Below are 137,389 nucleotides of genomic sequence, written 5' to 3'. Positions count from 1 at the left end.
CGTGCTTGATGCCCCACACGGTCCCCTGCTCCTGCAAGCCCCACGGCGAGGAGCACGGGGGCTGCTGGGGTGGGAGCCTGTCCTGCTGCAGGAACACGGGGAGCACGGGCAGAGAGCAGCGCTGGGGACAGCCACCACCCCGGCCATCGACGGGAGCCCAAGCCTTGCATGGCACGTGCCCAGCCATCTCTGCCTGCCCCACCATCCCTGTACCCCCGGCACCGAGCACTGTGGCTGCCCAGGCTGGCTGCGGCAGCGCCGGGCACTGCTCGCCCTCCCTGTCACACCTCTCCCGGGTAATTGAATCAAATTGTCAGCAAAGAGGGGATGATGATTCAGCTCCCACCAAAGGCTAGACCATTACCTAGCAGCTTAATAATGAAAACTGTCATCATCCCTGCAATAAGGAAAGATAAATAAGTTATTAAATGCAAGAGCCTGCCACCCTCCCCGGGCAGGGCATCACGCCAGAGAAATATTAACTTCTGGCCGTGGCCTGTCTGTTTGGGGAGCAGAGAGGAATACCCTGAGCACTCAGGGAAAGAGCTCGTTCTCCTCCAGCCGGCTTTGGAAGGGCTCCTGCTTGCTGCTGTGTGCTCCTCCCCAAGGGCTGGAGGGGAAACACAACCCCAGAAGGGGAGACGAGTGGGGAGAACTGAGTCTGAGGAGGGGTCTGAAGATGCACATTATTCACACAGGTCTGATGAGCCCGAATCTGGAGCAAGGCAGGCGTTAACCAGAGCTTTACCATCAGCTTCGGTGGGACCCCCGCTGAGAGACCAGCGAGGAGAGACCGATGTGGCAGCACCCATGGGCGGCTGCTGCGGGTGGTACCACGAGGCGAAGGGGCTGGTTCAGCGCCCACGCTGGACCCGGCTCAGCCCAGCAGCCAAAATCTCTTTCCCCTCCCTGACGGCCCCTGCCAAGCTCACCTGGTTGTGGCTCAACTTCAGCGCCTGTCAATATGTTACGAAATGAAAGGCACGTCTGATGTGGGGAGAAAAAGGTGAGAAACAGGAAAGAAAGGAGGAAAGAAGAAGTGACCTTTCTTGCCCAGCTGTATTTTACTGGGAAGAAATCCATGTACCCGACCTGCCGGGAACTGGAGGGAGTGAGCCCCGGTACGGCTCCGGCTGCAGCCGTGCGCCGTGGAGAGCCGTGGGTGCTGTTCTGCCGAGCTAGCCGTAATAAATGACCTTCATAACACCTTCCCTCGAAAATCCTCCAACTTTCCCACTAACAAACAATGTGGTTGTCTCGGCAGTCCTATCGTTATATCTAAAAATTGCTCCTTCCTTCCCTGCGGAACCGTCAAAGCATCTTCCACTGAGCCTCCAGCGAGGCATTCTCCTCTCCAGCCTCTTCAGAGGTGAGCCCTGCCCTCGCCACTTCCCGAGCTCTGACCCCTTTCCCATTGCTGTTAGCTCCTGAGGGATTAAAAAGAAAAATATTTGCTGATGTGGCTCCTCTCCCTCTCCCTGGGCTACCTCAGTGCCATTTTTAGCCTCAACACAGCCCCTGGAATGATTTTTTTTAATCGCTGTGTTTACACGCGCCTTTGGAGGCTGCTGAAGTGTCCTGACAAGCCTCTGAAATCAAAGGCTTGGAGCTGCCCCGGGGGCAAGGACCAAAGAGGAGCCATCACGTGGGCTCCCGCCGGGGCGGCCCGGGCAGGGCTGCGGGAACACGCCTGGCGCGGGCGGGTGGGCTCGGGTCCATGCAACCCGCGGCTGCCGCCCGCCGTCCCACCCAGCCACCCACGGGCACGCAGGCCCCGACACGCCGCGCTCCGCTCCCACCCCGGCAGCCCCAGCCCACAGACGCCATCAGAGACCACAGGCAAGTTTCCACGCTTGGCCAGAAAAGAATCCATGAAGTTAGCGAACATCTTAAAAATTAAGCAGCTAATGAGGCCCATCCTGAAGCCAAGGGCTTGGCTCCAGCTTGGCACTGGCTCCACGCCGTGCCCTTCCCATAACGGCAGCCAGCTCTGCTCGGCTCCTCTGCTGGATCCATAACACCCTCTCGGTGCCTTGGCTGGGAGCGGGGCTGGGGGCACGGGCACGGCCCGGGACACGGCCACCAGCTGGACGGCAAAGGAAGGCATGAAGACACTGCGGGGAAGCGGGGAAGGCGTGACCTGAGTCCTCGTGCTCTGCGGTGTCTCAGCAGAACCCCTCGCTCTTTGGCTCCCAGAAACATTTTACTCCCTGAAGACCCATTTTCGGGTCCTTTGTGGCTTATATTCCCTCACCCATCACTTGCAAGAAGGGGAAGGACATCCCCTGCGCCCTCAGGCTAGAGCTAAGGGCTTGTCCGTGCTGCAAACACCTTTGTGCCGTGCATCCTCGCTGCCGTAGGGCCAGACCACCCCCTTTCACCCACAGACAGCTTGGAGGGGACCTGAGAGCCCGGCTGAAGCTGCACCCACGCTCTTCTTCCTACTAACAGCTCAGCATCCAGCGAGCGGATGGAAAAGGCGTGGGGGGTACCTGGGGTGGCAGGAGGAGGGGACAGCCTCTCCCAGCCCGCAGCATGGGGAGCTCCCTCGGGCATCCCCCCAGGGCAGTACCCCCACCCCAGCCACCCCTCCTTCCCCCTCCCTCTGCTCTTGGCACCCTGCACCCTGACCCATCCCTCTGCAGACATCTGGGCGCTGCACCTCATCGCTCGCCCGCTCCTGCCCCGCTCGGCGCTGGCCCGGCCCCGGCCCAGGGTACCTGCCCGCCTTGGGCTGCTCCTCTGGAGACTCCTTTCCTACAGCCCTGCTCCTGCTGGCCAGCCTTCCGCCATTCCCTGCCCTCTACTGCTCTCCTGCCAGCCATAAAAATATATAGAATATAGAACATTATTTTATGACATACTATAAAAAAAAAACAACTGGAAGTACAAGACACGTGCCAAACCCCAGCAGCACATGCAGGAATGCCTTTGTTCCAGCTGTTTCTGGGTTGCCTGAGCTCTTCCCAGCATAGTTTGAAGGTTTTTCGGGACAGGCACCTTGTTTTCTTGATTTATTTATATTTTCTGGCATCGGGCAGCAGCAGCGGCTGGGGGTATACACGGTTGGTGATACCCTCTGCCCTTTACACCCAGCCTGCCTGTGTCCCTTCTCCTGTGCCCAGGCCTCCCCAGAGCAGAGCACACGTGGAGTTTGAAGTGTGGGCATAGACTGAACGCAGCCCTCGGCTCTTCCTGGGGGTTCACTGAGGTGCTGGCTCCTGGGGAACCGGTGAGCAGGGAACCATCTGTGTTTCTTACCATAAATCATCGGGGGATGCCATCCTGCACCAGCACCCACACCCCGAGGTGCCAGCCCCAAGCCCCCAGGTGCCAGCCCCACACCCCGAGGTGCCAGCCCTTGGTCCCCCTTTCCCTTCATCTCCTGGGCTGGTGAAACTCTCTTATGAAACCTGCAAGCCCGGCTCCATAAACCTCCCGATTCATTCTGCAGATATTTCCTGCGCTGGGGCTCTCAGCAGCATCTGCTGGGTTGAAGTACGCTTTTTATTCGTCCTGGGGGCACCATTACTTTCTGCTTTAGCAGTTTTGCCTGCTCTGTAGTCTCTGCCAGGCTCCATCCACGGAGGAGAAAATTGGTGAAAGAATAATAATGATGATTGTTATAAATTTATATTTCATTGCGGTGGCTCTTTGTGCATGTGTTCATCACTGATGAGGAGAGCAGAGGGGGGAGCGGGTGACGCTCAGCTCGGAACAGGCTCCTGATGGCAGACGCCGTGTCCTCACCCAGCCCGGCGGGCAGCTGCCCTCCTCCTCCTCCTCCTCCTCCTCACCCCAAGGCACCTGCCAGGACACCCCGTCTCCTCTCCCCAGAGGTTCTCTGGAGGGTCAGAGGGGCCAGAGGAGCTGGGCAGCTCTGGAGGCGGGCGCCCAGCCCTCCTGCCTGTGGGACGTGCCCTGGGGCAGGCTGGAGCCACTCCCAAGCTCATCTACCCATTGGGGTGGCAGGAGGGGGCAAGGAGGGAGCAGCTGAGCTGGGGATACTGGGGAAAAAGACTGGTAAAGTGGGGCACAGGGAAAAAGTGCATAGTCTGCTGGTCTCTGCCTCGGCTTCTCGATGATGTCTGCTCTCTTCCAGCTGAGTGGAAACACAAAGGGCTGATAATTTCATCGGTAAATGATTCACATCGGCAACCAGCGGCAAACTTCTCCTCTCATCAGGGAATCATCCAAACGGGGATTTTGTAAGTGTAAAGGATCTTTCCCCTTCTCTCAGAGGGAAATCTTTTTCCCTTCTTTCACCAGCCGTGGATGATCTTCTCTTCACGTCCTCCACTCCGCAGCCCCTGCAGACCGAGGATGCTCCCCGGGCGAGTGTCCTGGCCCCGCGCTGCCACTCAACCTTCTCCACTTTCATTTCCTGCTGCAGAAAGTCTCAGCTATTTCCTGAGGCCACTTTAAATTTCCGTGAGGGTTTCTTCATTTCACCCTCAGCGGGGCGGCCTGAAAGCAGGACAGTAGGAGTCGTGCAGAACGGGGTACACGGGGAGACTTCGCACTAATCAGCGTTCCTCGGCTAATTTTTCCACTGGCCTTTCCACTCCGGGCAGCCCTCCCCTCCCCGCAGATCAGACTAGATAATTACGGATGGTCCCTCCTGGGTTCGAAAATCAGTGAATGCAATTCCATCTGCGAGCGAGTCTAACGTTACAGCACTCAGATCTTCTCCACTCCCAGACTGCAGCTCCTGCCAGAGACCGGCCGTGCCGCGGCGGCTGCCCAGGGGTGTCACTGGGACAGGGAGAATGAGCCCGTGGGGCTCCCATGAGCTCCCGCAGGGTCCCAGGTCGGAGCCACAGGGCAGCCCGGCTGCAGAGCACCCAAACCCGGCCTGCAACCGCCCCAAGGGCTGGGCAGCCACCGTGCCCCTCTCTGCCAGGCGTTGGTGGTGAGGAGGGGAAGGGGAGGGATGATGCCCAGGGTGAAGCGAGATGTCTGACAGATGCCAAAGCCAGTTTTGGAGACTGGCGTTGCCACAGCTGGGATATGAAGGTGGAGGAGCCTGGGTCCAGCTGGGATCTGCTGTAAAACCCTCACGCTTTGGTTCCAGCACCTTAAGGAGCAGCCATGGACTTGGGCCCTCAGACATCAGCAAAACTTCAGAGCCGTATTTAAGCTGCTGTGCTGGGAGATTGTCCGGAGCTGATGCCAGCCCATCACACAACGCCCACCTCTCTTGCACAAGCCCCACACGCAGACCCCGGGGACATGGGTGCAGGCTGCTCCTCCCGCGGCACAGGACCCTGGAGCTGCCGCTGCCCCGGCCCCCTCTGAGCCAGGCCAGAGGCTCCTGCGAGCTGGGCACTGAGCCACGGAGCAGCAGCAGAGCGGGGTCTCCTTCTGTCTCTCCAGCCCTCCATACCGCAGCCCGGGAAGGGGCGAGAAAAAGATGAAAATACATCCACAACTGGTGCTTGTGCAAACATGGCACTAGCTGCAAGATCTAGGATGTGCTTTTCCTTATCTGCTGTAAGATCGGTCATAACCTCTGCTGGGCTCCTCCTCCCAGCTTGGTCAGAGGAGACAGACCTTTCCTGTCCCACCGAGGGGTCACTGGCTCCTTCCCCACCTCCCGTGCTGCTCTGGTCTGTGCAGCCCGGAGGGGGGGGACGGCTCCCTGCAAAGCCAGAGCATCCTGCCGTGGCCATCTCCACGCCACGCTTGCCAAAGAGCCTTCCCAAACACCCTGATATCTGTCTCCGAATGTAAACAGACATTTCCATGGAAAACCCACAGCTCAGCTCCAGCAGCAGGTCAAGGAGGTTTGCTCAAAGCCTGGTCGCTGAGCCCAGAGAGCACCCGTGCAGCCCAAAGGGTCTCACTTTCCCTTGTTTGCACGCAAGGAAGGTGTTTCTTATGATAATTCGTGCTTCAAAAAACGTGAAATAAAATTCATCCTGCCCTTTCCCAGCCGGCGCCATCACCATCTCCCTCTGTTCATCACCTCGTACCCATCGCCCCGGCAACCACAGCGCACCCCGGGCGGGGATGCTGGCTGCAGGTGGGGCGAGCGCCGGCCCCGCGCCCCCAAAACAAAGACCCCACTTTCACACGAGCATCTCCAGTGGCACAGGCGGGAGGGAGGGAGGGACGTCGGGAAACAAACACGGGATGGGAGCAAAACGGCTCCCGAAAAGGGTGCTCCTGGCAGCGGCAGGCACCGACCCCAGGCAGCACCTGTGAGCTTGGGAGGGGTCTGCCCCGGTGCACCCGCGGACACGGACATCCCCCCGGCCCAGCGCCGGCTCCGGGAAGGAGCCAAACAGAAAGCCCGGCTTAGAGGGAATGAGTTTGGGCGCAGTTTGGTGACCTGGTCCTGGTGCGGGCTCATCTCTGCGCCCGCTCCTGCTCTCCTGCCTCGCTGGGACCTCTCCTCCCTCTGTGCCTCCCCCTGCCCCGTCAAATACTGAGTTCATCCCTTCGAAACCACCACCAGGACCCCATCTTCAGCGGGTTTTTTCGCTTTTAACCCTTTATGGACTTGATTTCCGAACTCACTTTACAAGCGCAGTCACGACTCTCAGGTGAGCCCCCCGCACCGTCCTGCCGAGCGGCACAGCCCGCACATCTCCGTCCCACCCATCCTTCCCTGCCGAGCGGCACAAGAGCCCGGAGCTCTGTAAACCAGAGATCCCGCACGACGGCCCGGCACGGCACGGCACAGACCGGCCCGGCACGGCACGGCCCGGCCTCCCGCGGTCTCCGCTGCCCTCGCGTGGCAGCGCCCGGACCCGCACCCGGACCCGCACCCGGACCCACGCGGGGACCCACGGCGGGTGCGGGAGCCCCCCTGGACCGCTTGGCATCCCTGGTAGTCCCGCCGGCAGCCCCCGGGCGTGCGGGATGCCGGTCCCGGGCGTGCGGGATGCCAGCCCCGGGGTGCCAGCCCCAGGCGTGCGGGATGCTAGCCCGAGGGGCCAGCGGGACACCCCGGCCAGCTGAACTCCGTGGCTGGGAAACACCGGGGACACGCACCAAGCAGCCTGTGAGCAGCGAGAAGGTAACAAGGCGAGGAAAGGAGCCAACGTGGATTTCTCAAGAAAAAAAACACGCAAACCAATCTCATATTTCTTTTTATAACAGAGCAACAGCCTTATGGATGGAGAGAGGCAGGAGCTGCCCTACATTGTGTCTTTAGTGCCTTTTGATGTTGTCTCTCATGGCACATTTGTAGGCAAAGGAGAGAAAAACTGAAATTATATGAGCTGGGTGCTCCCTGCCTGAACCCTGCACCCATGGAGCAGTTACCTGGTGTTCGGTCAGGCTGCGAGTGAGCACGGAGCAGGGCTTCAGAAGGGCTGGCTCTGGGCTCGTGCATTCATTAAAAACTTGGCTGATAGAAGGGGAGCCTGCCTATTTATTTTGCATACGTGATGGAGCAAGAAGGACATGGGTAGGATTTCAATTTGAAATGATCTTGAGAATCAGGAGGAATGGTCTTGGGGGAAAAGTGAAGCGCAGTTCAACAGTTGTAGATGCGAAGTTCAGCCCTTGGGAATAACCAGGTGCACAGAAGCAGGAGGGGGACTGACAGGCAAGGTGGCTCTGGGAATTGCAGTGAACCTCAACTGAACGTGAGTCCACCATGCCATCCCGAGAAAGTCGAACGTGGAGTACAGGCTCTCTGCTTTGCCCTGGAGATGTGTCAGGAAGAGCAGTTTGGGGCGTAGCAGTGTGAGAAAGATGGGGAGAAGGCCAGGGCAGAGTGATGAGAAGGATCAGAAGTGCTGAACCACTGGGGGAGAGTTACTCAATAAACTCTGAGAAGCCTGTGGGCACGGAGCCCCACTGCCACGTGCCCAGGAAGGACACAAAGACTGGTCCAGTAGCCAAGGGAGGGGTTTGATACTGGGGTCCCCAGGGGACCCTTGTGCAAGGCGTTCAGCTGGCACAGTCAGTGGATGAAGATTAAATAGCCAAGTAAAGTTGCTTCGCCTCTTATCAAAGAGCTGCTGCTCTCCCCTCCGCTCGCAGTGACTCACGCTCTGCTAGAGCACTTTCCCCAGCCCCATCTGGGATGCGTTACAGCCTTGGACCCCACTCCGCTTCCTCACAGATGTGGATTCTCCTGGAATGTCTGCCTCCTCCTCCTCCTCACTGCTGTTTCTCCTGCTCAGGTGCCCCCCTGCCCAGCTAACAGGGCGGTCCCCTAAGCAGGGCTCCCCTTGGCTGGCACCCACCTCCCGGGAACCCCGTGTAACACGTGTCCCGGAGCCAGCGCTGGCTCTGCTGCTCGCTGCCACCCAGGCACCCTTCCCTGGACACCTCCTGGTGGGGACCGCCCAGGCGTGAGCTCGCACCCTGCGGAGGGGAAGGAGGAAGACATTCCAGTTCAAGGTGGTGAGCACAGATTCACTGGACCTTCATGGCGAGCTGCCAGCTGACACTCGGGAGGGGTGCTCGTGTACCCCTCTGGTTAGTAACGTTCAATTTCAGTGTCTCGGAAGCCCGTACATCTTTCAGTGCCTGGGACAGTGGTGACTCAAGGAGGCAGCAGAGCTAAATCAGATGCCAAACACTGATTCCTCTGCACATCCCCAGGGACTGACAGCCAGAGTTACTCTCACCATCTGTCTTCCCCCATGCAGCCCCTGGAGAAGACGCACGCTCCTTCAGCTAGCAGTGAAGACAGCAAAAGGACAAACGCTCTCATCGCCAAGTGAATGGATTTTCTGCTCAGGTATTTCGGGGATGCTCTGCATTAGGGGAAAGTGTTCTGTTCATCTCTGTCATGGGACGTAGCTGCTGCACTTTACAGGTGTCACACTGTGCCCAGGCTTCACTGCCCTCGCTGTCTCCCAGGGAGCTCCCTCCCTTCGTGTATCACCCCAGGGTGCCAAATTCGGCTGGGAGCAAAACCCCCTCTCCAACCACTCCTGTGTTCATCCCCAAACACAGACAACCCAGCCTGAGCTGCTCTCTGCTTTTTTGTCTCCCCACAGCTCTGCCCCTGCCGCACTCTCCCTCAGCTCTTCTTCCCGTGCTCACTTTCTGGCAGGTTTTCCTCCTCCTCCTCATCCAGCCCCTCCAGACCTCTTAGTGCCGCCCGTGCTGCCCGGCAGAGCCCGGGCACGGAGCGATGCTGCTGCCATCCCCTGGGCCCGTCTCAGCCGCAGCCCCCGAGGCACCTGCCCCGACCCCAGAGCCCGGAGGGTTCGTGCTCCTGCAGCCCCAGCCAGGGCCGTTGGCTGCACGGGCTGCTGCTGCTCCCCCATCCCCGGGGGCTTGTTCGCTGCAGGAACACTTTTTATTGGATTTTGTTAAATTAAACATATGATCCCATATTATCTGACCCAGCTCTGAAGTCTCCCAGGCACGAGTGAGGTCTGCTGTCTCAGCTTTTCCTTTACATGTTTATTTACTGCCTTTCAGATCACCCGGTTTGCACTGTGCAGCCTCTGATGAATAAATAACCAATGCCCTTGTAGGCCAGATTGATTAAATGTATTTAATTAATGAGCCCAGCTCCCCTTGAGGACTCTCCCAAGTAAAATACTGAAACCAACCTTTTGTATATGACACCGCCAGGACCCATTGATTTGCAGCGATAGGAAAGAGGAATAATTTACTAACTCCATTGCTGCTGTAACAAGGACGTCCCCGAGGAGGGGGAAAGGCTGCCGAGGGTTTGGGTGCCAGGAGGCTCACACGTGGCTTGCTGCCCCTCACTGCTCGGCCAGGCAACGCCTGCCAGCATCTGTACTGCTGGTGGTGGTGGCTCTGTCCCCTCTCTGGCTGGAGGGACCGGGTGCTGGGAGCCAGCGCTGCCGGCTTGCTCCTGATGGGTGTCAGGAGCACATGGGTGCTGGAAACAACGGGGAAAGAACAATTGTCTTCCAAGGGGAAAAATAACCTGCTGCAGTTCCGAAGGGGCTGACTCCTTTGCTCGGGTCAATAAACAGCAGTTCAGGGGACCAGCGGTGCAGGGGTCCTGTATGAAACCCGGCCTGGGGACAAGCACTGCCCAGAGCAGCGATTCAGGCAGAGGCAGCAGCGCTGGTTTCAAGGACGGGGGGGTGGAAGGAGGCAGCGCTGCCTGCAGTCAGTGAGGAGCTGCCTCCTGCCCAGCCCTGGGCTCCGGGGAGGGAGGCGGGCAGCGGGCAGCGGGCAGGCTGAGGAAGGGGGTGCAGGGAGGGGTTCTGGCCCTGCGCTGCCTCGCTGACAGATGCCTGACCTGCCGAGGCTCCCGAGCTGCCTTCCCAAAATTCACCCCTGAACCTTCTGCCCTAATTCTCCGTTAGCAAACGCAACGCCAGGCAGGTGTTAAGAGCTCCCCGGGGCCGCTGCTCGCCAGGCAGGTTGCTGAGACATCACGATCCAGGGCTCGAAACCTGCTCTGAGCAGCTCTGAGCACAGACCCGCCAGCAATCAGTACGTGGGGACAGGAGGTGGGGCTGGGGAGGGCTTGGGAGCAGGGGCCCAGGGGATGCTGCAGCCAGGGCGGCGGGGCTTTGCCGGGGGGTGCGTGACGTTACCCTGAGAGGAGGCAACTGGGGTTGTTCCTCGCTGAGGTCACACCTGGAGGTTTGCAGGAGAGGGGAAGCTGGGGCAGGACTGAGGAGACACGCTGGGCTGGGGCAGGGGGAGCTGCCCAGGGCCAGCCTGAGGACCACGTAGCTAGAGGGGACAGAGCAGCTTCTGCTCATGGTCGGGGGGTCCGGCCAAGCTGCCTCCCCGCTCCCGGGCAGGCGGCGGGGCCCCAGCACCTCACCCTGCCTCGGACCTCGCCCTGCCAGGCTCAGCAGCATCCTAGAGGAGATGCCACATGGCTTTATTAGTTAGTCCATTAAATTATTGCTGAAGCTAATTGGGACCCCTGCGCTCCCCCTCCAGCCCCCTCCCCGAGCCGGAGCTGGGGCAGGGAGGAGCAGCATCGCAGAGGATCGGTCCGGGGAGCTCCTTAGCTCCAGTGGCTGCTGCCGGGGCAGCCCACGCCGCGCCGGGCGTCTGCCGGGACCATCACCAGGTTTTAATTAGTCTCCGACACGATTCCTGTCACAAACACTCAGCTGGGGGTTGTTTGTTTTAATTTGATCAGGGACAGGCAAGGAGAGGGGGAAGCGGGAAGGTAATTAAATTTGACTAAAACTCTTGGAACGCCATTAAAGCTGATGTCCTCATTTGCATAATCCGCTCTCCGCGGCGCTCACAATTCCCGACAATTTGGCTGTTGCCCCCCCGCAGAGCGGTCCCGCTGCCCGTAGGTGGCACTGCGCGTCCGCGGAACCTGCGCGGGGCCCCGCGGAGCCCCGGCACGGCACGGCACGGCTGCGGGAGGAGCGGGACTGGCAGGGCAGAGGGGAGGTGGGTCGGGGGGGGAGGAAAAACACTCCTGGCTTGCTTTTAGCAAATTAGGGGGCTGCGGGTGGAGCGGCTGAAACACCCCCTGGGCTGGGGGTAGCGCATCCCGCATCCCGCATCCCGCCCGGGCGGGTCCTGTGCGGGGCTGGCGAGGGGGAGCGCTGGGGGGGCCGGGGCTGTGAGCTGGGGGGGGCCGGGGCTGTGAGCTGGGGTTTCAGCCCCAGCACGGGACAACCGAGCGGCAGGTGGGTGTGAGATCAGACCGGGCACTTCTCTCCCCATCCCTCCCTTTGTGTGGCCTTAAACGGCTCCTTTTGTCCCCCGGTGCTTCTGTTTCCCTGCTTGTGTTTCTCTGCTCAACACGGAGAAAATACTATCCCTAATTTCCCTGCTTGGCTGCCCGTAAAGCAATTATCTGATAATTATTTCTGCTCATTGGCAAGTTAGTTCTAATGATGTTTGCTAAACATGTGATTATTATTGCAAACACCGCTTTTGTCAGGGCTGTGATGGCTGGAGACGGTGTCTGGGAGAAGCAGGTTTCACAGGCAGGTGCTTTGTTTTATAGAGATGTCATGGCCAGAGCTAGAACTTGTGATGCTGTTGGTTTTTCTGGTTATGTAGATAAAATAATTAAGGTGATAGGCTTACACCGGGTGACAAAGAGGGGTTTGATGGTTGATAGAATTAGACAGTAAAAATCCTGGATGGTTTGGGAAGAAACAGAGAGACAAAGAGGGAAGAGGGGTGTTGGGGGAGGACAGGCAAGGAGGAAGGTTGTGCTGGTTCCCCAGTAAAGCCCAGAACTGGCTTAATCCTTGTCCAGACCTGGTGGACTTCAGGGAGACAATTCTTCTTCTGGGCTTGAAAATCTGGATTTCCCCATGGCAGTGGCTCCCAAACCTCCTCCTGCAGGGTACGTAGCAGGCTGTGTCCTCTCGAGGTGCCTAAAGCAATAGAGGGTATGAACCCTAAATGCAGCACAGCTCAGTATTTATGTCTAAAACCCAGCACCAGGACAGGGTGTCGTGATCAAACTGCTTGTCTGCTTTAAGGTTGGCAATTTCACATGATTTCAGCACAGCGACTGGAAAGCAAAGGCCTTGATGGCCCAGATACTCTCTGTGATTTATTCTGCAACGATCTGCAGAAGTAAGAGGCAGGTAAGTTTGCAGAGTATGGGCGAAACTGCAGAGTGTACCAGCTTAAACAGCTTTGGCAATTTGTTCCACCTCTTCCCAAGCGTTACACAGCCCAGAGCAGTCACAGGCTGCTCCGCCTCTGCCCGGCTGGTCATGGTGAAACGGGTTCTGTTCCTCTCAGAGTTTAAACCATAAATGAGTGGGGTAATTATTTCACTTTAATATTTACAGCTTTGTTGCCTGCAACCATGTTTCTGCCCAGCTCTGGGAAGCGTGAGCACTGGTCCCTCCTCCACGGCTCTTATGGCCGGATGGTGATGGCGGTAGAAGCTCACACAAAGTCGGGGTCAGCGCTGCTTTACAATGCAAATGCTAACTCGAGTAAAACTAATGGTTCTCTTTAGCTTCAACCACGCGTTTCCCTTTATGAATTCTCTTGGGCATCCAACTTTTATAATGGTTCTGGTTTCTGCTTACCAATTCCCTCCAGCTGTCTGTCCCGCGAGGGTAACGTTATGCTTTCATGCGGACGGCACCCAGCATCTGTGCAGAGGGGGTCCCTCCTCTGAAGATGGGAGCAGAGCCTGTACCTGTGCCTGGCTGGGAGAGGGAGAGAGATGCTGGGCAGCACCAGAGGCTACACCCACAAGGCAGGCACGTTTCAGAGGCTGCTCTGAAGATTCGGAGCTTTGCCTGGAACCACCCGAGGTCAGGCACGATGCTGCTGCTGGCTCCAGCGTGCTCAGGTTGGGACAGGGGGGAACCTGCCTGCCCCTTCGGCAGGAGGGTGAGGATGGGTGGATGGGTGGGAAGAGGCTGCCGACTTAGGGAAAAACAGATCAGCTTCACATCTGCCTCCTCTGCCTCAGCCCTGTCCTCTGGAGGCAATTTCTCCAGCTGATGAGCGTAATTCTGTACTATAACACTGAACCATGGCTGTTCTGCTGAGCTCAGCACCCCGCTTCCCAGGCTGGGAGCAAGGCAAGTAGGCTGTGGCTGTTGTTAGATGGATGAACAAACCCTTAATGGCCCCAGACTAACAATGTCATCCAAGGGATCACGTCCCACGGCAGCCAGATGTGCTGCCCGCCTGGCCGAGAGCAGAGCTGGGCTGACACCGACCTGCCCAACGCCGGTGGGAGCGCGGAGCCGGCCCGTGACGTGCAGCTTGTGGCCTCAGACGCAGGCAGAGACTCACCTCCGATGGAGGGGGAAAAGCAGCAGAGCAGTCGGGCCCGAGTGAGAACCGGGGGGTTTGGCATGAGGAATTATCCCAGCAGAAAACAAAGTAGAAGGGAAAAGCTGGCTTGGTTTGCTCAGGAGTAACGTTACCCAGGGAGATGGGAGGACAGCTCGGCGGGGAAGGCGCTGTGCTGGGGCGAGGGCTGCCCGGCAGGTGACTGCAGAGCTCTGCAATGAGGTTACGCTTTTAAAACCCCGGGATAGAAACCTAAGCCGTGCGATTGCACAAGGCCTCTCCGAGCCCCTCGGGGCTCTGTAACGTACTGCTGGGCTTCACAGCCCGGAGATGTGCGTGTGGGGAGGCGTCCAGCGCCCGTACATCATCTGGGGGTTGGTGGGAGGCGCGTCCCCAAGAGCTGGATGAAGATCGCCGCCAAAGGGCGTCAGGCAAAATTTTTTGGCCCATTAACAAAGCTCACGTTAAGAAATACAAACTCAGTGTAAAGATGCTGACAGCCTGCAGGAGCATGGGGGGAGAAAGCTGGAAGGCTCTGAGAGCACAGGAGGTTGGTCAAGGGCCAGAGCCGCGTCCCCACCGGGGCTGCGTCCCTGCCCTGAGATGACTGGGGCACTAGTGCAGGGAGGGGGCACAGAGCCCCGTGGATGCCACCGCGGGGTCGTGGCCACTGGGCCACCGGGCAGGGGTGGGCGTGGGTACCGGCTGCACGCCCAGCAGAGGGACCTCTCAGGGAGGAAGCATCCTTCCTCGTCCTCCTCCTTCTTCTTTCTTCTCCTCCTCCTCCACCTCCTCCTTCTCCTCCTCTCCCTCCTCCTCCTCCCCACGCTGGCCCTGCGCTCCCCTGGGCCGTGCACCCCGGGGTGCCCGCAGAGCCCCTCGCTGCCCCGGGGCTGGGGAGCGCAGGGGAGGGCTGGGTCGTGTCCTCCCCTCCCCTTCCCCTCTCCCCGCAGCCCCCAGCCCCTCGCCGGCTTTCCGCGGAGCCCCGCGCAGGCTGCAGGCACCGGCCATGGCCACACGGCGAGTGGCTTCCCGGGGACCAGCGACAGCCTGGAGCATCCCCGGTGCGTGCGCTCCCGGGGGGCACCGGGGCGTTCGCGTGCGTTAGCGGGGGGACCCGCAGCCCCTCCGCACCCCCTCCGCCGCGGCTGCTGCCATGGGGCCGCTCCTGCTCCTCCTGCCAGCGCTGTGCTGCGCTGCTCCAGGTAAGCGGCTGGTTTTGCGGGTCGCCTCAGCCCGAGCGGGGTGTTGGGGGCAGTTTGCGGAGCATCTTCTCCCGGCGCAGGGCGCGGGGGTGCCGCCGGGCGGGGGCTGTCCCGGCACGGCTCGGGTGAGGCTGCGGGTCGCTTTTCTGGGCATCCGTGTTACCGGGACACCCAGAGGGAGCTGCGAGTTGTGATTCTGCCTCTTATTGAAGAGCAGGGGAGCGGAGGGGCAGCCGGTGTGAGGGGCTGAAAGGGGAGGGGGCGGCGGGCAGGAACCCCGTGGGAAAGGACACCGCTGGGAGCTGGGCAGGGGATGGGGAGAGGCAGGAGCTCCGCGCTGTTGCCGGTTTACTCTGATTTGTTGTGGTTTATTTTTGCGAATGGCGATGCAAAGTGTTCCCTCCCTGTGGGGGAGAGCAGGGGCAAACCTTTCTCTCCAATCCAACAGGTAATTGTGTCTCCTTCAGGGTGGTTTGCTGTGGGTGCAGCTCAGCCCAGCTCGGTACGGGAGGCGTAGAGGGGATTGTGTGCAGCGTGCTGTGGGAGGGGGTGCTGTCCCGGGCGGGGGGCAGCAGGGACGCACTGTGGGGCAGAGAATCACAGAATCACAGAAATTGGAAGGGACCTCGAAAGATCATCTAGTCCAATCCCCCTGCCGGAGCAGGATTAACCCGGGTGCTGGAGATGAACAGGATGAGTGATGCATCCCTCGCCCCAGCCCTCCAGGACTTTGCTGGCAGAATTTACACGGTTTCGTTGCAGACAGGGGCAGTGTGGCCCGAAGGCGTGTTCCATTCAGCCTGGTAGTTTCTAGAGCAGTCCGTCACGGCTGTTTTCTTGGCGATGCGTTGGCTTCATTTACAGTCCTGGGTGGCCCTCGTGAAAAGTGGAGGCAGAAGCAGCGCACCGGTTGGGCTGGGAGTCTGGGGCTCAGCAGCATTCCTGGAAAAAATAGAGCCTATCTGTGTTTATATGTGTAAATATATACGTGTGTAAACTCCCCTCGCAGTATTTACGTAGCTCTGTATGCGGATACGCTCTCTGCAATAGCGACCTGGAGGCCCTGGAAAGGTTCCCGTTGCCTCTGTGGGTCCTACATAAATTCAGACTAAGAAAACAGCCAGAAACCTGCGTGACATGACAGTATGCAACAGACAGGCTCCCTGGGTAACTAGGAATGGGACTGAGACAGGAAAAAATTGCCCTTTCCGGCAGCGTGGAGCAACAGGAACGTTTGCGTCACGCCGCGGTGCTTGCTGATGGGATGGTTAATGGGGGGGTGTGAGTGAGGCAAAGTGCTTTTAATTATAGCACGCACCATTAGCCATTAACAGCCTGGCAGTTGGAGGAAACCCCGAGCGACGAGCTGGGCCCCCCCAGCCGTGTGCCCCGGTGCCTGGTGGCTGCCACCCCCCAGGGCCCTTCGAAGCGGGCTGTGAAACGTTTAGCTGGAGCTGACGCGTGCCTCTGCCGTGGATAATTGCAGGATGTTAATGACCAGGGCCCTGGAGCTGGCTCTCTCTGACGGCTCTGAGGGAAAGGGCTCAGTAAAAAGGGAGCTGGAGCTGCCCAGGCAGCTTGGCACCCGGGGATGGGGCTCTGCCTCGGGGCCGGGGGTGGCCCGGGGGTCTGGGGAGGAGGGGTGGGGTGGCCGGTTTGTTGGGGCTCTCCATTTCCATGCACTTCTCAGCAGAACTGCCTCTGCCCACGTGTCCAGGCGCCAGGGCAGCGGTTTGCTGTCTGGATGTGCTCTGAAAGCAGGGTTTGGGGTCCCTGTGTTCCCCCGGGGCACGCTCGTGCCTCCTCGTTGGCCTCCAACCTACCGCCAGCTCACGCTTGCCCCGGCCGGAGTGCAGCCACCGCTGTGCCAGTGCTGGTCCTGGGCAACGGCGTGGGCATCCTTCAGCCCTCCAGCCCCGCTCTGCCCCAAAGCTGGGCACAAAGCAGGATGTGGCCCCAGGAGCTCAGCACCCCGAAGGCGACGGCGCAGTATCCGCGAGGGGTGCGGGGTGGGAGGTGCTGCCCCGGCGCTGAGCATCTCCTCTTCCTTGGGCAGAGCCTCCCCTGACCCGCTCCCGGTGGGACGGGCACGCGTGTCCCTTGGGGCAGTTTCCCTGCGGCAACCTCTCCGCCTGCCTGCCCCAGGCCCTGCACTGCAACGGGGAGGACGACTGCGGCAACGGGGCCGACGAGGAGAACTGCGGTAAGCAGCCCTGGGGAGGAGGGATGCCCCAGAGCGATAACCGGGGCACGCCGGGACGCGGGACCACGAACGCATCAGAGCAGAGCTGGCTCTGCCCTGGGAAGCGTGAGGAGTCCCGGGTCTGCCCCATTTCTCTTGCATTTCCACGCCGTCCTGGCACAGCGGCCGTGTGTGCGTGGGGAGGGGCTCACCCGTCAGGGATTGTCCCGGGATGGGGTGCAGGAGAACCCTGGTGGCTACAAGGCTGGGGCAGTTATTCCTGGGCCGTGGTTCAGCAGGTTTATGGACACAAAAGGAGTTCCTTTTCCTGCACAACACACAGCGCAGCTGTGGAGCTCTTTGCTCGGGGGTGCTGAGTCCAGAGTGTAACTGAGTTGGAGACCAGACAAATTCAGTCTGGGAGCTGATTAAGTGAGAGGCTTGGATGCAGCGTCTGGCTCAGGAGATCCTTGACGCGGGCTAGGAGGGATGCTGGACACAGAGGGAAGAGAAGTGTGTTGTGGCTGTGCTTGGGGACACGCCACGAGGCTGGAGGGTCCCTGTTCCGCACTGATGGCCGGTGCCGCTAACGGTGGTGCCCGCTCCGTGCCCTGCAGTGGACGACAGCGGCTGGCTGCAGGTCTTGGGCAACATGCTGGCGGCGAGGAGCGGCAGGACGGCGGGGGAGGACGAGGGCGATACCTGCTGTAAGCTGTCCTCCCCGGCACCCCTCCCCACCCCGCACGCCCCGTGCCCTCCCGCAGCATCCCCTCTGCTTCCCGCAGGGCTGGAGCCCGTCCCGGCGCGGTGCCGGTGCCGGGGCAGGGCTGTGGACTGCACCGAGCAGGACCTCGCCGCCGTCCCCTGGGTCTCCTCCAACGTGACCAGGATGTGAGTAGCAGCGGGCGCAGGCACCCCACTGCCCCGGAGCCTGCCCTGGGAGGGTGGAAAAACTCATCTGCAGCAAATGATGCTGCAGGTTGAGCAGGCAATTAGCAACGAGCACTAATGAACAGCATCTGCCTTGCATGTTGTTTGTGTGCACAAGGAGGGTCTGGGCTTTACTCTTCTCCTTAGATAAAGGGCTCTGCTCTGTCCTAGTCTGCTGGCCCTGGGCTTGATTTTTCCCCTTCTCTTTTCCTTATAGGGACCTGAAGAAGAATAAAATCCGTTCTCTGCTGGACAATCAGTTTGCCGGGTACGGGAGTCTGAGGAAGCTGTGAGTAGGGATTTTCTTCACCCTGCTCTCTGGCTGGTGTAGCAGGGGAGGGCAGTGGGTGTGCAGGTCAGCGGCGGTGGGGGCATCTGTACTTTCTGCTTCCTTCCCTTTGCGTGGGGTAAACGAGGCAGAGAGGGAAAACAGCCTCTGCAGGGTGGGCTGAGACAAGGAGCCCGCACAGAGCAGGGGCTGCAGCCTGGATCTCCCTCCCCGAGCAGCCCTGGGGGCAGCAACCAGCCCTGCGAGCTGTGCGCTGGTGCCCTGCAGACGTGGGCACATCCCACGGACCCCAGGACTCCCTCAGAAAACACGCTGCTGCTTCAGCCTCTTTTCTGTTCTGTTTTTTTAAGCAGCTTTTTTCAAAACAACAGGATCCGATCGATCTCACGCAAAGCCTTTGCTGGACTTTCTCAGCTTAAAATGTTGTGAGTAAAGGTGTCTGCATTATGGGGCCACGGGGAGGGGGGCCCGGGGACGGGCACGCTGCTCGGCTCCTCCTGGTACCAAGGCTCACAGCTCGGCTGGCTCCAGGTAAGAGCTGGTGTCACACATGTTTAAGCTGGAGTTTTGGGTGAATGTGGGGCAGAGCAGAGGCATTTCCCCTCCTACAAACATGGCTGTTCCCATCTCCACGTCATCCAGCCTGAGCTGGGACCCTGCGTCTGAGCTGCTGAGGGAGATGGTGCCCCGGGCACCCAAAGCCACGGGCAGCTCGGGAGGAGTAGCTTCGGCGAAAGCGGGTCTGATCAGCTGTCTGAGGGCTGCTCTCCTCTGCCCCGCTCCCAGGTTCCTCAGCCACAACAGGATCACGCAGCTGAAGCCCCGGGTTTTTGAGGACCTGCGTCGCCTCGAGTGGCTGTGAGTTCCCCTGCCCATCCCAACGGCATCAGAAGACGTGGCTGATCCCAACTCATCCTCGTGTTTGCCATAATCCCAATTCCTTGGGGTGGGGGAAGTGGGCATGGTGGTCTCGGGGTGTCTGTGGATGCCCAGCTGGGTCTCCACCTTCCCCACCAGCCCTGGGGACTGGGGCACACGTCGCCTCTGCTGCGGCTCTTTTATGAATCTCCTCTTCGGGTTTCCCTGCCCTGCTGCTGGGTCGGGTTTAGCACGGGCTGGATGTGCTCTGTGGCCACCGACCAGAGCAGCAGGGCACGGTGATGGGCTTCTAGCAGAGACAGCCTCAGGGCTGGGGCACCAGAGGGTTGTGTATAAAAGGCTTTACATGCCCTGTTAAACAGAGATTTGCAGCTCCATCACCTTGAAAAATACACGCCTAAACTGAAGTGCAGCTGATACCCTTCCCCTCTGTTTACTCTCAAAGGCTCTCTCTGATCTGGGCCCATGCGGTGTGTGGGTTTACACATGGAGATTGTAAAGGTTTAAGGCCACTTTACAAGGTGGTTGGTTCCTGTTACAGGAGCAGCTCGGGCAGGTCTCACCCCCCCCAGGGCTTTCCTCCTCTTCCTTGCCATGGGACCAGCTCAGTTATGCCTTAAACTGAAGAGGGAAACCCGAGGATGAGCAGCTCGTGGAGGGTGGTCTGTGGTGCAAACAAGCCAGAGGACTTTTGAGAAGCCAAGCACGGCCCTGAGTTCCCCAAATGGTTCCTAATTTATCTCTATTTCACAGCAGAAGAGAGGAAAAATCCAACAGACCGTGACTGAAGGAATCCAGACTCTGCAGCTGGATCTGACGCTGCAGCCTGGGCAGGATTCAAAGCGGGGAGCGGGCTGGGGGGGACGGTCCCCTGCCCGGGCTGGGTGTCCGGGGGGGCTTGCAGGGGAGAAGAGATGGACCCCCCCTGACAGGAGGGTCCTGCTGCCTCCTCGCCCTCTTGGGTCCCCTTGTCTCACTTCTCCCCTTCTCCTCCCAGGATGCTGGACAACAACAGGATCGCCCACATCGTCCCCGCGGCGTTTGCCGGGCTGAAGTCGCTGTATTTCCTGTAAGTTGGGGCAGGGGCAGCTCCCTGGGGGGTTTGGGGAGACCCCACTCCATGGGCATCACCCCGCCGTACCCCTGGCCACAGTTAAAGCCGTGCTCCCCGCGTGTACACCTGCAAGGAGAGCGCTTCGGCCACGGCTGCTGGCCCGGGCTGGCACCATCCCTGCTGGAGGTGCCACTGCTGGAGCTGGCTGTAAAAGCCTGAAAGTGGGTTTGGGGGTGGGCAAGGCTCAGGTCACAGCCGTACCTGGGGGCAGGGGAGCCAGCAGCGTGGGGGGACGGAGCAGCAGGCTGGGGGAAGAGGGGCTGTGGCCCCAGGATTTTGCTCCAGAGACCTGTCCCCTGTGTCCCAGGGCAGCGCCTGCTCCGTGACGTGCTCGGTTTATTCTTCAGCATTTTTGTTAGCAAACCAAATAAACTAAAGCCGCGGTCACAAACCGGGCAGGGAGGAGCACCGAGCACGCAGGCACGGGTGAAAGCGCTGGGAAAAACACCAGCAGGAGCTTGGGTGAATTTGCCTTTACTGGCTGTCACCCCAGGGTCACTTGCGCCGTTCTCCCGGTGACGTGCCCGTCACAGCTCACTGGAGAGCATCTCCCGCTGCTGCTGGACGTGCCCTGTGTCGTTACCTTTACTTCTTTCCCGAAGAAGGGGAATGAAGCCCCCCCACCGCCCTGCCAGGGCGTGTGGGAGCCGGTGTGGCCACAGCCACGTGCTCTGGGCTGGCCGCTGGAGCTCCCCGGGGTGTCCCAGGAGCAGCAGCAGGACCCTGTCCGTGCACAGGGTCGTGTCCCAGGAGCAGCAGCAGGACCCTGTCCGTGCACAGGGTCGTGTCCCAGGAGCAGCAGCAGGACCCTGTCCGTGCACAGGGTCGTGTCCCAGGCAGACACACGGTGCCACAAATCTGTCCTTGTTGCCTCCCGACCAGGTACATGCTGAACAACTCCCTGACCCAAATGCCCAACGCTTCCCTCTGCGTGGAGATGCCGAGGCTCAGCTGGCTGTGAGTACCCTGCCTTCTCCTGGAGCAGGGGAGGGCTGGGAGCATCCCCCGGGAGGTGGGTACGGGGCAGGGGGGGCCAAGCAGGAGGTGTGGGATCGCGCTGGGCAGCCCCCCAGCACGGCAGGGACGGGGGGAGAGCCTGCAGCCGCGACTGCCTTTCTGCAGGGAGCTGGAAGGGAACAGGCTCCGGGCGGTGCACGGGGCTGTCTTCCAGGAGTGCCACGACTTCACGGTGCTGTGAGTACCTGGGGGCCCGGCCGTGGCCCCCGTGTGCTGGTGCAGACATGGAGGGAGGAGGGGGGCAGCCAGCCCTCAGCTGGGTCCCCGATTCCCGCTGCTCTGGGCTGGAGAAGGGGCTGCTGTCTCGCATTAATGGCTTCAGCCCCCGTTTGTGCAGCATCAGCAGTGCCATCAGTGTCATGAGTTTTGTAGGGACTTGAGTGGGAGGCATTGGCAGGACACGGCATGGCAAAAGCTTCCTATGGTGTGCGAATACCAGAGCTCGCCGCCAGCCCAGACTCTTCCGCTGGCGTCCAAATCCCCTAAAAATATCCCTGAGGAATGCCATAAAGCTTGTGAGCCGGCTCCCCGCACGTCAGACAGCGGCTGTTCCCTCCCTGCCTGCCTGGAGCCTGCTCCTGCCCCCTTCCCTCCTGGCCTTGGGGCCGAGCTCTCGCTTGGGTGCCCTCTCAGAGCAGACAAAGGCAGAGGCTCCGCATCCAGTAACAGGGGTAATAAGTAATAATAATATAAGATCACAGAATCACAGGATCACTCAGGTTGGCAGAGCCCTCTGGGATCATCGAGTCCAACCATTGCCCTGACACCACCATGGCAACTAGACCAGGGCACTAAGTGCCATGTCCAGTCTTGTCTTAAACACCTCCAGAAGGTCTCTTCCAACCTGGTTGATTTGAGCCACCCGACTTCCAAAGATGCTGCTCAGCATCTCCGTTACCTGCTGGGACCCGGTGGGGGCTGCAGGGAGGTGAAGAGCATCTGCAGAGCTCCACGGGAGAGGAGGGGGCGGCAGGAGAGCAGAGCACCCCACGCCTCCGCTCCGCCGGCCCCCTACCCCGCTCCAATATTATATTATATATAATATAATACTTCTTATTATAAGATATAACAATAATATAACAGGGATAACAAGTCCCCGGGGACGGGTCTTGGTCCTCCTCTGACCGCTGCCCCCACGCAGTGTCACCGAAGACGAGCACCTTGGAAAGCTCTGCTGTGGCTTCCCAGCGAGGATTGCTGCACAAAGCCCCTGGTCCCCGTCCTGCCTTCCTTGGAGGAGCCCCCACAGGCCCTAAATCCCCAAACACACACCACTACACTCCCCCTCCAGTGAGAGCTGCCCGCAGCCCCCGTGCTGGGCGGGCAAGCTGCCGCCCCACCATCCATCCTTCATCCCCCAGCTTTGATGGGCAGCGCGTGTCCCAGGGCTGTTATGGCAGCACCATGGAAACACCTGCACGGGCAAGAGGGACAGTGTAAACACGCCTGGCTGGTGACACCAGTGCAGGAGCCAGCCCAGAGGGCGGACGATGCTCCTGAAGGGCGTGCGGGGCTGTGCCGTACCCACACGCTCGCTCTCACCTTCCTCCTCCTCCAGGATCCTGCGCAGAAACAAGCTCCGGTGGATCCAGGACGGGACGTTCTCCAGGCTCAGCAGGCTGGTGGAGCTGTGAGTCCCCTGACCCCCCCGTCCCCTAGGCTGTGCTGGGGTGGGGGGGACCCTGATGCTCAGCACCCCTGGGCGCAGGGCTTGGTGCCCTCAATGCTCCCCAAACACCGCTCTCTGCACAGCGACCTGTCGTCCAACAGCCTGGCCCAGCTCCCTGCTGCTCTGTTCGACGGCCTGGCTCAGCTCCAGCAGCTGTGAGTACGGGGGTGCCCCTGCCCCCTGCAAGGAGGGGGTCCCAGCAGGACCCTGCACCCCTGCAGCGTGGTGGGGAGATGCCCTCGCTGCGCTGGGGACAGCCAAACAAAGGCACCCCTTTGCCCTTGCTTCCAGCTACTCTGACAGCTCCCAGGTGGGGAGAACACCCCAGGCTTGTCTCTCTTTTTGCAGGAATATTTCCTACAACCCCTTGGCAGAGCTTTCCCCGGGGCAGTTTGAGAGCCTGCCCCATCTGCGCTCGCTGTGAGTCCCAGCACGTCCCCGACCCGCAGCCCCCAGCCCAGGGCCGCAGCCTCCCCTGCACTGGTTTCCTTCCGCAGGAGCTTGGAGGGGCTGGAGATCCCCAACATCCACAACCTGACCTTCCACAAGCTGACCCACCTCTCCCACATGTGAGTGGGGGGAGTGGGCGGCCGCTGCTGCCCCGGCCCCGTGCCTGGGGGTGCTGGGTGTGGGGAGGGACAGCGGGTCACTCCTACACCCCCCAGCAAGTTCTTGAAGCCCCCGAGCACGGTGACACTGTTTAAATCCCCCCGGGGCAGGAGGGTCTCTCCTCGCTGGGGCTCACTTAGGGCAAGGGGAGCGTTTTGCCTGTGTGAAGGGAGCAGTTCGCTGCTTTTTAGGAAGCATTTCTTCTCAGCAAGGGTCATTAGCCATTGGAAGGGGTGGAGGTGGTAGAGTCACCATCTCTGGAGGGGTTTAAGAAAAGCCTGGACATGGCACTTAGTGCCCTGGTCTAGTTGCCATGGTGGTGTCAGGGCAATGGTTGGACTCGATGAGCCCAGAGGGCTCTGCCAACCTCATGGATTCTGTGATTCTGTGATCTTCCTTTCCGTAATCAGCCTGTTTGCACTATAACCATGGTACGTTTTCTACCTGACTCGCTAATAAGCAAACATTTTCTCTCCTTTTATCTATAATTGAGCAGAAATGAGCCTCGCGTTGCAGTTTTATAGTCATTTTCTAACGGAGAGCTTTGCTAAGCTTCTATGGGCTGGCTTTTATATGGCTTGAAAAGATGAATCTGAAATAATAAGCAGGGGAAAAAAAAATGTGAATCCCTGTTAATGGAACTCGAAGGATTTGAAAGAGGGATTGATTTTGAAAAGTTAGTTTGTGAGAATCATGGGTTGAAGGAAAACACGCCTGTGTTTATCAGCTGGCAGGGCGGGACGGTGGCAGGTTTAAGAGCTCTGCCAAGGCGTCGGTGTGTTTATTGAGTGTCCAAAGGCAGCTGCGGTCCCGTGCAGGTGGGACCCCCTCGCCCAGCCCCACCACGCTCCGTCCCCTGCAGATCCCAGCCCCGGGGGCTGTGACAGGAGGGCTGGGTGCCAGCATCCCCCCAGCCCTGCCTCCTTCCTGCCCCGACCCTCCTGTCTCTCTTCCCCTGCTCTGTGTGAGCCCCCGGGCTCTCACCTAGTGAGGCACAGGGAGGCTTCTCCCCCCAGACAGGGAAAAAGGTGGCCAAGGGGGTGGGGGCAAGCACAGGGGCTCCTGGTCCCAGTCGCAGCCAGGAAACCTTCCTGCCCCTACCCGACAGCTACTTCAAGAGGTTCCAGTACTGCAGCTACGTGCCCCACGTGCGCAGCTGCAAGCCCAACACCGACGGCATCTCCTCCTTCGAGAACCTCCTCGCCAACATCGTCCTGCGCGTCTCCATCTGGGTCATCGCCTGCCTCACCTGCTGTGGCAACCTCCTCGTCATCTGCCTGCGCTCCTGCCTCGGCACCGAGAGCAGCCCGCACACCACGGCCATCAAGTCCCTGTGCTGTGAGCTGGGTGCTGGGGGGCACGGGGGGAACTGGGGCGGGTGGGCTGCCCACCAGCATCGGGTGCCCAGCTGGTGCCCCATCACATCTGGCTGGTGTCCCATCACGTCTGGCTGGTGTCCCATCACGTCTAGCTGGTGTCCCATCACGTCTAGCTGGTGCCCCATCCCGTCTGGCAGATGCCCCATCACGTCTAGCTGGTGCCAGCCGTCCCCAGCGCAGCCAGGCCCCCTTCTCTGCCATCTTCCCCTCCATGCTGATGGCAGATGGGTCTGTGGGCATCCCTCTGTGCCTGGGGCATCTCAGCCCTCAGGTCTGCGGTCACGGGCACCAGCAGGCAGCTCTTCTCTAGATCTATAGATATACACATGCATAAAGCCAGGGGCTGCCCAGCCTGAGGATGGCTTGGTGGCCGTGGCATCAATGCAAAGGGCCACGTTTGCCCGCCGGTGCTCTTCTCTCACTGCCCCTCGCCTCCCCCAGGCGCAGACGGCCTGATGGGCATCTACCTCTTCGTCATCGGCGCTTTCGACCTCCAGTACTCGGGCGAATACAACAAGCACGCGCAGGGCTGGATGGGCAGCCTCCCGTGCCAGCTGGCGGGCAGCCTGGCCACGCTGTCCTCCGAGGTGTCGGTCCTGCTCCTGACCTACATGACCCTGGAGAAATACTGCTCCATCGTTTTCCCGTTCAGCCACCACCGCGCTGTCAAGAAGCGGACCGTGTCGGTGCTGGCGGCCATCTGGCTCCTGGGCTTCTCCCTCAGCGTCGTCCCCCTGTGCTGCAAGGAGACCTTCGGGAACTACTACGGGAGGAACGGGGTGTGCTTCCCGCTGCAGTCCGAGCTGGGCGAGCGGCCCAGCGCCCGGGGCTACTCCGCCACCATCTACCTGGGTAAGGCCCCCTCGGGGATGGGGATGATGTGGGGCAGGACAGGTGCCATGAGAGCCTGCACGGCCCCTGTTAGTGGGGTGTCTGACTTCATGGGGCACTGCCACCCCCTGGGACCCTGTAAGGCAGCGGTGCCAGCTCTGCCCTCTGTTCTGGGCTGCAGAGGGTCCCTGCTCCAGCCTCGCCCCAGAGCTGGCCAAGGCCAGGGGCATCACTGGGCTGAGGCTGGACCCGGCTGGATCTCTGGATCAGAGACGTCTCTGCCCCCTCTAGTGCCAGAAGCAGGAGCTGGCCTGTGCTGCCCATCCCAGCTCTCAAGGTTTGCACTTGGTCTATGCTCAGAGCAAGATTTCCTCCTCTCCAGGCTTGAACCTCGCAGCCTTCATCACCATCGTCTTCGCCTACTCCAGCATGTTCTACTCCATCCACGTCACCGCGTCCAAGACAGCAGGGAGAGGCGTCTGCTCCCGGGAGGTCACCGTCGCAAAGCGCTTCTTCTTCATCGTCCTCACCGATGCTCTCTGCTGGATACCCATCTTCCTCCTCAAGCTGCTCTCCCTGCTGCAGGTGGAAATACCAGGTGACCCCCCCTTTCCCCAAGGCCCTGCAGCACAGCCCCCCCAGCTGCTGCCCGCCGTGAGCCCCGGGGACCCCTCCACGGAGGCGCTGCGGGGCTGGGCGCTCCCTTGGCCCACGCGGGGGCTGCAAGGGCAGACGGGCAGTGCTGGTTTCCCTGGGCCCTGCCTCGCCCCATGGCAGCAGCCCCCCGCCATGGGGGGCTGCCCTTCCAGCCATGAGCCCCCCTTTGCCACGTGGGCCGGAGTGGGGGGGGTCACCCCTGGGCAGGGGCATCCCCCCTCAGCTGCCTGACGCCATGTCCTTGTTGGCACAGGCACCGTCACCTCCTGGGTGGTCATCTTCATCCTGCCCATCAACAGCGCCCTGAACCCCCTCCTCTACACCCTCACCACGGCCCCCTTCCGCGAGCGGGTGAGGGGCTGCCTGCGGGCCCAGCGGCCCGAGCTGCGCCAGCCCCCCAGGACCTGCACCCTGCTCACGCCCAGCACCGCCTGACGCCCCTGGCACAGGGATGCCCGTGGCTCCCAGCCAGGAGCCACCACCTCCAGCCCCACGGGACGGCTCAGCTCCGGGATGCTCCCAGAGAAGCACCAAGCAGGCAGGTTTCCTCAGCAGCCAGCAGATATCGTTAGTACTTTATTAATTACACGGACGGGAAGAGCAGCCCCCATCCAAGTCAAACAATCTGTTGCAGTTGCACATGATACAAAACAAAAGTCCCTTAAATACAAAATACACGTCTTTTAAGTGAGCGTCACCTGGCGCCGAGCTCTGCCGCCAGCTATATATTAATATTCCAACTGTACAAGTATTTATAGATAGAAAAAAAATACATTTAAAAAAAATATTAGGAGAAAAATCACTCCCCCAAATGTTAGTTATATTTTTATATATATATAATATATATATAAAAACACAGAACACAGGCTGGGTTGTTTTTTTCCCCCAAAAAGAGAGACTGGTAGGATGTGTTACACCAAAACTGACACTGGGAATTGCTCCCACGCGTGGGTTTTGTTGCCTTCCAGTTGGAACGACGTCTGGTGCCTTGGGTCCCTGCCTCGACGGAGAAACCAGGTCGGGTCCTGGGTGCTGTTAGCTATGGAGGAGGGAGGGGAAGGGGAAGGGGGGGTCTGCAGGGAGCAGCGTCAGGGAGGCAGCTCTGCACCCAGGGCCTTTTTCCTCTCCTACAAAATTCAGCACCGAAGGTGCAACAGGTTCCTTCTGCCCCAGGGCTGGTGCCCGAGGCGTACCTGGGGCTCTGGGTGTAGCCAGCAGAGCAGCCTCTCCCCCCACCAGCCAGGTCCTGGCGGTGACCCCGGGCTGTCCCCGCTGGGTGACACCGCACCCACCCCCCTCGCTGCCCACCCTTCACTTCCCAACGCAGCGCTGTGACCTGTGGACGCAGCCCCCTCCTCCCCTCTGCTCCCATCCCCTCCTGCCACCACCACGGGCTGAGCAGCACGCATAGGCGAGGGGCGGCCGCAGCAGCGGGGACAGGGGGACAGGGAGTGCCCAGCCCGGGGTAAAAGACACGTATAACTCTGTGCCTGCGAGCGCGCCAGCCTCTGCCTCCCCCTCCGCCACCAGCCGCCGGCACCCCGCTCCCCTCCGAGAGCCCCAGCCCGGAGCCACCGGCCAGTCCCCGTCCCACAGGACAGAGCATCTTCCTGGCGCCTCAGATCTTCGTCTCGGGGCCGTGGGGACTCAGGGCGGGGAAGGAGTCCCGGATCCTCACCAGCTCCATGGCGCAGAGGTGGCCAAAGACCTTGTTGTACCACTCGGGAGAGCGGCCCCTGGGGAAGGGAACAGGGAGGAGGAGGAGGGTGAGGGGGCACCACGGGGCAGCACGTCCCCCCTGGCCCCACCACAACCTGCCCCTCCGACCTCCCCGGCACAGAGGGCTCCCCTCACCTGAGGTCAGCTCTGCAGATGTGCGTCACCCTGGAGCGTCCCACGGCGCCGGGCTCCACGAGGTACTGGGACGTCAGCACGACGGCCCGGACGCCTCCCTCGGCCGGCAGCTTGTCGTGCTCCACCGAGAGGGACAGCAGCAGGCAGGCTCCCCGCGGCAGGTCCGTGCGCCAGCGCCTGCGGGATGGCACGGCCCCACTCAGCTCCCACCCCCGGGCAGCCCCTGCCCGCGCTCCGGGGTCCGCAGCCCGGGAGGAGCAGACGGGATCCACCAAACCAGGACCAAACCCTCCCTCCCGGGTCCCCCCCGCCCTCACCGGAGCACCACGCAGTCCCTGCGCGGGTGCGGGGCCATGCTGTCCGTGACGTAGTGATAGACCTCCATGTCCTTGTCCAGGGCCTCCACCACCCTGCTCTGCAGCAGGTCCTCGTCCCAGAGGTGACGCTCCCGCAGCACCCGGTGCAGCACCGCGGCAGGAGGGGCCTCCACCTCCGTGGAGACCTTCCACAAACGCAGAGGGTGCCCGTCCCCAACCTGAGGGGCCGAGGGAAGGGTCAGGCAGGCTGTCCTGCAGGACCCCCATGGTGCTGACCCCCCGAGTGGCTCCCACTGCCATGGAGCAGCACCAGCACATCTGCTTGCTAGTGAGGGGATGGGATGGGTGGGATGGCATGGGGTGGGGTGGGAGCTGCTCTGGCTGCTGGGGAGGGGCTGGATGCAGGCAACCAGCCCCTCTGCTACCACCACCGCAGCGGGCTCTCTGCTGGGCACAGAGCACCCTCCATCCCCGGGCTGTCCGTCTCTCAGCCCCTGCTCTGGCCAGGGAAGGGGTTGCTGAACCCTCCTCGCCAAGGTTGCCAGCAGGTTGGCAGGTGCCCACACGACCTGTGGCACCCAGTGGTCACCCCGGACCCGTTTTCCTGTGTGACCCCAAGCCCCCCTCCACACAGTGGCACTTACCTTTTTGCAGGAGAGCTCCGTGTTGAGGGGCCCTGGGGTGCTCAGCCACCCCTTGAATTTCTCCGACGACTCTTTGAGCAGGTTCTGAACGCTCTGCTCGAAGTAGGAGTGTAAGTCCTTGCTGTCCCCGTGACGCACAAAGTCAGCCAGGGGATGGGGGTACGCATCTGCTGCCATGTAGGAGCTGCTCAGCTGGAGCAAGATGTCGTGGGAGACCTGCAAGCCAAGAGCACACAGATCTTCAGAAGGCCAGAGGGATCCTACGTGGACTTGGTGAGTGGTCCTGGGCAGCAAGAAAACCACAACTCCTCATCCCACGAGGCAGAGGAGGATGGACACGGCCTCTCTGGACACACATCCTGCAGCTCATGACCTGCACCACCATGAGCTGCAGCTGGGCTTCGCTCCCGGGGCTGCCCCGCTAGAGGAGGGGGGCCCTCACCTCACCCCACACTGACTCTGCAGGACCAGCACCCCACGGCGAGGCCGCATCTGCCACCGGCAGCACCCGGGGATGGCAATGCCAGCTGGACACGCCACAGCCACCCACCTGGAAGAGCTTCTTGCAGTCAGTGATCATGTGGGAGAGCCCCTGCGTCGCAGCCATGTTCTCGTTGAGGTCCTTCTGGTCGGGCTTCCCCACGGTGCCCCTCTTATGGATCACCCTGCGGGGAGCAGGGCATCGCTGGGGCGGGTGGGCACCAGAGCAGAGGGATGGGGAAGGGATGAGGGAAGGCGAGGGCTGCAGGAAGGCTGAGGAGGCCAGAGCAGGTCCAAGCCTTACCTCGGCGAGGTGCTTTCCTTCTTGGACACGTTGAGGTGGAAGATGGAGGGGGCCAGGCACACGGCCAGGTTCCCGGCAGTCATCTGGTTCTCCTCGGCGGAGGCGATGTCGCTGAGGAAGTAGAGCAGGGTCTGCAGCACCTCCCGGTTCTCGTCCGGCAGGAGGATGACGGCCGCCTGCACCGCCTGCAGCCGCTGCTCCTTCGGCACGACTGCGGGCAGAGCCAGGGGTCAGCAGGTCCCTGCCAGGGCCACCCCCTGCCTCAGAGAGACCCCGGCTGTCAGCCCCAGCCCAGCGCAGCCCTTACACTGGTATATCTGCAGGAAGGTGTCCGTCAGCTTGCTGGTGAAGATGGGCTCGGGCAGGTCGCGGAAATACTGCTTCAGCAGGTCGGCCACGTCGTACGCCGACTGCCCGTCGTAGCTGACGTGGTCGGGGCTGCTCTCGTTCATGTGCCGCAGCGCCTGGATGCGGGACTTCACCCCCGACTTGCGGAAAATGCCAACCTGCCAGGGGAGAGCGGGTGAGGGGGGCCGGCGAGGAAGCCCCCTCCCCAGGGCCGCCCTCCCCTGCACCCCGCGGAGGAGCCCGAGCAGGCACCGCAGCGTGGGGAGTCCCCACAGCCACCCTCCCCTCCCGCTCGAGAGGGGCAAGCACAAAGCCCCCCGACAGCCCAGTTTGGCCCCTGATGGCCACCGCGGCGTCACCTGGTCCAGGCACTGGCCGCGGAGGTAGCGCAGGGCCTGCTGGATGCCCTGGGGCAGGGGCTGCCCCGTCCGCTGCACGTTGACGATGGGTGGCACCCCGAACACCAGCTTGTCCCGGTAGTCGGGGGCTTTGCTCCGCTTCATGAACTTGGGCACAGTCCTGCGGGGTGGGACAGACAGACGGTGCGATGAGCGTGGCAGGACCCCGGGTGACACACACACACACACACACACACAGAGGCTTCTGCCACGTTTTGGATATAAACAAGGCAGGTTTCGAGCACGAACTGCAGCACCTCTTGTTAAGCCAAGATGCTTCAACACTTGGCTACAAAAGGAAACCCCTGTCCCACTCTCTTACGCTGCCGCAGCATTTTTAACATCCCACAAAAGCCTGCAGCCCTCCTGGATGAGGTGATGCCAGGATGCCCATGCCACATGGACCAACGCCAGCTTTGGGTTCAGCTCTGCCCCCCGCCCCCATCACCTTCGCCCACCGCGGCTGCCCCAGGCTGGGAGGCAGCGCCCGGCACCGCGCAGAGCTGCAGCCCGTGCCCAGCACGGGGGCACCGGCCCAGGCCCCCTCCCCACCAGCTCACCACGTCCAGGCTTGCTTGTGGGGCACGGAGTACTTCTCCATGAGGGCCGTGAGCCGGAGCAGGGAGCACTTCTGGAGCAGGTTGAGCTGGGCAGAGGACTGGCGGTTGATCTCCAGGGAGGCAGAGTTGAGGCTGGGCCGGTGCGAGTTCTGGAAGCTGTGCCAGCGCAGCTTTCTGTGGGGAAAGGCCGGCAGTGTCTCCAACATCTCAAGAAGGTGCCCCAAGGAGGCAGGGCTCTCTCAGGACCCTGCTAAAACCCTTCCCATGCCCGTGCTGCTCGGGGAAGGCTCCTGCCCAGCTGCTCCGGTGCATCCCCAAGCCCAGAAGGGACATGCCCAGCTAACAAAAAATCCCACCCCTCTTGATCCCTCCGTGCCCGCCTGCAGGCACGTCACCCTCCAGCGCCAGCCTGGCAGGGGCTGGAAAAGGCACAGAACTGAGCAACACCTGGAGATTTCTCAGAGGAAGCACAAGGGAGCACTAGTGCACTGGAAGCAAGCGCCTCCTTCATCCAGACCCGTTATTAGTAAATGAAAAACCGTGTAATTACGGGTCTGTGCCGGCAGAGAGGTCACAGCCTGCGCGCTGCAGGAGCAGGAGTGGGGCTGGCAGACCCAGGCCTGGCCCCAGACCCGGCCCCAGTCCCAGCTCCAGCTCCAGCCCCAGCCCCAGCCCCAGCCCCAGCCCCACTGACCTGCAGGGCCTCGTGAGCGATGCTCCCACCCCCGAGTCCCGGCGCTCCCGCATCTCGATCTCCTCGGCCTCGTTGAGGGAGTTGCCCGTGCTGTCAAAGTCGCTGGCAGAGGTGCCCACATCCGACATGGACCGCTCCTCGAAGTGCAGGTTGGAGGGTTCCCCTCCAGAGTCCGACTCCTCCTCCTCCTCCTCCTCGGCGCCCTCCTCCCCAGCCAGGTCCGGGGAGATGGCTTTACACCAGAGCTCCACCTTCTGCTGCAGCCCCCACATGTGCTGCAGGATGTCGTCGAGGTTCTCGTAGGTCACCTCCCCGCCCTCCCCGCAGAAACCCTCGCTGCTGCCGAACTCCGGCACGTTGTCGTACACGCTGAGCCGGCTGCCCAGGGAGCTGCAGGAGCCGCGGCGGCGGCAGGCGAAGCCCCGCGGGGAGGACGAGCCCTCCACGCTGCTTCCATCCCCGCTGCCCCCCACCAGCCCCACGGGCACGTCCCCCGATTTCCAGTGGGTCAGGGAGCTGCCGCCCACGGGGCACAGGCTCTCGATGGAGAGGGACTTGGGGAAGGTGCCTGGCTTGTGGTCCCGGGGGATGTAGACCAAGCAGTCCCCGCGGCGCGCCCGCCGGTGCTGGCACGCTCCAGCCCAGTCGCCGCCGGCTGCCCTGCCGTAGTCCTCCAGGCAGACCCCGCTGCGCTGCGGCTCGGAGCTCGCCTTGCTCCCACCCGAGCCCAGCAAGCGGTTAGTCCTGTACGACACCGAGAAGAAGTGCTTTCTGCCGTGGAAAGAGGCCGATAGCCCTCTCCTAGAGGAGGTGGCCTTGGTGGCTGCGAGGTCCCCGTGACCCTTCAGGGAGCCCCATCCCGGTGTGACGCTGCCGTGCGGGGCCGCTGTCTCGCCCGGGCTGGCTTTCTCTTTGTCCTTCCTTCGGAGGGACTCGATCCTCTTCAGGAAGCTGCGAGACCGTCGCTTCTTCAGCTTCTCCTTGGAGCCCTCGGTGCGGCTCGAGGGCTGCTCGGGCACGGAGCGCTCGCTGCGGCTGGCGGCGGCGCAGATGGGGGACGGGGGGTCGGGCGGCGCGGCCCCGGTGCCCAGCGTGCCGCCCGTGCTGCCGGCGCTGTGCAGGGACACGGCCTCCGGGCTGGTGCTGAGGTCCGTGAGGACGCTCTCGCGGCTGGACGCCGGCCGCATGCTGGAGCTCAGGACCTCGGAGCCCTGGGAGAGGACGTCGACGGAGCCCACGCGGGACCACCTCTTGCTGTCCCTCTGAAAAGCCCACCGGTCGCTGATGGCGCACAGGTCTTCCTCCTCGGAGTCTTCATTCTGCGGGTGATTGACAACAGGGGTCGATCAGCCAGAGTCACAGAGGGTCAGCATGTCCCCCTGCCCCGCTCTCCTGGGACCAGCACCCCAGCAAAGGGCACAGGCCGCAGCACGGCCCCTTAAACCCACCCCAGGAGCCCCCAGGCACCGTTCTGCCATGCCCAAGGGCTACACTGCGCTGGAGAAGGGACGCTGCTGCTCCAGGCCACCTCCAGACAGCTCGCGGGCAGCTGGGACATCCCCGCGGAGCTCCGTGCCCAGGGCAGTCCCGGGGCACACGGGTGTTAGTGCTGGGCACAGCACCCCACGTTCCCCCGCGCCCCGCAGCCCCTCGCCTGCCCTGAACGCCCAGGATGTACCTGTTTACGCTGAAAGTGGACTTCCAGCTTCATGGAGGCACACGTGTTCAGGGTCATCAGCCTCCTGCAAGAGACCAAGCGAGGCTTTACCCCCCTCCCAGCCCCCGCTGCAGCCACAGCCCCGAGGGCTGCCGGGGGCGTTTCGGCTGTTGCCGAGGGGGAACTCCCTGCGGGCGTGGAGAGACCCAAAACCCAAACGAGGTCTGGAGCACCCGTGTGCTGGGGGGAAGAGAACACGTCCCGGGGGGTCATTTTTGTGGAAGAGCTGCATGTTCCAGTGTCCTTTTGGACCTTTTTGTTAGGCAAATGCTGCACGGGGCCACCTCAGGGACCCCAGAGACAGGTCAGGGGGCCGGGGACATCCCTGCCCTGCGTGGCCCACCCAGCCACACTGGTCCCACGAGTGGGCAGGGACGTCCTGCTCCGCTGGTGAACGCAGGAGCCCTCGGCCAGAGCAGCCGACAAGGCTGTGCCCGGGTAGAGGAGGGACCCACCAGCACAGACCTCACTTGTGAGACCCCTTCGCTCTGACGCAGAGACACCATTTCCAAACTCCATTTCATTTTCAGAGACGTTATGAAGCGACCTCGCAAAACAAAGCACCACCAAACGCTCCCTGGGCAGGCAGGGCTCCGTCCCCGGGGAGCACAGCCCGCGAGGGGCCACCTGGGGCAGCCGGTGGAAGGAGGGGACAGCGTGGGCTGCGGGGTCTCTCTTTGCACCTCTCCTGTCTCACAGCTCAGCTCTGACCAACCCATTTCTAACCGAGCTCTCCAGGCCAGAGATACCCAAGCTTGAAATTAAAACACAGCCTGAAAGTCACACCAAGAGGAGAATGCCCCGAGCCCTCGTGCTGGCCCCGCCGCCGGCGGCCGCGAAGGGGTGCGAGGGAGCGTTACCTGCACAGGGATTTGAGGGAGTCCTGGTCCAGGAAGCTGTGGTCCTTCTTCACGGCGCCAATGTCGAGAGGGAACAACGAGTCTGGGGAGGAAAGCGAGAGGGGAATCAGCGGCTGCTTCCGAGGCAGCTGCTCCGTGGGGCACAGGGGGTGGCAGCGAGGGAGGAGGGAGATGCTGCGAGGAGGAGAGATGCCAAGGATGGAGAGCTGGGGAGCGGCAGAGCAGCGGAGGGGAACGGCGTGGGAGTCCCCTGGGCCGGGAGTGCCGGTCGGGGAAGGCTGAGGCGTCGCATTGCCACCAGGAGCTGCCACCCGTGCCAGCCACGGCTGCGGGAGGGGAACCGACAGAGAGGGACAGCCCCCCCCGGGAGGCAGCTCTGTGCAGGCAGGACTCAGCCCGGGCCCCTCGGGAGGAACCACTCTGGATTCAATCCCCCACCGCGCCCCAAAGGCCACAGGCCGGGTCTCAGCAGGCAGATGGGTTCACTGGCCTCGGGGCAGTAGCTGAGGAGCACCCAGAGGTGGCACGTGCCCAGGGTCTTTGGGCAGTGCCCCTCCCAGGAAGGTTAGGTGAGGGGGGCGAGGTGCCCCAGGGCCTCCATCCAGGTCCCTGCTCACCTCCGGGCACTCGGGGACTCTGCTGGGACCCGCTATGTAGGGCCTGGACCACGAACCACAACTGCCCCGGCCCAGCTGTAAACGGAGCGATCGAGGGCAGTTCCCGAGGGGCCGCTGAGCCCCAGCTGGGGACAAGGACAGACGGGAACACTCGGAGGATGCGGGAAGTTTTGCTCAGCGAGGCTGGAAAAAGCGTCAGTTTGTTGATGGACGCCAGCACCCAGCACCCCCCCTCGCTGCCCCGGGCTGAGCGCTGCCGGGGGCCAGCACCAGGGCTGGGGCTCACCTGCAGGAACCGGCCCCGTGCGAGGAGCCTGCCCCCGAAATAGCAACCAGAAGGGAAGAGGCAGCCTGTAAAGCCATCACCCGGGGGGCGAGAGCGGGGCTCCCGCGCACGTGCTGGAAGCGCCCGGCCGAACAATGGCCATGGCCGCAGCCCGCCGGGGACCCGCTTCCCGCGATTGTCCCGGCCAGCGAGGCCGGCTGCAGCCCCCGCTCCGCAGCACCAGCCCCCCCAGGGACCAGCAGCAGACACAGCTGAGCCGAGGCGAGACCCACCACCGGCCACCCCACACACCGCCCGCGGGCGCGTGGCAGAGGAGGTGGGAGCGGGTCCGTCGGGGGGTTCTGCCCATCCCCGGAGCCACGCGGCACGGGTACCCGTCTGCTCCGGGCACGGCTCGCTCCACACTCAGACCTCGCTGCCAAACAGCGCGTGGGGCAGGGCAGGAGCCTGCGGGAGGGGTCAGCGGGGGGAGAAGGCTCCCTCGCCACGCTCCCACCCCCTGCAAACACCCAGGGAACCACCGCAGAGCCGCTGGCTCCACACAGCCTGCCTGCCCCCTGCCCCGGCAGCCGCCCCGGGGACCCCTCACGGCCCCACCTGAGGGGAAAAGTTCAGGAACGCAGGAAAGTTAACGGGCTGTCCAGGCCACGGCCAAGTCCGAAGGCTCAAAGTTTAACACATGCTCGTACCATTAATAAACAACCCCCTGGGTCCTCTCCCCTCCGCAGCACTTGGTGAGCAGCCGCCCTCGGCACTGGGCTGGGATGCAGGGTGTGAGGCCAGGCACGGGGCAGGGATGGGGATGAGGAGGAAGAGGAGGCAGCTCTCACCTTCGTACAGCTGGGCATACTGAGGGAACCCCGCCGCCCGCAGCCACTCGCACGCTCTCCTGGCTTCGATTTCTGAAAGAAAGCACAGAAGCAGCCTGAGCATCCCCACAGGAGGAGAGCATCCCCACCCATGCGCACAGAGGAGACGAGCGGCTGTGGAGAGGGGAGCAGGGGGGTGCGGAGGGGGGTCTGCCCGGGGCAGCAGGACCTGCCTGGCTTCACCCTCTCCGCTAGCACAAGGCAAAGAGGAGGTGACAGGGCTGACAGGGACTCGAGACACGATTTTAACCTCCGGAGGGAACAGTTCATTTCTGACCCCACCAAACCAACTACAGCACCGTGCCGGGCAGGAGAGGAAGATCTTTATTTTCAATAACGAGTTCAGAGCTCATCAAAGCTTGGGGCCGGCCACTTTCGCAAACATCCTCCAGAAAAGCCTGCCAAAGAAACCCTTCCGTCTCCCTCCTCCCTCCCACCGCCCCGGACCACCCCACCTCTTCCTTCAGGCTGGCCGGCACCAGAACCCTGATGGTTTCCTACCCGCCCTGCCTGGCCCGTTCCCATCCCTCCCACACGGTCCAGCTGCCGCCCGGACGAGCCTCCCCAGCAGCCAGCACTATCTGCGGGGAAATTGCTCAAATTTACAGAACTGGAGGGGAAAAAAAAAGCCCAAAGCTCACACAGACAAAGCCGGTGCCTGGTGTCCTCAGTCCATGGGTCTGCTGAGATTTATACTGCTGAGGGTGACAAAGGTTTGACCTCAAGCGTAGACAACGCGACAGCAATGTCGGGGTCTCGCCCGTCCCTCTCGGAGGCACCACCCAGCACCCACTGGGCTGGGGCCGGACCCACCCAGAGCGGGTTGCAGGGAACCACCCCCATTTCATCACCATCACCCAGCGCTCTGGCTGCATTCACAATGACAAAGCTACAGCAGGGGATTAAAAAAGCTCAAAACAAGCAGTTCAGTTAAGGACGGGAGCGAGTCAAAACCCTGGACCCAAATACTTGAGAGGTTTTGGAAGGTTTGGAATAAGCACCCGCATCTGGGTCCAAACGGTGCAGCTGTCCTCACCCGTGCCGTGCACCCAGCCCAGACCCCAGGGCTGAGCCCTCCTGCCCTCGACAGGGCTCAAAAAACCAGGAACTCCTGTGGAGACCCCAACCCTGGAGCACCGCGTCCCCCCCGTGCGCCCCAGCACCACGGCGGCTGTGCCCGTCCAGCCCAGAGGGCACTGAGAACCACGGTCCGTGTGAAGGGTCTCTGGTCACGACAGCTCCGGAGAGCAGCTCCCTCCCGCGTGCGCAGGGTGGGCAGGGTCCACGGGTGGGCATTGCCCACAGCCCCCTGGCCAAGGGACCGGCCAGACCCCCCTCCTGCTCTGCTCCGCTCCTCCTCCTCACCACGGAGCCGCTGGCCACGGGGCCACCCCAGCCAAGAACAGAAACACCAACCTCCCCACCCACCACGGCCCCGCGATGCTGGGACCCCCCCGCTGCCCGCTGCCCCCAGGGAGGGGACGGGGCTGGCGTCCCCCAGCGAGGACAGCGCAGGGAAGGGCAGCCAGGAGCAGAGCCACGCGCCGAGCTTACCCCTGACGGCCGAGGGGCTGAGCTGGTAGAAGAGCATGGCCGGGGCACCGACGGGCACCGCTCGGCCGGCCGGGGGATGCGCAGGGCTGGGGACACCCAGCGTGGCCGTGGCCACCCCGCCGCGCTGGGCAGCAGGCGGCCGCAGGACGCTCCCGCACAGGACGGAGCTCGGCCGCCCATCGCCCCGTGGAAATGGAGCCAGAGCACGACATTTCCTTCCCCTCGGCCGCCTCCTCCCAGCGCAGGGGATGCCGGGGGGGCCAAGGGGACCGCACCTCTCCTCGCCCCTTTTGGAGCCGGGTGCCAGGCTTTGCCCGCCGCAGCGAGCCCTGCAGCCCCCGGAGCCCCAGGCAGCGGGAGCCAGCCCCCCAGGGGCAGGGGGGCTCTGCCCAGCGCGGGGGGAGCCCTCCCCGCAGCCAGGCGCTGGCACAGAAAAGGTTTCCAAGTGTCCCTGTCCCGGACGGCGCCGGCGGGCAGCTTCCTCCTCCCGCCCGAGCTCCACACGGACGTGCTTCCCCAGGGACGGGCGGGCAAAGCCTCCTGCCCAGCACACGGGCGGGCAGCGAAGTGCCCAGGGGGGCACGGCTGTCACGGTGGCACCATGGTGGGGAACCAGCACCGACGCTGGAAAAAGCTCCCGATGGCGCACAGCCCTTACGAACCACCAGAGAATCCCCTCCAGGCAAAGCTGCTGCCCTTCTCCGGCGGCTGATGAGCCTGGGTGGCATTTCCCAAGGAAAAGGCACCCTCGTGTCCTGTCCCCAACAAGGGGCACACGCTGTGGCCCAAGTGCCACCACGGTCCATCAGAAATGCCCCGAGCAGGGTCCAGGGCGAGGGGCAGACAGGGAAAACAGAGAGCGAGCAGAGTCTCTCGTTTTCCTAGTGAAAGTGGAAGAAAAGGATGAAAACCAACATGGAAAAAAAAAGGACAAAATTCCCCTCATCCTCTTCCCGCGCAGTCACGGCACCGTGGCATTTCCCTGGACGTAGCCCACTGCTGAGGGAGCACCGAGCTCCACGCCGGGTCTGGGAACAGCTCCTGGCCGTGGGATGTCTGGAGCCTGACACCCCTCCCTCGAGTGCTTTCGGGGCTACAGCCCCCCCGCCCCGAGCCGGCACAGCCGTGGAGGGGGAAAAGCCCGGCAGGCGCAATAAAAGCTCTAAAAGGAGCGAGCTGCGACACCGGAGGCCAACGTAATTACGGGCAGGAAAGCTGCTTCCCAGAACCCGGCTCTGCGCTTTCGCTTTAAAAATCAAACATAAAAACCGAGAAGTCGCACCCCGGGATCCCGCTTCTCACAGCGTTTCCAGATTCCCCGTAAAAAGTCCCGCGCAGCCCACGAGTGTGTGAACAGAAAACCACAGCACCCAGCTGCCCGTGTCAGGAGCCCTCTGCCCACCTCCCTGCCCCACGGCGAGGGCACCGGAGCCGCTGGGTTTCTGGGTCACCTCCTGCACCCCCCTCAGACGTCACCCCAAGCTCCCCCGCTCCCAGCCGCCCTCCAGCCGCCGGCCAGGGCCCCCCCTTCCCTCCCCATCGCCCCTGGGCAGCACCTGCCTTCGGGAGCTGCTCGTGGCCATCCTGCCCGGTGCCCTGTGCTGGGCACCCCGGCTGGGCAGCAGCTCCTCGGTCAGGACAGCGGAGGGGAAGGAAGGGCCCTGGGAAGGCGGGCAAAGTGCTGCTCTATGGCCAAATAAAGTCTCTGGGTAACAGCACAGGCTCCAGGTGGTGGGTGCCCCCCTGCCCGGGCAGAGGCGGCTCCGTGCGGGGTGGGCATGGGGCCCGGCAGCACCGCAGCATCCCCCGGCCTTATCTCTGCCCCGCTCACATCTCGCTCAGCCCCAGGGCTGCCTGTAACCGGGGCTACCAGCTGGATGGGACAGCTCTGGCTTCCTCTCCTTTAAAAGATGGCAAGGTAGCATGGAAGCAGCCACATCGGCCCCAAACGAACGAGGCTTCATCAGACCTTTGCAAAACACAAACACGTTCGTTACCTTCTTTACTTTAGAAAGGGGAGAAAACTCCTCCTCCCCTTCCAGCATCCACTCCTTGGGACAGCAAAGCCCAACACTCGCCTCCAGAGAGGCCAACGTTCGGCTTCGGCAGCAGCAGAGGGTCTCTGCCTCTCCTGGGGTGGTATTTCAGATGCAACGGTTGAACAGCTGCCATCGACACTTGAGAGGCCCGGGGTGCCCCAGCTGCTGGGGGAAGGACCAGCCGGGCTGCTGGACATGCTGGACACATTGGGGTGGCAGGGACGGACCGAGCCGGGGTCCCCCCAGCACCACCGTGATGGTTTTCCTGTGCCAGGCAGCGCGGCTCCTGCCCCGGCGAAGCGACCCGGAGGAGGGAGGACGTGGCCAGTCCCCGGGGGCTGGTGGCTGCTCCTCCCCGCGCTGGGGGTGTCCCCAGGACACCACAAACACCTGCTCCCGCAGGCACCTCCGCTCCCTCCACAGCACCTTTGGCCACCCCAGGACACCTCCTCCTGGCCCTGCGCTGCGGTCGCTCAGGGGTTAAACGGGCCACGTCTGGGCGTGCAGCTGCAGAGCAGATGTCTGGTGGGAACGAGGGAATGGGAAGGGCACCTATAGGAACAGAAACAAAGGGCCAGGAAGGTGAAGACCCTGCTCCGTCCTCCTGGCCTCCCCCACCTGCATTGTTGCAGCTGCTCCGACCCCAGAGGAAGAACGGACAGAGCAGGGCCCGTCCCCCCCACGCCCCGGGAGCACAGCAGCCAGCCCCCCTCCTTCCCAGCAGGAACCTCGCCTTCCATGTCTGGAGAAGGCAACGGCAAAGCAAGCTCAGGGGAGAAGGGCCCCGGCTCCAGCCCACCCTCTGCACCACCCTGAGAAGGTCCATCGGCGCCAGCACAGCCCATCGCTCGCCTCTGCCCGCACCCACACTCGGGGTGAAGGCACTGCCTTCTCCTGGGCACCAGCTACGTTATCCCTTGGGTTTCCAGCTGGTATTTACTCTGCCGAGCTGCCTGTTATCTCTACAAACGCAAGTCTGGGGACAGGGAGAAGCTTCCCAGTGAAAAGAAGAGTTAGGGAGAAGGTGCTGAAGCAGCCAGCAGGACCCAGCGATGCTGTCAGAGCGACCGCGCCGCAGCGGGGTCTGTCTGCAGGGCACTGCCAAGGGCACCCTAGAACGACCCCAAACAGCTGAAAGAAAGAGATGGCACCCAACTGCATCTCTCCTGCCCAGGCAGCTGGGTGCTCTCATTTCTGCTGCTGCAAACCCAGAAGAGCAGCAAGACGAAAAGAGCTCCTCAGAGGCCGAACAAAATGAACCCGCCTTGCCCATCCTGTATCCCACCCTTCCTAAAATTGCGCCGCTGCTTTCCTGTTGATCGTCCCACGGGGCTCACGCACACGTTGTTTGGGCTAACGGACGCCGTCCGTGACGCCGCGGCTGCAGCCCCAGGTGAGGCAGCCTGCTGCAGCTCCTCTCCTGCCTGCCCAGGGGCTGTCAGCTCCTACTTTTAAATCCAGGCATTAAAAAATAATTACTTGCTTAATACGCAAGGGAATTTCCTCCTGCTTTGATGCATTTATTTAGAACGAGCACTGGTGTGTGTTACCAGAGGGACCCCCCGGAGCCCCACGCCCTCGTGGTCCTTCTGCAGCTTTTTCCACGTTGTGCAGGACTATAAACCCACCCGGTTCCCAGCTGAGGAACACGCGGGCTCCTCCGGCCCTCGGTGGGAGTCCTGCGAGCCCCTGGGGGGGCTGCCCGAGCCCATGGTCAGGCACTGCTACAGCCCCCGTACAGAAACAGAATCAATGAGGTTGGAAGAGCCCTCTGGGCTCATCGAGTCCAACTATTGCCCTGACACCACCATGGCAACTAGACCAGGGCACTAAGTGCCATGTCCAGGCTTTTCTTAAACCCCTCCAGAGATGGGGACTCCACCACCTCCCTGGGCAGCCCCTTCCAATGGCTAATGACCCTTGCTGAGAAGAAATGCTTCCTAATGTCCAACCTGACCCTCCCCTGGCGAAGCAGACCCTAGGTCCACAGCGCAGAAGGGGACAGCTGAGGGGAGCAGACCTTGGGGAGGAGCAGGGGGAAGACACCCGCGCCCGTGACCATGAGGGCGTCCGGCTGCCAGCAGCGATGGCCCCACCAGGGAGGCGACTCAGTGGCCATCCGAAGCACCAGCCACCGTGTGTAAAGTTTCCATGGACGCGGGAGGAGTCAAAAGCCGCTTCCAAACGTGATCTCACGCCGCAGCGATGCGGGGAAGCTCCGGGCCTCGGAGGCAGCAGTGCTCTGGTGGAGAGTGCCGCGGCCGCTGCCCGCGCCAGCTCACACCACGCACCCCACCAGGCTGCTCAGGGATCCCCAAAGCTGCTTCGACACAGCAGGTTAATGAAACCCCTGAACCGAGAGGTCTTGACCCTCCTGGGTGGAAAGCAAGCACTCTCCTTGCTAAAAGCCAGCGGTGGATTTAGCCAACCCATAACAGACAATAACCATATTTCACAGTGATTTTCACAGGCCTTTCCGTGCCCCGGTGACAGCAGACACCAAACCCTGGTGACGCTGCAGGTGGTGGCCCAGGCTGGCTCTCCGCAGGGACACATGTCAGTGCTGGGAGCGGGTCCTGGCCGGCACAGGCAGGTGCCACGCACACGTCCTGCCCGCTGTGACGCCCTCCCCCTCGGCAAGGGGGTTTGGGTCCAGGTCTCCGCAGGAAAAGCCTCTTCCAGCGCTGTCCCTGCCCGGACCTTCCTGCCATTAACGCTACCGCGGCGCCACAGGAGGAAGCCAGACCGTCATTTCCAGCTGCAGCAAAAAGGCAGCAGCTGCCTCCTGGGTCTGCAGTCAGCCAACCTCTGTAGGTGGGAGAAGGGAGGAGAGAGCCTGTGCTGGCTCCAGAGCGATGGGAGAGGCAGCCAGGCGTCCCCTCGGCTGGAGCAATCCGAAATGCTGCCCAGGAGAGAGGGCTGAGAGCATCCCTGACCCTACGGCTCCTTCTGGGGCACAGAGAAGGTCCCAGTGCCACCCTCCTCTTCACCCGTGGGAGAAACAGACAACCCGCAGGTCCCCGTGCCAGGTATCCTCCTGGCGCTGGGACCCCCTTCCCTTGCAGCAGCTCCCCAGGACGTGCAGGGAGCCCCTTGGAGGGTCTGTGCCAGCTCCCCGTTTCTGTCCAGATGGGCTGCAGCAGCAATGAAAGCACAGCTAATGAGCCCACAACCATCACGAAAACATGGAGGTTAGACCGAAACCTTAGCACAAGGGTGGAACCAGATAGCACGGACCTGAGGTGTATGGAGGTCACCTGAGCCAAGCAGGACTCCACGACCCTTCCTCTCTCTTTTCCCCTCTCTCCTCACTGGTGTTGGGGCTGGCGTCCAAGCTCAAGGCTTCCTTCTCTCCGTGAAGCTAACAGGAGCTGCTGAAGAGAGCAGCCAACAGGCTGAGAAGTAGTTTTAGAAGATGTCACAGTTTTGCAAAGAGACAAAGGAACATTTCAAAAAAAATAGAGAAGCCTCCTTGCCAGGAATGTGGGGAATGCCAGGGGATATTACAAAACAGGATGCAAAAGCTGGCCTCGAGTGATGTTGCAGACCCGTGTGCTGGCCTGACAGTCCAGATGCTGAATCCCCATGGAAGACGAACCGCGCATCTGTCCTGGGAGCAGCAGCTTGGCTTACCCAGCCCCTCTCCAGGCAGCCCTGCGCCCCTCTCCCCCAGACGTGCCCCCCCGCAGCCACACCAGCCTAAAGCGTGGCCCTGCACGTGTAACACGGCATTTCCCAGGAGCTGAAGCCAGCAGAGCCCTGGGGGGACACGGCCCACGAGCCTGTTGGCATCACGGCAGGGGGAGGACCTGGGAAGCCACGGAGGGAACCGCACTGGTCCGTAGCTGAAGGACAGTCCTGAATCCCAGACCTTTGCTGTAAGCGATAGGAAACGCTCCTCAGAGATGGTTAAAATGACTCGTATCAGTTTTACTAATTACCCAGGTACTTCCCGGCCTTCCAAGGGGTTCACAGCACCCGAGCTCACACCCCTGTGCAGCTACTCCGGCTCCAGGGCAGCGACGACGCCGAGCAGGGGTCGGCAGCAGAGGAAGATCTCCCTGGGGTCAGGGCAAGGGGAAGCCCACGGGCTAGAAGGCAGCAGGAAGCCCTAATCCACCACACCAACCGTCTGCAGGAGCAGCATCAGAGAACAGAGGGCAGTTACTGGCAGCACGGCGCCTTTGGCAGGAACGGGCTTGTTTTTTCCAGCTTCCCCGTGAAAGCCCCTGAGTGAGCAAAGGAAGATCTGTCACAGCCAGACCTCCTCGGGGTTTTCTTGCCCGGGTGAGTATTGCCCCGACAGCACAACGGTCTCGCTCATGCTCGCAGCCGGACACAGCGAGGAGGAGTCTGCTGCTAACGGGAGACAAATTCCCGGCACCCACCGGTGCCGACCCACCACTCCGGCCAGGCAGGCAGGAGCTTGCGGGCAGCCCGTGGTTCCTCCTGCCCGTGGCCAGCACGGCCCTGCCCGTGGCCTCTGCCCGTGGCCAGCACGGCCCTGCCCGTGGCCCGTGCCCATGGTGAAGCTGGAGGTGGGCGAAGGGGAGCAGCTCGCGCTAGAAAACGGGAACAGCACCGTCAAAGCCTCCCGTGCATCACCCGATACCTGGCGGGCTCGGGAGCCCGGCCAAGAACGGAGAGTGCCTCAATAATCCGCAAACACCGACTTACGCAACGGCGAGTTATATTTATCCGTGCTGCCGGGAGCCATCTACCAGCACATCTCCTGCTCCCGGGGTGGCACGGCCCACCAGAGAGCAGCTCACGTCCCCAGGTGAAGCCATCGGGCGGGCGACCGGCTCTGCCCGAGGCCACCCGCGAGCTCTGTGTCCGTCGGCGATGAGGAGGGTGGGATCACCAGGGCTTTAGGTCCCACAGGGGGACCCCATCCCAACCCAGGGCCGGGCGGGCGGGGAGGGCTGGCACTGCCAAGAGAGATGGTCTTAATTCCCCATGTTTCCCTCAGTGAGCCTTATCAAACACTAATCACAGACTTCTGACCTCACCACCCTCTGCCTTCTGACGGCTGTGGTCAGAGGTGCGAGACACGGGCTGTGTCACAGGACCCTCACCCACCACCTCAAGGGGAGAGGTGCCAGCCCAAAGCCCTGCTCTGGGGACAAGGGGACTGCCACCGCAGGGCGCAGGGCTCGCTCCGGGCCCGCGGAGCCGGGAAGGGGCAGGAAGGAAGGACGTCAGACCTCGGGGCTCTGCCAAGCGCTGGGCGCTGCTTCCGGCAGCGGGTCTGCAGAGCTGGAGTTAACGAGCAGACATCTGCAGCTCCACATCCCGTCCAGAACACTCACAAAAACAGGCTCCATTCATGCAAAAAAAAAAAATAAAATAATTAACTCAAAACATCCCTGCGTCCCTAGCAGGTGGGAAAGCTGGGGGGACACGAGCGGGAGCGGCCGGCGCGGCGGCAGGAGGACGGCGGTGGCCCAGCCCCGGGGACAGCGTGACCCCAGCGTGGCTTCCTGCGCAGCCCAGCGCCGGGGGAGGAGGGCTGGGGCACACCCAGCGCCGCTCACAACAGGCTCTGCCCAAAATCCACCGAAAATCCAGCCCCAGCCCCGTCCCAGCCTGCCTCCACCGCCCTGCTGCCCAGAACCCCGCAGCCTGCTCAGGGCGCCGGCTATGGACTTCTCGCAGGTCCAAGGTCACGGCTAACGGCGTCCGTGTGCCCGGGTAACGGAGCGGGAGGCACAGAAGCCGTGGCTCACCAGCCAGCGCTGGCTTCCCTCTTTCCTGGACACTTCTTCAGTCCCACACTCCGTGTCCTGCCACCACCAGCGGGGCCTCTCCCAGCATCCAGGGGCCGACCAGGGGGAATGGTGGGGGCACCTCACCCACCTCTTCCAACCCGCATGCCAGGGCAGGAGCGTGCTTTCCAGCGGCCACGGACACCTCCTCACCCTCCAGCTGCAGGAGGAGCCCCAGGAACTGCCCGGCTTCCTCCCCGTGGCACTCGTGGTGGTGAGGCACCCAGAGAGCAGCAGAAGAGGGATGGCACCTCAGCCGCCCAGCACCGTGCCCCTGTGCCACCCCACAGCGGGCAGGGTGCCCCTGATGGCGGGTGTCCTCACTCTGGGGACCACAGCTCACATCTTCGCCGAAAAGCAGCACTAAAACCGTACTTGAGAGAATTAATAAACCCAAGAGTGCAGGTTTGTTTTCACGATGACACAGCAGGGAAGAGGGGGCAAGGCTGCCCCCAGCCCCCACATCTGTGCTGCCAAGGGGGATTTCCAGCTCTTCACCATCAAACCACAGATGCCACCCACCACCCGGCAGTGACGAGAAGGCAACCAGCCTCCTCCACCACCAACAAACACATCTGTCCCGTTCGCAGCAGCTCTCCAAGCAGCAGCTCGCTGTTTCCTTCAGTCACATTTCCTATTTAACCATCCTACGAGAAAATCAATTTGTGCTGGGAATAACCCTCATCCCACCGACCAGCACCACCTGGTATGTACCCTCCCTTCCCTGCTTCCCTCCTCTTCTGCAGCCTGGATGCCAACCGCTACACCAGCGCCCATCTTTGTACACGGCCCGGCCCCAGATGATCCCAGTTTGCAGCCCAAATGTGGAAGAGCAGTGCCGGGAACAGCTGCATTTTGTACCTCGTCTCCATTTCACAGCGGGCATCTGGTCACGGCCCCACGGTCCGAATCCCACCCAAACACAGGGGATCCCACAAGCAAACATCATCAGGGTGGGTATTTGGAGGGGTGTGTTGAGCAGAAGTGGCACCAACTGGCCCCTCTAGACATTGCTGGAAGAGTGGACACGTACTGGGAGATCTGAGCACCCCTTGCTGGAGCAGCGGCCACCGCGCCAGCCCCCCGCAGCCTCGCTGACCCCTGCAGAGGGGCAGCCCCCAGGGAGCCTCCCAAACGCTTCTGGAGGGTATCCACAGAACACCAGTGCTCCCAGTTCAGCCTTTCCACGTCGCCTCATGGCGGGCAGCATCCCGTGGCTGGGACCACCACTCCCGGGGTTGTCAGAGCCGAGCGACATCAGCGGTGGCCGCGGCAGAGCCGGGGCCAGGAGCCAGCGCGGAACAATGGGAACCATTTAGAGCGCAGGAAGCCGCATCTGCTGGATGAAACGCTATCTTCAAACAAGACGTGTTTGGATAACTCCAGTTTCATAACTCGCCTCTTCCGATGTTAGGAAATCACAGTAATCAAAAGAAAACAAAATGGGGGAGAAGAAACCTGGCACGGGGAACAATGGGAGAGCTGCCTGAGCCCCGGCGCTGCCCCGAGGGGACCCCGGGGGCCACGGCTGTGGGCCCCAAGGACCTCGCACAAGAGGTCAGGTCTGATCAAATATCAACGGGAAAAGAGTTAGACCTGCACTACAGACACCAAGAGCGCAGTAAAGTTTGGTGATCTTTAATATTACTGCATTTGCTTGATTGTTTGTGTTTTTAATGGAAATCAAAGACATCTTGGGGGAGGGAACAGAATTAGACAGAGGTCAGAGTTTGGGGTCCAGCAGCACTTTATCATCTTAAAGGTAAGGGAAGGGATGGTCTTAAAGGGTGGAAGGGGATGACAGGTCACCTCTTCTTAGCATTGACCACTTCTTGGGCAAAGACAGCCAGCTGTTTTCTGGTGTTAGCAGTGCTGAACTGTGGTGGAGATAACCCTGCCTGCTCCTTCCATTCCTAATGCTAACCTGAAAACCCTACAGACAGAGAAGGGCTTACGGTGCCTTAGGAGGCCACCCCGGCTCCAAAACACACCAAGGGGGCAAACCAGCCACAAGAGCCAGGCGGGGGGGCTGCCAAGGCAGGGCTTGGCAAGGGGATTGCGCTCCTATTTTTAAACACTGAGGCTTTAACACAACTCAGGGCTGGCTGCTCCTCCGACAGCTTCACGCCGTCCCGCTCGCTCTGGCCCCTCTGTGCAAAGGGGTGTTTGGGGTCCCGGCTCAGCCCCACCGCGGGCCGGGACCCCCGGGACCCCGCTCCCAGAGCCACTGGTCCCGTGGCCACCGCTCCTGCAGCTGCCACCTCCAACAATCCAGGACAAGGAGCCAAAAGCTGAGGTCACCCTGCTCAGGCCGCCAGACCCTCCCCAGCACCCACCTCCTCTCCCCACCCTCCCCAGCCCAAATATAAACTCGCTTACAGGAAATGCCTTAACGAAAAGGCACCTCCCCGAGCCCTGAAGAATGCCCAGAAAATAAACTGTTTCTGGACATGAAGGAAATGGCTTTTTTTTTTTTAAAAAAATCCCACTGCAAAGCAGCTTTAACCCTTTCAGTCCCTGCTCAAACTCAGCCACCCGCACGGCTCAGGCCCTCGGGGAGTTTCGAGGTGTCTGTGCTCCTGACCGGCGATGCAAGAGGAGCCTCGTGCCCAAGCTCCCTGTGGCCTTGCAGCATCACCAGGGCTTGAGCAAAAACGGCACAAAATCCACAATCCCAACTCTCTTTCTGATAAGGAAAGCACCAGCCCCCCAGAGCTGGAGGTCCTGCATCACCTGCACACCCCAACCCCTTCTCCAGGGTCCTCCCGTGGGGTGCACTGGTCCCACCCCACCTACGAGCTCCCCACGGAGCTGTGCTGGGCCGTTATGCAGCTGGGAACGTGGTCCCCGGGTCCCCGCAGCGGGCAGGGATGGGGGAGCTGCCATCAGAGCAGACCAAGTGGCGCGTCCCAGGGCAGCCCGCAGACCCCCGCGATGCCAGCCCCAGCCCTGGCACCTCCAGCCCCCGCAGGCAGCACCGCATCTGCTGCAGCCAGGCCGGGAGCAGACTGACAGATGGAGGTGTGGGAAGTACAGACACCAGCTTCATACCAACATCCCTACACAAAACACAAGAAAGAAAAAAAGAGAAGCAGGAGAAATCCAGGAAATCCAGCACAGAGGGGCAGCTGGCTCAGAGTCACTCAGGTTGGCAGAGCCCTCTGGGATCATCGAGTCCAACCATTGCCCTGACACCACCATGGCAACTAGACCAGGGCACTAAGTGCCATGTCCAGTCTTGTCTTAAACCCCTCCAGGGATGGTGACTCCACCACCTCCCTGGGCAGCCCCTTCCAATGGCTAATGACCCTTGCTGAGAAGAAATGCTTCCTGATGTCCTAATGGCTCAGAACAGTCAGTCAAGGCTTCACAGGAGGCCCCAAAGCAGCAGCCCAGTGCGGTGAGGGGAGAGGAGAGCTCGCCCAACCCGGTCCCTCCCGGGGACCTGGGGCAGTGCCATGGCACCCCAGGAGAGCCCTCCGACCAGCGTGCTGGTGTGGTGGCACGGGCACCACCACGGGCACCGGCACTGCCGAGGGCTGCTGGAGAGGAACGGCAGCGGGGCAGGACCAATAAATAAACCTTGGTGGCAGGATTTGGTAGCATCCCCCCACATTCACGGGTCACAATCTACAGAGAAGGTGATTCTCTGTTATCCCTCCTCTAGAGGAGCCGCAGAGGCACAGCCTCTCCTGCAGCACAGCCAGGAGCAGAGCCAGGAGCAGAGCCAGGAGCAGAGCCCCGCTCCCCGCGTTTGCAGAACCGCTCCCCTCCTCACCGGAGCGCGACGCCTCCCTGCCCGTGCCCCTTGGAAGGGCATGTGCAGGGCTTTACGGCTGAGATGCACAAAGCAGTTTGATACAATTCAGCTGTTGCTGCAAAATGCCTAAAGTACTTGTTGCCTTTTTTCTTTTCTTTTTTTGCACAGCAGCAGCGCTGGACACGCCATGCTGCAGAGGTGTGCGCAGGGCTGGGCGTGGGAACGGGAAGCAGCGGGGTCAGCTTCCACTTGGCTGGGAAGCAAGTGTCCGTCCGGAGCACGAGGCACGGGTTCAGCAGGAGAGCACGCCTGTCCCCCGACAAGGGAGGCTATTTCTGCTCCATCCGTGCTCTTTTGCCTGGTCTGTGGAGGCACCCAGCGTGATGAGCCCTGGTGCCACAGGAGGAGAGCCTGCCCCAGCTGGAGCTACCCTGGCGAGAGGTACCGAGGGGAAGGACGCTTCTGCAACGGCCAAGCGGGGTCCAGGAGGGCAGGGCTGTTCCTCTGGTCCTGCTGGGACAAGCTGTGCAAGGAAATCCCGCGATCAAGGAAGCGTTTTGGTACCTAAAGCCTCTGGAGATGCCACGTGGAAGGTGCTAAGGAGGAGCAATGACACAGCAGACGCGGCCGATGTCCCGTCTGGGTGACGGTGGCAGTCCTGAGGATGGCCATCCCCAGCAGCTGGAGTCTGGGGGCACCGAGGCTCCGTGCCCTGCGCGATGGCTGGGCACACCGGCACCGCGGCTGAGCAGCCCCAGCACCTCGGCAGCACCCTCGCCGCCGCGGGCTCCGTGCCACAGCCAGGTCCCTCTGCCACGAGACAGTCACTCCCGTCAGACGGCGCGAGCAGCCGAGGGGGACACGCTGAACGTCCCACGGCAGCACGTGTAAATCATTTATGTAGACTTCAACTTAGCTCCTGCAGCCCGCTTGTCACCCTGCCAGCCACGTTACAGGACGGGCACCACACAGCCCCCATCCATCCTGCCCACGTCTCCTGGGAAGACAAACAGCAGACAGGAAAGTACCTTCCCCTGCCACTGCCGTTCCCTGCTCCAAATCAGCAACAAAAGATCAGAATCAGAAACGCTTATAACGGAGATAAAAGGATTTGGAGCTGGACACAGGGGTGGTGAATGAAACAAGAAGGAGGGGACAAAGTGCTGCCAGGGACACGCTGTGGCCCATCAAGCTCCGTGTCCCATCAGCAGGCGAGGGCTCCCTGGGCTGGGGGGAACAGGGGGGCTGAGGGGACCCACGCAGGGCAACGGGGCACCCAACAGGTACTGGCCTGTGTGCTCACACACACCATCTCAGGCACACCTAAGTCCTTCACGCCTGTGTTTTTCAGAAGCCTGTTATTTTTAGCCAGGGGAGAACAACTGCTTCCTAAATTCTTGCTGCTCCTGAGACCCCACCACAGCTCCCAGGATGCAGCCACAGCCCGTGCCCAGCCCGTGCGCAGAGGCTGACACCGGGGGCTGCCACCGGGGCCACCCTCCCCGAGGTGTGCTGGTCAGAGACAATTCCCTGCCTGGGAAAACACAGCTCCGACGCCGGCCCCGGCTGCCCCGACGTGCTGCTCTTGCCCAACGACACTGTCGAAACGAGGTCAAGTGCGCTCTGAGTCACGGCCGAGCGTCGCTGTCCCCCGGCCTCGTGACACCCCTGCCACTGACCGTGGCCATTTCCAGTGTCGCGGGGGGAATGACCCCAGCCGCCCTCGCCAGCCCCCCCAGCAAACCTCTGCCGGCAGCCCCCGGAACCGCTCCAGCTCCCCCCAGCCCAGCGCTCGCAGCAAACCCTCCTCCCCTTCTTGTAAAATTCATGGTGGGGATGAAAAAGAGTGGGAGGATAGAAACCCCATCATGTACCTTTGCAAACGAATTGTGCTCGAGCAGTGACACGCCTGCGGGTCACCCGTTAACACCAGCCCGGGCAGCGCTGGCAGCAGGAGCCCAGCACACGCCAGCGCAGCCCTTTCCTTAAATAGTGCCATTCGTCACTCGTGCCCCCGCGAGCCCTGAGCACGGGCACCTCAGCCTGCTCCCAAAGGGCACCACGAGCCGGGGCTGGCCCCGAGCTGCAGGCTCTCTGCGCGCCCCGCACGCACACGTTGCACTCGGATGCTTTTTGCTCCCAGATGCGGGGCAGAGACACCAAACCGCAGCCTGGCCCTGCCCGGCCGGCGGGCTCTGGTAGCCCTGAGCTCCCCCTGACCAGCAGCAACCCCTGACACAGACCAGGACGTCTCAGTGGGACCTGCAGGATGGCCACTGGGGAAGCCACAGAAGGGGACAGCTGAGCTGGGCCATGGGGCAGCCCAAGGAGCTCAAGCTGCACACATGCCTCCGTGCAGCGGGACACGAGGGGGCTGAGCCCCCCGGGGAAGGTCCCGCAAGCTGTTAGTGCCCGTTGCCAGGGCCAGCCGTTAACGTTTACCCTGCCTGTGACTGGCACTGGGCGACAAGTGGCCTTTTCTGATAAGGGATCCTTCAACCGGCTCAACAAACAGCCCCGCCGCTGCCGCTGGGCGAGCGTGCCCACGTGGCACGGGGACCCTGTCGATTATTAACCGGGTGGCGAGGGCAGAGCAGCGGGCTGGCGAGGCACCCGCCGCCAGCGTCACGGCCGAGCAGCCAGGGGCTGGACGCCCCCCGAGGAGCCGCATCCCGCGGGCTCGGGGTTGGCATCCCCCGGGGGGGCACCGGGCAGAGGAGGGACGAGCACAGCGCGGGGCAGAGCGAGGCCAGCGCGGCTCCGCGCCACCGACAGCCCCTTGTGCAGAACTGTGCAGATAACGCGCCGAATCAATCAGAAAGCAAACAGACAGCGGAAACCCGCAAGGCACCGCTTCCTGCGCCTGGAAACGAGCGTCTGCCTGGCACTGGAGGAGAAGCCCCTGCCTCTTTAAATCCCTGCGCCAGCCCCAGAAGCCTGGAAAAGTTAATATAATTATCCGGAGGTGACTTTCAGAGCGGCTCGCACAGGGTTATTGTGGCTCAATCATTAACCGGGCAGGAGACCCCCGGCCTGGCTGGAATGTGGCCGCGCACGGCCGGTGCCGGTGCCCTCCGGAGCGTGGGGGGCTCGGCACAAAGGTTAACGGGGGGCTCCTCTGTGCCAGCCCTGGCCACCGGCCCCCGGGACGGCTCCGGCAGCTTTCCAGCACGGCCTCTCCTCCAGCGCTAAATCCAGCCCAACGCCTCCTTCACGCTTCCCGGCGGGGCTGGGAGAGCACGCGGGTGAAGGAGAGCTGAGAAATGACAAGACCCGACTGCCACGCAGACGTCCCGCGGCCACACGTGCCTCAGCTCCCAGGGGCTGGGGTGCTGCTGCTCCCGGCGGCTCCTCTCCCCTCGGGGCATCGCTGCTGCCGCAGGACCGGCATGGGCACAGCAGGGACGGCCGGCCTGGCACGAGCAGCGGCATCCCAGCCCCTGCAGCCCGCAGTCTGCCCCTGGAAGCCTCTCACACCCGCAAACCCAGCTCAGCTCTCATCCCCGCGCTCTGGCGGTACGTTTGACCAGCACACTGCCTGTGTCTGGAGGATTACCCTCCCACGTACACCTGAATGCAAAAGCCCTTCCGAAAGCACGCAAAGCGCAAATGAAGTCTGCAAACCCCTGCCATGGGCAAACCACCTCGGGCTCTGCAAGGAGGGAGCAGTTGAAGGAAGGAGGCTCTGCCCTCCTCCCTGCTGGGTGATGATTTACCCTGTTGCCCGGGAGAGCAAAGCTGGGCAGCGCCCGGCTCCCAGCAGCTCCCCGCCTGCCCCCAGCACTGCCCGCAGGGCTCGGTGCCCGCTGGCTCCTCGGCTTGCTCCTTCGCCGCAAAGTCACGCAGCAGCCTCTGCTACTGAAAGGGCGACCTTTCTTTCCCCTGCCCGACTTCAATTGACTTTGAGAACCTTCAAATCTTTTTGAAATTAGTACAAAAACCAAGGGGAAGTACTGAAGTGCCCTCAGGCAGGACCATATTTTGTTCTCTTACGAAACTAAATTGCTGGCAGCCTGTCCCGCGCACACGCTCGGGTTTGGACATTGAGGCAACGCAGACAAGGAATGCTTAACAGCAGCACGACGGGATTTATTCAGGCTTTTATTAGAAAAGTATCTCTCAGAGGAAGCGCAAGGACACACAGTGAACGTGAGCACCTCCTCAGGAGCCGGGTTTGATTCTGCTCTGCTCTGGGGCTTGATGTTTTGCCACATAAGGAAATGACTGACGAGCTTTTAGCAGCTAATTTTTCCTTACAAGAATGGAGAGAGGCTGATGGGGTTTGAGCTGAGCTGTGCTCCCTGCCCGGCCCACGGCAAAGGGCAGACCCCGCTGGCACACGCGTGCAGAGAGCAGCGAGGGGTTGCAGCACCCGCTCCACCAGCGCTGCCACCTCTCTGAACTGCGCCTCAGGTAAAATGTAAACAGAAAAAAAGCACATTCATTGATAAGAATTCAAGTATGTACGTGGAAAAGAACACAGATTTCTGCCTGTAACTTCACGATACGTGCTCTGACATCCCGGGACTGTACGAGGGTCTTCACAAGAGGCAGCTCCTCTGCCCCCTGCACCAAGGAGCCGTCCCAAAACGCAAACCACAAAACTGAGCACACAAAGAGCTGGTGTTTGAGTCAGCCGCGATCAAACAGCCCCTGAAAAGGCAGCCTCTCACCTTGGCAGCGCACTCTGACAGATTACAACAGCTCCCGGCGTGACAAACCACGCACGCATGGCAAACCCCTCCGTTTCTACCACAAAGGTCTCCAGAAGAGACGATCGACTGGGAACACAAGCCCAGAGACGATGGACTGGGAACACGAGCCAGAGCGCGGCGTCCAGCCTCCCCTCGCCACAGCACGAGGGCCCGGCCCGGAGCCTCCTCACGTCAGCACAGTTTTTCCACGAACTCCCTGGGTCTGACGGCAAAGCTGTGTCTAACCAGTCACCCCAGTGAGAGGAGGGGTAAGGAGGAGCCCTGGGGGGATCCGGCCAGCCCAGGCCCCGCACCAGCCCACCCGCGTCCCTCAGCGGGACCCGCGTAGCCTCGGCCGCCGCCTCCCGTGTGACTCAGCCCGGAGTGACGGGGGCCAGTAACGGCCCGAGGGTGCCGGGAACCGCCACCAGCCCCGAGCTTCCCCTCCGCCCCCGCGTCCGGGCACCGCGTGTGCCGGCACAGCCCCGCCCGGCAGCGCGGCCGCGCAGCGTCCCCCAGCCCCGCCGGAGCCGGGCACCCCTCCGACCCCCCCCAGCTCCCTCCCTTCACACCCCGCAGGCGCCCCGGAGCCGCGGGGTTCGGGTTTACCTTCAGGCTGCGCTGCTGGGGGGGTGCCGAGTCCCGCCGGGGAGAGGAGGAGGAGGAGGAGGATGACGGGGGCGGTGGGGGACCCTCGGCCCCGCCGCGGGCTCGGGCTGTGCCAGCCGCGGCTCCGGCTGTTGTCGGTGTGAGCGCGGCCGCGGCAAGTGCCGGCTCCGCCCGCCCGGCGCCGCCCCCGGGGCCCGCCCGCCCCGGCCCGCCCCGCCCCGCCCCTCGCCCGCCGTCAGCCCCCGCCGGGCCGGAACCGCTGCCCCATGGCCGTGCCCACCGCCCCCGGCCCCGCAGAGCTGACCCCCGGCCCAGCACCCCGCACGGGACAGCCCGGCTCAGCAGCACCCATCGGTGCTCCAGAGCCCAGAGGAACCCAAACCACAGGCCCACAGAGGGGCTGGGGTCGGGAGGGGCCTCTGGTGGTCACCTAGTGCAAGCCCCGGCCCAAGCAGGGCCACCCGGCTGGTCCCCAGCGGGTCCCCAGCTCCGGGCTGCGAGGCTGCAGGTCCCGAGGCTGCGCCGGGCACACACGGACAGGCCAAACCCTGGAGCCACAGCGGCTGCAGCCAGGGGAAGGAGGCCCCAGGACAGGGACACCCAACAGCTGCAACCCCCCACCCAGGCCGAGCACCTGTGAGGGTCCCTCGGGCTGTCCCCCCCAAAGACGAGCCCCAGGACAGGTTCTGGACAGACGCCCGCCTGTCCCCAGCTTTCCCTGCCCATCAAACCGAGATGGCAAAAGCAGGGGTGGGAGCTGCAGCACGGCGCAGAGAGGAACAGAGAGGCTGCTCCTGCAGTTTCCCCAAAAATCCCCCTCATGCTGCAGGGGATTTTCTTGCTCAGTAGTTACTACAGGGTGAGGAAGATCCTTCCCATAGCACACACACGTCTCATGACCTGGCTGCTGGATCCCAGACCCGTGTCATGGGTGATGGGACCAGCCACAGACTGTTTGCAAAAGGGTGGAGAAGAAAATGGGGGATAGGGTCTGGAACAGAGGGGCTAAGAGGAAAAAACAGTGTTAAGGTGGACTCGAAGGAGGAATTTGTGGGAAAGGGGAGGCAAAGGGGCTGGGGGTCAGGAAACACCAACCTGAGTGTGGAAGGAGAGAGGAGGCAGAGTGTGAGACAGAGACAGTGGGACACTGGGTGAGAGGCTTGATGGTGAGCACTGAGCTCACAACGCGAAGAGAGACAGGCAGGGATGGGATTTGGGGAGGGGATGGCCAGATCCCCACGCCAGGGCTCTCATCTGGCAGGAGAGACCAGGTACATTGTAGGGATGCCATAAACCCGCTTTTCTCTTGAAATCACTGGCAGGGTGTGAGGATCAGGGAAAAAACCAGAGTTTTCCCCATTGTTTTCAGAGTCTGAGAGGCTTCTGATGCACGTCTCCCTTCCTTCCTTCCCCAGCCCCAAGCTCCTGACCCTCCTCCCACCAACTCCCGACCGCCTCTGCTCCCCCACTGCAGCCCGTGCCCCCCAGCCCTCGCCCCCGAGGGAAGGGGCTCAGCAACAGGCCTCTCAATGAGGCTGTTGTTGACTTGAAAGTCTCCATACAGCTTTGTGCGAGGGAGCCTCTCGCCAGGCGGGACCGGGGGGTGGGCAGGGGGGGCTTCTGCTGCTGCAGGGCAAGAAGCCTGTGCCACCCCCGCGGTCAGCGAAGGGAGCGGCTGGTGGTCTGCACTGGTGGAGATCCGGGGGGGTCTCTAAAACCAGGAGTGATGGAGGGTGTGAGCACCCCGCTACAGAGCCGCCGGCAGCGGGGGGTCAGGAGGGGGGTCGGGGTGCCAGGAACCCAGCCGAGCCTTGACCCCCAGAAATACCGACACCCACAAAGCGCTGGGACGGTGACAGGGAGGGATGGAGGGGAGCAACACCTCTGGAAACGGATGATGGGTGCAAAGCTGCGGGGTGCTGGCCACCAAGCCAGCAGCCCAGGGGACGGCCAGGATGGGTATGTCACTCTGGCCATGTAAGTGGGAAAGGGACAGAGGCAGAAAGGCACGGCACCGCTCCCAGCGCGGGGAGAGACAGAGCTCACAACACTTCACACTGCCACGGGTTCGCCTGGCGCTCGGCTCTCGCCCAGCACCGCAGCGGGTCGGTGCCCAGCCCCAGTGCCCGGGCAGCCCCAGCGGCACGGTGACGGCCAGTGGAAAAATCGCTTGGCTCAGAGGAGGACTTCAAGCATTTTCCACTCATTTCCTCATGCAGAGCGGGGGCAGAGAGGCAGGAAACCTCCCGGAGACGCTGAGCTATAAACAGGCGGCAGAGCGGGCGGGACCCAAGCGCCGGTCCCACGCGGAGCCCGTGGGCGCACGCTGGCCCCCCGTGGGCGCACACTGGCCCCGCTCGGCCCGGGAAGCCGAGGCCACGCTGCTGGGCGGCGCAGGGAGGAGCAGGAACGGCGCATACCGCACGCTCCCCCCGCGCCGCCCCGTCAATGGGCCGCATTCACGCCCGGCGATATTAATAGCTCGCAGCGTATTGCCGAGGAATGGCAGGGTGCCCGTGGGCTCGCCCCCGGGCCGGCACAAGGCGCCCAGTGTGTACCCACGGGTGCTCACATGGGGCGCCCAGCGAAGTGGCTGACGCTGCCCGCAGCCGGCGTGCCCACCCAGGGCTGCCAAGCAGAGGGACGGGACAGCCCAGAGCACGCTGCCCACCCGGGCAGGGCTGGGGGGAACTGGGGCTGCTGGGGCTGGAGGTGTCCTGCCAGCCCCCCGATAACCACCGCCAGCAAGGGGAGGGGGGCTGCGCAGGGTGGCCCAAAGGGCATCACTGAGGAGGGATAGGAAAAATCCAACAAAGGCCCTTTTGGGCTGGCTGAACACTAGGAAAGGATGCCAGGAAGGGTGAACAGGCTGGGGAGCTGCTTCTCCTCCTCCTCCCAGCAGGGAGGGTGGGAGCCACCCGGCTGCCCGGGACACCCAGACCTAAACCCAGGAAAGCTCCAGTAAGGGGCTCAAAGGTATAACCTTGGCCAGGTCCTTACAGGGGACCACAAAGGGGGCTTCAGAAGAGCTGTGCCCACCCCAACGCACCCTGAGGGCAAGGTCCCGCGGGGATATTGGCAGGTGAGCTGCAGGTGGAGGCTCGCTCTGCGGGAGAGGTGACACTGAGGGACACGCTGAGCACGGTGCGGGGCACCTCGGGGAACACCAATGCTGAAAAAGACCCGTTATTTGGGCTGGAACCGCATATCCCCGGATCAAACCCTCCCCAGCACCCGAGGGCAGACGTGAAGGGCACACAGGCTTAGGGGGTAAGAGCCCAGAGACCCCCCGTACCCCACCGCGGCACGGGGCCGGGTCACGCTGACCCCCAGACCCCGCGGGGGGTTGCCCTGGTGCAGCAATGTCCACCCCAGCGCCCGCAGCCCCCGCACTGCCCCGGCCACCGGCTGCGGGTCCCCCACGCGTGACCCCCCCCCCCGCAGCCGAGCAGGGAAGGTCGCCCTCTGCTGGCCGCGGCCCGCACCGCCCCAAGCGGCATGAAACCACCCGGGAAAAGGGCAAACGAGCGAACGACTTAAAGAAGGAAAAAAAAACCCGACGTGACCCCCCGGGAACAGGCTCTGTGCCCCCGCCACGCACCCACCGCGCCAGGAAAACCCCCGCGCCCACCGGCAGCACGTCCCGGGCGCCCCCGAGGTGGCCGTTAGCTCCTTCTCTTTCTCCAACAACCAAAATAAATGGGAAATAAATAAAAAGTTAACTTTTGCTTTGGGGTGTATAAATAAAAACCGACCACGGACACGAACCAACCCGAAGTGGGTGTCCTGGGGTGCAGCCGCCCACACGCACACGCTCGGGGCACTCCTGCTCTGCTCACGCAAGTATCATTCCTGGTCCATGACTCTCCACACCGTGGCTGGAGAACAGGAGAAGCCCACGATGTTTCCACACGAACAGGCTCCACCGGGGCGTTGAGCACACAGAGGGACGGCAATAAACCCGATTTGGCATCGGGCATCCCGCTCGTGCCCTAATATTAGGGCTGCCTTCTCCTCCCCTCCTGCCCGCTGCAGGACCCCCCTGCAGCGCAGAGAACCCCGAAGCCGCCTTTGCCCCCACCACCCCGACCCCAGCTCACCCCCACCGCGTCCCTCCGGGGCCAGGGAGGAGAGAGGGGACGCACGTCCCCAGAGCCAGCCCCGGCTGCACGCTGGGGATGCTCCAGCGCTGGGCTCGGTGTAGGCTCAGCACCAGCGTGAAGCGAGTGAGCTGGCTCTGGCCGAGCGGGGAGGATGGCTCCAGTGTCCTTGTTTACCAGGGGAAAATGGGGGGAAAGAAGTTAACTGGCACCCACAATGTGGCAGACAGAGCCGGTGCTGCCGGCTGCACGAGCACAGCGGGCAGGGTTTCACGAGCGCCGAGTTCCCCGGCTTCCGAGGGAGGAAGAGAGGGGCTCGGAGGCGTACGCACAACAGCATCATTCATGGGAGCTGATTTTGTGCAACAAGGGTCCTGTGTCTGGCCCAGAGCTCGAGGCAATTCAAACAGCAGCCCCAGAGCTCAGAGAAACAGCAGGAATTTACCTGAGGAATCCGGATTATGTGGCCACCGCTGAACCAGAGCAAGAAGCCTCCAGCTCCTGGAAGGGCAACGCGTTGGCGAGCGATGAGAACAGCACCCAGCTCGATCACCCCGACTGCTCCTGCTTCGCCCACCCGCGCCAGAGCCTCCTCCCGTTACACCCGGGGGGGGTTACTGCCGCTGCTCCCCCCACCATCCAAATGGTGCCTCCAAGGGGATGGTGCGGAGCCAGGTCCCTGCAGCCCACACGTGGCCGGTGCCACAACAGGGGTCACAAGCGATGCTCACCGCTGCGGGGGACACAGCAAACCAGAGCTGTTCGCTGTTCCAGAGATAATGGTGGTGGTTCGCAGGGCTAAGAAAGTGGTTTTCCATCCTGGTCCAGCCTGGAAAGCACGTACAGGGTTTACCGAGATACGTGAAAAGAGACACGTTGCTGATTAATCTCACGGAAATCTTACGGGCACGTCTGGCTCCTGGGAGCAATTGGGGATCCTCCAGGATTTCTGGATTTCTTTCCAGTCTGTCCCAATCGCTCCTTGCTGCCATGGGAAAAACTTGGCGACGTACTGGGCACAAGGCAGCCCATTCCCCAGCTCGTTCCCCGCCGACACGAGGGAAAACCCTCTCCCTGACCACGGCTCTTCCTTTCTGGCCTTCAAAGAAAACCACCCGATTCGTGATAGGATCCTGCTGTTCCAAGGGGGGATCTGCATTTTGTTAGCTACAGGAAACAGAAGAACCTCCAGACCCTGAAATTAAAGCCCCAGCAGGAGAGAGGAGATGGGCTGGGGGTTGGGGGTCCGTCACTGCAGCATCGCGGGGTTTCAGTTACAGAATTTTTATGGGCAGAAAGCGAACAAGGACAAGGGTTGGGGGGCTGGAGGGGCCTCTTGAAGCTGACAAATCTTTTCCCCACGATCACTTATTGGAAAAACTGAAGTGACCAAGATAGTTTTGATTTTCTTTTCAAGTGTGTTTTCTCATTCCACGTTTTGGGCTTGTCTCTCAGGAGCTGGGTGCTCGGCAGCCTCGGGGAGAGGGGTGGAAGGGGGTGACCCGGCACCTGCAGTTCTGCCAAAAGAGCCAAAAAGTGACACGGAACAACCCAAAAGTGTAAAACTGCTGTAGGCCAAGATAACAGGAGTCCTTTGCAGCCCCTCTCACCGCCATGGTGGTTCCTGTTAATTAACCAAGGATGTAATTATACGCATGGCTCCGGGGAGTTATACGGGAGCCCGCAGCCTCGGCTCTGCCCAGAGGCTTTCGCACCAGCCTCCCTCCTCGGGGAAATTCACCCAATATGGATAAATCCATATCAGAGAGCTCAGCGGCTCAAAAACATCCTCGAGGGTTCCCTGAGGAGGCTGAAAAGGAACCGCTGGAGGCTGTGCCTTGCACCGGGGGAGACGCTGTCCCCGGCCCCCACGAGAGCACCTGACGGAAAGGAGCATAAACTGCTTGTTTGCTCTCCAGCTGCCCTGGCAGGGTGGTTTTTAGCGTATAAATTCTTGTTCAGGGAGTATGTTTTTACTTTTTTTTAAACATTTTTACTACTTAGAGCTAATCACAAAGCACTTCACACTAGCCAGGCAGGGGATCCATTCCCAGTGATAGCAGAGTGCCCAGGAGTAAGGCCACGGAGGCCGTAACAGAAGGAAAATGAGAATATCACAGAATCACACAGAATCAACGAGGTTGGAAGAGCCCTCTGGGATCATCGAGTCCAACCATTGCCCTGACACCACCATGGCAACTAGACCAGGGCACTAAGTGCCATGGCCAGGCTTTTCTTAAACCCCTCCAGAGATGGTGACTCCACCACCTCCCTGGGCAGCTCCTTCCAATGGCTAATGACCCTTGCTCAGAAGAAATGCTTCCTAATGTCCAACCTGACCCTCCCCTGGCCAAGCTTGAGGCTGTGTCCTCTTGTCCTGTCGCTGGTTGCCTGGGAGAAGAGGCCGACTCCCACTGCACTACAACCTCCCTTCAGGTAGTTGTAGACTGCAAATAATGATCCACCAGCCGAGCCCGGGACCGGCCCTGCGGGTGGGCAGGGAGCAGGCAGGAGCGACGCAGACGTCCTTTCATCACGTGTCACACCAAAACCACCAATAACCACATTCAGTTCAGCTTTTCCACTTCCCATCTCTTCGACGGGGATCCAGACCCCTGACCGCATCTCCCACCACGTATCAGGCAGCGATTTCTCAGGGAGTTCCACAAGTCCCCAGAAGCGGGTCCCTGCAGCCACATCCAGCATCCCACCCCACCCCACGGGTCTCCTCCAGCCTCCTCCCTTGCACAGACGCCGCAGCCCCAGTGCTGGTCCCTGCACGCCCACGTCCCAGCACGGCCACGCACCCTCGCAGCAGCCACCCTGCCAGCCCCCCGCTCTCTCTCCCTTTCAACCCCTTCACACAATGACAGAAAACAGGCCCCAGACCCCATCTTCTCCCCCCAAAACCAGGGCACCGATCGTGGTGCGAAGGAACGAAGGGCTGGGGCTCAGGCTCCAGACCTACAGAGCTGGTGCAGGAGATTTTCGTGTGGAGAGAAGAAGAACTCAGCTGTGACAACATATCAACAGCAGCTAAATTTAGCGGGTTATTTTTGGAGATCCAGATGCTGGGTAAATACAACCTTATTATTTCACGCAGGGGCAAAAGTTCAGCAGAGTCCCTCGTGCTGCTTTTCTCCGTTGTTATTTCACCACGTCCAGCCGCAGAAGCCCAGCTCTGAAATACTGTAACGTCATCACTGCCGGGCTGCGCCGAGCCCCGAGCTCGGTCCCTGTCCCTCGCAGCCACAGGCCACTGCTTGATGGCATCTGCAGAGCACGCTCCTGCTCCGGAGGGTCCCTGTGCTGCTGGCGGCAGGGGTTCATGGGGAGGATGCGGCTCTCGCGTGCGCAGCTGCTGCGGGAGCCTTTCCTCCCCGCTTCGCCCAGAACAATACACGGGAAGTGCGTGTCGGGGGGAAGCGGAGGGCTCGGAAATCCATGGGAACCCGGCCCGGCTGGGACGGCTCCAGCGGGACGGCAGCACCGTGTCCCACACAGCCCGGGGTGGCAGGGGACCCCCACGGCCCTGCGAGGTGGGGTCCTGCCGCGGGGCAGGGCGGTGGGGGGGTGGTGGGGACAGGGGGTACCGCCTCACACCGCAGCACACTGCACAGCTTTGGCTGCTTTGGCTCAAAAATCAAAGTTCTGTCAAAGTTCTGTTTTTTTCCTTCAATTCACACTGGCCGAGGGCCAGGCTCTGACCCTGCCGCGGAGGGGGGTCACCGGCGATGGCTGGTCACCGGCGATGGCTGGTCACCGGCTCCCTCCACACTCACAGGCATCATCGATGCCCCGTGGGGCTGGCAGCTGCTGCCAGGAGGGGACCGAGTCCCCGTGTGCTCCTGTGACACCTCCAAGCAAGCCGGTGAAGCCCAGGCTGGTTCCCCTGTCCCTGCTGCGGGGGGTCGGGGCCAGGCTCCGGGGAGCGATGGAGGAGCCAGGACAGGCGCGTTCCCGACAGTCACCGGGATAAACGCAGAACCAGCTCCACGCTGCCTCGTGCTGTTGCCTCGAGAGCTGAGATCCTCTTGGCACCCACCCCAAAGAGACTAAAAAATCAGCAGGGAAGGGAATGGTGCCTCCCGAGACCACCGAACGCTTCCTTAAGTGACCCCCAGAGCACTTTCTGGGGATGGTCAGCTAAGAGGACAGCAAGCAACTGCCCCGGCCTCTCCTCAGAGCTTCAAAAGCCCCAGCGCAGGGTATGAACTGACCCCTTCAGCGAGGGTTCCTGCTCCTCCTGCCCTCGGACCCCCGCACAAGCATGACGCCGTGGTGGCCCCGCGCCCCTCGCCAGGCTGGGAGGGGGACGAGACGCCAGGAAGGTTCGCAGCTGTGAATGTGGCTGAGCCTTTACCAGGAGAGACTCGGATTTTACAGGCAGTTTTAACCAAGGGGAAAAAAAAAACAACTATAAACACTCTTCCCCCTAAAATCCCAGCCACGGATGTGCTCTGTAGGAGCCTTCCCTGCCCTGTCCCTTTAACCCTCTTTAACAAGCTCTGGATATTCCCGTTGCTAATCTCTCCCGTGGAAGGGCAGGAGGGACCACCCAGGGTTACCCCTGGAGCCCCTGCACAAAGCGCCTTTTGTTGCCCAGGGCTCTCCCGTGCTCCTGGGCCGGGCTCAGAGCTCACCTAACCCTTACGTGGGTGAAAACCAAGAGGCTGGGTCACCACCCTCCAGCTAGAGGAACGGCTCGGAGACCCCCAGGCACGTCCCACGGGGTCCCTGCAGGGCGGCATTTCCCATTTCCCAGCGCTGGAGGCTCCGGCCGGCAGCACCCCCCCAGGGCCACCATCCACGGGACCTGCCGGGGCTCCTTGCCGAGGGCAGAGGAGCCGAGCCAGGGCAGAGGGGTGCTGCTGGGGCTGCCCGGAGCCAGTGACCACGAGCCGCTGGGGGAGTGGGGTAGGTTTGGTTCTGGAGGTATCACTGGGCAAGGAGCCTCCATCAGACCCACGGGTGAGATCACAACACGCAGGGCCTCTACCCATCTTGCCCACGAGCTGGGCCGTGCTCGGGGTTGAACACAAGGACAGAGCAAGATCCAGAGCATTATCCACAGCCGCAGCTGGGACCGGCCACGCCGTTTCAGACAGCTTTGGCAGCGGGGCCCTGCCATGTCCCTACGCCAAGGACCTGGCTGTGCCCGCCCGGGAGCCCACAAGCCTCATCCCTGGTCCCAGCCCCGCAGGCACACACCTCCTCCTCCCGCAGACCCCCTCCAGCGCAGGGGCTCAGCGGGTGCCCGGGCTGGCACTGCCTCATGCCAGTTGCCTTTGCTGCCCCTCTGAAAAATAACAGTTTGGAGGGAAAATCACGCTGCTGGCAGAAGAATCCAGAAGCCCAACAAGGGGACAGTCGTCCTCTTCTCATAACCCCTGCCCACCCCGCAGCGAGGGCATTCCTGCCCCGAAAAACAGCGTTGCAGCTTACCTGCATCTTTTTTATCTTCTAGCAAGGTGAAACACTGCGAAAAGAAAGAAAAAAGAACAGAAATCATTTCGTTATCCTTTTGGTTTTCATATTCATGGGGACTCCTGCCACTGGCATTTGAGCCACCCGCACACCACGCACCGCCATCACACCCGGGCCCCCCCACGCTGGAGCTGGCACTGGGGAAGCCTCGGCGGGGCAGACCCTCGGTCCGGCGGAGGAGGCACCGGGGTCCCCCCAAACACGTCCCTCAGTCCCTGTGTGGCCACACGGATGCCAGGGGAGGTGGCCACGATTTAATGGCGTTAGCAGGTCTGGGAGCAGAGCGCACACCGGTGCCTGCAGGCAGGGCAAGCCAGCAATGAAGGGAGGGGACAAAAAAAGAAAGGCTGGAAGCAGGCTGGGCCCTCGCCCCCCAGCCCTCCCCACAGGCACGGCACCCGGGGAAGGGACCCCCAGCACCGCGCAGGGGCTGCGGGGACAAAGACGAGGGAAATGGGATTTACAGACGGCAGAGCCTGGCCAGCGCACGGGAGATGATGGTGGTTTGCACAGAGGTGGAGGAGCAGGAGGGTCCCGGTGCTGCCCAGGACCCTCCCCAGGCCCCTCTCTGGGTGCAGGCGAGCCCCCCGGCCCAGCCACAGCCCTGCCGAGCGGGGCCGGCGGCGATGGCCGCAGCGTGCTGCTGAGCCGGCCTTTCCCACGGGCCACCCGGGACCCCTCTTCCTGCCGGGGCCGCGGGGCTGGGGCGACCCGGGAGGAGACGGGCTTAACCGCCTCCCCGCTGCCCGGCTAAGGCAGCTTTGGGGACCCTCCTCCCCCCTGCCCTCATGCCCTGGCCCTTACACCTTCTCATTCCCATGAAATCTCCCACCAGCCACAGCTCCACCTCGTTCAACCTGGAAGGCTTCAACCCCATGGACAGAGCCCTGCACGTTTCTCCTCCCTCAAGAAACTCGAGGTCTCGTTTGCTGGTGGGGGGCTGCTGGGGAACGGCAGCCTGTGATGGGAGAGAAGCGCGTTGGCCACCAGAACAGAGCAACGGGAACCTTGAAACCAGCGAAGGGAACGATACGAAGAGCACGACCCCTCCTGAGCTCGGGAAAAGGCCCCTGTAGCGTCTCGCAGGGAGCCCCTCGTCGCCCCTCTGGGGCTTTGCGATGCCGAACCCAACAAGAGCCTCATGGGCTGAGCCAACGAGGAAGCACTAAACGCAGACACATCATTCTGGCCCTCGCCCCCGAGCATCGGGGAGCTCCCGTGCAGGCAGAGTCCCTCACCCCTCCCTGCCGGGCACCGCTCCGAGGGAAGCGCCACTCTGCTTACAGCTACCAAAAGAGATCTCCTTGTCCCCATGGCAGGCAGCTGGAGGGGTGAGCCAAGGGACGCTCGCCCTGTTCTCCTCGGGCAGAGCCCATCCCTTTGGAGAGAAAAAGCCACCTATCCCATGGCAGAGTCACATACCTTCTGGAGCCTCTGACGGCTTGGGGTGTCCCTTGTCACAGGCCCCTGGCCATGACATCTCAGTGCCAGGGGTGATGGTGGGGAGGAAGAGCCCCAGAACCGAAGGACAAATTTACCCCCAGACCCGTGAACGGCTTTTGCCCACGCTCAGTCCCCACATGGCTGCAGACGTCCTGCAAGAGCAATTTCTGGGCGAGAAGCAGATACAAATATCGGCTTAGGTGGTAAAACCGGAGGGTTCAGATGGGGCAGCATCTGTGGGGGTGCTGGGAACATGCTGGGGTGGGGAGGAGCCCCATGTGCTGCCCAGGGCAGAGGAGCAGCTGCAGCCGGGGGGTGCAGGAGCCATCCCACAGCTCCCAGCATCTTGTCGCCTCCCCCCCGCCACCCACCCCAGCTGGGCCACAGGACCCTTCCTCAGGCACGAGGTCGCCAGCGGTCTGCTGGTTGCTTGTGACCTTGCTGAAGCCCGTGGGCAGGGGGGAGCCCCCCGGGAGCTGCAGCTCTGCCCGGGGGGATGCAGGACCCGGTCCCTGTCTCCCTGTCACCACGAGCACAATGGCAACGACAACACGCAGCTCGCAGGGACGAGGAGGGTTAACGAGGACTCGCTAAGCTCTCTGGAGACAGCAGGGACAAGACAGCTACTAATATTATTAACGAATTTCACAAATGTCATTTTTAGACTCAACTATTTTCAGCCCTGCGCTGCAGCCCCCGGGGAGCAGCGTGCATTCCGCATTCGCTTCACCGCGGCAGCCCGGGGTACAGCCGTGGCTGGGGAGGGATTTCAGTGCTTTTTCCAGTCTGAAGCTCCTGAAATCTGTGCTAACAACACCTCAAAGATGTACCCAGCACACCCACCACCGCCCCGCACAGGCTGTGGTACATAAAAAACCCAACACAACAAGCAGGAGCAGCCAGAGAGAGAGAGCGGCATGTTATTAAGGCGGCAGATGAGAAATTAAACCCGAATGAAAAATACCAGATGCCACGAGAACCACTGCTGCAGGAAATTAAAAACCTGGGGCCTCCGGTCTCGCTGCTCCTTTGTCATCCAGCTCGCAGCCCCCCACCCCTGCGGGCCGGCGGAGCCAGGCGAGCCCCTGCTGCCGAGGTGCCCCCAACCCAGCCCAGCACGGCGGTGGGGGGCTGGCAGCGCCCACGCAGACAGAACCCACCACCCACGCAACGTAACCACCGCTGCCACGTCCACCCACCCACCACCCGTGTCGGGCCGGGCACAGCACCCTGCCAGCCCGGGGGGCTGCCGGCCCCCAGTGCCATCGCTGCCGGGCAGCGGGCGAGCATGGGGCATGCTGACAACACACCCACATTCAGCCCATCCAAAATTAACCTCCCGTGTGCGTGTGGGGCCGGGCACGGCCTCCTTCGGGAGCACATGGCAGGCTCCGGGCCCAAACCCCAGCCCCAGCGGAGACGCCTCCCCACCCCGGCCCTTCCGCGGCTGCTCCTGAAGTCAGGAGGGTGTCGAGGCATAAACACCATTTAAATAGATGGTTCTTACCTTGGCTCTTCTGACACAAGCCCAGAAAAAATCCAGCAATGGCATGATGGGCTGAGCGGGGGGCAGGCACGGAGCCCCCCTAGAGCGCGGGGCTGCCCCTGGCCCCGGGGAGATCCCAGCCCGGCACCCCCATGGTGCTGCCCGCGGCCACGGCGCAGGCAGGAGCTGGCGCAGGCAGGGAGGGAGGAGGCAGCCCTGCCTGCGGAGGCGGGCCGGCGATTCAAACCCTGCACCGTTATTCAGTTGGTTGCGATCACGGAGGCTGAAATTCCCTGAAGATTGCGAGGTTTAAACAGCTCCAGGCTTTCCTTCCTGCCCCGCAGGCGCCGAGCAGCTCCTGTCCCAGGCTTCGGGAAGGGGCAAGGGAAAGAAACACCCCCAGGGCAGGAGCGAGGGGGGTTTGGCTGTCAAAGGCACATGGAGGACGTTGGAAACCCAAACCCCAGGCAGTTCAGGTTTTCACTCCAGCCCCTGCTCCAGCTCATCAGCAGTCAGTCACAGATGGGCCCGAGAGGTCTCCCGACGCTGTCCCCTTTGGGGGACAAGCCGTACCCCTGCGGTCACGGTGCCATCCCCGCCGTGACCCGCAGCCTCCGCAGCAAGGTTCACTGCAGGCACGGCAGGCACCCCCCAAGGGTCACCCTAGCAGTGAGAACAACGCGGGGGAAACACCCCCCCAGGCACCAGCTGTGGCCCAGCCACCTGCTCCGACTGTTCACGGCTCCTTGTCCTCCTCCTGCAAACTTCTGTGCGAGCTCAGCGTCCATTCCCGAGAAGGCCCACACTAAAAGGCATGGCCACACGCTTCTGTGCCAGCCAGCCGCAGCAGAGCCCCCCGGTGAGACGTTTCCTTGCAGGCACACAAGGAAACCCCTGCAGCTGGTGGTTTACGAGGTATTGCAGAATAAGCACCAGCAAGCCGACCCGCAGCGGTGCCCGGGCCGAGCCGCGCTCCCGCAGGCCCTCGGGGGTGCCCGGGGAGCCGGGGGCCGCAGCACGCGGCAGCATCAGTCCCGGCGCTGGCCCCAGCTGCCTCCTTCCATCTCACCCGCGCTCATTCCTCAGCGGCGCTTTGGCACCGCTCCCGGGCTCGGCACCGGCCACAGCTCCTCCGCCGTGTCCCCGGCGTTGTGGGGCTGGGGGCACAGCGTCAGCTTTGTGCGTTGGCCTCTTTTCTCCTCCTTTAGACGCCCAGGGCAGGGAGGACTCGCCCGGGGTCACCCTTCCCAGCAGCATTGTCCCCGCAGGAGGGTGCACACAGGAGTTACAGCCAGCCACCACTGCCTGAGCCAGCCACCCTCTGTCACTCACTCACCGCTGCCCCAAGGGCCACAGCTTTTACACCAAGGACTTGCAAATACTTCCCTGTGGTGGACAAAGGCAGCTGGGACAAGTGCCTGTCTCCAGACGTCCCCACCCAGCTCACTGGGCACAGCTGCCATCGTGTCAAAGCTGCCCGGGGACAGCACCGTGGCAGGGCCACCAAAAGGCGTTGCCCCAGCAGGGCCCTGTCCCAGCAGGGACCCAGAGCTCCTGCCCTCGGTGCGGGTTCAGCGCAGCACGACCCTCCCTCGATCCCATCTCTCCCAGGGCTGGGGGCAGCTTTCCCAGGAGGGACCGTCCCTGCCGGGCTCCTCTCCCCGTCCGGGAGCTCTGCTGCGGGGGGAGCGCGGGCAGTGACCCTTCCACTGGCACAGACACCACCCACGAGGGCATCGCGACCGACCGACGGGGCTGGCTCCGTCCTGCCAACCCAGGGAAGCCCTTGTGGGCAGCGGGGTGGCCACGCAGCTCTCCCAGGACTGCCCCAGCCCCCCAGAAAGGCACTGCCAGCACCTCGCGTCACCACCCACGCTGGCAGCGTTCGCTCCTTCTCCCACTTCCTCCAAAAGCAAAAAAAACCCCAAGTCAGTGCAAACAGAAGCTGGCTGTCCCCTTCCCAGGGCCTGGGAGACAAACCACAGAGGCTTCTGCATACTTGTGCAGCTTCTTCCTTCCTATCCAGTCATCCCAAAAGCATCCAAGTAATTTTAGATCTGGGATCCTTCCCCAGCACACCAGGATACCATCCTCGGTGAGAACAGGTCCTGGGGGCTGCATCCCCTGCGAAGGGGCTGGAGCCTGCGCACCCCAAAGCGGGCACCTCTGCCTGGCGGTGCCAGGACACCAGCTCCACGTGTCTCTGCCCGACACTGCTCATGTACCTGCTCCACAGGCATCTGCGGGAAAAAGAAGAGCAATTTCTACGAATCCTCTCTCGATATGCATCACTATCACCCTCAGACTTACACGAGAGCCCATTCCCAACTCCAGCTAACTTCAAAAGTCTGATTCTCAGGAAACCTCCACGCTGTACACACTCGCTGAGGGTTTCCCACGGGGCAGATGCCAGCCCTGCCCAGCGCTGGCACGGGCACCGGGATGCTCAGCAGCCAGACCCACACTAACAGCTCGCTTTCCCCATCACTCCCAGGGTAGGGCCAGCGTTCTGGGGGGGAGGTACAGCCTCTGCTCACAGCTCGCGGTGATTTTCCACTTGCTGCTGCGCGCAGGCACTTCCCCGCGGCCGGGCAGGGAGCAGCCGCTCGCACAGTGACCCTTTTCTTTGACATCGCTGGCACCGCGCGGGTGGCGAGGGAAGGAGGGCTGGGGAAGGGGCAAAACCAGCAGGAGCATCACCCAGGAGGCTGCGGGGTCCGTGCCCGTTCAGACAGAAATCACGTCGTCTCTTGGACCAGGTACCCAATCTTCTCAGCCAGCCGACAATTAGGCAATTAATTCATCGCCACGTGCCGGCTCCTGCGGCAAAAGGCAACACTGGGGTGAGCAGGGCAGCACCCAGGCACCCTTCTGTGAACCCCCCATCCCACGGGCGTCCCCTCGGCGAGTCCCTGCTCGAAGGGCGAGACGGAGGAGCGAACGCTCCTCCGTCTCGCCCTTCGAGCAGGGACTCGCCGAGGGGACGCCCATGGGACCGGGTCACCCTCTCCCAGCACTCACATCCTGCTGAACACCCCTCGCCCTCCCCAGTGCCCCCAAAGGTCCCGGCAAAGGCTGAAGCTGTGAATTTCCCCGCAAAGGGATGGTTTGTAAATACCAGCCAATGTATTTACAAGCGCTGATTTATTTAGTATACACATAGAAAACCAAATAAACTTTGCAGATTATGAGATGCTAGAGACAAGTTACACAAACAGACCCAAGCGATACAGAAGGAAAGCGACTTTTTTTTTTTCAGACCCGTGTTCCCAACCAGTTTTAACTCTGTTTAAATTCAAGCACCTCAGAGTGTGTGTCTGGGGAGGGTCTACAAAGACGCCCAGGCTAGACAGAACTTCAGCAGAAACCCGCTGCTCTGCTGGAGTTTTCACATGGGCACCTTGGAGATAAAGAGATATAACAGACGCTGTATTTTTATATATAAAACAGCAGCACAAGGAGTGTATGAGGCAGCTTTCCCTCCCCAGGGGAATGTCACTGAGCTGCTGGAGCCTGGCTGGGACGTTAATCCTCTGTCCCCATAAGGCAGGCGCCAGGGCAGCACGAGGAATCGCGAGCATCTCGTATTATTAGCAAGGGCAGGGAGGCTCCTACGGCAAATGTACGGGCAAAGGGCTGGGCTATAAACAGCCAGGGGACGGCCCGAGGCCGGGGGCCGAATGGGGAGCACGAGCTCCGGCCCGGGAGCCCTTCCCCTGCCCGCGCCGGGCGGTGGGGCACGGGGCACCAACCCAGATAAACACCCTCCTGCCAAAGCCAAACGCTGCCCCGGAGCGGCACGGCGAGGGCTGGCATCACACGAGGGCACCAGTACATGTGTGCGCACACACACACACACACATGCAGACCTGGCACCAGCACACACGTGTGCACACACACACACACACACGCAGACCTGGCAGCTGCGAGGGCCACGCTCCTGCCAGTGCCTCCAGCCCAGCAGCTAAAAACACTGACCACAGGCGGCAGAGACACATCTGCCTTTCGGGCGCCCACAATTAAACACCAGTTAATGAACTGGGTCTGACCTACTCATACATTTGTGCCCACAGCTGTAGCGACAGCTGCTGTCTGGGGCAGATCCCAGCCCTAATTCTGGCCGAGGTTTGGGATTAATTAACAGGACAGAGGCATCTGTCAGGCGCAGCAAGCGAGGGCAGGTCTTTGCAAGCTGAACCCCCCGTGACAGACCCACAAACAGCTCCTCTCGCTTGCGGGGGCCGGGACCGTTCCCGTACGGAGCTCCCTGCACCCCGAGCGCGGAGGCAAGCCCCGTCCAGCACAGCCCCTCGTGCCAGGGACACGGCGGCTCCGTTCCCCAGAGCCAGAGCTCTAATTCCTGGATTGCTCCAAGCGTCACGGTGGGCATCCCCGGAGCGGGTGTGAGCACCAAGGCGACAAGACCCAAAGGGTTCTGCAAGCCACCCTGTGCCCAGTTGGGCTCGCTGGGCTCTGCTGTCACCCTCCAGCACTCCAGGGTCTCCGAAGGATTGCCACCACAGCCCAGGGCTGTGCCCGACCCCCTGCCTGCCCAGCACAGCTCCCTGCTAAGGTGCAGAGGGACACGGGGCAAAGGGCCACGGGGCAAAGCCCGGTGGCCAGCAAACACTCCTGGGTGACCTCAAGAGCCCCGCTTTGCTGCAGCAGCCGCAGTCAAACCCCACCAGAGCTGGGCAGCCCTTGCAGGCACCACATCAGCGAAACACACCAAAGCTGAGAGGGGTCCCCGGGCCGAGGAGCCGGGTCCAGCACGCATGGAGCAGGTGGCAGGGGCACGGCGGACGTGGGGCGGCTGCACGGTGCTCTGCCCCTTCGGGAGCGTCGCAGACGACATTTAAAGCAAACGAGCATCAGGCGCAGCTTCTCTCGGCGCCCTTTCAGTCAGAATCGCCACCACAACGATGCCCTTTCCTCAGGCCTTCGACTGCACAAACAAGGAGAGACGCTTCGTGCTGGGGAACAGCGAGTGCCCATCCCGCGCCCACGGGCACCGCAGCCCCGGGGGTGTTCCCAGGGCTGGACGGGAGCCACGCGCTGCTGCAAACCCTCTTTGGGGACACCAGGAAAACTCGGAGGCAGCTTCAGAAAACACTCGATGCAAACCCTCACGCACACAAAAGCATTATTATTTAGCAGCAAATTCTTTCCCTCCCCCGGCCCCCCGCTGTTCAGCACTCCTCATCCCCATTGTCCAGGGACAGAAACCACTGCCCGGCAGAGGGAAAACTGGCAACGCAAAAACATAACTTCTTAGCAAGAACTACCCAGAAGACGACATTTATTTTGCTTTTCCTCATTTTTCTCCATTCCATTTGCTTAGGAAGGGATGTAATGGTCCTTACTCCAGGTGTGTCCATGCACTGCTCGCTGGAGCCTGCAGACCCTGCACCACGCCGTAAGGCTCGCCCAGCCTGACCTGCAGTCGGGACAGCAGCTGCTTTAAAACCCCTCGTACCCGTTGGAAGAGCCACCAGCAAGAGCTGTCCGTTCTGCAGCCATCCCCTGGATGCTGTCCCCTAGCACAGCTCCTGCGAGGGACGCGCCTACGCAGCCGCTGCTCAGCCTTTCCCCACCTCTGTTTTCTATTCTTCATTTCTCTCTTGAACAGAGAGCTCCTTTCTCCCTCCCCGAGGGAGCTCGTGTGTCACCTTCTGCTCTTCCCACTGCCAGCAGCGCAGCACTGGGGAAGGAGACGGGGTTTGCAGGGGTCTCACGGAGCCACGTTTCCCCCGGTGCTGTCTGGAGGGGTTTGAAGCCAGGCCAGCGCAGGAGATGCTGTCTGAGGGCTTCGGCAGGCACACGTGCGAGGAGCCGGGCACGGGGCGGCTGCCCCACGCTGAGCAAAACCGTCCCCGTTCGCTTTCCTGCACGAGCGAAGGGCTTTGACCTCTGAAATACGGGCAGAGGGTGACAAGGTCCAAGGGGAATAACCAAGGTGGAAACAACGGGGCTATCCTTCCCGCGTCGGCAAGCGCATTTTTTACAGCTTTTTATTCTCACTAGGACTGAAAACAAAATCAGAGCAAACCCTGGAAACGAGCGTTTCCCCACTCCTGTCTCGGGACCCGTCCCCTGCCCCGCACACGCCGAGCCCCCGCGCAGCACGGGCACTGCCCCGGGCGAGGGGCAGCAGCGACGCAGCGACCCTTACATCTGTGGGCACCGGCAGCCCCGCGGGCACGAGCTCCCCGCCACGCCGTGCCCTCGGTGACGTTATCCCCGATGTCCCTGCCGAGACACCCGCTTCGCCGGGCGCAGCGTGCCCGCACAGAGGCTCGTCCCAACACACACCCCAACACCAGCCCTCTGCACGCACCCCCCGGGCACACAGCCTTGCCTCTGCGGATGACATGAAGGTTGAGCAGTTTCCAGCTCCACTTCCAGCCCCCGTGGCCGCTCCGTCAGTCACCTGCGAGGAAGCCAAAGGTCGGGACTCACTCGCCAGCTGTCAGCGTCTCCCAGCTGAGTTACTCCCTGATTTTACCAGGAAAGCCCCTCCCTCCGCTGCTCCCTACAACGTTCGTGTGCCCTAACACACGATCCAGCACACAGAATATCAGCCTGAAAAGATTAGACTTGGGGGAGAAATACGCTCAATTCAAGCTTTACCCCAATACAGTGTAATTACTGACCTGAGGGAGTATTGGATGCTGAGCTGCATCCAGGAACACCTTCTGCTGAGCTGCATTTTCCGTGCCGGTTCCTCGCAGCGTGCAGGAGGACCAGACCCACTCTCCTGGGGAGCATCCCCGCGGCTCAGGGCTCTCTGCCACGGCGAAGCCGCGCTCCTGCCCGCCCTGGGCTGCAGGTCCCCTTCGCCGCAGCAAACCCCCCCCAGGCACACGGGGAGCACAGACCCCAGCGCCTGTCGTTGCATCCCCGAGAGCAGCTCGGCCGTGCCCGCTCCCAGCCCGCTGCTCTCCCACGGCCGGGTTCAGAGTCCAGCCTTTCTCCTTCCCCCAGGCTCTGCCCGAGAGCAAGGGCTTGTCTCTGCGGGGAGGAAGACAAACCCAACCCAACCCCACCACCCTTCAGTTCTGGGCCATGAAGGTGCATTTCAGAACATACAACCGATTTTACAATGTTGAGCATCTCTTAAGCGCTGACTCCGACTGCACACGATAATCTTAAAGTTTGCTCAGTTTTCCACCCAGCAATAACTTGGGCAAGTGTAAAAGAAATTGCACCGAGCAATTGCTCCCTGACGCACAGAAGTGTAAGAGGATGGTGTGCTTCAGAGCATAAACACGTTAATTGACTAATAGATGGGAATAATCCAGGTCTTAACGATTTCCTGTGCACGGTTCTAAGTGAAGTTGCTTTAATGCAGGTCTTTTTTTCCCCAAGACAGTAACAACCAAGACATGCTTAATCATTTCCCCACTGCCAAAGTAAACAGGCTTTTTAAAAAAAAACCCTGCCCCTCGCTGAATGAAAGCGCCAATGGAACAGAACAGGCCAAGGGGAGGAAAAAGGAGAGGAAAAGCCAAGCTCTAAGGGACTGCAAGGTCGTGCCGCCCTCTCGTGACCACTGGGACATTTTGGCCCTCTCCAGCCGAGCCCCGGAGCGCGGTGACCCGTGTCCCTGCTGCCACCACCCCCAAGGGACAGCTCCTCAACCCCGCTGCCACCCCACAGCAGAGGAGCACAGACATACTTCAGGCGACAGCCTCGAACTCCAGCACCGCTGGGGATGGTGTTTAACTGCCATTCCTTTATCGGGCCACCTTCCCACCGTGCCTGCTCCCCCGTTACCCACGCCTCGGTCAGTCGTGGCACGCCGAGCCCCAGTGGGTGCCCCTTGGGCAGACGTGTGCCAGTTTGGTGGTTAGAGACCTTCGGTGTCTCGTCCTTGCAGAACCGGAGCGTTACTGGCATTTGGGCAGCTCTCTCCTGGACCTGTCACAAGAACTTCAGGGCTTTTTTTCCTCCCCAGAACACAGCGGTGCTGATCCCCTACGGCACTGCCCGGCACGGGACAGCCCAACACACACACCAAACGCTCACCCTGGTCCTCGCTCCAAGTAACACGAGCACAGCTGGCTAGAACATAACAACATCGAATATTTACATGGATCTATAATAGCAGCAACACTCTTCTGGCAGAGGGAAAAAGGATTTGTACCTCAGCGCGGTGCTTCTACCAACGTCTGTCAGCTCACGGATGCAGACACACAAATCACACGTTGAAAAGCATCCCGTAGGCACAGGAGCAGAGAACTCAGCTGGCTTTCTGCCCCAGCGTCTTGTAATTCACTCCAAACTCCCAGGCCGTATAAAATGCCTTTCCTTGTCCAAGCACTGGCAGGATCCCTCTGGATCTCCCTCGGGAGAGGCTCCACCAGCAGAAGGTGCTGCCTCCCACCCGGGCAGCTCCTGGGGACAGGCTCGTCCTCACCACTAACCACAACGTACTTTTAACCCACACAAGATTGCCCACGTGCCTTTCAGTGTGTTTTAATTTATAAATTTTAAAGTGAAAACAAATAAATTCTCTTCATTGGTATTAAATAGGTCAAAATTAAATTCTGATTCAAACACATACAACAACTTCAGTTGATAAACAGTATTAAAAAAAACTTAGTAGGAAAGAAAGCCTGGTTTATGCATCAGAAAATCATCCACTTTCTCTACAGAAAAGTTAAAACACTTCATTAAAGGCAAGACACCTGCTGTTCTCCTTGCTGCCCTTCCCTCTGCTGGCGTTAAACAAGAAGGAAGGGACTTTTTCCCCTTGGAAAGCATGACGATGGAGTTATCACATACATTTTCATAACAAATTAAAAATCCATGTTGTGTCTCTAAGGATTCAGTACATTTTTGGAGGAACGCACTACGGAACTGGCTGAACAAGGTGAGGGACCGTCCAACGAACTGGCACTCGCAGCACTCTCCTGTGACACCATCAGTTTAAAGGACCATCATCAACGTGGACTCTAGGCAGTCTGCGAATATCAGATAAGCTCAAGGTATTTCCCTTCCCTACACCTGAGATTTTTCAGCTGTGCTTTCCTGTGCCCACATCCAGCTCGCTCTGGGACCCGCCTGTTGGCTGAGGGGCAAACGGGTCAATGAAGGCTGTGGCTCTACAGAACATAGAAGTTTGGCTGAGGAACAAATTCCAGTTTTGGCTTCTTAATTTTTTGAAGTCGCATAAAACAATAATCAAAATAATTTTCTTCTCTCTTGTATAAGCCAAGAGCAATGATACAGAACAAATACAAGTCAAAAACAAGCAAGGAAAAAGCTGGGGGTTTACATCCTCTTAAAAATCATCTTCCTTCTTTCCAAAACGATACTGGATCAATTAAATGTTATTCCAATTCTCTTTCAGATATATCAGTTTAAGTCACAAACCACTACAGAAACAGAACTCCAAGGATTTCTCCAAAAATATGGTTAAATTCTTGTCCTGCAGTAGGAAAAAAAGATTTGGCCCAAAGAATCCCACTGTAGCCATCACTTTACTATCTACTTCCCTTGAGTATTTCTTTTCAGCTTCACAAAGCTAAACTAATGTTTAAATGAATGGAAAATGCACATTTAGAAGAAAAATCACATTCCATACCAGTAATAATTTAATGGAAGTTTAAAAATTCCCCATTTCCATTGTATACCCATGTGTACAAAACCCTACAGCTCCTCTGGCAGCCCCTTACGACAGCCACGGGGGAAGGTGTGAGGCAGCAGCAAGGACAGCGCCAGCTCCACACGCACTCGCCGACGACGACTGCTCTGCAGTAAAGCTGGGGCTGATTCTTCCTTCCCTCTGCTCCACGCTGCCAGAAATGCAAAAATGTACTTTTAATCTGCACATTTAGAAATTTCCATCCCAACTGACAAATACTTGGAGAGTTTACAGCAGAAACCGCACTTTTATATATAAATATAACTCAGGCACACCGACACCTCAGCAGGACCCGCGTACATCGGTTCCAGGTCTGCCTGCATTACCACAGGAAAGGGCAAAACGATGCTCATTTTCAGGAAAAGTGACCTTTTTACCAGCAGCTTTTTTTCCCAGTCTCAATCCCTATGCTGAAATATAAGTGACACACTAGGACACCCATGTATGGGTCTCCAGGCAAGGTACGTAAGTGCATCTACAGGGAAGTGAAGAAGAAAGCCTCCTCCCCTTTTCTAAAAAGTATTAAGGAAAAAAAAAAACCACCAATGAAAAAAAAATAGAAGTTTCTCACATCTCATTGTTAAGTAAAAAGAAACAATATGCAAATTTGTATGCATTTATGTTGAAACGCTGTCCATGTAAACAACCAAACGAAAAGTCACATACAAGCAGTTCAGACCAGAGCTCATATCCTACTGCACAGCAGCCACCACCTTCATGATGATTTACTTTCCTTCCTCTACCTGTTTTAAAACTTTCGGGCATAAACCCTGGTTTGGTATGTCAGCACCCAAACACCTGATGTACCAAAACCCCCACTTACTTCACAAACTTTCGGGTTTGGGTTTTTTTTTAACATATATACACACCCACACTTTAGTTGGTACTCTCCACAGAGTTTTCCATTCTCACTATGCAGAGCACAGCCAAGTCCCTGTTGCAAACTAGTCTTGACTGTTTCTCCAGGACTTTTAACTCTCTAGTCTATAGTCACACAAAAAGATGTGTCACTACCCAGTGTAAACACACTCCCTCTCAGGCGATACGTGGGATTAGTCAGCGTCACTACAGTGTCGAAGGCATTTGACTGAAACACTCTTCCTTGACATTTGAAGGGATGAAACATAAATACATGAGTACGAGCAAAGGCAGCTCCCTGCCTCCAATTAACTGCAAAATGGACCCAACATATTTTTTGCTGCAATCTGATTTCAAAGTGAAAGCTCACAGTCCTAAGATCCACTTTATATACACCTCACCACTCTACCAGTGAATGAAAAAGAACAGGAGTCAAACCCATTTCCTCCCTACCCAACACGTAACAGCCATGAAGTTCTATTATTTCATGAGGCATGTTCATCTTCAGGGAGAATCCGAGCACGAGGAAGAATTCTGCCAAGTCGTGCAATCCCATAACTTCATCTACCCAACGTCTTGGAATTCCAGGAGCTCCCACGCTGTTCCTCAGGTGGAATAATCCCTGTCGCAGTGGGCACTTTTTATTTAACACAACTAAAGAGCAGGGCTAAATAAAACACCCCTCAGCAGCTGCACCTCTGTATCTTTCAAAGAGGGACACGGAAACGACCAATTTTTGCAGTTGTCTGGCTTTATCCCATAACCTGCCTTTTTACAATATCTATATATATATAAATTAGAAAGAGATAAAGCCAATGATTAACTGCAGTGTTCATGAAAAAACCCCAGTCCATAGTACAGTCTCTCCTGATCGGCCATCACTGAGGTGTGAAGGTGAGAATCATCCAGCTGATAACGAAGTAGAAGAGGAAGATGGGGTACACAACCAGAGCTTTGCGGTTCGGAGGCTGACTGTCTGCCAGGAAAGCTGTAGATGCTGGTGAAAAAGAAAAATACTTGAAATGTATTGCATAAAATTGAAAGTCTAAGATTCACTGCAGATGTTAACAACTTTGAATTAGGATCTGCATTACAGTTATGTTGAAAGAGAAAACCAAGTAATCCGTTGCTCAACACCAATGGTGTATAAACATCAATTAAAACTTTATCATATAGAAAGATAAATGCTGATTAACGTTCTGTAACAAGAGTCAGACTTACATATTAAGAACAGGAGAAATAATGCAAATGCTTCTGTATGAAATTAACATTTTCTAACAATATTTATAACATAGATCACAGAATAAAATACCCAGTAGTTTCACATGGGGTTTAATATTAAATTATCATCCTCTGCTGAAGGCAATTTGCCGTGACCGTGACAACCAACAGGAGCACGGGCAGAGCCTGCATCTCCGCCAACACAAGGACTGGAAGAACTATTTCTACAACACTTCAGCAGCCCAGGAAACACCTTAAACTACAACACCCACCGGCCTCACCCAACAGAGTGCACGCAGACCCACCTCCTTTAGCACGGCACTCCTCAGAGCACACAACAGCACGACAATGCGAAAGGTACTCACCTAGTGTTGACCAACCAAACATAGCTACTACCACAATTAGACGTATAATGAAGCTGACAGTCCCAGAGCCTGCCAGCAGCACCAGCCTGCACACCAGCATTGCTACTGTCAGGGGCAGGACGCAGTAACCCAGAACGCACAGGCTCTGAAAGAAAGATCTGGAAAGGAGGGACAGAAATGGGAAAAAAGCAGTCAAACCAAAGCGTTGCAGGAACTCCAATGTGGAAGCATTTTAACTGCCACTAAATAAATCTACACTCACATAGTTCCTCCGAGAAGCTTCGAGTTGAGCGTGATGACAACTGCACCAAACCAGATGATGACAAAGACCTCTGCAAACTGGGGCCCTCCATCGTCTTTGCTATCTGCCGACCCACCCTGAAGCATCCTGTTGTAGGGAACAGACAAAAGGAGTCATTTGCACTCAGTGACTGAGTTTTTGTACACTTGGAGTAGATGATAGAACAGGAGCCTGAAATATTGATCCCCAGCTAGGCTGCAGACCAATTATTTTTCATCTGTTACTCTTAGTAGTATCCTCAATTTTACATAGGAAAGGAAAATGGTTGTGGCTCAACTGAGGGCATTTCAGTGCATTTGTTTACTTGTTTTAAGGACTGAGCAAGCATATAGAGGAGAATAAAACCATAGACAACAGGCTAAAAGATGAAAATTAAAGCACCAAATCTAAACAGGCAGCGTTTGCAGAAGACCAGAGAAGGATCAGACAAACTTGATCTCAACACATGCAGTCAGAAATTTGGCACTCCTCCTTTCTCCAATGTAAAAGACTATAAAAACCCAAATCCACCCACACGAGTACTTACAGTGCAAGTGAGACACAAAGCACCAACGGGCCCCACAGATCCCCTGTAGGTAAAGGAAAAAATAAGATCATACATCTCATAGAATGATGCTCCGTTTCATTTTCCCCGAGAGTAACAAAGCACTCTTCTCCAGCTCCCAGTGTATCATTTTGCATATTATACTTCCTTATGATTTTCTTAATTAGCATCTTATATGCCATATTCTATAACACCATTTATTCAACGCCTGCCAACCATTAAAGCTGCCTGTTCTACATATTCTGGCACATGTTCCACTTTTAAAGAGCTCTGCTAACACTGATTTTTCATGTTTGCTATTCTCTACAACAACAGAAAGGACACAGAGCAGACACTTCCGAATCCTTGTCCCACTGAGCTCATCCTTCTCCCACGTGGGCAAAGTCTGTTGGCAAAACACCCTTTCAAGATTTGGAGAATCCGTTCATACGTACAGTCTCTGAGGAGCGCACTGCTCTTCTTTGGATACATGACGTGGACAAATTTCTTCCCGACAGCCTTCAGATCTCTCATCTGAAATAAAGAAGCAACACTTTAATTTACCCCTTCATAAAAATTACAGTCCACAACTAAAAGCAGCAAGATAGAAGTAAAGGAGTATTGATCAAGATAGGATCCAACCCAAAAATTTCTGTAGCATCCTCTGCAAAAAACAATGCCTACTTTTCCTACATTCCTTAACAACCATTTTATCCTTTAATAACACTCGAGTAAGAACAATAATTCCTTTGTTCCTCTAGGAAAATAAAATTAATGAAAAATCCTATTAGTCGGGACGTTTTTCTTCCACGTTCCATCTTTACCCTTGCAAAGATTTTGAGATCACAGAGAAACTTTTGAGCCGTAATTCAGATATTTTTTGATGCACAAGAATTCATTTTACACAGCTAGCTCTAAAAAAAAAAACCCCAAACTTATGATGAGGTACAAGCCAAGCAGAGCTATGCAAAAATACACTTTTTGCATAACAGTTGTCTAAAGATATCAGCAAAACACGTGTTTTACCACAGATACAGGCGCAGACTCACAATAGTGTCCTTAACAGGCTCATCCAGGGTGGAGTAGTCTTCATCAGGAGAGTGAGAGCCGACAGGAACAGTAATCTCCCCCTCCACTGGAATATCTTCAGATATCGACACATCTGCAAGACCTGCAAACTAAATGTTTTTTAAAACCTTTAGAAAGAGTGAAATACAGACCAGCTCATACTCCCTTCAGATTTTTTCAGCTGGGTTTAGGATGAAAACAAGTGCTCAGCATTCACAGACACAACACTTTAATAACACAGTCAACAACAGAGCCCAGCTGCCGTCTGCCTGATTTAAAAAGCTCACAGGCTAAAGAGGTGAGTAGATACGCATAAGTAAAGCATTTCTGCTCCCTTCAGTAACTGCCAGTAACCTGCTTTTTGTCCTCTAGTTACACAACAATAACTAATGGAAGTAAAAAGCTTGTTTTAAGTAACGCAACGCCCGACAGCTGCACAGCCACACCGACACGCCCGAGCACACCGTCTTTCACGGACTCCACGGGGAAACAACTGGTGAGAAACTGTACAGACAGCTACAGCGCGGGCAAAGTCACGGCTGTGAGCGCGACCGTTAACAAAGCTGACGGCCTCCGCCCGGGCGGGAGGTTAAAGCGCTCGAGCTCCCAGAGACGGAAGCAGGGAACAGCCCGACCGGTCCCGCAGCAAACCCCAGGGCCGGCGCAGGGAGGCAGCGGCCGGCGGATGCCCAGGCCCCGCTCCGCCTGCGCCCCCCGCACCCGAGCGGGAAGGCCGAGAGCCCCCGGCCCGCCCGCCCGCCGCAGCACGCACCGCGGCCCCCCGCGCTCAGCCGGCGGCCGGAGCCCGGGGCGGCCGGAGCTCCCGCGGCGCCGCTGGGCCCTCTCCGGCCCGGCACCCCCGGGCCCTCTCCGGCCCGGCACCCCCCGCCGCCCTCCGCGGCCCGCCGGGAGGGACCACGCCCGCCCGCCGCCGCCGCTGCCGCCGCCGCCCCACTCACCAGCGGCTCCGCCGCGCCGCTCCCCTCCGCCGCCGCCATCTTGGCCGCCCGTGCGACGTGGAGGCCGTGCTACGTCATCACCGCGCGCGGCGACCGCGGAGGCGTCGCGTACCGCCAAGGCGTCCGTGGCAACGCGGGCCGGCCGCCTCCTCCCCGCCCCGCCCCGCCGGCAGGGGGCGCCCTCGCGGCGCGCGGCCGGCCTGGCTCGGGGCGGCGGCAGCTCCCGCGGCCCCCCCCGGCCCGGCCTGCCGGGGTCCCCCCGTGTCCCCCCCCGTGCCCCCCGCCCGGCCGGCGGGAGGAGGCGGGCCAGCCCCAGGCCGTGCCGCAATGAAACAGCGCGGGGGCGGCGCGGGGGACCTGCCTGGCGCGGCTCTACCGGGGCTAAAGCTGGCGACATTGAACGGGCCGAAAGGCGACACATCCGACACCCGGTGCTGGGAGTTCAGTGAAAACCGGCCCTTAACGGCCTCCGGGGCGGCCCCGTGTCCACTAACGCCGCCGGCCTGCCCGCGGGCTCCCCTGGGCGGAGGCGGCCGGTCGCCCCTTGCAGCCTGCTCGGGAGAGACCGAGGAACCGCCATTAACGTTAGCGAGGCGGCCCCCGGGGACACAATGGGTACGGAAAGGCGGAGGGCACGGCTCCTCCCCTCCCGCCCCGGGGGGCGCCCGCCCCGGCCCCGCCGAACTACAAGTCCCGGCAGCGGCGGGGCGGGCGGAAGCGGGGGTCGGGCGGGGCGGGGGTCGCCGCAGCCCAGCGCCCGGCCCAGCGCGGCCCGGCGGTCCCGGGGCCGGCCCCGCGCAGGCGGCGGGGGGGGGGCGGTGCGGGCCGCTGTGGGCCCCGCCCGCCCGAGCCTCCCGGGGCAGGGCCGGGCCGGGGGCGGTGCCCGCCGGGGCGGGCCGGGGGGCGGCATGGCCGCGGCGCGGGGCGCCCGGGGCGGAGGGAGGGGGCCGTAGCCGCGCCCGCCCGCCCCGCAGCGCGGCGGTGCCGGCGGCGGGAGGAGCGGCCGCCACGGAGCCATGGGGCACCCGCCGCTGGAGTTCAGCGACTGCTACCTGGACAGCCCCGACTTCCGAGAGCGGCTCAAGTGCTACGAGCAGGAGCTGGAGCGGACCAACAAGTTCATCAAGGAGGTGATCAAGGACGGCAACGCGCTCATCGCCGCCATACGGGGTGAGCGGGGCGGCGGTGAGGGGCGGCCGCGGGGCCGGGGCCCGGCGGCTCCGGCCCTGGGGGAGCGGGCAGGGGCCGTTCCCTGCCCTTCCCGGCCGGTGCCGGCGGTGGTGCGGGGATGGGGCCTCTGCCCTGCGCTGAACGGGGTTTCTTGTCGAGCGTCCCCCTGTGTTTGTGGGAGCCCACCCTCGGCTGGGCTCCCGTCGGGCCTCCCACCCCGGTGCGGGCAGCTCCCTGCATCACCGGCATCGGTTCGGCGTGGGCTGCAGGCAGCGAGCTCCGGGTGCCCGCCCGGGGCTGGCCCTGCGCCGGGACAGGTCGGGCTCCATCGCCCGGGCGGGCCGGGCCGGCACCGTGGCCTGCGGAGCCCGTGAGCTCTCCCGGGCACCGCGGGGGTTTAAGCAGAACGATGTTGTGTTTGGGGGAGACACTCGGTTATTTTGCTGCACCAAAGAGCGGGTGGAGCGTGGCCGGGGCAGCGCGGGTCACCTCGTCACCCAGCCCGGCTTCCCTGCGGTGGCCCGCTGCGAGAACGGGAGGGCTCCATCCACAAATAGTCTTTAGTCCTTCTTTTGTCGTGGGTGTTGTATTCTTTTTTTTTTTAACGATGATTTTGTACAATTCAACGGCGATTTCAGTGTTGGCTGCAAGGGAGTCGCTTGTTCAGAAGTGACACCACCAGCATACCTGGGCCGGGCTGTGTCCTCTGGCACCGCACAGTCCTGCCTCTTTAACGCTTTGCTCACCTGTCCTTCTGCTTAGATTTTTTTTTTTCCTCCAAGAGCTGTAGATCCCTTTCCCTGGGTTGGCTCTCACATCTTCTCTGCTTTTATAAATGTGCATTAAAATATGGCCAAAACTGTATGACAGCACGGCAGCTACGGATGCTGCGCTTGCATCAGGCCAAGTGAAGGCAAATAAAGAAATCAGCGGGGCAGACGCTGATCGTGCGCTGTTTTTCTTGCCAGCTGGTTGGTTTTAGTTGATATTAATAGGTTTAGCTGCTGCCCTTTTGTTAAGGATAATTCCGAGCTTCCTTGTTATCAAGGCCGTGGTGGAATAGCTTGTGTTTGCCCATCTGGAAAACAGTGAAGACAAAAGCTAGTATGACTGAAACAGCAGGCGTCACGGGGCTGTAAGATGGTAACGTTCTACAAAAAACCCGGATCTCTGCTCGGTCTGGGGGAATAAAAAAACAAAACAAAGTGAAAATCAAAGGGATTTTAAGAAGCCTGCTTGTTCATGTAAATACTGTGCTTTTTCTTTATGAATTTGGTCAAAGCCATTTCCCTTTTTAGTGTTTGTAAACCCTGTTGCTGCGCCGGCAGTGGGGATGTGGGGGGATTTTGCTGGGTCAGCAGACCCGTCCCAGTGAGACCGGAGAAGGAGGAAGGGGAGAAGTGGGAGGAAACTGAGTACGCCCAGAGAGCACAGAGAACCCCCCAGGACTTCCTAGGCCGTCCTCGCTGAATGCTGTCCACGTGGGGCTGTGGATGGGAGCTTGGGGCTGCTCCCGGCCGGTGACAGCGACGGCTGATGGTCTGTTTGTGCCCCTTGGCAGTGCTGTGGGGTGGCTGTGGGAAGCAAAGGTGATGACAGCCTTCCCAGGAGAGAGTGAGGTTTCTTCATCAAGAGCAGAGGGTTAATTATGGTGATTGTTCTGATTGGACCTGTCTGTCATCTACCCAGAGGTCCTGTCTCCCGCCCTACCCTTTAATGGGTGAGGCAGCCTCTTGCTTAAACCTTTGGCCAAACTGTTCCAAGGTGTTGACTCACTGCACTGAGTCCAGACCTCTGGTGACGTTACAGATGTATATACGGTCGGCGTGTTTGCTGCTTAATTAATGAATAAACTCCAACATAAGATTTGAAGCAAATCAATCCCGCGTTTTGCTCGGACTCGTGGCGATGTCAGGCACCTGCTGTCTCCAGCTGGTGGGCGATGGACGCTGCGAACAAAGGGCTCGCGTGCGGCACGGTCCGGATACAAACACGTGCATCTGGGGGAGTTGTGCAAGCGCAGCAACGCGCGTGCAGGCTACCAAGGGAAGCAGTGCAGTTGCCCATTGTGGGAACACGGGGTCTGCTGGGTTTGTGTGATCTGCCACAAACACAGCCCACACTGAGACTCAAAAACCTGCGCCTGCCCAGAGTTGTCTTTTATTTTCCGTTGCCAAGTAATAGGGGAAAAAAGTGAGCGTGACTTTCCATGGAGCTCTGCAGGACCTTCGGTTCGTGTGCTGGGTGAGCCGGGTGGCGTTGAGCTGTCTGTGATACGAGGAGCACGTGTGTTGTTCTTTTCTCGGTTGCTGGCAGTGTTCGTGTTGAACGTGTCCGGCCAGCTCAGGGTGTGCCAGCCTACCTGCTGGGCAGTGTTCTACCAGTGTCTGTAGAGGCTAAAAAAGAAGAAACCTGCTTGGTATCACTTTATTATGGTAGCAGCACGAGCCAGGCATCCAACATTGAGTAAGTGCTGCTCTGGTGACTTCTATTGGAGATTTTTGGATGCCTTCTGACTTTTTTGTAGCCGTTTTACTGGCAGATTAATTCACCATAATCATATTTGTGGCAAATTAATACATGAACCTGAGTGCAAATTTTTTAAACAGTCATTCACGTGCCATGGAATTGTAAATGAGTGTTAAATGCTTCCAGTGGTGTGTGGCTAGCTGGTAGGTGCGCTGTTTTAATTAAATGGATTGTTTTACAAATCCCATACTCCCTTCCATTTCCCGGTTTTAAACCCATCCGTGGCGATGGTCAGTGATGACCTCCTCGGGAGGAGGGGAGGCAAGTCCCCCCTTCCCATGGGAGATGCCACGGCATGGAGGTCTGCCAGGGGTTGTTCCTGCCAGGGGATCTGTTGATGCCGCTCGGGAGCATTGCTCCCACCAGCCACTGAGCCGAAACCGCTGCTCTGGAGCTCGCAGACGGGGAGGCTGGGACAGCAGGGACCCACGGCGAGGGGACGTGGGCCTTGGTGAAGAAATTCATCTGCTTCCACGCTGCCGCTCCTCTGCAGGAGTCTGCCGACTTCAGCTTCCCTTCATGTTCCTAATGAAGAGCTGAACTTCCCTTCCCGTCCCTTCCCCAGGCCAGGGAGAGGCTGGAAGCGCAGCCAGGGCCGCGGGTAAGTGCTTTCCCAGGCGCAGGGCTTCCCCGGCTCGTGCTCCTCTGCAGGGAGAGGCAGGAGGGAGCACTGTGTTCGGGGGCCAGCGCTGGACACCGTCCCTGGAAAGCCCTGCCTCTGTGGGGTGTGCCGTGGGGCAGAGCCAGGAGCAGCTCCCGCTCGGGGTGGGGAGCGGGCTGAAGGGGGGCTGCCAGCAGCAGCCGTGGCTCGTGCTGCTCCAGAGCGCCTGTGCTGGAGGAGGCTGCAGAAAGCCCCTGCCCGGCTGCCCCAGCTCACACGAGCGGGACGGCGTCTGCTCGTGGTTTTAGCCGTGGTGTCCTGCTCTGCGGAGGCGGGAGGCAGTAAGGGGGACTTCAGCTCCCCCTGGTCTGCTGCGTGCCTCAGTTTCCCCTTCTGCAGAGCAGATGGTGCTCCAGGGCTTTGTCTGAAGCGGGGGGCTGTTACCCGAATGAAGGGTGCACTTAAACTCCTCTTGCCTTTCAGGGAATTAAGAGAAACTGGTTCCACCCCACCCCCCCGACCCTGACATGTTACCAGCTGAAAGAATTAAAACACCACGGGTGAAGCCTTCCCGAGTGCCGTGCAGCTCCCCACGTCCTGATGTGGGTCCTCGTGTGATTGTGGTCACGCAGGTGCTGCCTTCAGCTGTGGGTTTCTTCTGTTGCTGACTGAACCCCCAACAGCTGGCTGTACGTGGGACACCGTAAGATGGCTAGGTATAAGGTTGTGCCAAATGAGAAGTTAAACCGACTAAAGCAGAGAAAAATATTGTTCATTTGTAAAAATCTTGGGCATGAAAGTCAATGACAGCGAATAAGTTACTCTGAGACAGAAACGTGAGTTATTTTTGTTGTAAAGTTGGCTGCATCCCTCCTTCCTCGTGCCAGGAGCACGCAGAGTCGCTGGCAGTGCCAAGTGATGGTGCTGGTCCCGTCCGTTGCGATGGCAGCGCTGGAGACACAAGCAAGGACATCAGAAGCAGGGGGCTGTGTAGCATCGTAGCTGTTGTAAGAATGGCTTCTTTACATCATTTTCTTTCTGTGGCTCAATGCGGTGGTTTTTCTGGAATCTCTCCTGCTCGCTGCGCTCTGCTGCGTGTGTGGTAACGCAAACCCATCTATTTCCTCCTGGTCTTTGATCTTCTCTCACAATTATATATCAAATGGAGTTTGAGAAATGTCAAGTTGAGACTTTTTATTAACGTGCGAGTGCTGCAATGGTGTAAACCGTCCTTTGAAGCTGGGAGAGCTTTGAGTTCTCATGCGAATGTTGCATGTGTGGTTTTGAACTTGGTTTCTACACCGCAGAGGCTTTGCAGATCCCTTCTGCCTTCGCATGTCAGTTAACCAGCCTCCCCAGGCAGTGTGAGTGTTTTATCCTGCATTATAAGGGAGCATGGAGAGGCGTCTGTGCCTGCGAAGCACAGGGCAGGCTGTAACAGGAGGGGCTGGGTGGGCTTTTCCCCCAGAATGGGGGAGAACAGGGACCCAGGGAAGGTCCCACCATCATCCTCTTCCTCGCAGGTCGGCCCCACAGTGCTGTGCGTGGGAACTCGCCTGTCGGCCCAGGGGACTCTGCGGTCCTCAGCGGGGCAGACCTGTTCTCGACAGGTTTCTGTGCTGTTGTTAGCGGTGGTGCCCGAGGGTTTAGTGCTGTGAGTGCAGAAAGCCGGGCGTCAGCAGAACGCGGCCTGTTAATGAGATTAAAGCAGGCCTGGAGCGGCCTGTCTGCGCGTTCCTGCAGGAACCCCGGGCGCCGCTTCACGTACAGGCGTGGAGACAAAGGCTCGAATCTGTTCCTGCAGCGTGTTAGAGCCAGATACTGGGTTTTGCCTGTGTCCAAACAAACCTAAAGCTCTTCTGGAAAAGGGGCAGAGGAACGAGCCTGTCCTGTGCCCTTTGCTGGCGCAGGAAAGGCTGCAGCTCTCCGGGCAGACACCAGCTCTGCGCTCCCGGCCGGGCTTGGCATCGAGGCACCTGCTTCAGAAATGTCCCACAAAGACAGCTTGGTTGTGAGCCAGCGTATGGCACATCGATGAAGATGTGCACAGAAATGGTCCGTGGGGATGCACAGAGGCCTTCTATAATCAGCTGGATAAGGTCTCGGTGGCCTCGCTAGCTTGGCTGGACGCTGTCCCTGCGTTTGGGTATGGCGTTCGTCATTACGGCGTAGGGGCACGTTAACAGGAAAAAGTAAAAGTAGCTTCTTAGGTGCTTTCTCAGTGTCTCACCTGGCTGCAGAGCACTACAGGGAACCCGAGCGTGGAGCTGCAGGCAGAGCAAGCTGAGTTCAGCTGGGCGTCAGCCCCGCTGCCTCCTCGCTCACCTTCCAAATGAAGGAGGTTGGGGAAGGCATCGCAGAGAACAACTGCAGGCACAGATCTGCTGCTTGTTCCCTGATGCTCTCCCACTGAAGCATCACTGAAGTCTTTTTCTTTCACTGTGGACCTGGTTTTCCACCCATGCTGGTGGCACTGGGAGGAGCTGCCATGGGCTGACTCTCCAGGAGGGGATGGCTCACTGCTGCAGGGACACCTTCCCCCTCTCTCCCGGAGCACGTTGCACCACAGCAGCTAGCGTTGAGCTGTTCCTGGACTTTAGCAGGGAAAAATGACTTGCTGGAAAATACATCACTCCCCTCTAGCAATAATGTATTCTCCTTATACTTGTCCGCTCCTTGCTGGTCTTCTCTGTCCTTGCTGGGGTTTCATCCAATAAGGGCTCCAGTTACTGCTGAGAACTTTAAAAATTTTCTCCTCACTTCTCAGCCCTAGTTGTCTGAAGAGGCATCAGACCTAAATCCATCTTAAAAACAGTCAATTGCTTTAGGGTGGTGTTGTGTGGACCTAGACACCTCCTAGACCTAGACACCTCCTAGACCAAAACCAATTACGCTCAGTAAATTAAAGACATCGAGGACATGCTAACTTAGCCAGGAGCCAGGGTCCTCCGCAAGAGAGAAGCGTGCAGTAGTAGAACGAGAGTGTCTTCTGGAGGATTTGGAGACCTACGTGCTCCTGAGTATCACCGTGCTCCAGCGCTGCAGGCTGTGGTTTGCACCATCGTGGGAGAGGGGATAGTAGGAGCGCCTGGGAGCTGTTCACACGCCTTGGGAGACCTTGAGTTAGTAAATAAACTGTGTGTATCTGTGTGTGGGAGAGACCACAGTGCTCTGCAGTACTGGTAACACACACCACCATTGGCAGAAGTGATACTGGAAGTGCTCTGGCGTCGGTGGCCTGATGGGCTGTCCGTAACGATACCCACCAAATGCCATTCCTTCCACTGAAAAAAATCTATGGGCCTGTGTCTCTGCCTTCGATTGGCACGTGAGTTCAGGGTCCCTGTCCCCTGCAGCAGCTCCACAGCGATGCTCAACTTGCAAAAAAATTTCTGTGTCTGTCCACCAACGCAGTGGACTTCAGCTGCCGTGCGGCCGGCACCACTCGCCCTGGGAGCATCCGTACTCGCACGGGTAGGAAGGGGAGGCCCTTTGCAGCAGGCAGGCGATGGAGCAGCTCGTTTTCCTGGGCTGCAGGCACTGTGCACAGAATCCCAAGGGCCCCAAGCTGGTGCAAATACAAAACAGACGTGTTCTAACCAGGAACTAGAAAACAATAGTAAAAAACCCCAGAAAAAGCCTCCAAAAAGCCAACCCTCCCCGCAGCCGCCACAGCCGTTCTCGGATGCAGGCAGGAGCGTGCACAGTATCTGCCTGCTCCAGCTGCGAGGCGTATCTTACCCCTCGGTTTATGTGTTCGTTAGATACTGCTCCAGGCTGGCTCTGCCCCCCGAGCTGGGGCGGTGGGACCAGCCCTGGTCTGGTGTCAAACAACCCAACATGCAGTATTTTGTGATGGCTTTTTCCAGCCCGGTCAGCACCCGACACGCTTCCCGAGAGCTCGCCTGCCTGCGTTGGCACAGAGGGCCAGGGCAAGAGTTTAAGTCGTTTTCATGTGTTTAAGTATATTTTTCCCTTCTGCCATGCATGAGCCACGCGGAGAGCTTCTCATCCATCCTCTGTTGCCTTTCCTGGCTCCCTCCCTGGGAGGATGTGGGTGTTATCCATGTTTTGTAGCGTGTCAGACAGCCCACGGGCTTGCAGCAGTGCCGCTGCTGACCAGAGCTTTCCTCTTGAGTCACCGTGCGAAGACTCAGCTTTGCTGGCTTTTTTCTTGAGACGTTTTTTGAATATTTTATTTATTAATTCTGTCGGTAGCACACTGGTAGCTACAGATGTGGCATCCCGCGTGCGCCCACAAGCTTTTCACAGGTGGCCTCTGTCCTGCTGCGTGCCAGCCCGGCGTGGTGGAGCGGCAAGGGCAGCCCCGCTCGTCCCACAGCCTGAAGCCTCCCCGTGGCACGGTGCTGGCCGTGCTGCTCCCCGGCCCCGTGCTGCTCCCCGGCCCCGTGCTGCTCCCCGGCCCCGTGCTGCCCCGTCCCTGCCCGCAGACCGTGGCTCAGCACCGACGCTGGCTGCCCAGCCGCGGGTCAGGTCTGCAGTGCCCAGGTGGGGAAGGGACCAGAGCGTGCCGTGGGTGCCGGGCTGTGCTGCTGGGAGCGCTGCCCTTCAGCGCTGCCTTCGAGAGGTACAAAGGTTGTCCTCCGTTCGAAGAACTCAGAGGTTTGTAGGAGAAAAGGACAACCTTCTTCCCCGCGAACGAGCAGTGCTATTTTACAGACGTTGAACACGCCGCAACGAAAGCTCCTTTGAGCTGCTGGTGAAATTCAGCGGGGGGCTGTTGTTGTTCTTACGAAGCGCTAAACAAACGCTTCAAACTGTGTAAACCTTCTGTTTGAGTTTCTGATACATACGAAGAAAAAAGCTTTCGGAAACTTCTCATTTTTGTTTTGGTGATGGTGGACTTTTCCGCGTTGGCTTTTGTCGTGCCCTGCAGCCCCTCCCCGCTGTCCCCTGAGCGGTTCCCAGGTCCTGCTGGCTTTTGTGTCCTGGGGCACGGGCAAAAACTGCCTTTGTGGCTGGTGCCCTTTTTTGTCACCGAGTGCTCCGTGCAGGTGAACGCGTGGTCACGAGTCGTTCAAATGGCGATAAGAGCAGCTGAATAGCCTGAGATAGAGTTTATAAATGTCAGTAAAGCCCAGCATTCAGATTGCTCTCTGCAGTCTGTTCTCTTTTTTTTTTATCCTGTTCTTCCAGCCAAGACTGATTATGGAGTGCTGAGGCTAGAGATTATTAGAACAAGAGTAATTTTATTAACCTTACTAAACCTCGTAGCTGTGAAAATGGAGAACAAGGGACACGACCTGTTCTTGTGCCATCAAACGATGAACCAGGGACCTGCGGGGTGTTGGGGGACCCTCTGTGGCGGAGGCACAGAGCTGGACCCCCGCGTCCTCGTGGGATGTGGGGCTCGCAGAGGTGCCCAGAGTGGAGAGGCTCTTGGTGAAGCCCACCTAAGGGTGGGTGCGGGCCGTGCCAGTGCTGGGTGGGTGAAGGTGCCCGGGGGGCTCCCAGGGGGTGCCGGGCGGGTGAAGGTGCCCGGGGGGCTCCCAGGGGATGCTGGGCGGGTGAAGGTGCCCGGGGGGCTCCCAGGGGGTGCTGGACAGGCCGTGTCCACGCTGGCAGCAGCTCCCGGCCCCGGAGCAGGGGGGACGCGCGTTCCTCCCTGCGCTGAACCACTCCGCATCGCTCGTAAGCTGCTCGCCAGCCTTCCCCTCGCGCTGTGCGTGACTCCCCTGGCCTCCTGCCTGGCCCTCTCCGCGCCCTTATCGAAGGGAACTCTGGAATCATGGCGTGCGGGGGAGCGAGCCCAAGCGCCTGCAGAAGCGCGGGGTCTCCGCTCGCCCTGCCCTGCCTGGGGAGGGCGGCTGCTGGAGGGAGGGATGAGACGCATCTGATGGCTGTGCAGATCATAAGATATCTCTGTGGGGACTGCTAACGCTCTGCCCCGGATAAGAGTCTGTTGTTTTCGTGTTTGTTTTCCCTGTGTTCGTACTGCTTGTCCAGCGGGGAGCCGCGGCTCTTGGAGCACACCCTCTCCTGCCGCTCGCGCCAGAGCAGCCGTGCCAAGAGCTCGCCGGGCTGCTCTCGGAGCGGGGAGCTCCGAGGCCGGGACCGCCACGAGGGTTTGTGCAGCTCTGCCTTGTCCTGCCCAGCAGCCGCTTTGCACGGGGCTCTCCCGATGGCCCCGGAGGTGGGCTCAGCCTCTCCTCCACAGCTCGCTCCTCCCGACGGAGGAGAAAATCCATTTACTTTCCATGGCTCAGCTTTTTGTTTTTTTTTTTTATTTTTCAAAGAGTCTGTCCTTTCTTCAACAGCTCTGTCCTTAGGGCTGGGGAAGGCTGTTAGAAAAGGCGACTGGCCTCCCTGGGATGGTGATATAAATAGGTACAGAAATAGGTGCAGCAGATGGAGCTGCCTGGTAGCCTCACCCACCTCCATCTGCCTGAATCCCAGCCCCAGCCCTGCCACCCGGCCGCCGCAGCCACGGCTCACCCAGTGCCTGTCCCTGTGCCTGTGGCTTGAGGTTTCGAAGGAGAGCGTCTGCGTGCCGTGGCCCCCCAAACCCTCCTGCCATGAGCTGGGGAGCTGCCGCCCGCCCCAGCGCAGGAGTGCCGGCAGCACCTTCCTCTGCGGCGCGGGTGCCCGCGGGGCCGGGCAGGTTCCCCGCGCACCGCGGCGCTCAGCAGGCTCCGCTTCGTTCAGTCAAGCCTTAATACACTCCAGCGCGGTGCTGGGCAGTTCGCCGATGCGGGGGCGGTTGGGCTTGGACACCAGGTGGTGTGAAATCCGTGCAGGGGTGGCAGCAGCCAGCCCCTATGCTTGGGCTTTGGTCCGCGGCGGACCAAAGGGCTGCGGCAGCGCTTCCTCCTCGGTGAATCTTCCCTGCATCTGCGACCCTTTGAGTGTTTGCTTGGAAAATAGTTCTTGCTGTCAGAGCTCGTCTGAGTGATTACACGTTGGGAGCGTGCAGCGTGGTGCTCATCCGTGTCAGCGAGGCGCAGGGCTGCGGCTCCCCTCTCCCACGCCGTGCCGAGCCCGCTGCCCGCAGGCGTCACTCCCCGGCACCCTGGGTGCTGTGGTCAGGCGCTTCATGAAGTGTGTTCCTCTCTGAACCACCATCACTCAACTGAAATACAAAAAATAGTAATTCCCCGAATGGTCAAGCTTTGCTGGGAGCTGAATCGCGAAGGAAGGAATTCCTGTTGTGAGAGTTTGGGGTGAAACAGCGTATGAGAGGGGCTGAGCGCGGCCGCGCCGGCGGCACAGGGGTGTCTGCCAGCCCCTTCGGTCTCCTGGGGCGGTGGGAGCTCTTCTTAATGCGACTTGTCTGCAAACCTGGGGTTAGAATTAATGGAGGAAACTTGGTCATTCCCCCTCTGACACACTGGGTGGATGTCATGACATATACGATTGAGATAAATTATAGCTGTAGTGTTTCTTAATGCACATTTCGATATTTTTGCTGATTTCTAGGGCTGCTGGTCTTTTTTTAACTTCCATCTCAGTTAGCACGTGTTCTGGGCTGGCTGCCTCGTGTCTTTGTCCAGGTTCGCTGAAGGAGCTCCTCCAGCATCACGGGGCTGCAAGATCGGTTTGAGAGGCCAGAAAAATGGTGTCTGTCACTGTGAAGGTCTGGAGAAGGGAAGTTACGCAGGATAATTAGCGTTCACTTGATCAGAGGTGGGGGCACAGGGCAGCACACAGGCATCGTTCTCCCCAGAAGCTATAACCCACTTCGCTCCCTTCCAGTTTTCTCTGAAACAGACCAATGTACCCCAAAGCTGTGCTGTCCTTCCAGCCTTGCTGGTTGGCTTTTTGTTGTGTTTTTGGAGCCGATGCGTTGCCTGACTTCTGAGCTGTTGGTGAGGAGACCCGCAGGCTCCTTCTGCTCGTGGCAGCCAGAAAAGCCTCTCTGTGTGTTTAATTTCCCTGATCTTCGATCAGCTTGCCAGCTGTTCTGGAGTGAGACAGGTACGGTGTAGCAGGATTCTGTCAGTCAATAAGGGAGATGCAACAAGCACAAGGAATATATGATAAGTGTGAAGGATTTCTGTGTTGGTCTTTTTTTTTTTTTTAATTAAGCAGTAAATAAAGAAAATAAGCCTGTTAAGCAAGTTTGTGCACTTACCACAACGTTGCCTGGGCACGGAGGAGAATTTATGAGACTGAAAAAAGAGGTTTAGGACAGGAGATAGAAACTAAACAGGGGAAAAGTGGGAGGGTGATGTGTAAGTTCAGGTGATGGTGCAGAGGGCAGGTGAGCAGCTTGCAGAGCAAAAGGCCACTAGGTAGGGAGAGTCACTGAGCAATGTGTTGTGCTTGAACCACAGCCCTGCTCTCCTCCCTGGAGCCTGCACTGGATCAGCCGCAGTAGTGAAGTGGCAGTTTATTAAAGACTGTCAATAAAGGACTGATTACAAAAGACAAATCTGTAACAGAAGTATCAGACATTCAGTAAATTCCTTTGCAAGAGATTTGTAAAGTACAGCTAAATATAGCGAGTTATTTTTAGAAGTTCATGCTTGCCATTTACTTCTGGCAAGTGGAAATCCCGTGTCAGTGTGTGAAAAACGGCCTTTGTAAAACACGTCAGCAGTTCTGAATCCCCAGGGCACCCAGAAAGCCTTCAGGGGCGCTTGGGAACACCTTGCCGTGGGTTAATGCAGAGCACTGCCTACACTGTACTGCACCGTTTTTTAATTACCTAATGGCAAGCATCTCATTTATGGTGCAAGAGGAGTGGTGTTTTCCTCACAAGATGCTTGTGTAGACTTGGGACTACCTAGAAGGCTGGCCGGAAGGTTATTTTCTTCCCTCATCTGAAAAACTCAATGTGTTTTTGTGTTGGAGCAGCTGTGGAGTACGTAGGAGTGTCTGTGAGTCAGGACTCATTACTCACGTTCCTAACGCACATCTGGGCTCGGTCGGGGTAACTGCATGGGTTCAGAGGTGAGGTATTTTGGTGGGACAAGGTCTGGGACTTCATGCGGTTAGTGCACACTGCTCGGAGCAGAATCTGGCCCCTCGGCCCGACCCTGTGTGTCGGCTCGTAGAGCTTTGCTGCGAGCACAGCGAATCCCCGGGGAGTGGCGGGTCGGGTACCGCGCCCAGAGCCTCCTCGCCGGGGTGGCACGGGGATGGGCTCCGTCTCCTTCGTGGTGCGACTCCCTGGGAAATTCTGCAGCGGGAGGCGGTAACAATGGGCACATTCTTTTCCCTTCAGGGATCCCAGCCCTCTCTTTTGCAAGCTGGAGGAAAAATGGTATTTCTCATGTTGTGCATGTCCCCTTGCTCCGCTCGCCACGAGGAAGCAGAAAATGTTCCGCAGTGACCAAGCGCTGGGAAGAAATTTAGTTGCCTCCTCAGCTGCTGTGCGTCAGGGCCTTGCAACATTCCCCTGGAAAAAATGGATTTCCAGAGTTCACATCCTAACCCTAAAATTTGTTCTTGGCTTAAAATGCTCTTATTTAAGTACGGAATGAACTTTTATTGTCTTTTGTTTGTTTGCTTATTTGAAAGGAAAATATTGTGGCTGGTTTTGATATTTCTGTTTTCGAGCTGGAGAAGAGGAAAGCGAAATACAAAAATGGAGCTCCTGCTTACGCTTGCTCTATTTGCATTGCCATCGCTCACAATCCTGGTGGGTTTCCCTTATTTTTCCAACATATAAGCGAGATTTTGCAGTTATAAATAGTCACACGGGTGGGTTGTTGAAGCTGCGGGTGAGCCGCCCTGTGCAAACCTGCGGCTGCCACGAAGGGTTGAGATGAGGATCCCCGCTAGGTCTTTGCTGGGCAGGCTGTGGGGCACCTCCTTCCCCAGCTGCAGTCTCTGGAGGTGTGTTTATACACACGTAAATACAACCAGAGGGTTCTTTGTGCCGTGGCTGGCCCTCCTCCCCTCCCTCCTGCCAGGCGCGGCTCGGCTGGGGCTGGTCTGTGCACAGAGGTGGGACTTGATTTTTACTGGAGAGTAAATTATTGTGACCGCAAATTGTGGGAGTTGGCGTCGCTCACTGAGCGCTGTGAGGAGGAAGAGTCCGGGAGGATTCCTGCTCGGATTCATGTTGGTGCTGAGCTGTACCGAGGGCAGGCGGGTCCTGGGCTGCGTGTGCAGCGATAGCCCCGGCTCGGGAGCACAGCGATGGTCCTGGTGCGGTGAGAATGGGCAGACCCTGCAGCCGCCTCTCTCCAGCCTCACCCTCTCCCTGCTGCTGGGACTCGGGTGTGCAAAGCGGGGGGCATTTGGCAGCCGTGTGTTTGCATCAGGGGCAAAAAACTTCTGAGTGTCTGCTAAAATGAGGGAGGACATGGGCTTATCTCTCCCAGCACGGAGATGTAGCCCTGGTTTTCCACGCAGCTGATCTCTTCCTGCCCGGCTCCGGCTGCTGACCGCGATGGCCCCTTCCTGCGGCTGCGGCTCATCCCTTTCTCCCCGTCCCCTGGTGTCACCACGCTGCCGTTCGGGTGCCACCGAGGGCAGGCGTGACGTCCCGCCGAGTGTCTCCGGGTGGGGATGCTCTGCGTTGGGCCCTGGTGCTGTCCCGCTGCTGGACCCCGCCGGGACGCAGCCCTCGGGCTGAGCATCGCCTGTGCCCCGGGCGGCCGTGCCAGCAGGCGCTGCTGCCGGAGGCATCCCTGGGGTGATTTCCCAATAAACACCCCATCATTATGGTGACACCCATAATCCCACAGCAGCACCGATGCTGTCCGTCCTGCGTGCACGTACAGGATTTGCCAGCAGCCGGTGTTCAGCCAAGGCTCCGTACGTGTGCGAGGACGAGTCACGCTGGTCCGCAGGAGTCTGGTTTCCATTAAAGCTCCTCGGGAGCCACGCCAGGCGCTCGCAGCACTGCCTCTCCCTCCGCCTTGGCCTCTCCTTTCCTAACCCTACATCTTCCACGGCTCTTTTTCCATGGTGGGGTCTGTGCGTGACGCCAGGCGGCTGCCCCGGCCACCCCAGGGATGTTCTTGGTGGCTGTCACCTGGGCGTGGGACAGCGGGGACGGCCTTCAGCCGCCGTTAGCCGTGGGCAGCGGGGTGGCACGGCGGGGTGAGTGCAGGTGGCCACCACCCGCAGCTGGGGCTCCTGCACCCGACTGTGCTGAAGGTGAGGGTGAGGATGGCTCCCCAAAATGAAAACAGTTCCTTGTCTCAAGTGAAACCAGTCATCACTGGACTAATTAAGGGGTGCTCGGGGTTTATTTGCTGTTAAGCTGATGTGAGGTGTGGTTTACAGCACGTCCCCCCGGATTTCCTTCAGCTAGACAATTGGCCGTGCTGTGGGCTCACGGGGACGCACGTGGCCGGAGCTGGACGGTGCCTCGTCACCGGAGGGGGACAGACGGACGCCGGACAGAGGGACAGACCCCAAGCAGGGCAAGCAGGGGCGGAGATGGATGCAGTGCCGTACTGGGAGGGTGGGATGCGAGGAGCAGCCTCGGGTGCCGCTGGCTTTCGGAGGGGCTGCTCAGGGACCTGGCGCTGGGTTGGGGTGGGCGTTTAAACGGGGTGATTGAAGCTCCCCCTCTAATACAGGTAGTTGAGGAGCGAGGAGGGACTGGGCAGGGGCCGTCAGCAGCGGCTGGGGGAGGCGAGGAGGGTTTGCAGGGGGACGAACAAAGATTCCCCTGAGCAAGAAGGGAATGAGAGCCTGTGGCCCCGGGCTGCAGCATTCGCTCCGGGCACTGAGAGTGAATTATTCGCTGAGGTTTTCCACCAAATCAATGCCATCCTTCTGTGCTGGAGTTCACCCATTTACGCGCTCGGCAGCTGCGCTTAAATAGCCACATTCAGCCCTGAATCTGCCCATTGAGGAGCAAAGGTTTGACCCCTCGGAGGAAACTGCTGAACGAGGCTTTTAAGGGGAAAGAGGGGACTGGCTGCGCTGCGAGGCCACGCTCCTGCCGGGGACTGGGCTGTCCCCACGTGCTGCTGGGGGCCCTGGGGTGCTCCGGCCTTGGGACGGGGACCGGGCTGTCCCTGTGTGCTGCTGGGGCCCAGGGCGCTCCAGCCTCGGGCCGGGGAAGCAGAGCGCTCTGGGGACCTGCCGGGATCCCACGCGGGCCACTTGGTTTCTTTTCCCAACGTTCAATTTCAGTTCAGTGTTGTCCAGTTTTTCTCTTCTCTTCATAGCAGCGTTTCAGAAAACCCCACGTTTGCCACCGTGGTGGTAAGTTCTTTTGTCACAGAGTCTGCGATGGAAAGGAACGAACTCAAATCCACCCAGATGCCGTTTTGCTCAGGCTAGAAATGCAGGGGCAGCCTGTGCTGTGCAGGCACGATTCCTCACTAATTCACACCTCTTTTTTGGCTGCCATTTCCTCCCAGATTTTAACAACTGATGCCAAAACTGAGTGTACTTGTCTTATTTTTTTGAACAAATAGACAAATTTAAAAAAACCCTCCCATGTATGCAGAGTCGCTCTGTTACAGCAATCTTTCCCCCAGTTTGGCAACGCAGAAGTGTGCGAGCCAGTTGCACGTTAACGTCCGTGTGTCTGTGCTGTCACATCTTCCACACTCGCCGCTTCCTGCATTGCAGAAGGCGCCGTCTCCGGTGCCCCCCCACCGAGGAATCCAGCCTGGGACTGGGCCCGTAGCTGGAGTCCAAAATTAGGGAAGAGAGCAACGTGAATCAAAGTACAGAATCATTCCTCTGCTTTTGTTTTGTTGTCTATTCCCTAAGGTCAGGCACGTTCAGCCTCCTCCTGTTTGTCTCTCAGGTATTTGCTGTTGGAGAAAGACAACCCCCAAGAACCGTGTGACTGTGCAGGCAGGTGTGGTTGGTGTGGGGCTGCCAGCTCCAGCCCACCTCCCGCTCGTGCTCTGCCCGCGGCACACTCGGTTCTTCCCGCAGTGAGGCGGTGCCGGTGGCTGTCCCGGCTGTCCCCAGGCCAGCGGCTCTGGTGCGGGGTGTGCTGCGCTGGCGCTGCCCCGTCCTGCTGCAGCCCCTCTGCCCGGGGCAGCGGAGCACAGGATGCAAAACACAAAGGGTCCTTTTGGCTGGGAGCTTCCCTGGAAAGTCCAAAAACAATTTGGGCTGAGCTACCAGCCACCGTCAGGAAGTGTCTGTGCTTCAGGGCTGACCGTTCCCTCACCCGCAGGCCGGGAGCGGGTCCCCGGGCCAGGTCGGGTCCCCGGGCCAGGTCGGGTCCCCAGGCCGGGTCGGGTCCCCGGGCCGGGTCGGGTCCCAGGGCCAGGTCGGGTCCCCGGGCCAGGTCGGGTCCCCAGGCCGGGTCGGGTCCCCGGGCCAGGTCGGGTCCCCGGGCCATCTGCAGGCTGTGGGGAGCACGGCCCGAGCCCCGGCTCCCCGCGCTCCGCTGTGGCACTGCCGTGCCTCTCTTAGGGCCCCTTTGTGTCCGTGACCCCCCAACGAGGGGCAGCTATTTTGCGTCCTGTCCTGTTTCCCACATTTATTTTCTGACTCTACAGACTTTTCTCCCATGTGATGCAGTAATTCCTCTGCACAGTGCCGAGCCTGTCCGTGCTCCCGGGGCTGTGCCGGTGCCTGCGTGGCACCCGGGCAAACCTTCCTGCGGCGGCCAACGCTGCGTGTGAAGCCGCGTGTTTTCCTGCTGGGAAACGCGCCGGGGTCTCTTCCTGTACGTAGCAGGACACGAGGCTGTTGATGGGCTGTTTGTACGACTTGGTGCCTCCGTTAGTGCTGCAGAAGCATTTGCAACAACGCTTGAGAGAGAAAAAGAAAACAAAGCAAATGCTCTCTGCAGCCTCTGATGGCTGTTAACACTGCAGCGTTCTCTGGGTGCTTACCTTCGTGGTGCTTGTGGGTTTTTCTAACTATAGTTTTGTTCCATTCAGGCTAAATCTGTGAGACTTGTCACTGCTGCATAACAACTGTAAACACCCCCAGCCTTATCGCTCTGCCCTTTTCCAGGTTACTCGTCGGCAGTGCAGAAGTTCTCGCAGACCTTGCAGTCCTTCCAGTTCGACTTTATCGGTGACACGCTGACAGATGATGAGATCAATATTGGTAAGTGTTCTTCGTGTCGGTGCAAACTTCCAGGGACTGAGCAAGTCTCTCCTTCTCCCGGAGTTTGCCTGATGGTTTTTAAGCAGCGTGGGGAGCGTGTTCCCCCGACGCCAGTCAGCTATTCCGTAGCGTATGGCACAAAGCTGAGCTTTCACAGGTAGAATTTCACATTCCCAGTTCAGTGGATAATTTGGGGAGGTTTTCCCCAGCTCCAGCCCTGCTCCGTGCTGCTGGGCCCTGGGGAGGACGCTGGCGTGGCGCTGGCCTCCCAGCCAGTCCTGCTGCCCAGTGCCAGAGGTAGACTGGGAGCAGGCGTGGCCCCGAGCGTTGCTGTGCCTCTGGATCCGGGCGGGCGCAGCTCCTAGAGCTGCCTTTGCTCCACAGAGAACGTGTTACAAAAACAACGCGGCCCCGTGCTGCCCTGAAAAGGGACCAGGCTGCAACTGCCGGGAAAATGAACTGCTGGATGTGTCATTGTGTGGCAAATAATGGCCAGTCCCTGCCGTGGCGGCAGGGGAGCCCGTGGCACGGATGTCCTACCGCTCCCTGCGTGTCTCTTGCGGGACTAACCATCCTGAAGCCATTTTACGTCCCTGCCAGCCCAGTGCAAGTTACACAGCTGCCAGCTGCACCCAGGGACCTAAACCGAGTGGCCTAAATGCCCTAAACCCAGCGCTTTTCAAATTAATCCTGCTCTTGGCTAAGCTGGCGCTCTTGAATGGCCAGTGCAGGGCTGTGGGTGATGGCTGGGGCTGGGGTGCTGCGGTGGCGGCAGGAGGGACGGCAGGAGGGACAGCAGGAGGGATGGCAGGAGGGATGGCAGGAGATCCTCCAGCCCCCCAGGGTCTGACCCTGGCCCACAGGACAAAACCCTGGGGGTGCCTGCCTGGGCTGAGGGGAGGGGGCTGCCCGTGGCAGGTAGCCAGGCTGCTCCTCAGGGCTCAGCGTAGGAAAAAAGAATAAAAAAACCCGAAGAGCTTTTTTCAGGCTGTTGTTGAGCGGCTGCAAGCGTGACATTGCTGATGTCAGGTCTCTGGGCTGTCGCTGAAAGGGGAAGGAAGTAAGGCCTGTTCTTTTGGTTGTTTTATTTAAAGCAATTTAAAGCAGATTGCAGCTCGCCCTTCAGAATCTGATTTCCTTTTTGGAAAGTCTCTAGGTGAACCCGCTGGAAATGAGTCAGCATCCAAATCTAATGGCCATAGAGGTGCAGAATTTCCAAACGCATCTGAATAAGGGAGGGGAAAATGCTGCCTTGTAAATGCCCCTCCTGGGAGCAGCGGGATCTGAAGCAAACAGCCGCCCAAGGGATGGAGCATCCCTCCTCTCAGCTAGAAGGGATTGGTTTGCTTTCTCAAGAAGAGGTCCCTGGTTTCCCCCGTGAAGAAGCCTGTGCTGTGTTCCTCCTCCTACGCCAAACCCCGTACTGCCTGCCGGGCTGAGCCGCTTCGCCAGGCGCCCTCGTTCCCGAAGCAGCAGCAGGGCGTTGGCATCTCCGTAGCAGCTTCCACCTCCTGCAGGGGTGCCAGGGATCTGCGTGGGAGCGCAGGAGCTCGTTTGATGTGCAGGATACGGGAATGAAGCAAAACATTCCCAGGCGCTTCTTACCGTGCTGCAGGGAACGTGTTTGATCTGTAAATAGCACTAATGGCGCACGTCTGTCTGCTTGTGGAGGCAGAGAGCAGGCTGACACCCTGCTCGGGGGCTTTGAGCACTGCGGTGTGAGTCAGGACACGGACACGGGGCTGGTGCTGGCTGTCGGGAGCAGCACTTTGTCCTGGGGACGTTAATCATTATAGATGCCATCCCTCCACCGGTCACCCGCACGGGACCCCCGTCAGCAGCTCCTTCAGAGACGGACGGAGCAGTGAAATCAGACGGCGTGTTCCCCCCTCCAGGCAGGGCAGCCTGCGCTCCTCTGGTTCAAGCAGCTGATGTTCTGGCATGCTCCTGGTGGCTCCAGCTCGGGTGCTCCGGGCAGCTCCCAGGGCTGGGCAGGCAGCGGCCGCAGGCAGCCTCCCCGCTCTGCTCGCAGGGCTTTGCCAGCGTCCCCCCAGGCGGGTCCACGCCGGTGCTGGGCTGGCAGCAGGGTGCAGCCTGAGCCCCGTGTTTGTGCAAGGACAAATTCAGCAGGTTGCTCTGCGACTGCAGCCAGGAAACGTGTGTTTGGGCTCTTCCTGTAGAGCAAGAGGAAAAAACACCCAAGATTTTAGGCACTGACATTTTCCCTGTAAGTTCAGGGCTGGATTCCCTTTCTCCCCACGATAATTCCTCTCCTGGCTCAGGCTCCTGGTGTGCCTGCACGCTTCAGGTTTCCCATCGTCCTGGGGAACCACGGCGAAAGGCAGCGTGTCGTCCCTGCGTAACAAACGAGGAGGAGTTCGCATGTGCCAGGCTCTGAAGCCCTCGCTCTGGAAGAGAGCTCAGAAGTTACTGACTCATCAAGAAGGTTGTGTTTTGATGATGCCAGCTGAGGGACCGTGTCACGAGGCTGTGGTTTTCCCTTTTGTGTCGGTCTCAGCAACTGCAGAGTGAATCCTCCAGCACTGGGAGCTCGGACTTGCTGTGCAGCAGCGTTACGGCTGGTTTTTAGCAGAAGGTCGGGTACTTCTCCTAAGGTGGCGCCTGTGGATGAGGGGAGAGGGCCCTCACCTTGCAGACAGAGCACAAACGTGTCCTCTCCCCGTATCTGAGGGGTGAGCTGTTGCTGTACAGGCCTCGCTGTACGTCTGGCTTGTTCCTCCGTGTGTTCCCCCTGCCGAGCCAGGCACGCTGGAGCCCTGGGTGCCGCCCTGCTCAAGAGCTCTGGGGTCAGCCAGGTGCTTCTGAGGGGCTTTGGTGCATTCTCAGACAGTGTTTAAATTCCTCAGCAGCGGCCGAGTGCCTCCGCGTGCTTTGCAGCGAGCGCTGTCTGAACTGCAGGCACAAGAACCGCGGCAGGTTTGGCGAAGCCATCCTGTGCTTCACACCCAGCACTGCTCCCACGGCCGGGCGGTGAGTGGCCCCGGGGAGCCTCTCCCAGCTGGTTCCCAGGAACTCTGGGGCGATGGGGCTGCTCCCCGCAGGCGCTCAGCCCGCAGCCACGCGATACGCACAGGCAGGTGTTTGCCCAGCCTTGTCGTGCAGCCTCCCGGAGCATCGAGGCTTTCGCAGCGCTCCTCGTTTCAGTGCTCTTCTGGAGGGAGAGGTTTTCTCACCTGCTACAAATTCATCCCCTTCCCATGTTCTCCTGCAGTGGGCAGAGAGAAGGGCCGAGTGTTCCCTCTTGGTGGTAACCCCGTTGCTGTAGGGAGAGTCAGCTACTCCTACCTGGCCTCTTTTTTCCCCAGGCTAAACAAACCTTGTTGTTTCAGTTCATTAAAGGAAGGGTCTCACGTTATTTTTGTTGTAGTTGGACTCCAAGAAACGTGCTGATCAATGAGATCTTTTTGTTTAATTTTTAACATTTTGGGGAGTGGTGTCAACTTCTGCGGCCATTTCTACACCCGCTGCCTTTCCTTCGTAGGTACACGGGCTTTGTGCTTCTTGTCGCTGGACATGATCTGTGTTGTTCTGGGATATTTCCATTTTACAGACTTGTCTTGGTCCTGGAAAGCACCTCCAGCCCTTCCCGGCTCGGCAGAGGTGCCAGGCCCATTCCGTTACACTCCTAATGAAGCTAATTAACGTCGTCTTCCCTTCCCAGGGCGCTGTCTCCCTCGTTGCTCCGGGCTGGAGGCCCTCCTCGCCAGTGCGTACATAAACCCCCCCTGTCCTGGCCAGCCTTTACCGATGGCTTTGCCTCACTCGGTTTCTCCCAAAAGGGACCACCTCTTCTCCAGTTCTTGGCAAGCCTTTAGACAGCGATGCTGGGGTGCAGCTGGCTTCGGGGACATCAGCGTGTGCCCCGTGCTCCGGTGCCACGTCCCAGCTCTGCTGACCGGCCTCTTCTTTTCATTACAGCCGAGTCCTTTAAGGAGTTCGCGGAGCTGCTCCAGGAGGTCGAGCTGGAGAGGTCCATGATGGTAAGGTGATCAGAACCGTGCCCGTGTAATTACTGCCTCGTCGCAATGTTTAAGTGCTAAGTCGTGGCCAGACAGCACCACGCACCTTGGTGTGAAGCTTGGCGTCAGAGGGAAACTGGGAGCAGCAGGAGCGTTGGGCTTTGTCCCACGTCTGGTCCGCGGTGCCGTGGCCGTGGGTGGTGAGGTGCTGGGAGGGAGGGGGAGAGCTCGTCCCACGCAGAGTCCAGCCCCTCTCCTGCGTGCCAGGCAGTGGTGAGCCCCAGGACCTGCCGTCTGCGGCAGGTTTGCTCTGCAGAGCCAGGCGTGTGTGAGCTGGTAACAAGCTGGTTTTGTGCTGATACAAAGTATTAAAGAATAAGAAACGAGATGTATTTTTAGCTTGGTTTTTGCCGGGTGCAAGCACACAGGTCCCCTGTGCCCCAGCAGCGATGCGCTGCCTCCGATCTCCCGCTGCGTTGTGCCCTCTGCCTCTCCAGGGCCAGTGTTGGCTTCCCGTTTCACTCCTAATTCCAGGAAAAACACGAAGGTTAGGCTCGGTGGAGAGCTTTTACAGCGTGCCAGGAATGTGCTGCTTGGCCCTGCTTCCCTCTGCCTCGTGCAGCGGTGGGAGCTCGTGCCAGGCTGGCTGGGCCGGGGCTGGCTGCGCCGGCGGGACGCCGCGGTCCCCTCTGCGGGTCCGCAGGCAGGCAGGGAGCGGGAGGAGAGGCTGGAGGAGAGCAGGAGGATATCTCTCTGTTAAATACATCCCAGGTACAGGTTTCACACCCTCACCATGTTGATCAGCTTTAAATTACCTGGCAGTGTTGTATCCCCTTCCCCTTCTCTTCCCCTCTGCCCTCTCTGGGGCTCGAGAGCAAGCCTGTCGCAGCAGAAGCAGGGATGGGAAGGGACAGCAGGTCGTGTCCCAGTGCCAGGGAGGAGCTGGAGCCAGTGGTACAGACTGGGGTGAGGTTGCGGGCCACTGGGATCTCACCCGTCATGGCTTTGCATTAACGACAAGGGGTGTTACAGGGGGAAAAGTGGGTCTGGGTGGGGCAAGTGACTTCACCTACAGACAGAGAACAAGCTTGTGGTCAGAGACATCGAAATCTAAGAGTTCTTGTCTTCTAGCCCTGTTCAGCCTCTATGTAGGAGAAGATTAATCTGTGTCCTCTAATTAAGCTGCGTGTTTCTTTGCGCTGCAGGTGCAGAACGCTAGTGATTTGCTGATCAAACCTCTGGAAAACTTCCGGAAGGAGCAAATAGGGTTCACCAAGGTAAGGCTTGTTTGTTTGTTTCGAATTTGAGCAGATTCGTTTTCTATTACTGTGTTTGAATCCCGTTTTTTCTCTTGTCATTGTTGTTTTTAAAAAGTAGACAATTGTTGTCCTACTTATCGACTTCGTGCTTTCAGAAACTGTTTAATGCTGGCTTTCGGCTGCTGGCACGAGAGAGTCCGTGCTGTGACTTTTAGTCTGATTTTTCAATCATAAGAGGCTCCAAAAAACCTTTTCCTGAATTCTTTGGGTTCTCTTCTGGCCTGATTCCAGCACTGGCTCCGTCCTGAGCAAGGAGTGCTTGTTTCGACCGGTGATCAGGAGATACTCCTTGCTGCTCTCTCTCCTCTCCCCTTTGTTCATTCAGTGCTGTTGAGAATAAAACACTTTCTTGGGATAAGTGTGTGTTAGAGTGGGAGGGAGAGAGAGCAGCAGAGGCCGGCACTCAGAGCTTGATTATAGTCATACGGCTTTTGTTATGAAATATTTAAATAAAGCATCTAATGAGTCTTTCAGATGGACCAAACTTTTAAAGAGACAGACTATAAAAAGCGAATCCTGCACATGTTGAGCAGAAAAGATTATTTTTCCCTTGTCTGGTATCAAGAAGTCCAGGTTCCACGTTACTCGGCGGCAGCTTGAAATGGGGCTGGCTCTGAACCAGCTCAGAAATGGAGATGTTTTGGAGAACACTTGGGGCTTGGATTCAGCCCAGCCCATCTGGAGGCTTTGACGTTTAATAAATGCAGGGTTTGAGAAGCGATACTTGATCCCCGTCCTGCCCATCAGAATCCCCCTGTGCTGCTGCGTGCGTAGGACGCCTCTGAGCAGCCGCAGCAGCGTGAGCGTGGCGAGGGTGGTGGCCGGGGGTCACCGGGCCGTCGGTCTCGTCCTGGCGAAGCCGCCTGCATGGGGAAAGCCTCCTCGCCTCCTCGCCGGCGGGTTTGCAGCAGGCATCTGTGTTACAGCACGTGGACGTGCCCAGGGCTGAGAGGCAGCTCCCTCCTGCTTGACCTGTGTGCATTAACAGTAGGGCCAGCACATGTTTAGAAGAGTCACAGGGAACGAGTCACGGGGACAAGGTCAAGCTTATTTTCCCCTCTGTGTTTATGGAACCCTTAAGTCAAGAGGGCAACAGTCTGCAAATGTTAAGATGACAGCACTGAAGTGTCCTCCAGGCTGTTTTCTTCTCGGTTAGCCCTTCTGGTGTGTAAGGATTGCTTGGTCTGCAGCCCGGAGCGCGCCCTGCCCCCGGAGCCATGCCACCTCCCACCTGGAGGCCACGTACCTGCCCCCTGCTCCACACTGGCCGGTGCCAGGCTGGTGGGCACGCGTCTCGGCGAGGTTGGTGCTGTAGCCCCTGCAGCCGGGTGTCTCTGAGCGCTGATGCGGGTTCTCCTGGCAGCTTCCAGCCCTTCCTGGGTCCCTGCTGACGGGACAGGGGGCTCGGGGGGGAGGCGGCAGCAGCGGCCGTGGCAGGAGGCTGTTCAGAGGGAGGTGGGAGCGGTGGCAGAGGGCAGGGACTGGGTGCAGGCGGCTTGGAGGCCTTTGCGGTTTGCCTTTGGTTTTGTTTCTTACGAGGAGCACGAACTGCGAAGGTGTGGGGGGCCCCTCGGTGAGAAGGGCTCTACCGCGGCCCCGCAGCCGCGCAGGAGTCGCAGGGGAGCGCTCTGCACCCGCCGTGGTGGAGATCCTCCCTGATTTACCCCGGGGGAGAGGCCGGGGCCAGGCTGGGGAGCAGACCGGACACATGACACGCAGAATTTGTGCCCGCTGCTTCGTTTCCCATGTTTTGGCAGAGTCGCCTTCTGTGAGATGTTTTCTGTCCTCTTTGCAAGATGCTGAAGCCAGATAGGAAGAGCCTCTGAATTGGGTCTTTGTGATGACTCTGGCTGGAGAGCAGCCAGTCGGTCTGACTAAGACATCTGAGTCTGCATTAACCCGTTTGCCCGGGGATGAATGGAGCCTCCTCGGTCAGACGGCGCGTTCCCACGCAGGGCAGCGCCCGGGGTGCCACTAGGACCTGCCGCAGCCGCCCCCCTCCAGCCACCTTCCCCTGCGAGCCACGGGCCCGTGGGATCCTTGCTCTTCCCGTGGCTTGTTGGTAAATGTGGGTCTGACACTTGGGCCACACCAACCCCCCGCAGTGCTACGGGCTGGGGGAAGAGTGGTTAGAAAGAGACCTGGGGGTACTGATGGACAGCCGGCTGAACATGGGCCAGCAGTGTGCCCAGGTGGCCAAGAAGGCCAATGGCATCCTGGCCTCTATCAGGACTAGTGTAGCCAGCGGGTCTGGGGAAGGGATCGTCCCTCTGTACTTGGCACTGGTGAGGCCGCATCTTGAATCCTGTGTCCAGTTGTGGCCCCGCACTTCAAGAAAGATGTTGAGGTGTTGGAGCGAGTCCAGAGGAGGGCGACCAAGCTGGGGAAGGGTCTGGAGGGTCTGACCTGCGAGGAACGGCTGAGGGAGCTGGGGGTGTTTAGCCTGGAGAAGAGGAGGCTCAGGGGTGACCTTAGTGCAGTCTACAACTACCTGAAGGGAGGTTGTAGTGCAGTGGGAGTCGGCCTCTTCTCCCAGGCAACCAGCGCTAGGACAAGAGGACACAGCCTCAAGCTTCACCAGGGGAGGTTCAGGTTGGACATTAGGAAGCATTTCTTCTCAGCAAGGGTCATTAGCCATTGGAAGGGGCTGCCCAGGGAGGTGGTGGAGTCACCATCTCTGGAGGGGTTTAAGAAAAGCCTGGACATGGCACTTAGTGCCCTGGTCTAGTTGCCATGGTGGTGTCAGGGCAATGGTTGGACGCGATGATCCCAGAGGGCTCTGCCAACCTCATTGATTGGCTCTGCCAACCCCCTGTGCCGCGGGGGCTCGCTGTGACGGTGCCTGACCCCCCCTCCCTGCCGGCAGCCTCCCAGCACATCCCTTGGCTCCCAGCTCACGCTGTGGGCGAGCTCGGTTCTGGGCTCGGGGCGCTCTCCTGAAGAGCCTTGCTGCAGCCATTAAGTTTATGAGGGTTTGAATAGAACAAGTTTCGTTCCAGTTCCACTTGGAAGGAGACGGCTTTTTTTAAAAAAAGAAACACAAAATGAGAACACAAAGCAAAGCAAAAAAGTCAGAGGGGAAAGACTTGGGACTCATGGTGAGCTGCGGGAGGAAGGTTTGCTGCACTCGGGGATGCTGAGCCAACGCAGTGTTTTCCCAAACGTCCTTACACAGGAGATAACATGTATTCCTGAAAGCACTTAGTTAATTCTGTTACTAATATTGCATTAAGGGAGAACAGTAACTTCTACTTGTTTTCATCTCTGTGGGAGCGAGATCTAAGGAGCATTTGAGAGGACGCAGTGGGTAAGGGAAAAAGACCAGGTTAAACTGAGTGTGGTTTTGTAGAAGTGTTGTTTCTACACCCCTCAACAGCATTTTACATTTTAGAAATTATCTTTTTTTGTATTAACTGCTGATACATCATAAAAATTAGTTAAACTCAGGCATGAAGTATTTTTTTCCATATGTTTCTCTTTTTCCCATTTCTTCCCTCCGCCGTTTGGCAGAGGAGGCTGGAAGCGAAGCAGAACCTGCCTTCAGCTCCTCTCCAGCCCCAGCTTGCCGCTCCCCCAGGCTGAGCTGGGGTTTGAATTCATTCCGTGCTGTGGTCTTTGTCGAGCGGTGGTGCCCACATCCACATTCGTGCTCCTCGCTGGGCGTCCGTGTCGTGAGCGCAGCAGCTCTGCTGTGGTTTCAGCAGGATTATTGTTGGCTTCACGAAAATGGGGCACGCTGGGGTGGGAGATGCAGCAGGAAGGGACTCATTTCGTATGTCCAGGCTTTCATCCTGCGTGTTTCCCAGGCTCTGCCCAGCAGCTTTGCTCTGAGGAGGCAGCAGGGATGGGGACGGGCAGGCAGGGCCAGGCAGGGGGGAGCACCCAGCACCGGCTGCGCACCCGTCTCCCTGCTGGGTGCTGACCCTCCACGCAGCCCCTGCAGGCGTGTGGAGGTGGAGGCTCCCTGCAGGCAGCGCGTGTCGTGCTGGGGTTTGTTTGTTCTTTAAGGAGAGAAGTAGCCGTGTGAGCTGGGTTCCTCACTTGCAGCTCACCGCCTCTTCTAGGGTGGGAGTTTCAGAGCATCCTAATTAGCAGCTGATGGTTAAAATGAGAGTTCTGGCGAGTCCACTTGCCCCCCCTCCCCAGTCCTCGGCTGCTCCATCTCTCACTCAAGCTGAACCGAGCAGCCCCGCGGGGCTCTGGCTTTGCCCCACTCCCGGCAGCAGCAGCGGGTGTGCGGGGCAGGACCCGGCGCTCGCAGAGCTCGCTGGTGGGTCGGCCGCTGGACTGGGCAGCTCCTGGGCAGCTCGTGCTGTTCCCGGGCCTCCTGCTCGTCCCTGCTTAAAGCAGCATCTCCTGGGGCGAGCGAAGCCTTGGGGAGCACCCTCTGCTGCCGCGCGGCGCCCTGCCTTTGGGTGGAACTGCTGCGGTTCCTCTCGATGAGCAAATAAATGGAAGTTGGGTGGCTTCTTGGACTTGGCACATCTTAATGGGAAGGTAATGCTGTCTTTTGCTGAATATTCATGAGGAACTAATTTATGCTCATGTTTCCAGATTGTGCTTCAGTCTGGGTGGTTTTCTGTGTTGTTTTTTGTCTTGGCTTGCTCTGTTCAGCAGCCAACAGGCTGTTAGAAGCCTTGGCTTGACAATCAGGAGGGATTTGTAGTTCATCCTTCTGCTTTTCAGTTACATGTTAAGTAGGCAGAGTGGGGAATGATTGGCAAGCCCCCTTTCAGTGGCCAAAACCGCCGCTCTGCGCCGCACTCCTTCCGCCTGGCAGCAGCTCTGCAGGAGCGAGCCACGCTTGGCACGCCCATGTCCATCGTGGCCACCGTTCCTGATCCCCGGGGAGAGCTCAGTGCTCTGCACCCCCAGCACGGCCGTGTGCCCCTGCCTGCCCACGGGCACTGGCAGAGGAGGAGGCGCTCCCTGAAGGAGCTGCTGTCTGGCCTCCGAGCTCCTGCTGCAGAAGAAGCTCTTCCATGGCTCCCTCAGGCTTTTTCTGTCTTTTCACCCGTCTTTTCCACGCAGAGATGAGGCTCTGCCGCCCGACGGGCCGTGTCTTCGTGCAGGGCGCTGCCCGTCTGAGCTGGAGACAGAGCTGCTGCGTGGGTCCCAGCTTGTGGTCTCCCCCGTGGCCATGGGCTTGTGGTCCTGTGGCCATCTGCACAGACACCACAGCCACCCACAGCTTGTGGTCCCCTCCATGGGCTTGTGGTCCTGTGGCCATCTGCACGGGCACCACGGCCACCCCCAGTGACGCTGCCTCTCCTGGGGACGAGGTGCTCGTCTCGCTGGGAGCCACGTGCTCCCACGCTGCCATATCCAGAGGCGCGTCCCCCCGCCCTGCCCGCGGGCTCTGCCGTGCCGGAGAGCGGATGGCGGAGGGCAGGAGAGGTTGGTCCCTGCTCTGGGCTGGAGCGTGGCTGCCATCCCTCGTGTCCACCCCACCAGGGTGGGGACGGCTGGGCCACCCTACGTGTGCTGCTCAGGGTGTCGAGAGGCAGGACAGGGGGCCTGGAGCAGGAGCACTCTGCAGCCCCCTCTGCTGCCCCTCCAGCCGCCCACCTGCAGCTGCCTGCGCAGCGGGGCTGGCACCGTCCCGTGCTGTGTTGAGAGGCCACCTCAGGGGGCAGCTGGGCTCTTGTTGGGGGGGTTCGGAGGCAGCTTTCCGTCCCCGGGGGATTTCAGGACCCGCTGCCAGCGCAGCCATCCTCTGCGATGCAGGAGAGGCGCGAGCTGCGTTTGCTGCTCTCTGCGGCCCTGGGGCTTGGTGGCTCCTCGTTACAGGAATGACAACGAGCCCGGGTGCCTGCCCGCGTTAGGCATGGCATCTGGTGGCACAGACAATCCAGAAGTGTGACCTTGCAGACATGATAATTGCTGCTTCGCAAACGCTTCTGCTTCTCCAGGTTTGGATTTGCTTATCGGGGTGTTAGTCACGAGGGTGGTGGTTTGTTTTGACAGTCCTTCCTGGCGTCGGCTCTGCAGCTGCGGGGCTGCTTAAATTAGGTTTCACTCTCGGAGGACTCTCTGCTCCTCTGGATCTGATATGGATCTCTTTATTCTGAGACATGAATTTGCTAACGCAGAGTTACCGTATCCCTGAGCTTGCAGAGGGTGACACCAGAAGATGTGCTTCCCTTCAGGGGTCTTGTAATTACAGGGTCTCTGTAGGGCAGTAGGTGTAATTACTGGGCTAAAAAGGTTTGCTGGTCCAAGCCTGCCCTGCTCCAGTCGGTTAAATACAAGCAGGGATGCTCGAGCTGGTGCCTCTGTGTTTTTCCATAGTAATTGTGCTTTCACAACAGCAGCGTGCAAGGACTAGAGAAGCAGGACTCTGGTGGGCCGAGGGATGCGAGTGCCGCTGCCCTTCCCTGAGAGGTGCTGCCCACGGTGGGTAACTGGGAGCTGCGCAAGCTCCGTGTGCTCCAGCAAACAACCTGCGAGCGTCCCCGTGTCTGTGCCCACCAGAGAACAACCTTCCTCCTGCTGGAGGCAGCACGGCTGGAGCCACCGAGCAGGGGCTGCCGAGGAAGCAGTTGTGGGGGGCGAACTGTGCTGAGGCAAAGCGCCGGCCTGGGAAGCCCCGGGCATCCCGCCGTGCAGGACATCCCTGTCCACGGCCTGAACGGTCCCTGCAGGTGGGATGGGGAACCAAAACTTCATGGAGAACTGGCTGAAGAAAGAGAAAGGTCTTTATTTAGGAAACGCAGCTTCACGCTGCGCAGTCACTGCTGAATTCATGAGGAAAATAACTGATACCCAGCGGGCTGGCAGAGTCTGCTCTGTTCCGGGGTGGCATTGGGGTGTGTTTGCATAGTGATGAATTTGGGAATGGGGGCAAGAGAACAGCATTCCAGGGCGGTTAGGAGATGGTTGTTGGAAGGTGCTATTAATTCCACAGGAGGTTGGGATTTCATAACTCTGCTTTCCACTTTCTTGAGCTTTCAAAAGCTAGACAGAGGGTTTGGGCATCCTGCACATACCCTGTAGTATGTACACACTAGCCCCCAGCTGCTTGGACCTGGCGTTGAGGCTGCTGCCTGGCTGGAACATCCTTATTTTAGCAATACAGCCGCCTCTGCGCAGTCACTGACCCTCTGACGGGGGCACTTGTCAGCCTGGCGTCTGCTCGTGGCTGTTCCTTGATGGCCACGGTCCTCTGTGGTTTCACAGTCGTGGTAAGGCATGAGCAAACGGCCAGGTCCCCCGCTCAGCTCCTCCCTGCCTCTCTCTGCGTTTCATTCTCAGATGTCTCCATTTGCTCTCGCTCCAGACATTTGCCCTTTCCGGTCTGCCAGTGCAAACAGCTCGTTGTTGTAGTGGCTCCTTCACACAGTCTTTTTGTCTTAACAAATCAGTCCCCACTTGGTGTTTGCGTGCCTGTGGCAGGCATGGTTGAGCCGTACAGGAGGTGACGGGGAACCAGGCCATCTGCAGGGGACCTCCAGGAGGTGAAGTCCTCTCGCTGTGTGTTGTGAAACAGCGATGTTTGTTCGGGGCAGCGATGCCCTGGGCTGTGCTCGGGGTGGGCACTGCGCAGTCTGACTCGGGCAAGCTTTGGCTGCGAGGTTTGTGATCTCTCTTTCCACCACTGCTGGTGAAGACGATGACTTCTCTCCCACGTTATCTCCCTCCCAGGCTTCTGCTTTCATTCTGATGCTTTGCAGAAGCACATGATGAAAGCTTCAAAACAGAACATTGCCAAACTCCTAACAAATCTCTTCTTATCCTGGACATGGTTTTGACATTGAAGTATTTGCCCAGTTGTTTCTGAACCACGTGAACAGCACGTTAGCAAGTGGTGAACAGTTCTTTGATGTATCAGTATGTCTCAAGTTTACTTGATATTGAAGAGATTGAGACGGGAACAGTCCCTCATCGGTGGGGCTTTTGCCACAAAGCTGATTAAAGCACCTCTGCCACGAAGGGTTGCCAGAGCTTGGTCTTGAGGCGTAACTAAATCCAGTGCCAGCGATGTCCTGTGAGAGCCAAGCAGGTGGGAGGTGGCCTCCTGTTCTGGTTGGGCGACCAGGATTTTTCCATGGGAATACTGAATTGCACAAAAGATCTGGGCGTTGTTGCATGTTCTTATCTGGAAAATGCCAATAACTGGTTCTGCTTCGACTCTTGCGTCTACAGGAAAGAAAGAAGAAGTTTGAGAAGGATGGTGAGAAGTTTTATTCTATGCTGGATCGCCATTTGCACTTGTCCTCCAAAAAGAAGGAATCCCAGTTACAGGAGGTGTGTATGGAGTCTTCTTCAGTCAGGTGCAGAAGCAACACCACCAGCTGCTCTAGATCTTGAAAAAGAGGGGGAAATCATCCCTTTCAGTAGCCAGTTGATACTGATAAGAATTGAATCTACCTAAAGCCTAGATTCTCTGGGTGAGACCGGGGAAATCGAGGTCGTAGTTCCCCTTAGTGTGTGGAATGGTAGTAGTGGCTTTAGGCGTTGTCATTGCTTGTTCTCACCCTATGGGACAGGGAAGTGACCAGTTATACTGGCACAGCTGGGGACTGGCCACCTTTCGCCTGGCTTGGGGAGCTGATCGGGCTGAAAAATAACCAGTTATGATTATTTTTGCTGGCATAGTTTCCTGCCAGCTCCTGGTGTTTGCAGGGGTGCTTGGGGCAGCAGGCAGAGGAGGGGGTGCCCCTTCCAGCTGATGCCGCTGCCAAACATGTTGCAACAAGAAGGGAAAGCCCCAGCTACTCCTGCCCACGTCAGAGGGGCTGGATCAAATCAGACCTGTCAAACCAGTTGTCAGATCAACCTACAGCATCTTGGCAAGGCAAAATTTGTGTCAGCTGTGGTAACACGGCACATCACGTTGTCCTGCCTGGTGCAGCAGCTCTGGAATTGCTGGGTTTGGGTCTCAGCTGGAGTCAGGCAAGAGGATCGTGGCCGTGGCCTTGTCCTCACCAGTGCAGGGCTGTGGGTGGAGAAGGAGCTTGTGCTAAAGTAACAAATGTGCTTCGGGAAAGCCTTGTCCTTGCAGAGTGGGGTGAGGTTCTGGGTCCATAAATGAAAGGGAGCCAGAAAAGGGCAGACCTGAGAAGAATGGCCAGTGTTCCAGTCTTCTGTTCAAAGCCTGGGCTGGACACCTTTGGTAGTCTTTTTCTTAAGTGAGGACAGAAGTATTTGTGGGCTGACAGATGCTGGTCAAATATTGTCAAGCTAGATGTGGTGTATTTTCTTTTTTCACCTCTCCCTCTTTCTTCCAGGCTGACCTTCAGGTTGACAAAGAGAGACACAATTTCTTTGAGTCCTCCCTCGAGTATGTGTACCAGATCCAGGAAGTACAAGAAAGCAAGAAATTCAGTATCGTCGAACCGGTAGGAGCTTCCTTTTCTTTGAGGCCTCGTTGTTTGATGCTCAGATATGCTGACTGGCTGGCAGTCGCAGGAAGGGATGAGTTACCAGGCTGGATTCGCTCCTGGGGAGTCTTGTGATGGGGCAGGAGTTAACCCTGCACACTTGGATTGCTGCAGCTTAACAGCCTTAGTGGCGTTTGCTGGAGCCCCGTGAAGCCACAGGGTTGTTTCTCCTGTCTGTAAGTTGGTCCTGAGGAACAGGCTGGCCGCTGTAGGTAGCTAGAGGTCTTGTGATGAACTGTTGGAGTTGTTATCTGCTCCGCTTACCTGTCACAGCATGGGCTGCAGAGGTACCAGCTCGTGGCTTTGTACAAGGACCCTGCCCTGGGTGGGGGGCACTGCCCTGGCACCAGGCATGGCTGGGCATAGGATCGTGTTGGTCTCGTGGACAAGCGACCTGCAGATCTCGTGTTCTTCCAGCAGGGTCTTTCATTTCGGGTGTGTTTTGTTAAGACAGATGTGTGGGTGGTAGACCTGGGCTTTAGGGACGTTGTGGTGGGTAAGTCACACTAAAACTTGCATCACTCCAACAGTGTAAGAAAAAAAAATTTGTATATGTAATTTCTGAAACTCCTGTTTCCTGTCCATCTTTCTCCTGATTATAAACACAGAAGAGGAGTTTAATCTGTCTCCTCTCTCTCCTTGGCAGGTGCTGGCTTTTCTCCACAGCCTCTTTACTTACAACAACCTGACAGTGGAGCTCACGCAGGATTTCCTCCCCTATAAACAGCAGCTCCAGCTCAGCCTGCAGAATGTAAGTTCCTGCCCAGCTGAAGTATTTTTGCGTGTGACTTTTATTCTCATCCGTATTTAAACGGGGCAAGGCTTTTCCTTGCAAAACAGCCTGTCCATGTTTGCATTGTGGGAGGTGCAGATAGAGTTATTTCCTTCTCAGTTCACACCTATTTTCTCCTGTCCTGCACAAGTGTCTGCAGGTGCTATTATAGTGCTTTTCCAAAATAAAAGGTCCTATGTAGAAGGGGCTGTTGCAATTGTATCTCTTCACCTTGTGCATAAACAAGCCTGAGAATTTCTTCAAATTTCATGGAGCTGAAATTGTACGTGTCTTCTTCAAAGGCCTCTAATCTTGGTGTTAATGGTATTGGCTTACTGCGTGTGCTTGGGTAAGCTGCTCTGCTGGCTGAGAATACTCATGGGGCAAAGCACCTGTGCCCTGAACCTCGCCCTGTGCTCACGTTCAGATGTGCTTTTTGTTTTCTCTTACCAGACGAGGAATCATTTTTCCAGCACGCGGGAGGAGCTGGAAGACCTGAAGAAGAGGATGAAGGAAGCCCCCCTGACGTGCAAGCTGCCCGGGCAGCCGACCATCGAGGGCTACCTGTACACGCAGGAGAAATGTAACGGCTTTTGTGTGCACCTAAATGCGTTAGAGAGCGCGTGAGCCCGGGCTGCCCTGCCCATAGCCCCGCTGGGCCCAGGGCTCCAGCTGCCAGCTTCCTCAGCGGTGGCACGGAGCGTTCTCCGGGTTGCATGAGCCGTGTAAGCAAGGAGCTAATTGCTCCTAAATTACATGAGATTTATTACTCCGTCGTAGCGCTGCAGAGACGGGAGCTCTGGCAGATTGCACCTTGGCTGCGTTTCGTCAGCGCAAATCTGGTGTCCTGCCCAGCTGCCCCCTCGCAGCGTCTCCAAGAGCACCTGAGCACAGCTGAGGTGTTAACCGACGGTGAGACTTCAGCTGCTCAGAGCAAAACTTGTGATTCTGTGCAGAATCAGATCAAACCTCACTCAGTCTTTTACAAATGCTCGTAGCTTTCCATGGCCAAGCGAGCGTGAACACTCGGGGGACAAAAGCCTGTGTGCAGAGCTGTGGCCTCTGAGTCTACAGACTTCACAAGCAGTTAATTTTTGGATTATATATACAGATGTATTTATACATATATTTGTATGTATATTTATCCTGATTTTAAAAGAAAACACATAGGCAGCAATTGTAGACCACAAACAAATGTTGCATGTTCCTGCATGCCAGTGACTGTTTGCTGCCTCTGTGTTTCCCCTATAAATCTAGTATGAAGAGTTGTTCCTCCTGACAACTGCAACTTAAACAAAAAAAAAAACAGAAAAAATATCAGGTCAAGTGTTTCATATAAAGGAGTTCAGGTAAAACAACAAAGAAGAGTGACAATAAATCTAGTGTGATATAAATAGGAACTTCAGAGTGTTTTAAAGATGCTGTTGTCTTTACTGCCAAGTTTTCAACAGGGAAAAATAGCGGTGTCTGTGTGAAACAAGCATTCAGGACACGTAGGATCCTGCCCGTGTGGGTCTTGGCTGGCCTTGGCCAAACCAGCGTGGCTCGGGGCCAGAGTCCCACAAACGCCCTTTCACCAGCAGCAGTCTGGGGGGGCACTGGAGGCGGCTGCCGCCCCGCGCCTCTCCTGCTCTGCTGCTCTCCTGCTCTCGCTCCTCCTGCTCCCCGTGGCTCTGGCCAGCAGGGATGCTGGCGAGGATGGTGTCCCCATGGGGCCAGGTCCCCAGAGAGGCGCGGAGACGGGGGGGACACCGGCTGTGCCCTGCCAGCTGCGTCCAGCTCGGGCACCATCCCTGACTCCAGCTTCCCTGTGTCTCTGCAGGGGCGCTGGGCATCTCCTGGGTGAAGTATTATTGCCAGTACGAGAAAGAGGCAAAAACCCTACGGATGACGCCCATGGACCAGAAGCCTGGAGCTAAGCAAGTGAGTTGGTTCCTTGGAGGGGTGTCTGCAAACACTGACCCAACCGTCATCCCTTCCCATGGGCAAACAGCCGTAGAGGTGCCCCGTCCGGGGCAGCAGGAGCCAGCCCCGCTGTCGGGACCAGGGATCTGGCTGTGCCAGTCCCTGAGCCGTGCTGACAGCGGGCTGGTCCCGGCGCTGCGGCTGTAGAGTGGCCTTCGTGTCCCCTCCCTGCCTGGCTGCGCAGGGGGTGGGTTGGTGTGACCTGGAAGAAGCACCTCTGTGAGGAGAAGTTTCACCTCCCGCTCCCAAATGACCCGGAGCCCTGCAGGGTTTGGCAGCGGAGACGTGGGCTTGTGCAACGCGGGTGTTACTGGGGCAGTGGTGATGTGCGAGTTGGGTCTGGTGTGAAATTTCTGCCTTGCTGGACAAGCTGATTTTGACATTTATCCATGCAAATGGGCGGTGAACCCGCAGCCGGGTTTGCACGTAGCCCACTGGCAGTGATTGCAAGTACTTGGGTTACTCGAGGTTTGGGATGAGTGCTTCCAAGAGCAGTGTTTGCCTCGGCGTGTTTGCACGGTCACAGGTCTGTGGTTTTGATTTCTGGTCTCAAAACCGGTTACTGGTGTTAGGGGAGGAGGAGAGGGCAGCGGCTGAGCTCTCAACTGTGCGAGCTTCTTTCACAGAATGCTTTGGTGTTTACCCCGAGCGATGTGCTGGGAGTTCCCTGCGGTTCCTTGGCGGGACAGAGCAGGGGTAGGGTGCAGGCGTGGATGACGAGTACAGCGAGTGCGTCCAGCTGAGTCCACCCGCCCTCCTCTGCCACGGAGCGACGTCCCCCGGGGCCTTCCCAGCCAGGCGTGCTGCTCTCCAGCTCGTGAGCTCATGGGCTGTTCTTTGGCAGCCCTCACCACACTGCAGCAATAAAATAAAATGTATTTTTTGGAAGCCCTTGGCAGAGACCTTGGCGAAGAAATGTCCAAAACATTGACTGGAGAGATCTGTTGTCATCTCTGCCGTAAACATGTCTGGTGAGGCCAATGAGTGCAGGGCAGGGGCTTGTAAAAATGCAGAGTCCCCATCCCAGACTCGTGCAGTCTGGTCACAGCTGGCCACACAGCTTCGAATGCCACGGGTACAAGGAGTGCTCGTAAAAACCCCGAACAACCAGCACACGCACACAAAACACAGCCAGGAGATGATTGTCATGGCATGTAAGCTGGACGTGACCGTCCCGGATCGGCTCCATCTGTGCTGTCAGGGGTCTTGCAGCCGCAGCGGTGGTGGTGGTCGGGGTGATGGGCACGTCCCAGGTGTGCAGACTCAGCCACAGGGTCCCGTGTTTCTGCCCTCTAACCTCAGCTTTCATTTTCTCTCCTAGGGCACCTTAGACCTGACGCTCAAATCCTGTGTGAGGAGAAAGACGGACTCTATAGACAAAAGGTTTTGTTTTGACATTGAAACCAATGAAAGGTGAGATGCTTGGTACTCACGTGGCCCCAACCAGAGACACCCTGTGAACCTCGATGAAATCATGCGCTGCCGTTTATTAAAAAACCCTTTTGCTTCATTTTCCCTGGGTGAACCCTGCACAGGTCTGGGACCATCACGCTGCAGGCGCTCTCGGAAGCCAACCGAAGGCTGTGGATGGAAGCGATGGACGGGAAGGAGCCGGTGAGTGCTGGAGGAGCTGCCGAGCAGTGTCCTCTGCCGGCGGGTCCCGGGGACAGGCGGTGACACAGCCACTGCCTCTTACAGCTGCCACCTCGCTGCTGCTGCTGGCTCGTGGCTGGGGCATCACCGGAATGGGGTTTTGTGCTGCTCTGCTGGCGACTCAGCCTGCAACGAGGGTTTTGGGTTTCCCCCTTTAAAGCTCTGGCACGTTCCCTAGTTGTGCCAGTCTGCCCAAGGACGGTGGCCTTCCTGGGGCTGGGACGCTCTGTGTCTGCGTGGCTCACAACTCGCTGTCCAGCCTGCGGGATGTGATTTTTTTGTCTGTCCCTACTCTGGGCAGCATTTGTGAAGCCTGGCCCGTGGGAGCTGCCACCCTGGCCCGTGGGAGCTGCCACCCTGGCCCGTGGAAGCTGCCACCCTGGCCCAGTGTTTGCCACCTCCCTGTGCCTGCTGGTGTCCCCTCCCTTCGCTCTGAGCACAGCCTGGCTGGTTTGTGGGGTGCTGCATTGTCTTTCAAAAGTAAATACCAAATCCCGTTCCGTTATGTTTTTGTTTCTTCCTCCTCCTTTCCCTCCCCTTTTCCAGATCTACCACAGTCCCATCACGAAACAGGAAGAAAGTGAGTCCCTCCTGCTGCTGTTCCTCCGAGCTGTCGGGGCTGTCCGGGGGTCGGGCAGTGTTTTTCCTTGCAGACACACTCGTCCTCGGTTCCTGCTGTGTATTCCTGCCCTGGCGGTGCCGTAACTTCTTTCTTTTTCTCGCAGTGTCTGATACTGGGGCCAGATAAGAATGAGCTGCAAACAGTAAAAGTTCAATGTGCAGTTTTTATTTGGCCAGAACTAGCGGGATGCAGCGTTCAGTTTGCACCTCTAAACCCCAAAATAACAGAGGGGAAAAAAGGTCAGGGAGAGATTTTGAGGACACATTTCCCTTAGCAAAGACTAGAACAGAGAAATAGAGGTGACCTTTAGTTCCCTGGAGCCATAGGCCATGATGTGGAAGAGCTTTAACTGCAGATTTTACAGTGTGCTGGGAATGATTAATCGACTCCTTATCAGACACAAATTCACATGTGCCGGGACTCTGATTTACACTTTTATTATTAATGACAGAAAGGGGGTAGGGAGTAATGCTGTAGCTCAAAATAAATTCAAGGGAAAATGGAGAACATAAGGAACTGATAATTGCTTGTCAGGATTTAATTGCTTGTGTTTTCGTGGAGGGATGTCCACGATGTGACCCCGGCTGTGTGCTGGGGCCCTGTGGCTGCGGGGCCTTCCCGTGGTCTTCCTCAGGGCAGACTAACCCTGCTTCTCTCGTTTGAAACAGTGGAGCTGAACGAGGTCGGCTTCAAGTTTGTGCGGAAGTGCATCAACGCGGTGGAGACGAAAGGTGAGGAGCTGGCCCCGGCGTCGGGAGGAGCCGCCGTCCCGGCACACCCTCCAAAGCACAAAACCCCTGTTGTGTTTGCTGCGGCATCACACTGTTAGTGAAAAGGCAAAGGCTCGTGTTGTTGGCTGAGGAACGCGTCGGAGGAGCAGCAATCCTGCGCGGTCTGGGCTGTCGGTACACCGGATCCCGTTAGGACTGAACTCCCACCTTCATGCTGTTTTCATTCATTGTTTTCTCGTCTTTGGCTCTGAGAAAACTCATCGTTAGGTGGAAGCAGAGCAGCTCTGGAAGTCTCTGTGTGCTGGGGGACAGGCGGGGTTAGCTGGGTACCGGGCTGTTCACACCCATTTTGTTAAAAGCAGGAGGACAGCAGCAGGCTGGGGGTGGGGGGTCACCCTCTGGGCTTCTGTGAAACGCCCAGCCCGGACTGGTGTTTGTCCAGAGTGCCACCAGACGGGGCTTTGGGACCCCCCCCAGCTGGGGAAGACCCTTGGCTGACGCTCTCTGGCTTTCTCCTGCTCAGGGATTACCACGGAGGGCGTCTACCGGACTGTTGGCAGCAATATTCAAGTGCAGAAGTTGCTGAATGCCTTTTTTGGTAAGAATTAATTATTCTGTGCAGCTAGAGTGTGCTGGTTTTGTGGTGTTTGAGAGGGACCGAGAGGGTCGTGTTCCACAGTGAGGAATGTCAAGTGTGGGGTTCGGTCCCTGTGGCCCCTCCGAGGCACATCTTGCCCCTCTTCTCTGGGCTTTTTTCTGCAGCCCACTCTCTTACCTCTCCCTTCAAACCGCATTTGTGTGTTCGTGGTGCAGCCTGCAGTTTAAGTGAGGTGGGCAGGAGCGAGATAAAGCGAGGCAGTGACCCCGGAGCAGTGGGGACCAGCCTTCCCCCGTCGTGTGCTGAAAACATTCAGGCGTTTTGGAGTCCCGTGCTGGGGCCGTGCTCCTGCCGCAGGCTCGGGCTGCGGGATGTCGGCCAGCAGCGGAGGGGCCATGGGCTGCCTCGGGCTCGTGCCAGCTCCCCGCGCAGACACCTGGTGCTTACGGAGTATTCAAAGGCTTTTACTGTTGTTTTTTATTACTGTTTACTGCTGCTTTTACTATTGTTGTTGTTTATTAACACGGCTGGTGTGTGCTGACATGCAGCTGTGCCCGATTCCCACGGAGCCGCAGCCTCACACAGCTCTCTGCTTACGCCTGCCTCGTGACTAATTAGTCTAAGCCTAAGTGTGTATTGCTTGATTCTCACCCTCCCTGCGAGCAGCTCTGTGGTTTTCTCCTCTGAACCCCACCAGTGGGTGGCTTTGCGTTTTATTTCTATGCATTGGTCTGGCTGACCACTTGCCACCCCCCTGGGTACAAGCTCCCGAGGGGAAGGCCCACACCCCACCAGTAACTGCTGCACAAGGATTTCATCCTGAACTTCAGTAGGGAGAGAGATTTTTAGGGTTTTTTTTCTCTAGTCCTATTTCTTTTTTAAAATAAATTATGCTGATTATTCCTTTAGTCTAGCTGCCCCCCCTCCTCCAACCGTGTCCTTTACTTCGTCGTACCACAGCGATGATGTGGCTGTTGGGTGACGGTAGGCAGGAGCAAAGTGTACTCCGAGGCTGCCGTGCCTCCTCCTCTGAGCTCCCTCCTCTCCGTGCAGCGAGAGGGAGCGTTTCCAGAACAGCCTTCAGGGGAGCAGCTGTGAAGGAGAGATTAGAGCTGGACACTTAGATCGCTTTGGATATCAGAAAGCTTGGCGTGGATCTGTTGAAATGTGTCATTTCTGCCAGTCTTGGCTGTGCTGGGAAGAAACAAGCTGCAGAGAACATGCCCTCATAGCTCTGCATCACTGCTTAACCGTTACCTTCTGCGTCGTCCCGTGTCCCTGGTTAGCCCTGCCCCTCAGCCTGCCCCCACCGCTGGCGCTGGGACTGCCCTTCTGCTTTTCCCAGCCGTGGGAACCAGCAGCTTGCTCACGTCCCTCAGGAGCACACCCTCAGAGCGTGCCAGTTGTTGACAGCCTCAAACTGGACCTCTGTTTAAAGCCCTTTTGTTCTTCCTCCAGACCCAAAATGTCCTGGGGACGTGGATCTCCAAAGCGGCGACTGGGACATCAAGACGATTACCAGCTCACTGAAGTTTTATCTCAGGTAGCGCTGCAGGGCACAGCTGCCCCGGGTGGGCAGCGGAGCTCGGGGCTGAGCCGGGCAAAACGCGGAGGGAGCTGCCAGATGTTAACATCTGGCTGTCGGGAAGGGCAAAGAAGCGACAAAGGCTTTGGGAAGAGGAGTGGGAAAAGCTGTTTAAATACTGGCTCAGGGGGAGATGGCACCGGGTACCCGTGGTGCTGGAGGGTGAGCAGGTTTGCCCGTCGGTCCTTCGAGGTCAGCCGCGAGGGGGTCGCGCTGCCCTGCCAGAGCTCAGTTGTCTTTCTGGTTGTTGCAGGAACCTGTCTGAACCTGTCATGACGTACAAGCTCCACAAAGAGTTGGTCCTGGCTGCCAGTAAGTCCCGCAGCTGCCCTGCTGACATCCCCAGCCCTGCCCTCCCCAGCCAGCGTGCATCAAAACCGCTTGACAGAGCTCTGCCAGCCCAACACTGGGGCGTCCGGCCGCTTCCCCCTCTAGAAAGAGGGGTGACCCTCTCGTCTGGGAGCTTAATTGTGCAAGGGAGGTGGGGGTATTTCTTCCCTTCTTTCCTTTGCTGTTACAGTGCTCTTCCTGCTAACAGGGAGAGTCTGGAGAGCCAGAGGGTGTCAACTGACCTGAAACCAGCACAAGTGTCCCAGAAGAATTGTTTCTCCATTTGTTTTAAAACCTGTGAGGGAATGGGATATACTGTTGCCACACACATAGATAGGTGCTCCCTTTAGTTCTTGAAATTTGTCCTGGGATGTTGAATCCGCAGTGTCTACCCGCACATGAAAGACATTTTTTCTGCTGCAGCTCTTGGGACTGAGCCACAGCCGGATAAGGGAGATCAGCCAGGTAACGTGGGGATACTGCCAGGGCACCCCCTGTGCTGAACCGGCCAGTCCTCGGCTCTCCTGTTGTTGTGGCTGCTCCAAATAAGCCATAATAGTTCTGAACTGGCTGCACCCTCAGAGCCAGCGTGTTGAGATGGAGAGCAGAGGGGTACGGGGAGCTGGTCATCTCCCTCGGCGTGAGAGTGCTGGCGTTGGGAAATCGATGGCACACTCAAAACTCTTCAGATTAAACTGTCCTTCACACCCCCGTGCCTCCTTGGAGTCAACGGGATGGCAGGAGAGCGCCCACTTCTCCTCAGCTGGGACCTCAGAGAATTAATAACACTTGTTCTTTCCTGGAAAGGAGAATTTTCCACCACCTGCTGGTTGTGCTCGAGCCCAAGATTTATTATTTTCAGAACTGGTTGAAGCAGTGGCTGGGTGTGTGTAAAACCACAATCCCTTCCTACCCTCCCTCAGAAACTTGCACAATTGAGCTTCCCAGCTACCAAGATCCCACACGATTCTTTTCTCACCGAGTATTTTATTGTTTCTTGGTTATTTATGTTTCTGAGGTGACCTCTTTGGGTCAGGGACTCAGTTTTTTTCCCTGCAGGACACTGCACGGCGTTGTTCAGTGTTCCAGGTCTGCGGGCTGATGGGACGCCCAGCAGAGAGGCCGTGTGTCCCCAGGCGTGCCGGGGTGCCAGGAGAGTGCCCGGCCATGCCCAGCCTGTTTGCCCAGCCGTGCTCAGAGGCAGAGTGTGACCCTGAGCTCCCTTTCAAGCTTCCTTTCTCCCTCTTTCCACTTCATTTTGTTTCTCACAATGACCACCCTGCTGCCGTGTAATCTCACTTCCCCTCCGCTTCCCACCGCCGGGTTTGGCCAGCCAGCCCCACGTTGCAGAAGGAGCAGCTCCCACAGATTTTCTTTGGCTTTATCTTTCTCTTATGTGTTTGCTTTGAAAGTGCTGGGCACAAACTTCTCTACGTGTTACTTCTTTCCAGAATCTGAGAACCTGGATTACAGGCTGGGAGCCATTCACGCGCTGGTCTATAAACTGCCTGACAAGAACAGAGAGATGCTAGAGCTCCTCATACAACACCTCGTCAAGTAAGCAGAGATTTTTCTCTAAATCCAAAGTAAGGGAAATAATGGAATCAGCAGAACAAGCTTTTTTTTTTTGTGGCAGGTTTGCAAAATTGCATCCACCACAGTCCCCCTAGGAATTTACATTTGGACTGCACAAATGGGATGATTGTCCTGCATTGAGTGATGCTTCTCTTTCTAATTGCCACTTTCGTCCCCTTTCTGACAAGCACCAAGCAGGCAATAATTTCAAAATGAAAATATCCTGACAGCAGAGCTACAAATTGCCCCCTCTCACTCCAGTTAACAAGGAGTTAGGGAGCGGCTGTAGGACCTGTGCCATGGGCTGAACGTGAAGCGTGCGTTGGTTTTATCTCCAGCTCTGTGGATTCAGTGTCCTGAGCCACGAAGGCTCGAGTGTGTCCGTCTCTGCTCTCGTCCAGGCGTGTTGGATGCTCGGTGTCTCTGAGCAGCGCTGCTTCCACCAGGGAGCCACTGGAAAAGGCTGTTCCTTGGTGATAATCACACACACACTGCACTGGGAAATGGGGAGCTAGGAGGGGGAAGGAGTCAGATAAAAACGCTGTCAGCATGTTGCTCTCCCAGACAGTTGTGCTGGCCAAACGTGCATGTCGTAGCTGGAGACATGTCTTAGCCCTGGTAGGGTTGGGGAGCAAATTCTGCTGAAACAAAGTGAAGCAAATTGAACGACTGATTCTTGCTGTGTCCTCTTTTATTGCTTGGAATAAGATCTGTCTGAAAAAAAACAACCCAAATCCTATTCCTCCTTCCCCTCCTCTCCGCAGCGTGTGTGAGCACAGCCGGGAGAACCTGATGTCGCCGTCGAACATGGGGGTGATATTTGGACCCACGCTCATGCGCGCGCAGGAGGACACCGTGGCAGCGATGATGAACATCAAGTTCCAAAACATCGTCGTCGAGATCCTCATCGAGCACTTCGGGAAGGTACGGGGGCCGCCCCGGGTCACTGCTGCGGCGGGTGCTGAGCACTCACGTGCAGGGACCAGCTTGTTGGCGTGGGGCGTTTCGTCTCCCGACGGACAGCAGAATATCGCGCTGTCTTCTGTATTAGCGCTTTCTCCTCGTGACATCTGACACAAAGGCTTGGGGTCCTCAGGGTGGCCAGAGGATGGCAGAGCTCTATGTTAGTATTTAAAAGCTTGCGCAGCGTTTGCACTCAGATGGGTGTACCGGGGACCAGACTGCTTTCCTGATGACAGGAGTGAGTTTGGTCCTTCAGCCGTTCAGAACAGTTCACGTTACAGTGTCCAAGCAGTCTTAGAGGTCAGGAGGTGTGAAGCCATCCTAAAGGCTGCTGCTTGCTGTGGGGAGGACGGGGCAGCGCTGCCAGCAGCGGGGCAGCACCAGGCAGAGGGAAGCTCCCCTTCAGAGAGGGAGAGGAGGCCGAAGCTGGAGGAGCAAGGCTCTTGCAAGAGGGGGTGAAAGAGCTCAGAGAGACTTCTGAGTATCCACACAAGCTCATGGAAACCCCGTGCCAGGTTCTCTGTAGGTCCTTGTGAATGCTGTCAGGAGGTTCCCGCAGCAGAGCAGTGACCCGTCCGTGTGTGGGGTCCTCGCCCAGCCTGCTCCAGCCCGAGCCTCCGTCCTCCCCTCGCACAGCTTCGCTGCAGCAGCCAACGCGCCATTTACGCTGCCGCCTCTCAGGGCTGGAATTAAACCTTTAATTAAGCCAGACATCTCTTTGCTTGCTTTTAATTTCTTCAGCGATAAGGTTAAGTTAGGAACATTTATTAGGTTGAGCTTGTAAGTTCAGCGTCGGAGCTGGAAGTGTCTTCAGCTCCCCCATGAGCAAACACTCTAAATGAGTCTGGAGGAGGAGCGGGACGTGGTTTCTATGGTGCGATATGAAGACTAAGGACAAAGTAACTATTCATTAAGTCCTTGTGGATAATTACTGTTTCCACAGCTTATATTTCAGTGCCGTGGTTAAATTAAATAAGTTGATCGCTTTGGAAACACCTTCACTGTACAAACCTTCTGAATATGAGAGTCTGTCAATGTCTCTGTAACCTTCAAGTTGTTTAACTTGGACTCTCATTTCGAAGCCAGAAGCAAAGCAGAGGCTGCACCCACATCGCAAAGAGAGTAGTTTGCGATGGGGTTTAGCCTGGATTTCAGGTGTTGAAAAGCATCTCATGAAAACAGCATCCCGTGGTACCTGTGTAAGCATCCATGGGGAGCTTAACACCTCTTTTTGTTTACAAAACAATATAGGATTCTTGTCAATGTATAGGACTGAGGTTGACGCTTCAAAAAAATTGCCCTGCTGCAGGTAATCCTTTGCTGTTTTAATAATAAATGAGCTGCTGCTTTTAAATCACAGGCTGTGAATGTCACAGCAAATTCCTCTGAATCCAGGCAGGGGGAATGCACCGGACTTTGTATTCGGGAGCGGATAAAACGTGCTGCCCCCGCGAAGGGCAGAGCCTCTACTGGCGTTGAGCAGCAGCAGCCACGGTGTGTCACCAAACAGCAAAAGAAAAGCAGCTGGAATTACCAGGCCGGGGTGTGGAGCTCGTCTGGGTCGTTGCCCTGGCTCTGTTGTTCCTCTCTCCACGCAGAGTCGGGCAGACAAGGCAGGAGCTCAGCCCAAGTGCTGCTCTTTGCCTGGCAGAAGGAAGGATGGGAGTTACAAACGTGGCGTACTTAAATCAGAGCGTTACATTTCTTCTTTTTAAAATTTTAGTGGGTGACACGATACAGTTGTTCATCCCTAAAAAAGTGTGCAGTGGCCCTGCTGGTCGGTGGGTCTGGCACAACTCATCCTCTGGGCTTGAGCCTTCTCCTCTCGACAGCTGGGACAGGCCGGGCTCTGCATCCCCCCGGGATGGGCAGTGCAGCCCCGGCTCTCGGCACCTCCTGCCACCCCTTCACATGTAACTCACCTTTTAAAGCACGATATACATTCAGTTAATATCCGTGGGAAAAACACAAGAGTGGTTGTTTTTGGTCCTTAATGTGGTGTTTCAGGTCTTCAGGAGGCTGCCTGGAAGCTTAATTCTTTTTCAGCTCTTAAAAAAAGCACTGACATAAATAAGAGCCTCTAAATTAAACCCAACCAAACAGGTGCCGTATAACCAGTGAGAAAAGGAGATAAAACTCCTTAGCAGCATTGTTTTTCTGCCAGTATTTCATCCCAGATAATTTCACAGTGCCACACACGTCATTGTAAGCCAGGAGCTGACGGGTTCCCAGCGTTAGATCCCAAACAATGCGGCGGTTTGCTCGGCTGCGTTCTGTAGATCGTATCGCCTCGCTGGGGTGCAAACCTGGATGGTTCTCAGAAACCGTCAGCTTCAAATCTTCCCTCATCTGCTCCGGGGTAATTTGCTTCTACACGTTTTGCCCGTGTCGGTGATTTTGCTGCGGTCACTGGTTTAGCGTGGCGGTTGCAGCGGGTGTGCGCGGCGCGGAGCCGGCAGCCTGCCCGTGGGAAAGCCCTGCCAGGCTCCCGTGCCCCGGCTCGGCGGGGTGGCTGGGAGCAGCCCTGGCCTGCCCAGCCCTCCTGGGTCGGTCAGAGGTGGCTCGGGCCACAGACCGGGTTACCTCACCGTGTCTGCCTTTACCTGCCTTTACAGATCTACTCCGGCCCCCCAGAAGACACCGCCGCGCCGCCGGTGCCTCCTCCCAGGGTGGCTGCGCGGCGGCACAAACCCATCACCATCTCCAAACGTCCTCTGAGGGAAAGACCCGTCTTCTTCGGTGCTTCCGTGGAAGAAAGTGGAGGTCAGTCCAGCTGTTCGCTGCCGCCTTACCTGCCTCTCCCCCGTCCTGCCCAGGAGCAGAGGGGGTGACAAGAGCAGGGCTGCGCTTCCCAGGCTGGGAGCACGGCGCACGGTGCTCTGCTGTTCGGTGAGAAAGGAAAGCAAAAAGACCAGGTTGCCTCACCCCACAGCTCACACTCCGCGGGGATTGCTTTCTTCTGTTGCTCGCAGCGTTCTCTGTTAGCTAAAGTCAGTCTGGCTCTTGCACATGAGAAGCCCAGTGGAAAGGCTTTGCAGCTTCGGAGACAAAGATGCCAAGTGATGGAAGTGCAGCCGAGGAGCAGAGTTGGTGGGACAGGAGCGAGTGTGCCCGGGCTGTGCGCTGCTGGAGCCCTGTCCTGTGTCCTGCTGGAGCCCTGTCCTGTGTCCTGCTGGAGCCCTGTCCTGTGTCCAGCCCGAGAGGGGCCGCGGGGCCGGCTCAGCCCTGGCGATGGGACAGCCTGAGCAAGGACACTGAAGCACTTCTTCAGGACGCAGTGACAGTATTTTCTAGACCAAGTACAGCTCTGCTGTTAAATTCATTTGATTGTAAGGAAATGGACACATCAATTTAAAATCGTGTTTCTCTCTGCACCCGATTTGCTCTAATTGTTGTTGCAGGCTGTGCCCTAGATCACATTATCACCAAAGAGATGAAAAGTCTTTTTCTCTGTTACAGCTTTCAGAGCTTTGATGATGTTTTAGGCTTAATACTACAAGTGTACTTTTTGGCACCAGCAAAACATGATTGATTCAAATTGCTCTTTGAAATCCCGAGTCTGCCCATGCAGTTGGGTGTGGCCTTGCATGTAAATGTTCCTCCGAGCTGGGAGCAGAGGCGTTAGCGTTTGGCTGCACCCAGGCTGCACGGTGCCATCACTTCACAGCAATGCTGCTGCATCCCGTGCCAGGGCTCCAGCGCAGCAAGAGGGTTGAGATGAGTGATTTTTGGAGAGACGTAAAAGCATGGTACACAACTTATGATGAGCAGGAGTAAAATACACCCGTAGGTATATTCTGTGATAACTCAGTCAGATTGTTTCAGGTTTCTTTGTTCCTTAGTGCTTGTGTGAGCCACTCGCTGTGGGTGCTTTGCTCGGGGTGAGGGTCTGTTGGTGCTCGTCCCTCGGTGCCACAGGAGCTGCGCTGCCGTGGGGCAGAGACCCCCGCCCCGCCGCCCCGCTCCCTAACCCCATGCCTCTCTGTCCCCTTGGCTCCGCAGCAGACCGGCACGGCCAGACCCCCAACGGCAGCAGCGTCGGCGTGGAGGTCCCCAAGCCGCTGCACCGCAGCCGCCTGCCCGCACCCCGGCCCGGGGGGGACGAGCCGGGGCGTCCCCCCGCCGAGGGCCGGCCCGACCCGCGCGCCGAGGCCGAGCTGGGGAGGCTGGTGGCCAGGCTGCAGGACGGAGGAGCCAAGCCGGCCGGCAAGGCGGCCAACGGGGTGGTGGCCAGCCCTGCCCTGAGGACCCCCACGCTCCAGGCCAGGAGACCGGCTCCCCGGCCGGGGCTCTGCGGCAGAGAGGGTGAGCGTGCGCCGGGGTCCCAGCCGCAGCGAGGGGAAGGGGTGCCGTGCTCCTGGCGAGATCTCGAGGTGCCCGAGCCGTCCCCCCGCTGTGTCATGGTGGGATGGTGGGGGCGGGTGGTGGCCTCGCCGTGAGTCCTTGTGACGCAGCTCAGCAAGAGGGACTGGGGGACCAGAACAGCCTGAGGTGTGGGCAGGGGCGTGCAGCCTGGGGGCTGGATCCAGCCCGGGCCCCCCGAGCTGTCCTGGTTTATCTCAGACAGGGGGGTACTTCGGTCTGTTGCTCACTGGGGTGCAGTGAGTTCATCCGTTGGCACTAAATATAAACAATGAATATTAATTGTATTCTAATAAGAGATATGCAGAGATCTGTTACATGTAGGAATAATTAGTGTGGGGCCAGATCTGAGCCGGCGTGTCCGTGTCAGTGGGTGTTTGGTGCTGAGTTTTATAAAGTCCTCGGGATGATGGTCATAACACAGGACATGTTGCTGTCTGCAACGTGCCGGCCTTTCCCGTGGATATATATATATATATATATTTTACACGTGTATATAGGATAACACTGAAGTAGTGATGAAGTTGTGTGACATCCATGTTGGTACTTGCAAATCAGCGCCAGAACGCTGTCTGGAGCTTTAGTGTGCACAGTTTGGGGATAATTTTGAAAAACTGGAGAAACCAAGAAGTACAGGCTGTAGGATTAGAAAACAGGCCTTTTGCTGGGAAATGCAAGTTGTACAGCTTACCTGGGAGAAAACTCGGGGTCACGCTTCACACATGTGAGTAGGGAAGAGTACTCAGTGTCTGTAACCCTCACCCTTGCAGGCGAGTACGACGGCGTCCCTAAGCCACGATCCCACGGCGATAAGCCCGTGATAACGCGTCCCCCCGTGAGGCCTCCGGACCCCCCGTGCAGGGCTCCTGTCCCCCCGCGGCTGGAGCAGCGGCCGGATCTGATCGCGGGCACAGCAGAGGAGACGCCGTCGTCCGTGTAAGTCAGCAGCCCTCGGCGGGCGGCTCGGGGAGCGTGCGGGGACGAGGTCAGCCCGGGCACAGGAGTGGGAGCTGGTGGCACCTACCAGGGATTTTGGAAGAGGAGGAGCAGGGATACCACGTTGGTTTCCAGCGCTGGTGGCTACGATGGCTGGAGCCCGTGGACGTCCCCTTCAACAGCGGTGCAAGCGCGGGTGTGAACGCTGCAGAGGGCACAGCCGGGGAGGGGAGCGTGGCCATGGCAAAGGCAAACGCGCAGGAAAAACACAGCTCTGAACCCTCTGAGGTGCAGCCCTGGGCTCAGCTTTGTCCCGTCACCTTCTCTGCTATTCTTGTGTCCATGGAGCTGGAGACCCCCTCCCTGCCCGGCTCCCAGGGAGTCCTTCCCGGGGAAGGACAGGGTCCAGCTTGGATCTCTCGTAAGGAAATTGGATGGAGTTCAGCTTCATCACCGCATTTCTTTCAGATTTTAAAGAGACAGAAACCCTGCTGGCGTCAGTGAGAGTTAAAAAAACAGGAAAAATGGTGACTAAATACCCAGGGATCCCAGCCTGGCGGGCAGGGCCGGTTGGTGGGGAGGCCGTAACGTGGTGCTGCCACGGCGCTCGCTGCTGCTGCTGCGTTCCGTCCCCCTGCCCCGGGCAGGGCAGCACCCCAGCTCTGCACTGACGCCCCTCACCCGGCGCTCTGCCCCGCGCCGCAGCCCTGGGGTGTGCGGGGACCCCCGGGGCTCCCCCTGCCCGGGGTGACACGGGGGCACAAGCATTGTGCCACTTCCGAAGCACACAGAAACTGGAGGGGAGGCCATAAAAGGATGGGTGCAGGTTTATGAGCCTGCGTGTGGGGTTATAAGCAAGAGCATGGAGCTGAGCAGCCAGAAGCCACCAGGGGCTGCCAGGCCGGGGCGGTGCAGGGCAGAGGGGACGGAGCTGGCAGCATGCGGAGTGCGGCTGCTGCCTCGGTGGAGGAGACGTCGTTCGAAGGCAATGGTCTGCTCTTCTCCCTGGCACGGATGAGATCTGGTTAGCAAATTGCCCTGTCAGATAACTGGAGTGACCTCTCCTGTCCTCTTTGCAGGGTGGCCTCGAGGACAAAGTTCTTTGAGACAGCTTCCCGACGGACGAGCAGGTGAGCCGGGCGCCGGGCAGCGGGCACGGGAATGGGAGCAGCCCCACTGCGGGGGTGAGGGCGAGGGGGCTCGGGGGGCCCCAGCCCCCTGTCTTGTCTCGTACTCGTGGGCAGAAGATGGGTCTCGGCTAAAATGCTGGAACTAAGCAAAGTGTAAAATGTGACTCCAGGTGCAGACTTGATCAGTTAAATGTAAACCTGCCGAGTCGTGAACGTGTCTATGGGTTCCCTTCACTGTGTGTGGGTCCCAGTCAGCGTAGCGCACGTTGTACTTCTCAGCCTTCACGAAGAGCAGAGATAAGATCGTGGGAGAGATGAGGAGGGCTGGTTAGATCGCAGCAGCTGGTCAGAGGTGTGAGACCAGAGAGCGGACGGTCCTACACACAGCGTGTGTGCAGGCGTAGCACACAGGTACGGTGTGATGGAGTGGCAGCTTGGGCATCGCAGCCGTCGGGCTGGCAGGGCTCTGAGCTGCCAGCATCGCGCTCAGTGGCAGCAGATTTCATTTGCAATAATATCTGCTCAAATAACCTTCTGCTTCCCGCTTTTAAAGATCACCAGCCTCTGCCAAAAGCGTGATCAGGTTTGCATGTACGGCTGGTAATTGTTGCCTGCTGGTGTTGGCAGTGAGTTCACGTGTGTTGAAAAACATATCCCAGCCCTGACTGTCCCCCAGCCCTGACTGTCCCCCAGCCCTGACTGTCCCCCAGCCCTGACTGTTCCCCAGCCCTGACTGTTCCCCAGCCCTCTGTTCAGGTTTGTGGGTCTGAGTTTGAGCTTCCTTATTGCATTAATTTTTTTCTTTCTGTTTTCTTCTACTTCTTTATTCAGTTCTTCATCACCACAAGGCAGGATCCCAGGTGATGAGAGCTGAGGCTTACAGGTACGTGGTTATGACAATAAACCAAATAATAAGCCAAAAGCACACGTGTAACATAAACTCAGCCTTTATGGGGAGGTGGGATTCAGTGGACTCTCAAAAGAGAGATGAGGAGAAATGTCCCTTCTGTAGGAGAGCCTTGCAGGAGGGAGGGTAACGCCTGGGGGTGGTTGTGCTCTTCGTCGGGGGGAGCACGGCAGGGTGGGGGCCTCAGCCTGTGCTGCCCTTCCCGAGCCTCCTCGCTGCAGCGCCCGGGGTAACCTGCACATGGCGGTGCCAAGGTCTGGGGTTGCTCTGGCCATGGTTTTGCCGTCGCTGGTAAGTGTACCCTGTGGCACAGAGCACACTTGTGTTCTTCTTCCAGGCTTGGTAACCACCCAGCCCAGCTACACCCAGGAGATCCTCTGTGCTTGTGAAGCGGACGTGTCACAGCTGAGACTTCCCCAGTTCAGAGCCCCTGGGAGCAGCTCTCTTACCGGACAGTGATCTCAGAGCTGCCATCAGCGGCTCGAGAAATTAGAACGGAGGGAGATAACGATGGAGAGGAGACCGGACCCGCACGTTTGCGTTGGGCTGTTCCCGGTCCTTCCGCCACTCCGCTCTGCCCGGGAAGGACACTGGTGTGTGCCCGTGCAGGTGACCCGGGACAAACGGGGGGGTCGACACGCTGACTGCCCGTGCTCGGGTGCGAGGGGAGCACGACTGGAGCTTGGGTTGGGCCCCCTCGCCTTGAGGAGCTCCTTCCTCCATGTTACATTTTCCTCGCTCCATAAGCTGTGGTGTGTGTCGGTGTACGGGCCGTGTGTGTTACTGGGAACGCTGCTTGTGCTGGGGCTGGGACGGGAACTGGGGACCATTGTGCTTAGCTCTTCCTCTCCTCCCTGGCATCCCCGTGCCCCTGTCCTGGGAAGCCGCGCCGGCACCCGCAGCCGTGCCAGGCGGCTGCGCCTGAGCGGGGCCACGTCCCCTGCCCGCGGGTCGGCTTTGCCCGGCCGGGTCAGCAGCTCCGAGAGTGTGTCTGGGAGGAGGTGGCTGGCGGTCCCCCTCCTCCCCCTTCTCCTCCTCCTCCTCCCTCCTGCCTGAGCCGCTCTCCCACCAGATCCGCTTCCCACTGCCCCACCAGTCACCTCTGTCCCCGGGGTTGCTCTGGTAGCCAGCACAGAGGTGCTGAGGGGCTGAAACTCACTGAATAGGGGTCAGAGCCCACCGTTCTCTGAGGCACCCAGCTTCTTGTTTGCCTGTTACATTAATTTCCAAAGTTCCATTTTCCTCAGCAGCGGCCGTGTAGATGGTGCCCTTTGGTCTGAAGAGTTTCTCCTGGCCAGGACCACCCCGAGTACCCCCGTTAGCAGCAGAGGCTTGTCTGGGTTCCGCCTGACCCCCGGGCTCAGCTCCTGAGCTGGAGCATTTACCTGTAAATAGGCAACGAGCCGTTCCCCTGCTCCTCGCACCGGCCCAAAGGCAGCTTCCCTGTTCTCCATGATTTTCCTTGGGTGCTGGGAGCATTCCCGAACCAGTGACCAAACCTCTCTGTGCTCCATCCTCCCCAGCGCGCTCCGTGTCCTGCCTGGCGCAGGCTTGGCGGCGGGACGCTGCCGCCGTCCTTCCCGTGCTGTCCCCACGCTGTCCCCACGCTGTCCCCTGACACGTGCCCTGTGTGTGCAGCCAGCGCCCGCCTGCTTTGTTGCTGAATGTGACTCTGGCGTTCACTGGACGCGCACGTGTCGTGTCAATGGTGCTTCTGCTCCCTGGGGCCGTGGCGGTGCCCGGCTGCCCGCCCCCGTACTCCTGCTCTGAACAGTGGCACGTAGAGGTGGCTTTAAAAAACAACACAAAGCGAGCGGTGCTGTCAGCAGCCAGGCTGTGTTACCCACCCCGGCACCTCAGGGCTTTCCAGAGCTAAGCTGAGCCCGTCCTGCTGCAGCCTCTCGCGGGCGGCCGGGAGGCGCGAGCAGCACCGAGGCAGCACATCGTGTTTGTGTGATCAGGGATGTGAGAGAGCAGATGGGACGGGGCTGGGCCAGGGTCTGATGGCAGGAGGGGGGTACGGCCGGCCCAGCACGGCGGTGGGGCTGGGACCCCCTCCAGCGCCCAGGCAGCCCCTGCAGCCCCGCCGTCCTGCTGCGGGCACGCACCGGCACCCGAGCCTGCCCTGCCGCGCCTCCGAGAGTGTCGGGCCAGGGGCTCCTCCACACGAGGCCAACGTTCCCCAAATCCCTTCCCTCTGGGGCTGTGGGTTTGGGAAGCAGCCTGCTGGAAACATATTTCCTTGTGTCCTTTTACAGTCATTTGTCCCACGTGTGTCTGTGCTGGCTTTTCCTCCTCCGTGCGCCCAGCCGAGCGCTGGGGACAGCGGCCGGGTGCTGGGGTGCGTGTGGGGGCTGTGGGGCCCAGTCCCTGCTGCCGGTGCTGCCGGTGCCACCGGCGCCACACAGCCGGGCCGCGGGGTTCGCCGTGCAGCGCGGCCGGGCCCCCGGCACCAGCCCTCGGAGCCGGTTTGTCATGTAGAAGCGTAGGTTACTGCAAGTGTTTATAAAGTTTCCATGAAGTAAAATAAAGAGTCGTCCAAGTGTGCTTTTGTTCTTCTTTCCTGGCTCCTTGTTTCTCTGAAGTTTCCTATCAGGGCTGTAATTTTTCCAGAGATGGAAACACAGCATGTTTTAGGGAAGGAAACTTTTCTTTCTTATTAGCCCTTGTAGTAACTGATCACAGACTGGCACGAGCACCGAGGCACCTGCCCAGCAGTTCTGGTGCCCCAGCCCACAGGTACGTGGTTTACTTTCTTAAGGAAAACATTTCGATTTCATCTGAGCAAGAAAAGTATTTTCCAGTGTAAGTAAAACCGTGTAGGTTCTTATACAGAGAGAGGAGATCAAAACAAGAAGTTTCAATGTTTGAGCCTGAGCCTCAGTCAGGCCCTCCCAGAGGAGGTTGGAGGGTGAAAGGCACGCTGCAGCAGCCACAGCTACAGGATAAATTTAGGATGGAAACGTACGTAGTGGAGCACTGACCCCTTCAATTTATGTGCTGCACAGAGACCCGTAAAGGCGCAAGAACCCACCCACGCAGGACTTCTCGCAAGATCAGAGTCTTAGTTTAAGCTCCATAATTTTCTCTGGCCCAACTCGCTGTACAATGAACCAGACGGATGCTCTGATTTAGGACCAGCTTTCTGCACCCGATGTTTTCTTGCAGCTGTCGGGAGCATTAACCGGCCTGTACATCCCTGAATCAAGAGTGGGGCCACCAAAAACATCCTGCGGTTGGCTTGAAAAACCAGGAGATGCTTTGAACCAGGAAAAGCTGCGATGTCTTTTATTTTCCTCATATTTTTCAGAAGTTTATGGCAGAAATGCTTTCACAGACTCTACTGGAGCCTGGGAGGGAGCTCCTAAAAGGCAGAAGTTGTGCAGGTTCTTGAAAGCGTATGTAGACATGGCCCTTCCCACAGAGGCTTAGAGAAATGCACCCCTTCACCCCCGCAGAGCGTTTCCCCCCAGGAGCATCCTTTGCTCCGCGTCCTGCCCGCCCCGGTCCCTCCTGGCACCGTGCCCCTGCGGTCGCCCTGCTCCGGCGGGGCCCTGCCCGCCCCCCCCTTGGCGTCTGCCCGCTGGCAGCAATTGTGGGCAAGGAGCAAACCCCAGAGCTGGCCGCCGTTCTTCGTGTCGGGAGCACACGAGTCGGCGTGACCCCGCCGAGGGCTGCGGCTGCCCGAGCCCGGGGCGGGCGAGGGCACAGAGCCCCGGGTGCCGCTCCCAGCTGTGCCCGGCGCTGGAGGTGCCAAGTGCCGAGCCGCAAACTTCATCAGCAGCGAGAACAGGCAGCCCTGGCCATCAAACAGCCGCGGTTCTGGCGGCTCCAGCACCCCTCCAGGGCCGCAGCGAAGCCTCCTCCGCGCTGGATGCCCCTCGCCCGGCGCATCGCGGGCTGGTGCTGCAGGAGGGATCGCCCAGGTAAGGGCTGTGCCAGCGGCCCCTGCCCTGCTGCTCCCCAGGCAGGGGTGGGGTGAGCTGCGGGGCTGATCGGGACCTGCCCCACAGAAAAGGCGGGGACAGACGGGGGGCACCTGAAAGCACCACGTGTTGCTCCCA

General features: G+C 59.1%; 4 protein-coding genes across 10 annotated transcripts; 2 read left to right on the top strand and 2 right to left on the bottom strand.

Moving 5' to 3' along the window:
• The first annotated feature begins 14,821 nt into the window (after positions 1–14,821).
• LOC137669812 (relaxin receptor 1-like) lies at positions 14,822–26,861 on the top strand. Its single transcript, XM_068412131.1, has 18 exons — positions 14,822–14,870; positions 16,927–17,073; positions 17,670–17,759; positions 17,838–17,943; positions 18,200–18,271; positions 18,625–18,696; positions 19,058–19,129; positions 20,148–20,219; positions 21,147–21,221; positions 21,387–21,458; positions 22,840–22,911; positions 23,034–23,105; positions 23,299–23,370; positions 23,448–23,519; positions 24,668–24,897; positions 25,380–25,790; positions 26,152–26,367; positions 26,680–26,861. The coding sequence occupies exons 1-18, from the start codon at positions 14,822–14,824 to the stop codon at positions 26,859–26,861; spliced, it is 2,154 nt and encodes a 717-aa protein (XP_068268232.1).
• A 128-nt stretch (positions 26,862–26,989) lies between these two features.
• Positions 26,990–67,705, bottom strand: STARD8 (StAR related lipid transfer domain containing 8). 4 transcript variants are annotated; one of them, XM_068411734.1, is made up of 15 exons: positions 67,336–67,705; positions 64,344–64,377; positions 36,336–36,407; positions 34,603–34,684; positions 33,704–33,767; positions 32,026–33,344; positions 31,332–31,505; positions 30,733–30,892; positions 30,333–30,531; positions 30,026–30,236; positions 29,792–29,906; positions 29,242–29,457; positions 28,598–28,815; positions 28,281–28,457; positions 26,990–28,162 (listed from the first exon to the last, which is right to left on the bottom strand). In XM_068411734.1, exons 1-15 carry the CDS (start codon positions 67,378–67,380, stop codon positions 28,045–28,047), a joined length of 3,204 nt encoding a protein of 1,067 aa, XP_068267835.1. In that variant the 5' UTR covers positions 67,381–67,705; the 3' UTR covers positions 26,990–28,044. The 4 variants fall into 4 exon arrangements, with proteins under 4 accessions (XP_068267835.1, XP_068267838.1, XP_068267839.1 ...); XM_068411737.1 differs by lacking the exon at positions 67,336–67,705 and adding an exon at positions 65,808–65,932; XM_068411738.1 differs by lacking the exons at positions 64,344–64,377; positions 67,336–67,705 and adding an exon at positions 54,799–54,948.
• An 8,116-nt stretch (positions 67,706–75,821) lies between these two features.
• YIPF6 (Yip1 domain family member 6) lies at positions 75,822–82,336 on the bottom strand. Its single transcript, XM_068411935.1, is given in 7 exon segments — positions 75,822–78,818; positions 79,408–79,565; positions 79,670–79,795; positions 80,235–80,277; positions 80,687–80,765; positions 81,281–81,409; positions 82,259–82,336. Coding segments are annotated over 7 exon segments (732 nt in total). The 3' UTR covers positions 75,822–78,699.
• Positions 82,337–83,217: 881 nt separating this feature from the next.
• OPHN1 (oligophrenin 1) lies at positions 83,218–135,872 on the top strand. 4 transcript variants are annotated; one of them, XR_011049154.1, is made up of 25 exons: positions 83,218–83,428; positions 100,419–100,514; positions 104,454–104,515; positions 105,700–105,771; positions 113,959–114,060; positions 115,044–115,154; positions 115,843–115,947; positions 116,422–116,551; positions 117,791–117,891; positions 119,255–119,346; positions 119,469–119,547; positions 120,133–120,166; positions 120,877–120,939; positions 121,463–121,537; positions 122,996–123,080; positions 123,376–123,434; positions 124,904–125,009; positions 125,792–125,951; positions 128,606–128,753; positions 129,996–130,295; positions 131,123–131,288; positions 132,368–132,418; positions 132,589–132,829; positions 133,250–133,301; positions 133,663–135,872. XR_011049154.1 is itself a non-coding variant. In XM_068411847.1 (24 exons), exons 1-23 carry the CDS (start codon positions 83,275–83,277, stop codon positions 133,290–133,292), a joined length of 2,397 nt encoding a protein of 798 aa, XP_068267948.1. In that variant the 5' UTR covers positions 83,218–83,274; the 3' UTR covers positions 133,293–133,301; positions 133,663–135,872. The 4 variants fall into 4 exon arrangements, 1 of the variants encoding a protein (XP_068267948.1); XR_011049155.1 differs by having other exon boundaries at positions 129,993–130,295; positions 132,698–132,829; XR_011049153.1 differs by having other exon boundaries at positions 129,993–130,295.
• The last annotated feature ends 1,517 nt before the right edge of the window (positions 135,873–137,389 follow it).

The sequence above is a fragment of the Nyctibius grandis genome, chromosome 13, assembly GCF_013368605.1.
Source record: "Nyctibius grandis isolate bNycGra1 chromosome 13, bNycGra1.pri, whole genome shotgun sequence".
NCBI lineage: Eukaryota > Metazoa > Chordata > Aves > Nyctibiiformes > Nyctibiidae > Nyctibius > Nyctibius grandis.
Note: the sequence above shows the minus strand (reverse complement) of the source record. Positions and strands in the feature narration are given on the sequence as shown.

Excerpts from the sequence above, each read along its gene's own strand:
- LOC137669812 (XM_068412131.1), top strand. The coding sequence starts at position 14,822 with ATGGGGCCGCTCCTGCTCCTCCTGCCAGCGCTGTGCTGCGCTGCTCCA. Across the intron at positions 14,871-16,926 it reads GCTGTGCTGCGCTGCTCCAG|AGCCTCCCCTGACCCGCTCC; the intron begins GTAAGCGGCTGG and ends TTCCTTGGGCAG. Across the intron at positions 25,791-26,151 it reads CTCCGCCACCATCTACCTGG|GCTTGAACCTCGCAGCCTTC; the intron begins GTAAGGCCCCCT and ends CCTCCTCTCCAG.
- STARD8 (XM_068411734.1), bottom strand. The coding sequence starts at position 67,380 with ATGCCATTGCTGGATTTTTTCTGGGCTTGTGTCAGAAGAGCCAAG. Across the intron at positions 30,237-30,332 it reads CTTCCTGCAGATATACCAGT|TCGTGCCGAAGGAGCAGCGG; the intron begins GTAAGGGCTGCG and ends CTCTGCCCGCAG. Across the intron at positions 29,458-29,791 it reads ACTGCAAGAAGCTCTTCCAG|GTCTCCCACGACATCTTGCT; the intron begins GTGGGTGGCTGT and ends CTTGGCTTGCAG.
- OPHN1 (XM_068411847.1), top strand. The coding sequence starts at position 83,275 with ATGGGGCACCCGCCGCTGGAGTTCAGCGACTGCTACCTGGACAGCCCC. Across the intron at positions 120,167-120,876 it reads CATCACGAAACAGGAAGAAA|TGGAGCTGAACGAGGTCGGC; the intron begins GTGAGTCCCTCC and ends CGTTTGAAACAG. Across the intron at positions 130,296-131,122 it reads GGGGCTCTGCGGCAGAGAGG|GCGAGTACGACGGCGTCCCT; the intron begins GTGAGCGTGCGC and ends TCACCCTTGCAG.